Source organism: Triturus cristatus, chromosome 4_1 (genome assembly GCF_964204655.1).
Source record: "Triturus cristatus chromosome 4_1, aTriCri1.1, whole genome shotgun sequence".
Classification (NCBI taxonomy): Eukaryota; Metazoa; Chordata; class Amphibia; order Caudata; family Salamandridae; genus Triturus; species Triturus cristatus.
This window is the reverse complement of record NC_140585.1, coordinates 931,891,166-931,992,597: the sequence shown is the minus strand read 5'-3', so window position 1 is coordinate 931,992,597 and position 101,432 is coordinate 931,891,166. Positions and strand designations below refer to the sequence as shown.

Below are 101,432 nucleotides of genomic sequence, written 5' to 3'. Positions count from 1 at the left end.
CTCCTGTGTGTGGCTACGTAGCCTCCTCACAGTGAGAGGTGGATGAGACGGAATAGCATAGAACTCTAGACATCCCAGCAGTAGAACTGAGAGTCTGACAGTTGCTTTATTGTCTCCTGCTGGCTGGGTGCAGGCTTTGCCCGGAGTTCCTCGGAGAGTGTAGTGTCACAATGTAGACTTGTCTGCTCTGTCTTCCCTTCTTTACGGAGAACCACACTAGATGCTCCCTGAGCAAGGCAGCCCAGGCACTCCTGAAGTCAGATACCTGAAGAAGGCATATGAGGCTCTACTGAAAAATGGGTGCCTCCTCTAGCTAAAATCCAATTGAGAATAGCCACTTCTCTGGGCTTATGAACTGCCTTTAATTGCCTTTAGGGTGAGCCTGTAGATACTGGTTGTGACAGAATCCCCCTTTCCCTTACTGAGCTTGGACACCTGTGTTTGTGTTCCTCTCCTGGGCCTAAAGGTCTGCCTGCTGCTACCCTTTGAGTGGGCTGTGAGCTTTCTGACGGATGTCTTTCATCACTTAAGTTTGGCACCTGTTCCCTCTCTTGGGGATTAAAGACTGCCTGTGGTTGCTTCTGGGGACTGCCCTGTAGGATTGGCTGTTGTGAATTCCCATGTCTGTTTCTGACCCCTGCACCTCCCTTCTTCTCCAAATGAGTGGTACATTGTCTACCCCTACTGTGCCTTTATTTTGGAGTGGTATGAGAGTATCTGGATTGGAAGGGATTAACATGATTGCACACTGCAACAGGTGGAGACCAGCCAAGGCTTGGAGAACCCAGAGATGGGTTAGTGGTACTTAGCTATTCTTATACAACACTCGACTCAAACGAGAGAGACACAGGACTGAGCTCATGTGATCTCAACTGCACTCCCCAGACCATGCAAGCTTGCTCCTGGTGGTTACCTGTTACACCCTACCCACTCATCACTGGATACTTATATGGTAGATTCCATTAGAGTCTGGGTGGGTGCCCACAGGCATGACTGGGAAAGATAAAGCTACTCTCATCCATAACCTGAGACAGATAGATACATTCTTAAAGGCAAGGACTGACGCTTCGCCGCCTGCCAGGAAAACACAACCCATGCATAAGAACACTACTTCCTGAATGGCCGTGATTCTACAGACCATCCAAACCTCCAGGGAAGCCTCCGAAGAAAGGAGCGATAGTCATGGATATTGCGCTCCTTCGGCACCCTAGTTAGAGTAATCGAGGCGGAGAACCGAATGGTAGAGCTGGAAGGCTATGTGGAAGAGAAGAAGTGTTCAGTCATACTCCTCTCCTCAGTGTCAAAGACCCTGGAGGAGTTGATAGAGGATGCAGAGAGCCTGGCCAAGATGAACAATCTTGACTTTAAGGGATTTTCTGAGGGGGTTGAGGTGGCTTGTCCTGCAAAGTGTCTCAAAGAGTAGCTATGTACATTGGTACTGACAGACAGACTGTCCCTATACTGCTACTTTGGAAGAGTTCATCCTTCTCTTATCCAGTGGCCTCCTCCCAGTTTCCCACTGCGACCGTCTATGGTCACTAAAATACTCAATTATAAGGACCATAATGAAATCCTAAAGACTGTACATATTCTAATGCAGGTACTATTTGAATCCTCCCGCATACTGGACAGTCCTAACCACACTTGTCTGGTCCAAAGACAAAAAGTGTCCTTTGAAGAAGTTCAGTAAAAGCAGATGGGAACAGAATATACATGCTGAAAAGAAGGGCCTCACCCAGGGGCCCACCCAGCGGCCTTTGATGGATATTGGACCTGATCCCTAGGGAGCTGGGCATAGGAACGCATGACCAGCAGAAAGTATGCAATCCGGGCCTACCATGGCAGGTGCCGACTGTAGGAGAGGAGGTCACACCCTGTAGATTTTGCTAATGAGGCGCAGGAACAGTGCTGAACAGTTGGGCCCCCTAGAAGGCTATTGCATCGCCTAGTCATACTTCCTGCTAGGATTGTCCAGTTCAGAAAGAGTTAAGCCAGATGCAGTACATGCTTCAACATATTGATTTTAGTTGAGATGATGTGTTGCTGAATGACCTTCAATATATTGTGCCTGGGTGGTGTGTGAGTAGATGGTTGTTCTGCAGGTTACAGGCAACTTTGGATCCTTTTAGTTTAGCATTCCACATAGTTGACTACATTAGTTGTCTGTGAATGCAGTTAGATGCTCTCTGTGTTTTTATTATAAATGGGATTCAAACCAGGTGACGGGTGCTTTTTGGGTTAAAGTGTAAGGTGGGGCAAGTTGGGAGGTTGGACTATATAAAAACTAGTTTCATTTGGGCTCAGAGTATGGTAGAACATGGTGTCATTATGACTCCCCCCATTACTCCATGGTACGTATGGATCACCAGGATAGTAAGGCCAGATACTAGGTTATGTTCTGGAATGTAAGTACTACAATATTTCAAACAACGCGTCCTTTATGTTTTCTTATCGCAGGAGCCACACCTTTTTGGGCACTAACTGGTGTGGAACAGAGTAACCTACTACTACTCAGGGTTCACTAGGGGTTCCGGAGGATAACGATTCTGCTCCGGAAATCCTTTCCTCTGGTGGTTACCCAAACACCCAGGAGTCTGTATTTTGCTGATTGGCAGCATGGATGACCAGTCAGCAGGCCTCTGTGAGGGTGTGTATGCCCCCCCACACCTTGGACATGATCATGACTGGAGGTGCAACAATGGACAAAGAATTTGAGTTCCTGCTTTAGCACTTTAAGCAATTTGCCTGCTCTTGGCTCTCCCCCATCCCACCTCTTGACAATTTTTTATGAGACCCAACAGGCAGGCTCCACTTTGGAAACGCTGGAGACTGCTACAACCTCTGTCCTTCTGAAACCTGGACAGCCCACTGAACAATGCATATTGTATCATTCAATCTCCCTGATTGATGCAGAGACCAAGATTATTGCTAAGGCACTCACAAATAGCTTAGTTAAAGTAATAACATATTTTGTTCAACTGGAGGAAAACTGCTTTATGGCAAGTTGGACAAGGCATTTTATTAGACGAATGGAAAAATAAACTCATGGAGGTCAAATCTGAGAGGGTGCCAGAGAAGTACAAGCAATAGTACAGAGAAACAAACAGAGCAATCAAAAGAATGACAAGTGAAGAAAAGCAGGCGCACATGGATAGTCTGGCAAGCCAAGCAGAGGAGGCAGCCAGTAGAGTAAAACAGGGGAAGGTCTTCAAGATCATAAGGATAGTCCGTGGTAAATCTCATGCATCATATATCACCCCTATCATGTTCAAGCAAGACAGACTACTCACAACAGAGAAAGAGCAAAAAGCACGCTGAGCACTTTGAAGAAGTCTTGAACAGACCGGTACCAACAAGGAAAGCCGACATCCAAGGAGCAGAGACAGACCTGAATGTGAACACAGCCCCACCACAAAAAGAAGAAATTGTCACTGCCATCCGATCTCTCAAGAATGGGAAAGCTCCTGGCCAAGACAACCTGAATGAAGAAATGTTCATGGCAGACCCTGAAACGTCAGCCAAGATCCTCAACTATTATTTCCATTGAATTGGGAGGGAAAGAAAGAACCAGGTGACTGGGATCCAGGCATCATCATCATCAGGTTTCCAAAGAAGGGAGCATTAACCAACTGTAACAACTGAAGTGGGATCATCCTTCTGTCAATCCAGAGTAAAATCCGCTAAAATCATTATACATTGGGTTTCTGATGCTGTGGGCAAGCTGTTAAGAAAAGAATAGGCTTGGTTCTGCAAAGGCAATGGGTGCGTTGATCAGACCCTGACTCTCTGCAACATTACAGAGCAGTACACAGAGTGCAGAGACCACTATACATCAGTTTCATTGGTTTAGAGAATGCCATTGACAGTATTCACCATGACAACCTCTGGTGTATACTGAGAGCTTATGCAGAACTACAGCAGATAGTTCTCATCAAGAGCTTCTATGATAATTTTACCTGTATGGTGGGAGATAGTGAGTATTGCTTTGAGGTCAAGACCAGTGTGAGACCGGAATGTGTGATGTCAGCGATGCTTTTCAACCTAATAATCAACTGGGTAATGTGAAGCACAGCAGAAGACCAAGACTGAGGCATCAGATGGACCTTATTCTCTACACTGGAGGACCTTGACTATGCCGATGACCTAGCCTTGCTCTCTCAAACACCGCCTGCATATGGATAGAACTTTCCTTCAGAAGAGAACAAGACTCCATACCAAGAACAGCTCTCTGCTGGACCCTAGAAGTCAAACGGAAGAGAGGCAGGCCAAAGAACACCTGGAGGCAACTGTTGAAACAGAAATGAAGACCCTAAACCACAGCTTGGGGCACCGTACAGACACTTGCTCAAGACAGATCAAAGCGGAGGTCCTCCGTTGCTGGCCTACATGCCAATCGGCATAATGGGCAATACGTAAGTAATGCATTGATACTAATAGACTTCGTAAAGGTTTTGATTCCCTTTAGTAAAGCTTTTGTCACTAAGTGCTTCATAAAATTAGTTGTGGCACTTGCACTCTGTCCTATATCGGTATACTGTGTAATAATCAGTGGACTTAACTTCGAGTGAATGGTGCCCTCTCAGTCCTTTCACCAGAGAGAGAGAGAGAGAGAGAGAGAGACGTAAGACAGAGGGGGAGCCCTCTTTCTCCCATGCTATTTGCTCTAGCTATGCAGCCACTTGTGACAGATTTACTGCAATGCATTTGTACAAGGTTTCCAATGGAAAGGGGCCATTAAGAATCGTGTATACCTGTATGCAGATGGCATGCTTCTCTTCTTGCTCTACCCACAAAGAACGGGCCGGAATTGATGGAAAGTCTTGAAAATTCTGGTTTGGCAGTAAACTGGGGTTAATCAATCATAACTCCGATCCAATAGGGGGATGCAGCAACAAATTGGCAAACCAAGTTATGCATTCACACCAATGGCTTTAAATACCTTGATATTTACATCACTGTTGATTTGAAGTGGCCTAGGAACTTAACATGACTCTCATGGTGGTGGTGCAGAGTACCGATTTACAAGCTTGAAGCAGACTCCCAATCACTATACGAGTCAGGCTAGCATTATATAAATTATCCTTCCCTCAAAAACTCTTTGCATTTTTGGAAAATTACCTACATGAATTCACCTAGCTTTTTCTAATGGGATAGTCAGAGATTTCAGTCTCCTCCTTTTAAGAACACAATATGGCTTACAATACTTATTCCCAGGTAGGGCCTTTTGTATTCTGGCTGAAAATAGGTACTGGTTCCTCCACCAGGTCTTGTGATCTAAGAACGAACAATTCATGAACAAAGGCTGATAGTGCATCCAAATGGCACGCTCCGATAATGCACAGCAAATGCCACACTCTGATAGTGCATCCAAATGGCACTCTCTGATAGTGCATCCCAAATGGGACGCTCCGATAGTGCACAGCGAATGGCACGCTCTGATAGTGCATTGAAATGGCACCCTCTGATAGTGCACCCAAATGGCACACTCCGATACTGCACACCAAATGGCACACACTGATAGTGCACAGCAAAGGGCACCCTCTGATAGTGTATTCAAATGTCACACTCCTCAAATGGCCCTCTATATTGTGCTTTCTGCTAGAGACAGGGACTGCAATACTAAATAAGCTAAGTTAGAGTTTCACCCCCTATGGGTGCTGTGGTAATGTGGATATCTGAAAAGATACATGCACTAAAAATGTTTAGGTTGAACTTTACATTTCATTGGACTATTGGCAAATCCAACTGTCCCTCAGGATTGGTTTTAAGCAGGCTGGTCATGCTTTTCCAGTGTTCAGTTTTTGACTCCCTGAAGATCGGCTCACCTGTATAGAGAAACACTGAACCAGACACAGCTTCCATGGCTGTCTTCCTATTAGGGGTTAGGATCAAATCCACAGTACTTCGGAGAAAATCTATGCATCTGAGCCTTGCTGAGAAGGAGGTAGCTTGCCATGTGTGCGTAGAACCTGAGATAATGTGCGCCGGTGCTGCTTTGAGGTGATTAGCACTGCTACGTCTGACTGAGACCTGAGATGATATTCCACAGCACAACCCAACCAAAGTGGAACTTGCAAACCCCCTGGTCGGAACTCTGTAAGCGCAAGATCAGCACTTCTGCTAGTGAAGCAAACTCGACACTTTGCTAAATCTAACTTTAATTTTTTCACATATCATCACCCTGATTTTCCTCTCTCAGTCCCTTGGCTTTTAAGCCTAGAAAGTGGTAGCACTTTGTTTACCTTGGCTGCTAAATATAGAAAGTGGTAGCACTTTGTTTACCGGAAGAGTGTCAAGTAAGCTCAGTGTCACAGAACTTATAAAAAGTTGCTTCAAAAGTTTGCTTATTACATTATAAAATAACTAGGGCCTGATTACGATGTTGGTCGGAAACTAAACTGTCCAACTCCTTGTTGGATTTGGTTCCAACCGACTCACGGTCGGCGGTTCCGCCCGACCGATTATGATGCTTCCGAACACTGTTCGGAAAGACTCCGATTGACTTCAATAGGAGCCTCTGTTCCTGCTGACAACGCAGGCCCCTATGGGCAAAATGGGTGTCTACGTAAAACCTTGCACCCTGTTGCAGGCATCCCATGTTAGAATCTGACATCGGAATTGGTCGGTCGGAAATGCTGTCCATAGAGCTGTATGAATCGACTCCGACCAGTTCGGATTCTCCGAGTGACAGTTGCAACCGTTTGGAATGACCGAACGGTTCTCCTTCCGACCACGACCATCGTAATCAGTTGATCGGAAGGGTTTCCGACTGAGTTTGTTGGAAGGGTTCCGACACGGTCTAAGAAAATCCGACTGTCAGTCAGATGCTTTCTGACCGACATCGTAATCAGGCCATTGTTGTTTTTTAAAAAAAAATAGAATAATGATACTTAGGCAATCTAATATATGCTGCAGAAACTAGATATTCAACTCCCACGCCAGTCTTCAAAAGTAAATTTGGACTGCTATCTCCCCAAAAGTCAAACCCTAAATAAGAGGTCCTATGCATTGGAATAAGCTTGCAACTGTATCAAGGAAGAGATCCTAGCAACAAATACACTCCGGGCCACAGCATTAAGTATGGTAAGAACAAATAACTTTCTTCTCCAGGTCTCATCTTTGAAGGCCCCTGTAACTTCAAGATCCATCACAGTATTCATTTTCACTATCTTTATTATATTTGACCCTGATTTCTAAGGTGTAATAAACAGAAATTAGTTAGTAGGAAAGGTTCCTGTTGGTTGCTGTGAAGTAAGGGCAGTGCTGTGTCCCATTGAAGCAAAACCAAAAGGCCACTGGAATCAAGCTATCCTGGCTGAAGAGGGGTGAAACCCTGAAACCGGTCCTAGGATGCTTGTTTCCAGTCCAGGGAGGACCCGGCTTGGCAGTTCGGCTGGACTGTTCCCATTGGGTGCAGGGTCAAGACTGATTTGCATATGGCTGGGTCCAAACTGGAATGGCATGGTGAGCAAAATCTCTGTACTGGGGTGAATGTATGACATTGTTCTGCATTCTGTCCATCAATAGTTCTTTTTGCATATGTCCCATTGAAGGCCCTCACAATATTGTCTATTTGTCAGTATTCCATGAAGGCTTCAATCATTGCTGTTCCTTTCACCCCAACCTACAGACAGCAATTACCAGGCTAGATGGCAGTCTGCATACTTATATAGGTTTCACAGGACAAATCATTCTGTGCAGACTCGGAAGTCAAAAAAGTAGAAAATATTTGAGAAGTATAATTCAAAACTATATTCCTGGTGATGCGAAGTTCGATTCCTGCTGACTAAACACACAACAACAACAAAAAGAAGAGAGGAAGGCATAGCTCTATTAAGCTCGTTTAGCTGAGTATGGCGAACGTTGACTATCCAGTGAACCAGAGAAACCTAATGCCACACTGAGGAGCAAGAAAAGCAAAGTGCGTTGGAAGGAGTGGGGTGGGGGGGGGACGCACGGAGGCCATCTTGTTTCTCCAAGTTTGGATTCGGTCATTCTCTCATACATCTGGCCTATTGAGCACAATCTTCCAGTCCTCAGCGATGGTGCTAGGATTTGTGCAGCACGCAGTGTGACTGGAGTCCCCACTGCACCCCAATTACAACTGTCTTTTGCTACCAACTAGTGGGCGGGAAGGCCTTGGCGCCCATGCCACCCGTGTTGCGCCACGGCCTCGCCCATGCATTCTCTGACGCAGACATCAGACTGCCATTGACAATTCACAGAGCCACAGAAAGACACGGCGCCAGCGGTGGAGACTCGGTGATGTTATCTGGGAGGGGCTGTATGAGCAGTTATTTGTCACTCTGTGTTTCTAATAGTCAGACGCTGTCCGTCTGTTGTCGCTTCGTGACCTTTAAGCCGCTGCCCGTCGATATGTTTGGCTTTCCTGTTTGCTCATCAGCCAACATACGAAGTGGCATTTCGGTTGCATTTTCTTGCATTTTCGGTGTTCCATATAACTGCAATGTCCGCCCACTGTGCAATCTGCCTTTTCTCACTCTTCTATGATATCCTCTCTGGGGAACTCCCTCACACTCTGAGCTCCAGCAGTCGATAAGCTAAAGCAAGCGAGTCAAGAGTGAAGCATCAGTCTTCAGACCGGGAGAAGACTTTCCTACATTAAGGTATTTTTTCTCTGTTATTTGGCTGTCGTTGCCGATGTTATGTTTGTCTGCTTCAGGGCATTTAAAAAGGATGAAGAGTGAGGGGTGCAAGCAAGGTCCCAACCGATGCCCATCACTTGGCACACCAGAGGGGTACAAGGAATGGCAGTTTTTTTGTGAATATAATAGTCAAGTAGAGTATTTGTTGAAAAGGGACGGGCTGGAAAGTCACAAGTCCTGAAAATTTTTGAAACACATAGACATATTTCAATATGAAGCTGCTAGGGTCGGAGACCTGCTTTATTTGGGTGTTTTAGAGGATGGCTAACGGCGACCGTTCACCACCCAGTGGGACGAGGAACCATGCAGGCCATACGGACCAGCACTGATTTTTCAAACTCAGCCCTAGACACCATGGCAGAAGCTGAGGGCACAGGAGGACATGTGATCCAATCTCCGCAGTCCTGACATGCCTCTGCTATCCCATTAAGAAACCCTCTTAGGGTGAAAGTACCCTTTTCATTTAAGCCTATAACATTCCGTGTGTACCCTGCATTTTTTGAATTTATTGATTCTCAGTTGTATTTATTAAAAATAAATGCTGGTCTTCTCACTTTTTTACTTCTTTTCTCTTTGTTTTATTTCTGCAATACTTTGAGCTTTTTTCTCTGTGGTTTACTTCTTTCCTCTTTGTTTTATTTCTGTAATACTTTGAGCTTTTTTCTCTGTGGTTTACTTATTTTTTTCTTTGTTTTATTTGTGTATTACTTTGAGCTTTTTTCCATGTGGTTCCCCATTTTCCTTCCCTATTTATTTGTCTGTTTAACTTCATCTTTTCTGTGTCCTTATGGTGGTAACCCCTCCCCCTCCCTTAGTTATTTAATTTTTAGGTCTCGCCTGGCGATAGCATCGCATGCGCTGCTCTCGCCATGCGAGGACCTTTTGCGATCAATTCAGCCAAAGCTGAATGCACGCGCTTACCGATGGACAGAAATGGCTGCTCTCACCATTCACAATGTTGAACATGCACGCGTAGGGACAAAAAATGCACGTGCATGTGGACAGCCCGATGCCATCTTTGTTTACTTTCATTAGCGTAGGGATGTGCACACGCGCGCGCATTTTTATGTCCAGCCGCGTGCATGGCGACGTGCTTTTGCTCCCTCCCCTCTTACTGCCCTGTCCAGCCGCGTGCATCGGGGCGTGCTTTTGCTCCCTCCCCTCTTACCGCCCCGCCCAACCTCTTGAAGTAGTTGTCATTTAGCCGCAATCTTGGAAGCTGCTCCTGCTGGTTGGATTGCTTTACAAAAAACACAAGAACCAGAGTGCTCGATTTGGCAGCCCATGCTATGCCGAACGAATGGGGAAACTGATTGTGCAACAGTTCGGCACGGGGTCCAGAACCTTTCCCTGTCTGGTCGTTCACTCAAATAATTTACATCTGGTGGCTTGTTCGATACCCGTTTTTCTGTTTTTAGCTAAGCTGCAAGTGGACTTGTACTAAGGGCATAATCGCTTTCAGAATGAGAAGCTGGCACGTATGTGGAATAACTTTAGGGTGCAGAGTACTAGTAGCTCCAGAGGCCTCCTGGTAGGAGCATACACTCCGCGTTCAGACAAAACTACCCACTCAAGGCACCCTGCCCAGCTGCGCGCCTGCCCCAGAGCTCTGCCCGGATGGGAGGCGGGCCCCCGGCACTCTCGACCCAGCCCACTCTGCCACCATAAACACACAATACCCACGTATACATTCCTGCAGATTGAAGTTCTCTCAGTTCCATTTCCTCTGCAATGAAGTGAGAATACCCGCCAAATATTTGCACGAGGACATGTGCCAGGACCTCTGACCTGGGATTGCAGGAGCCTGAAAACACCCACCCCCTCCATCGTTACAACGCGCTGCACTCGAGACCCGCCTCTGCGCGCCCCCAAACACGTCCATTCATCTGAACTGCCCCCGCTCATCTGCAGCAACTGTCGACTCGCGAACCCATACTTGTTATGCGTCTACAGAGCTGCGTTGACATTTCATTCATGACTTGGAGGGAATATCCAATGAACGTATTTGTTTTTTCAAGTATGATTCACATTTACTTTAAAAACAGGCGTCCTCATTAAGCTTTAAAAAAAATGCACTTTTTTTTGTCCAGTCGCGCGCATGGCGGCGTTCTTTTGCTCTCTCCCCTCTTACCACCCTGTCCAGCCGTGTGCATGGCGGCGTGCTTTTGCTCCCTCCCCTCTTACCGCCCACCCTCTTGAAGTAGTTGTCATTTAGCCGCTTTCTGCTGCTAGGAGGTGATAGGGGCATATTATCAAGACAGGCGATAAAATTATCGCCGCTTTAGCGGCAGAGAACTGCCGCTAAAACGGCGATAATGGGCTTGATAATATGCCCTATGGAATTCCAATTGAAGCCCATGTTAGATGTGAAGGACATCTAACATGGGCTTCAATTGGAATTCCATAGAGCATATTATCAAGCCCATTATCGCCGTTTTAGCGGCAGTTTTCTGCCGCTAAAGCGGTGATAATTTTATTGCCTATCTTGATAATATGCCCCATAGTTAGTGTAGCTTGCAGGAAGTGATCATAACCCCTCGGCTTCAGTCCAGCTCTTCATGCTACAAAGGTCGATAAAAAGAGAGCAGCTCAATATGGCGTGTTCATAAAATTTGACCCATGTCCTGTTTGTAGCTGAAACGTGTAAATAAGCGCTATACAGAACAAGTTTGTAACTGCTAATCAACACAAGTTATCTATTTCTTGTCATTTCAGTCCAGCCCCAGCCTAGGCCGGGTAGTGTGGGTAGGTTTAACGCTACCAAGGTGTCGTTTTATCATGATCGAAGCAGGTGCCCTCTACACCCAACAACAGCCAGTCCCCACCACTGTTGCTAAAACCAGGCATTGGCGGATCATGTGACGCATTTCTGTTGGGGGTCGGTCCCAAACCCAACCAATCCTTGGCCTCTGTCTGGATTTCTTTCCTTGATCTGCGCTTCTCACAGGCCGGTGGGTTGGGGATGTGTCAGACAGAGGTGCAGTCCTGAGGCTGACCTTCAGAGTTTGAGTAAAATGTAGCACTTCGAAGCACCCAACATGGAGCACTAAGTGCTGTACAAAAAGGAAGTTACTCCTAGGGATGGTGTACACCGTGGATGGAGTTTGTGAGGTCCCTTTAAGGGGGGGTCTTGGGTCCGGCAGTAGTAACAATAATTTAGGGGCTAGACTGAAAACCCACAAAGCGCTGTATTCTGTAAGGATTTACAGGTACATAAAGAGAACAGTTCCTGATAGGATTAAGGAATCCATCCGGTGATGGGCCTTAGGGGACCACGGTTGTACCTCAAACACTTTGGCGGTGTTTAGCCGCTGGGTTTTCCATATCACTGACGTGTGTCAATAGCATCTTCCGGGGAGTGTGCTGGTATTCCCTGTTTGTTCAGAACTTCTCCACTTTTACTACAGTGATTATAAACGTAACTTTGTCCCGGGGGTGCCAGGCAGGCTATGGGGGAGCAGGGTTCCTAGGGCGTTCCTGGCTCTGTAGTTTGTGGCTTTAAGTGAAACTCATCTGGGTTGTGACCCTGCTGCTGACTTTCCAGTTAAAACCGTCCAGTGTTGCCCCCTTGTCCAACAAGCATTGGAAATGCAATAGGTCTCGCCTTTTATTAAGTTAAAGCCATTTACTTTGCTAATGGTATTGTATAGCAAAGCAAATGGCTTTAACTTAATTAAAGGCGAGACCTATTGCATTTTTAATGCTTGTTCTCTGTGCTTCCCGTTTTATCTTTTTTCTCCGTTAACCTGTTTTTTTTGCTGTTTTGTCTTTTTTTCATTTTTTTCTTATGAGGGAAACTCTTTCCCTTTTACCTGATTTTTTTGTGTTTTTCCAATCCCTTCCCTTTGTCGAAATCCATGCATACTGTAGTGTCTATCTCCCGAAAGAGCGCGTAGAACTCAAGGTGACACACAGTAGCTACAATACCCTAAGGGGCCGCGCTGATGAAGCTATACTGCGGTGTGCTAAGTACTCACCTTTTCTTTAATTGACAAACAAATGTCGAAGCGCAAAGGGAAGATTGCGGAGTTATTGTTAATGAGGAATCCTTCATCCATCTAGACCCCGTATGTTAAGCCAGAGGTTGAGAGCCCTTCAATAAGGCCGAAGTGATGCCCAACGAGGGCATTTGCAGCTTGGGGAGAAGTTATACACTGTGTGCTAAATTATACATAACTGGACATTTAGAGCCAGCGTGGCTTCTGCCACAAGTGAACGGCTACCGATATAGGGCGGCTCCGAGCACGACTGTATGGCTGGAGGAAATGATTCTGCGCGGTTGGTTGGACATGTATGCACAGCAGAGGCGCAACTAGAGCCAAATTTCGGGGGGGGCTGAGCAAAAATTTCGGGGGGGGCTGAACTTTAAGCAATAGGCAGAGTGGAGCTGCAGGGGCTCTTAGAAGGGGTGAAACACCAGCAAGGCTCCATTAACATGCAAATGGTCTTTTAAAGACCTGTGAAGTGCTCGGGTGCGGCTGCTTTTTTGCCCGGGAAGGTGTCTCATCCCGGGCTGCCACACACGACGGGGGGGGGGGGGGGGGGGGGGGGGCTGAAGCCCTGTGAGTCCAATGGGTGTTGCGCGCCTGATGCACAGCGGCTATACGTGTCAGACAAGTACACATAGTGGGGATCCTTTTACACAGTGGAATGCTTCTGTGCACTGGGGCTTTTCTGTGCCGTTAGACAGATCTACTGGGGATAATTCTGCACAGCTGGAAATACAGATCTAATAGACACCGTTGTGCAGCGTTGGGCCTTATACACAGAGGCAATACTTCTGCAACGTGGAACCTTATGCACCGTGAGGATCTTGATAAACTGCTGTGCTGATAGAATGCGATCCTATTAGCCAGGCACACACACACTTGAACCCAATGTGAATCCTGCTGAATGTTCGACACTAATAGACTGAGGCGACCTTATTGCACAGAAAGACACTTTCACAGTCTCAACCTTGATGAACAGTGGACTCTTTAGACACAGTGGGGTTCTTCCTTCCCAGTCACACACTTACACTTGGGGTGTGCGAAAATTGCTTTAATGTAATTATATGAAATTTTGGGAATTACACAAAATGCAAATCAGTTGTTTAAAAAATAGCACGAAAACCACAATTGCCATGAACAACATCTGCTTGCATCCTGGTTGTTACCGCGCTATGATTTTGCCACATATGGCAGAATAATTATGTGAAAGGCATAACGGCGTAATTTCAGGAATTTCATGTAAAACATGTTACGTCAAATTCCTAAAATTATGCACATTATGCCAGCATAATTTAAATTTCGCTGGACTTAATTAACATCCAGATGAAACACTTCCATACTGGAGACACTTACGCACAGTGAATGTCCAGCTGCACAGTTGTGTAAGTGTACACAAGTGTAATCTTGCTGCATAGTTTGGCTCTTGCAGACAGTGGAGAGTTTGCATGCAGCAGGGTTACTTCCATCTGTGCACACTGGCTACAGTGCTTGGCGCTGAAACTGTGACAGTGCGTCGACACAGTTGTGCATGTACCCAGAGGTGGTTTTTCAAAGCTGGTGGACTCTTACACTTATTGATAATGCTGATGCATTTTTGAGCCCCTTTTTGAACAAAAAAAAATCCTGTCTCTAACACAAGCACCCTTGCACCACGGCGCAAGGCTGCCTGCATTGAAGCTAGGTTGCACTCAGTGTGCCATCGCAAAGGGAGAGCAGGAATGTGCCATATCTTAGTAGATATGGTGCGTTCCTGCTTATTCCATTTAACGCAGCACAGCAAGTTGCCTTGTTCTTTGCGGCAAATCTATGTAAATCTGCCCCAAAGGTTGTATCAAGTTACAACAGGTCCGCAGCTCAGGCGCTCCAGACCCTACTGGCGTCCCAAATCACATATTAAAAAATGACATTGAGTTTTGGGTGCCTAGATTGATCATTTGTACCCATCCTCTATTCCCATGTCATGGCGTAGTTCAGTCCTACATCCAATACCTAAAAGAGGTAATACCGAAAATCCTTGTGACTACTGTTTAATAGTGCTTTCCGAAAGGAAGGCTAAAATGTATGTTAAAGTAGGAAGTGTAAATACAGCCTTTCTTTCAAGCAGGTTTTAGAAAATGCTGTAAAATGATTGATGGCATCATGGCGGGTGCCTACGAGACAAACTCTTTGGCCCAGACACAAACACATTGCGGTGGGTTTGTGTTACTTTTTAAGCGCAGATTTGATGTAAAGTGTTTGGTTGGTATCTACAATCCAACACAAATCACGTTTTGCATTGGATTGTAACCCAAAGTAACACAAGGCAGCACAATGTGCTGCCTTGCGTTACTTTGTGTCATGGACGCATTCCATGGGTAGTGCATGACGGTTCCCGTGCATCGATCCATGGATTTTGACACAAATCCATATCTACACAGACTTGTAGGCTCGCGGAGGCTGATTGAATCGGGGGTAAGTGATTGGTGCCCCGCCCACCCGTAGAGCTTCCTGCGGCCGTGTCCGCTCCAGCTGCCTGCCCTGTGAAGGATTTCACCGGCTCCGTGAGGCGAAGGCCCCCTTTCCTCCTTGGGCTGCCCTTTACACTGCCTGCCCCACCAAGACTGAGCGTCCAGAACTGAGGACAACGGTGAGACACAACCTCTCCCTGTGCAGCTGGCCTTCAGAGTGGTACTCTGCTGAGGGGAGAGCACCTAGTGGCAAGCGATTAGCCCCTAAGTTTCTAAACACAAAAAAGAAAAAAGAGGAAAAAGAAAAGGAGGGGGCACCACAGAAGAGTGGAGGGGAGGACACACACCTGAAAGGACATTAACATAGACAATAATTAAAAAGGGGCGATAGTGGACATCTAGGAACACAGGCGCCTGCTACACCCATGCCTCTCTTCCACCACAGGACTGCGCCAGAAGGCACGTCCCCTCCCACGCATGCACGTGTTGCCACAAAGCCAGTGGCACGTGGCCATGCGCCAACACGCGCACCCAGCCACCAAGCTTGACATCCAAGCCCCTGACTCGTGCCAGGTCCCCAGCGCATAGCCACCATGAGCAACCCGCCGGTAGCTGGCGCTGCTGCTCAGCAGGATGGAGCAAATAATCCATGTGGGGGTGCCAACATGCCTCTCCCGGGACACAGCCACACGGCAGTTGCACCTCTGCCCCCGTCAGTGAAGCCTCAGATCCTGCCACGGCCGCGCCGAGATGGAAAGCGTGGGTCGGACGGCTCAACGACTATTTCAAGGGGACAAGGGAAACCGACGGCACCGTCAAACGCTCACTCCTCATCTACTATGGAGGTGTGGAGATATATTACCTCTTTGAGATGCTCCCCAACACGGGCAATGATGATGACTATGACGCGGCGGTCACTGCTCTTAACAGGCACTTCGACCTTCAACTCAACTCCGATTTTGAGAAATTCAAGTTCAGAAGGGCGTGGCAGTTGGCCTCCGAGTCAGTCGACATGTTCTACGCACGGCTGCGCCGGCTGGCCAGCACATGCACATTCACGGATCAGAGACAGGAGATAAGAGACCAAATCATCCTAGGATGCAGTTCCAAACTCCTGAGGAAGCTGATCCTCCGGCAACCTGGAATCTCGCTGGACGAGATCCTAGTCCTAGCTCGCTCCCATGAACTGTCGGATGTCCGAGCACAGGAGATGGAGGCTGCTTTACACACGCTGGTTGCCACGTCGTCTGCATCTCGACATCCGCCGATCAAAAAGGAAAAGGTTGAAGCCATCCAACGACGCCCCTCAGCGGCTCGCCAATCGCCCAGACCGCAAAAGAGACTAGGGGGACCGTGTGGATATTGCAGAGAGGACCACCCCGCGACGGCTGTCTGCGGGGCTAAAGGAAAGGCATGCTCCTGGTGAGGAAGGCTAAACCACTACGCCAGGGTATGCCGTGGTGGGCGTTTCAGGCAAATGTCGTCAAGGTGCCGGGGCATGGCACAACGCGTCCGCCAGATCTCTCTTGACGATCCGCCAATGGTTGCGGATGATCAGCCACAGGGGCGACGGCCCATGTACAAAGACGAAGATGACGAGGTGTTTGTAGTGTCGTACATTGGCAGAACGGATCAGCGGCGGCAGCCTCCTCCCATGTGCTCAGTCGCTGTTGAAGGCACAGAAGTACGAGCCCTCATCGACACCGGAGTGTCGGTCAATGTGATGGACTCCACACAATATGACTGCCTGTCACCTCGTCCCCCGCTAACACCCTCCACAGCCCGAATATACGCATATGGAGGGACTGACCCGCTTCTTCTCCGTTGGGTCATGCAAGCAAAAGTCATGAGCGGAAACAACTCCACGGAAACCCGGTTCTATGTCACGGAGGGATGAAAAGGGACCCTACTGAGCTGTCACACGGCAGAAGATCTAGGACTCGTATTCTTCGCGAATCAATTCCATGACTCGCACGCGGAAGCAATACTGCAGGAGTTCCCGGCTCTCTTTGAAGGACTAGGAAAGCTCAAAGGCAAAAGGTTTAAACTGCACATTGACCCCTCGATCAGACCAGTAGCCCTCAGACACCGGAGAGTGCCATTCAACCTTCGCCCGCAGGTCGAGGAGGAACTAAAGAAACTCGAACTAGATGTCATCGAAAAGGTCTCTGGCCCGACCCCCTGGGTTTCTCCGTTGGTCGTAGCACCTAAGCCCAAGCAACCCGGAGCCATCCGGCTCTGCGTCGATATGAGGCAGCCGAACACCGCCGTGAAGAAAGAACGCCATATCACGCCCACGATGGACGACATAGTGGCTGATTTGAATGAAGCCAAGTGGTTTTCCGAGTTAGATCTCAACGCTGGCTACCATCAGCTGGAACTGGAGCCGGAAAGCCGATATATCACGACCGTCTCGACCCACATTGGACTCCGAAGATATAAAAGGCTCAGTTTTGGGGTGTCGTCGGCAGCTGAAGTCTTTCAAAACGTCATCAGGGAAGCACTGTCTGGGTTGCAGGGCGTAATCAACCTGAGTGACGACATTTTGGTGTTTTCCAGCATCCTAGAAGACCATCACCTTCACCTCCGAGCTGCTCTGCAGAAACTCACAGACTGTGGCCTGACCCTGCATAAGTCCAAGTGCTCATTCTATCAAGAGACGGTCGACTTCTTTGGGTACACCTTCACCCGGGATGGATTTCTCGTAGACCCAAGAGGGCCGCAGCCATCCTTGCCGCCAGCATTCTGAAGAATCCAACCGAGGTGAGGAGTTTTCACGGTATGGCCACGTACTGTGGGCGGTTCATCCCAAACCTCGCTACCATATCGGAAGCACTTCGGACCCTCACACGTCAAGATCACAAATGGGAGTGGACGGTGGCTGCCAACAAGACGTTCAACGCCATCAAGGCGGGGTTACTTGACAAGACGGTAATGGCCTACTTCCACCCCCAGCGGCGCACGGTGCTAGTCGTCGACGCAAGTCCAGTCGGCCTAGGGGCGGTCCTCCTACAAGAACATGGTTCGGAGATCTGGAAGCCAGTTGCCTACGCATGTAAGGCTCTCACCGACACAGAGACCAGGTACGCTCAAATAGAAAGGGAGGCGTTGGCCTTCAAGTGGGCATACCAGCACTTCCATCTGTACCTGTGTGGCCAGGAGTTTCACGTGGTGACCGACCACAAGCCGCTGCTATCGCTGTTTGCAGGCTCATCTCGGCTGGCGGCCCCGAGGATAGAACGATGGGCGGTGCAGCTGCAATCATATATCTTTAAAGTAATCTACCGTCCCGACGCTCATAATCCGGCTGACTACCTGTCTCGTCACCCGAAGCCCCCAAGGGCGTCTGACCTGTCGTAAGATGCGTGTCACACAGAGGCTTTCGTGAATATGGTGTCTCAAGGGGCGTGCCTGTTGGCCATGATGCTGGAAGAAAACGGCAGGGCGACACAGGAAGATCACACACTGTCCCGGGTAAAGGAGGCCCTTGAGAACAACGGATGAACACACTTCATGGATGGGGCCCGCATCCTCCGGCTGGAAGTAAGTCACGCCCGACAGCAGCTGTGGCAAATACGCCACATACTCTGCATGGGTGAGCAAGGAGTGGTTCTGAGAGGTCACCTCATGGTGGTCCCGGAGGGTTTACAGAAGAAGATCCTCGCGCTGGCACATGTTGGCCACCAAGGATGGGCGAAAATGAAGGCCAGGCTGCGGGCCAAGGTATGGTTCCCGGCAATGGACTCTGGTGGATGAAATGGTAAGGCAATGCCATGCCTGCACAATCACTGGAGGCGATCCCGCACCGGCACCAGTGATCATGGAAGAGCCGAGCACGGCCCCCTGGACTCAAATCAGTCTCGACTTTGGGAGCTTCCCGGATGGACGTCACATGCTGGTCATCGTCGACTCCTTCTTGTAGTTTCCCATAGTGGAAATAGTTGCGTCAACTGCATTTCCAAAAGTGAAGAGGGTCCTCAACAGAACTTTTGCAATGATGGGGCTACCGGAGGAGGTCAAGTCCGACAATGGACCCCCATTTCAGGGCCGAGACTTCCAAGAGTACCTTAAAAACAAAGCAATACAGCACCGGAAGATCACTCCACTCTGGCCCCAAGCAAATGGGGAAGTAGAACGCCTAATGAGGACTCTCAACCGAGCACTGCGTATCGCTGTGGATGGGGGAGAAGAGGCTGAAACAACTCTTGATCAATTTCTGGAAGCATATCGACAGACCCCACACAGCACGACTAAGTGCGCACCGCCTCATCTGTTGTTCAAAAGGGCGCCACGGGACAGCATCCCGGCTGACCCGACGTGGATGCCCATGGAACGGGACAACGACGCAGTCCAAGCGAAGAGAGAAACAACCAATCGAAAGGCCAGCGAAGCCCGCAGGGCACAGGAACATCATCTGAGAGTAGGAGATCGGGTAGTGATTAAAGACCGACACCCTGGTTGGAAGTTTCGGACGCCCTATGAGCTGGAAGCATGGGTCGTTGTAGGCGTTCAAGGGACCATGGTTACTGCTTGAAGGGGACAGCACTCTGTCACGAGAAATGTGTCCAGCTTTAAGAAGGTGTCTGAGAGGGAGTTGGACCAAGAAGCATCTGACCATCAGGACACCCTTCCGAGTTTCTCCTCGCCTGTTTCTCCCAGCATGGGGAGCCCACCATCGGAAACACCACGGCAAGTTAGCCAAGGGCCTAGTGATGCTGTCAGGTCGACTGGTCAAAGCACAGCAACTGAGTCATCTGAAAGTATCCCGTCCAGTGCTCACGCCTGTCAGAGTTCCCGGAGCCAGAAGTATGGTCTCCAGCCAAATCCTGTGCCAAGTCAGAGACTGAAAGACTTTGTATATATGTCTCCATGAACTAAGAGGACTTGGTGGTCTAGAACCAAAAGAAAGGAGGGATGTAGAGAGCCACTCGGGCTCTCCACGACAATGATGCCACTTACACGCATCCCCACACCCCTCGGGGTGGGCTTGACCCGAGGGGATAAATAAACGGCCGTAGACCGCTCGGGGTCTTCCGGCCACGATACTGAAAGCGTAGTCCTGTGTATTCATTTAGCGTAGCTGCAACCTAATTACTCCTAAGGCCCCGCCGCGCTACACCGCTGAGCGTGTGCTACGGGTGTATCGCAGAGGCGGCCTGGGTAGCTCTGGGTGCAGCCTGTGATCACCTTATTGGTCCCACTCGCCCAAAACCTTTTAAAGAGTATTTTGGCTCACAGACCTTGGAGGAGCAAAGGGGGTGAAGGGGCCCCCGGAGACAGCCAGCCCTTGTCGGGATAAAGTGAAGTATTTGTGTAAAGCTCCAGCGTTTTTTGACATCAGCGAAACGTATTGGCCTCCAAGAAAGGCGAGGAGGTGGACTTACCCAATTACGAAGAAGTCACTACGGTCTCCTGTCAGCCGCAGTTTACACTATTCCCCCAGTCGGGGGAGGGAAGAATAAGAGCTTGGATTAGGGGTAAGTGGGGCTGCAAGGTGAAAATAAATCACTTAGTGAACTGTAGAAGCTGCAGCAATTGCCAAAACTTTGGGAACAATCCTTTGTGGTGGCGAACTGGTATATGGTTGCGGGTCGGGGAACGTACCAGTTACTTTGCCTCTCGCTCTGCCACTAGTGCTACTCTACTTGGACAACCTTTACCGTAGCCATTTCTCCCGAACCATTCGCCTCTAAAACCAACCTGTCTAAACCAGCTTTTCTTTAATTATTGCTACCAAAGTTGTGCATAGTCCGGATCTTAGACATTATTCCAGCCTCATAAATTCTACTTCTAAATCAAGAAGCCCAGGAAATAAGGGGCATATTAACAAGGCGGCACTATAAAATTATCGCCGCATTTACGGCCGTTTTCGGCCGAAAAGCGGCGATCATTTTATCACCTTATCAGCAAAGACACGCTATCGTGTGTTTCGCTGACTTAGCGCCCGTTTCCAGCAAGCCTAACTTTGTATCGCTAATGAGATGCAAAGTAGGCATGGCTGTGAAACCAACCAGGGAAATATTGCGAAGGCAGCTTCGCGATATTAACAAGGAAGGGTAGCGATTATTTAAATCGCGTTAAGTATGCCTTCACGCAGGAATTTAACGTCTGTTAAATTCCTGACTAAGGCATACTTAGCATGGGGGGTGGATTCTGTGGCTGAGACCACAGGCCCTATCATCTAGGATATCGCCATTTTCCACCACGGAAAATGGCGATATCCACACTATCGCTGGAATTTTTATCGCCTCTGCGATGCGCGTTGTTGATAACACGCTAACCGGGCGATAAATTCCAGAGATAGCCGGTGATAAATATGCAAGCGCTCAGAGCGCTTTGCGATATTTATCGTCGGCCCTTGTTAATATGCCCCTTCGATCTTTTTGATTCTCGAATAGTGAAGCTGCTACTAGAAAACGGAAAGAACAGACAAAAGAAGCAGACAGCGACCAACACAAGAAAGCCGTGGCATGGCTTACAAAAAGCTACGCTCTCCAACAGTACATGTGACACAGCTGGGCACAACACAATTATCAACAAAAAATATTCGTAAGGTAGCATTTACAAAAGTTACAGTAGGGGAACCTGCAATTACAAGCTTCTTCATGAAGCTCGACCCAGCTGCTCAGGAAAGCCATCTAGAGTTTGCCACAAACCAAAATAAACTAGTGCGGATGCGCATGAAAGTATAAGGTGAATCAGAACCAGACCATGAAGCAGCCTTCGAAAGAAAACTGGCCCTAGACCAGGTAAATGGCACAGAGCTAGAGCCTATGTCTTACTGGATGCCTTAGAATCATGACCGTACAAGAACAAATCCCCCAGACCTCTGAATTAGATCAACTGGAGGCCACCTCACAAATCCTGACCCCACAAATATCAGCCACTGACTTCACCCTTCCGGACATTAAACATCAGCTGCATCACTACTCCGCTTCTGGAGAATCTATAAAAAAGTAATTGCACTTGCTCTCTAGCACAGAAAGCAATCTCATTGACGTAACACAAAATGCCTCGCAATCTGCTGAATTCCCGTCTTTTATCTTGCGACAATCACCAAACAGACAAGATCTAATTTCAAACACTATCTTGACCCTGGAGAGAATTATGGAATCTATATTACAACTGTTATAAAAAAATATGGAAAATACAGACCAGATATTGGAGACCCAAACAGGTATACCTCGTGGATAAAAAAAGGAAAAAACAACTCCTCTACAATGGCCAAACATTATCTAACCCTGAGATTGGAAGTGTAGAGACACGTGTCTTCTCTACCTTTGTCAAAGTGCTCAGAACTCTACCTATCCAAAAAAACCACAGAAAACAACTCAGACAAATGGTCCTCTTACTAAACAAAAAAAAATGATTTTAGCGGTGAAAAATGTATTCACTATACAAGCTATTTGGGGAATTCACACCACGGAACACCCCGCAGAGGATTCTACATACAAGCGCTTCAATGTTTCCAATTTTTGCTCAAAAGGCAAAAAAAGGAGATTTAGTCCTCCGGCCTCAAAAAGATGACAAGTTGCCAGAAGGGATAGTCAACTTAAATCAAAATCAAATGAATCCAACAGTCCCAATAACTCCACAAATTGAAAAAGGGAAAGAAACTAAGGTAACAACTAACAAAAACAATATTAAGAGGAAGAAAGTAAAGCGAAGAATTTAGGAAAGGTCATCTAGAAAAGTAAAGGTTCCCCAAACAAGTTATGTAGAGCAGGTAGAAGAAGAAGATAATAGCGGCATCTCGAAAGCTATAAATGCTACCCAACTTGTAGAACAGCAAACTAGTGCATCAAAAATTGAAGAAGATAACAAAGTCTTAAATCCTCTTGCATCAAGTTTTACTATAAAAACTGTAAAACACATCTATCCAGACAACCTAAAACACTCCTGGAACCTGAAATTACAGGATAGCAGGGAACAACCAGTATCAAGCGTCTTGAAATCTACAGATTTATTTGAGAGCAACAATGCTCCACTAAACCGCGGGAGAATAGTTGACTTATTACAAAAAATCCATTCTCTTCAAACACTCACCTCCGCAGAAATAAAACTAGTTTCTTTCCCAAAAATAATAACTTCATCCGTGGCAACTGTAGAATTCTGGTCCAATGTCATACCTTCCATAATAATAAAAGAAAGGGACATTCTTCATAAAAACGGCTTCAACATCACTGAAGTAAAAGAAACTGATGATTTCGATAAATACTCAAAAGGATCTGTAAGAGACGAGGCTTACCTATACAAACAGAATCGGCAATCGAAAGGCAATAATATAACAAATGGCCCTGTAAAAATTTCACCTGAAAAAGGAGTGCACAGAATTTGGAATTGCTTGGACACTAAAAAGAACCCACAATCTGAGGAAAAACACTGGGTGTGGGTCGCAGGTGCCTTAAACAGCAACAAGCAAAAGACACACAATTGATGGACGGAATGCTGAACAAATCAAAACATTCACCCCCAGTCAAGAGACCTGGGTTAAATCCATCATTCTTTTTCTCACCATGCCACCCCAGTTTAGACCTGGCTATATGGGGTGGGATGGTGAGCAAAAGAATGATGGATTTAACCCAGATCTCTTGACTGGGGGTGAATGTTTTGATTTGCTCTGCATTCCGTCCATCAATTGTGTGTCTTTTGCTTTCTCGCCCTAAGTGCGCCAGGTATGCCCAGACGTGGGTCCTGGGCTCACTGTGCCACTGGAATCAAGCTATCCTGGCTGAAGAGGGGTGAAACCCCGAAACCGGTTCTAGGATGCTTGTTTCCGGTCCAGGGAGGACCTGGCTTGGCAGTTCGGGCTGGACTGTTCCCATGAGGCACAGTGTCAAGACTGATTTGCATATGGCCAGGTCTAAACTGGGGTGGCATGGTGAGCAAAAGAATGATGGATTTAACCCAGATCTCTTGACTGGGGGTGAATGTTTTGATTTGTTCTGCATCCCGTCCATCAATTGTGTGTCTTTTGCTTAAACAGCAACAAACCAGGCAGAGATTCAAAACTTCCCTTTTAGCAATAACTTAAAAATGATATCATGGAATATGGCCGGGAAAACCTCAGAGAAGCGATCTTTTATCCTGGAAGGAACCCCTTCCATAGTGTTCCTGTAAGAAACATGGACTCCAACTCCTTTCTATCAAACAGACTATTTTGTGTTTGTTGACGCAGCGGAAGCAGGAAGAAGGGGACATGCAAGAGGAGGCCTAGCGATCCTGCTGAAAGAAGAATTTGATTGGGACCCAGAGGAAATAGATCTCTCCTTGTCAAATGTACAATGCGTCAACATTAGGTACCGAACTAAAAGCATGGAGTCTGCCCTATAATTACTACTTTTTAACATATGCATCCCACCTGGCCAATCGAAACATCATTCGTGAAAATTAGCCAAACTTTGGTGTCCAGGAGGTTATCACCTAGGATTATAGCAGGGAATTTTAATTGAAAAATCTCAAATATACTATTAAATAGCGGGGGGGTCTATAGCACAAGAGGAAGAATGCTTAATTCCTTCTCCCATATTTCCATCTAAGATAAGGGTAAACAAACGAGGTAAATTGCTCTTATCCCATATTGCGGCAATAAATTGCGTCATCCTGAATGGAAGAGTAAAAGGAAACTTCCCAGCAGCATTTACCAAAATAGACAACCATAGCTCTTCTATTCTAGACTATGTTATTTGTAGCATAGATCTCTACATGAAAAATAGGTCTCTAAATATCCAATATACACACGAAAGTGATCACACATTTTTGATTCTGGAAATTAATATTTTAATGCACTCTTCCTCTTCATCCTCTGTAAGCTCTTTTAAGGGAAAGGCAAACAGAAACCAAAAAAATGATTTATTGGAATACAAATGCAATAAATAAAATGAACATGGTAATTTCTACATTTCTATTAAATCCTGTAAATGAAGATTGAGACCCCATAACCAGATACAAAGACATTGTACAATTGGTCGTGGCGACCCTCCACTTAAATACAATCAGCAAGGCCAAAAGCAAGACCCATCACTATGGAAAGCGATCAGACAATTTGAAAAGCACACTTAAATAATCTGATCAGAAAGCAATTCTTTTTTTTTTTTTTTTTTTTTTTTTGAAACCGTTTATTGCAGTTTATAGAAGTTACAGGTATGGGCCTACAACCACACGGCCGGCCGCTAGAGCATCAAAAGCATATTACATACATACAGCAAAAAGCTTTCTCAGCGGTGCACAGTAGGAAGACAGGAGTGATCAATGGTGCAGGCCTCACAGCTCCATGCCCACAGTACGGTTCCATTTTCTTAACGCAAAACAACGTAAACAAACCACAACCGCAAGGCAACCCTCGATCCAAAGTGACAACACGTGCTCCATAAGTGGGGGATCCAAACCAGCAGCAAAATTCTGAAGAGGGGGACGGGAGTAGATCAGGGACTGGGGGACCGCGCGCCCGCGGCCAAGGGAGGGGCGCCATCTAGGGAGACGGAGCCGGCGAGGCCGCCGGTAGCAGCGGCGGCTCACAAATACCCCCGTGGTAGGCGTTCCAGGGGCCCCAGAGTTTCATCCACGCCCCAGGCTTACCCCTCGCCACATACACCACCTTTTCACGAAACATACACCAATCCATATGCTCTTTCCAGGCCGACACCGCAGGGGGCCTCTGGGATCCCCACAATTGGGCAATATCACGCTTGGCTATCATGTATCCCAGAGTCACCCACCGCGCCTGCGGGACCGAGTAGTCATTTGGTTCCCAGACATTCAGCAAGCATCTCCTCGCTTCAGGCAGCAGCGCGACACGCGTAACCATTCGTAGAACCTCATGCACACCACGCCAGAATCGCTCCACCTTCGGGCACTCCCACAGTATATGCATGAAAGTCGCCAACGCACCACAGCCACGCTTACACATTCCATCACCGGCAAAACCCATACGTAAAAGCCTTGGCCCCGTCACGTAGACCCGGTGAAGGATCTTGAGCTGGACGAAACGAAGGCGAGCCGGGATGGCCACCTCTTTCGGAGAGGCCACCGCGGAGATCCAATCCTCGTCGTCCAGCTCCAGCCCGTCGGCAACCCAAGCCTCGCGGAGACTAGTCAGCAGACACGATCTATCGTTAATCAATTTTTTGTATATGAGGGAGATCGTGCTGTCCGGGACATGGCCATCTAGCACTCTGTCCTCCAGGGGGGAAGACTCCGGAATGGATGCAACATCCGGGAAGACGGAGCCCAGCGCATGGCGGACCTGTAGGTACCGAAAGTACTCACTGCCCTGCAGCTGAAACTCCGCCTGCAGCGTCTCAAAAGTTTTGAATCCCCCCCTCGTCCAGAGATCTCCCACCGTGCTGATTCCGATCGTGTCCCACTTCTCGAAGCCCTTCGACGTCCACAGGGAGCCCAACCTCTCAGATGCATACAGCGGAGACGCTCGGGTCAAACGGTCCTTCCACCCCATAGCTGCATTAGCCGCGTGCCAGACACGCACCATGACACGCGTCGGTCCCGTCAAACGGGAGTCGGGCGCGCCAGAGTAGAGCGCTCGATTATAATCGCCACCGGGCAGAAGCGTCCTGTCCATCTCAAATGCCGGGTTCAAGGCGGGCCCGTAAAGGCCATGATTAATTGCAGCTAGTTGGGAGGCCCAGTAATACCGTTTGATGTCCGGGAGGGCGACCCCTCCATCGTACCACGGGAGCGTCAATTTAGCCAGAGCAATACGCGGCCTCCCGTCCCAGAACAGGCGCCGCTGGAGGCCCTCCACCTCGCGAAAGTAGCGTGCCGGGACCAGGTCCATGGTATTCTGGAGGGCGTAGAGGAAGCGCGGCAGGGACATCATTTTAAATAAGGCCGCTCGGCCGAGCGGCGAGAGCGGCAGACGCCGCCAGCGCACCACGTCCTCCCTCAGACGCTGGAGGGGGGGCAGCAAGTTCCGCTCATAGCGGGCCTCCGGGTCAAGAGTGATATATATACCCAGGTACCGGAAACCCTGGGAGGCAATCTGGATCGGACAGTCCCGTGGCAAGACCGGGGCCTCCCCGGAGAGCACATAGACACAGGATTTCGCCCAGTTGATGACCAGGCCTGAGTTGCGACCGAAGGAGCGCAAAACATCAACCAGGACGATCAGTGACTTGCGCGGGGAGGCGAGATACAAAAGGATATCGTCAGCATAGAGGGACACGCGGTCCTCATGCTCGGGGGTCCAGCGGAGACCACGGATAGAAGGGTGCCACCGCAACCACTCCGCCAGGGGCTCCATGGCCAGGGCGAACAGGAGAGGCGACAGGGGACAACCCTGTCGCGTGCCCCGCCCCAGCGCGAATGGGGCAGATACTCGCCCATTCACCACCACCTGCGCCAACGGGCCCGAATATAGCAATTTGACCCAGCTGACGAAACCCGGGCCGAACCCAAACCTCGCCAGCATCGCCCAAATATATGGCCATTCGAGCGTATCAAACGCCATGGTGGCGTCCAAGGACGCCAAGATGGCCGGCTCCCGCACAAATGGGACACGCGCGAGCACCCCGTGTAAGCGCCGCAGATTAAGCGCCGTGTTGCGGTGTGGTATAAAGCCCGATTGGTCTTGGTGGACCAAATCGCCCACCACGCCAACCAACCGGTTGGCCAACACCTTGGCGAGGATTTTGGGCTCCGCGTTCAGAAGCGAAATCGGCCTATAGGATGTGACCCGCTCACGGGGCTTCCCCTCCTTATGGATCACCACAATTGTAGCCAGACGCTGGTCCGGCGGGAGGGAGCCCTGCGAGTGGGCCGCAAGGAACATCGCGCGCAGGTGGGGCGCCAACACATCCGGGCGTAGCTTGTATAGCTCAATGGGAATACCATTGGGGCCCATGGCCTTGCCGGATGCAACCGAGCGAATAGCCGAGGCAATTTCGTCCGAGGTGGGCGGGGCATCCAGCAAATCCCTGTCCTCCACCGTAAGGGAGGGCAGTGCGATGTCCCGAAGCAAGGCATGGGAATCTTCCTCCGAGCAGGGAGAAACCGGGGAGTAGACTTCGCGGAAATAATCCGCGAAGCAGGAGACAATGGCTTCCGGCTCAGTGACGCACACACCATCCACGCTCTCAATCAAAGGCACCACGCGGCTCGCTCTTTCCCTCTTGTCCAACCACGCAATCAATTTGCCAGCCTTGTCACCCACATCATACAATCGCCCCTGCTGCTCTCTACTGAGGCCCCTGGCCGCCTCCGTGACGAGGGCCCGATAGGCCGCCTGCTTTAAGTGCAAAACATGCAACTTGGCGTCTGTTACCCCGCTCCCCAGGTCACCCTCCAGTTCTGCAATCTCGGCCTCAACCCGGGTCACCTCCTCCCGCTCGCGCCGCCGGGCATTGGAAATAAAGGAGAGGGCCTCCCCTCTAAGAACCACCTTGAAAGCCTCCCACAGGGAGATGGCAGACGGGACCGACCCCACATTCTCATCGAAATAGCGCTGTAAGGATTTGATCAAGTCGGCACGAATGGTGGGGTCGCGCAAATACCATGCATTGATCGGGGCCACTCTGCCATCCCCCCTCGGGAAGACATCGAAATGCAACAACAATGGGGAGTGGTCTGAGATACCCCGTGCCAAATGGCGCACCTCCCCCACCCTCCCTGCCTGGGCCGCCGGGACAAGGATGTAATCAAGCCGCGAGAGGCTACCATGGGCCCCCGAGTGGAAGGTGTACTGTTGCAATACGGGATGCTTTAAGCGCCAGCAATCCACCAGGCCCAGCGTGTCTAAAAGGCCGGGCAGCCACGCCTGTGCCCGGGGGAGGTCCCTAGGGGGATGGCGATCCATAGACCCAGAGGCAACCGCGTTAAAGTCCCCTCCAACCACCAACAGGCCACCCGGAAGGTCCAGAAGGAGGCGCCCCAGGTCCGCAAATGTAGTGGCTTGTAACCCAGGCGGGACGTACACTGATATAAAGATAAACACTCTACCCTCCATTCGTCCCACCAGAACAGTGTAACGTCCCCTCTCATCATGGCGCACCTCGTCAATCTCCAACGGGAGCGAGTTCTTGACCATAATACCCACCCCCCGCGAGCCCGAAGTGAAGCCGGAGTGGGCCGCCAAACGATATCCCCGCCGATTCATTGCATGAAAGGTGTTACCTATAAGGTGTGTCTCCTGCAGGAAGACAACATCTGGAGAAATACGTTTTAAATACTGCAGGACCACACCACGCTTAATCCTATCCCCCAGGCCGTTAACATTCCATGACAACACAATCAAATCCCTACCCCCCATCATACGTCAAAACAATCGGTCGCCCCCCACCGAGCATCTTAAAAACAACAAAACAGTTGCGGGTTTGCCTTGCGGTGCTAACAAACAACACACCCCCCCCACCCCCCGGTCCCAACAGAACTCCCCCCTCCCTGCACCCCTGCATGAGCCCAGACAGCCCCCCCAAAGTGCAGTGTGCCTGTCGCCCCATAGCTAAGTACTAACTAGTCCCCCCGAGGAGGAGGGAAGCCCCCAGCAGACCCCACCCGACCTCCATGGGAGGGGAACATACGAAAGCAATATATGGTAAAGGAACAATATCCAGAGCAAGGCCTATACAGTCACCCCTCAATTCTGATCCGGCGGGCCCTCCCCGCCAGCCGCGCCCCCCCCACCCCGATCTCCAGGCAAAGTATCTAACCAGTCCCCAGCCACCTCGGGCCGGTCGAAGAAGTGCGTACGGCCATCCACCTCCACCCTCAGCTTAGCCGGAAAGAGCATTGAGTACTTGAGGTTTAGGTCCCTTAGGCGACGTTTAATACCAAGAAAGCTCTGTCGCTGCTTCTGGACCGCCGGAGTAAAGTCTGGGTAGAAGTGTACATCCATGTTGTCCAGCCTGACCGGTCCCTGTTGCCTGGAGGTCTGGAGGATGGCGTCTCTGTCCCGGAAATTAAAAAGCCGGGCAATAATAGGCCGCGGCGGTGCACCGGTCTTAGGGCGGCCCCCAGGGACCCGGTGGGCACGCTCCACCGCAAAAAGCTTACTCAGCCCCCGGGGCTGGAGATGGGTCAGGATCAGTTCTTCCACGAAGAGATCTGCCGCCTCCGCCTCTCGGCCCTCCGGCACACCAATAATGCGAACATTGTTCCTCCGGGCCCGACCCTCGGAATCCTCCAGTCGCCGGTCCATCAGGGCGCTCGCCTGGCCAAGCCGGCGCACCTCCTTCTGGAGGGCCACCACGTCCGTAGTGAGGCTCGTTGTGGTGTGGGCCAGGGAGTCAACTCGGTCGTTCGTTTTTGACAAGTCTGCCCTCACAAGGCCCACATCCACCAGGACCGAGTCAATTTTTTGCGCCAAGGTATCGAAACGCTGGTCCACTGAGGCCTTCATCTCTGCGATGGCGCCCATGACGTCCCGGAGGGTCAGATCCACCGGTTGGGCAGGCGCCTCCGTCGGGCCCACCAGGGAGGACCGCGATGTCTCCGGAGAACCCTTCTGGAGCGTATAGCGATCCATACTATTGGCCTGGTGCGCCGTGCCACGGCGGGTTGTCTTCATCTTCGCCCGGTCGCCATCTTGTTTGGTGGACATGCTGGCCCTTCCACCGTCGTGCCAAGATCTCCAAACGGGCCGCCACACCAAATCACGGGTGTCAGGGGGGGGGGCGGGGGCGACCACCGGGCCGCGGGTCAACCCACCGCCGGCGGGTCAGCCGGGCACCTGGACAAGGCAACACCACCGCACCCCGCTCCGCAGCCCGACCCCGCCTGAGGCAAGGAGGGCGCAAAAGCGAAAGTGAAAGTGCGGGGTACGCGAGTCGCCCAGCCCCGCTCGCCGCTGTTATTCACTTCGTCCCCGGATCGCCCCACTACTCCAATCCGGGGGGCCGGCGAGGAGAAGGCCGCAACCTTCAATCGATGCTCCCACCGGTGTTCGGGGTCCGATTCGAGCCCAAAAAACGGGTGGCGCCTCAGCTCGGGTTCACCGACACAGTCCCCTCAACAAGGACAGGATATCGCCAGGATTAATTCAGGAGGTCGCGGAGGTCCTCGGGAGCCTCGCACCTACGCGGCCATCTTGGTTGCGCGCTAGGCTCCTCCACCCAGAAAGCAATTCTTAACTTTCTGTGCCATAAGACAAAGAGAAAGAAGAAAGCTGAAAAACATTTGTCAACGAAACAAAGAAAAGCAGGCTCAAAAGGATAAGATCTGGGTCGACATCCACAACGCAGTAAAAAGCAGAAATATCAAGGCATTCTGGAATACAGTAGCCACACAAATGGGAACAAGAAAGTAAATTCAAGCAACGCCCTTCGCTTCATCTGAATAGGAAAAACATATTCTAAACTTATATAAACCAAATATCCAAATACAAGCCTCGCCTAGTCGTCTTTCCCAACAAAAGGGCCAATCAGTACAAAGCACATTAACTATTTCGTCAACGCAGATCGCTACCTTCATTAAAACTGCAAGATCATGAGCAGCAATGGGTCCAGATGATATCCCGATTAAAGTCCTTCAGTCATTCCTGAAGACTGGAGCAGTCTCTTGACACATGTTTTCCAACACTGTTTTGCCACCGGGGACGTACCTAAATCTTGGCAAGGGAATATAGTGGCTCCCCTCTTGAAAGAAGGCTCAAGATTAAATACAACTAACTACAGACAAATTGCTCTCCTTGATGCCACGGTCAAGATGTATCCAGCATATGTATTGAACCATTTAAAAGACTGGGCATTTTCAAACAATGTGAATCCTGTGACAGGCTGGATTCCGCCCAAACCAAAAATCGCAAATAATCTACTGCGCAGTTATTGATTATTCAACCGCTTTTGACAGCGTAGATAGACCATAGCTGTGGGAAAAGCTAGTGAGTTTAGGGGTACCCCATGACCTCCTAACAATAATCATATCTCTGCACACATCAACGTGGTGTAGAGTTAAAATGGGGGGAGAAAGGGGCCTTACTAGTCAAATCCCCACAATGAACGGCCTGAAAAAAGGGTGCCTTCTTGCCCCTTTGTTATTCTCTATCTATTTAAACGACCTCCCAGGGTACCTTTTCCAAACCAATAACTTTCCCCATATGCAGATGATATTGTCATACTTGACCGCACCCCTATTGGTTTACAAAGAAACTTGGAAGAATTAAATAGATATTCAAAAGAGAACTTTCTGGTACCTAATATCTCCAAAACTAAAATTTTACCTTTCGGAGGCAGAAGGAAATTACCATCTTTTACCTGGTCCCTGGGAGGTAAATCGATAGAGACAGTGAATGAATATGTTTATTTGGCTCGAATATTTTGATACAACCTCCAAAATGATTCCCATTTTCAGCATCTTGGGCGGAAGGCAGATTCCCATGTTGGAGCACTACAGAGATTTTACTGTCCCACTGGGAACAGGCATTTTAAATCTTTGATGGAGGTTTACAGTATGAAAATTCCACCCATTTTGTGTTACGGCTTGGAATATACACAGATTAAAACCTGGCAACCAATAGAGGTAAAAGAAGGGTCTATTCTACGAAAAATGCTAAAAGGTAACCAATCAGTCCCCGCAGAAGCTATACGTCTCGAGCTTTCCTTAACAAGTTCATACGCTCAAGCTATTTCCAATATTCTACGGTAGGCCTTTAACCTTATACACGCAACTCACGGCTCCTTAAGATATATATTAAATCAAGAGACCTTTGGAGAAGACTCAGCACAACATACTTTTAATAGAAATCTTAAAATAGCCCTCGAGGTATCTCAATGCACTGTCGCAACTTTGAAGGATTGGTCACCAGCCCATTTGAAGATCCTTTTAAAACATACGACGCCAAGAATAGATTTTGCACTAGATAGGGAGCATTGTTTCCAATTAAAGCACTTTAGAAAGTTTGCAGAAACTATAGTATATAAAACTCCCGAACATTATATACAATTCCAACTAGAACATAGAGTAAGGTGCTGTATTTTTCTTTTACAACTAGGAATTCGTCCCATAAAACTTTACTCCTCTAGATGGAAGTCCCCAGAACAAACTTCAGGTGTTTGTGACCTGTGTATTGGAGGAGTACAAAATCTTTACCATGTACTTTTTTGTCTGTCCTAATCAGAGCTTGGTAGAGGCACGACAACGTTTTATAAATCCAATACGTTTTAAATACAATGTCATTTTAACTCAAGATCTAATTACACTGTGCAAATCCCCTCCTAATAAATTTGTTTCCCCCAATTTAAGTTTTTAAAGAGTTTCTTAGAACTGTACTAAAAACATGGAGCTTGATTAGTTAAAAACGTATATATATCTTTTCATGAATCTTAACCCATTATGTTTATAAGAGTTTTAATGCAATCTTAAAAGTTTATATCTATTTATCTGATATTATTATCAATTTGTATTTGTTGACCTCAGTTGAGGTCTGAATCAAATCAAAATTTGAATTTGATGTGGCAGCTGAGGTACATGGGGCCAATGTTGTGTAAGGCTTTGTATGTGTGTATGTGAGGAGTTTGAAGAGTGCTCATTTGTGGATTGGGAGCCAGTGGAGCTCTTTGAGGTGTGGGGTGATGTGAGTACAGGGTGGGAGTTTGAGCCTGGCTGCTAAGTTTTTATGGTCTGGACAGGTTCCGACTAGGACAGAAAAAATGCCTGGGCATGAAAAAAATAAATGTGGCCTCCATGAATGAATTAGATAGCTAAGAACAAGCCCATTTTAAAAAATTTGAGCCATTTTGAATTTGTACAGACACGCTGTTTAAGTGTTTTGCAAGGTATGGAAGACTGCATGGATTTGAGCTTGCAGGCAATGTTTGTTTTAATAGCAGAGAAATCAACAGTAAAAACCAGTCCACCATCCTTAAAACAGGTCCACAGACAGACAAGTAATGACCCACACACTGATCTGTCTGACCAGCCCATCGGGCACTGCCTGATTGCCCTGTAGGCTAGTCCGACTGTGGGTCTGGAGTCTTCTGGTCAGTTGATTGCTGATTCAGACATTAGGTGCATTACCGTAGTCCAGCATGCTGGTGATAAGGACATGAGTGATGGTTTTGCAAGTGTTGGTGGGAGCTATTTAAAGAACTTTTTGAGCATCATGAGTGTGTGGCAGCAGGAGACAGAGACTGTGTTTCCTTTGCCGGTCATGTTGAGTAGGTTGTCACTTACAATTTCAAGGTTCTTTGTGTAGGTTGCTGGGAGGGGTGTGTGTCCAAGCTTAGAAGGTCACCAGGTGGAGTCCCAGAGAGACTGTCTTTGCCAAAGATTACTACTTCTGTCTTATCTTTGTTGAGCCTGAAGCACTTGGTTTTCATCCATCTGGCAACTTAGCTCGTGCAGATGGAGACATTTTTATGGGTGTTTGGTATCTTGTCAAAGAGGGGGACTATGAGCTGGGTGTCTTCAGGGTAGTATATGATGCTGATTCTGTGGGTGTGGATGATGCTGGAGAGTGGGGCCATGTAGGCGTTGAACAGGGTGGGGCTATTAGAGGATGCAGTTGCCACTCTTGATAATTGGCTTTATACATGGACACTCTACCTTGCTCTTCCCAAAGCACACAGGGACACGCAGAATAGCCCCTCGGCCCCCTGGTTCTCGGAGGAACTGAGGCAGAGTAAAAAAGCCTGTAAATGCTTTGAGCGCTCTTGGAGGAAAAATTATCTTTCCCAGAGCAAGCTCATTTATAAACTGGCTCTTAAAGCTCACTTCTTGAGGGTCCGCAACGTGAAGAAAAGGTTTCTGGGAAATAAAATTGAGTCCGCTAACAACTGCAGTAAAACTCTTTTTAAAGTAGTGAAAGACTTTACTGCCCCTGGTGTTACCCAGAATCCTTTCACTCCTACTGCCGAATGGACCGCAAATATTGCCACATTCTTTTATAACAAGATCAAGTCCATTCAGGACTCTTTTACTGTGTCCCCACAGTCTGATTCAGCGAGTCTCTCTGATTTTTCTGGCGGCCCCCAGACGGACGTACTGGAAGAATTTCCGCCGTTGTCCCTGGAGGCCTCCTTAACTATTATGAGAGCATTGAAATCTGGCTCGCCTTCTGACCCGTGTCCCGCTAAAATATTAGCATCTGTTGCAGAAGTTGTAAATCTGGCCGCCAATCATGTGCTGAATCTGTCATTGAGCACTGGCACCGTCCCTGCGTAATGGAAACGGGGGAAGGTACTTCCTCTTTTAAAAAAACCTACGGCCGATCCAGCAACCACCAACAACTATAGGCCTATCACACTGCTTCCTTTTTTCGCTAAAACCCTGGAAAAATATGTGAATGCAGTAACTACTAAGCATTTAGAAACCACCAGTGCTCTTCATGCGAGCCAATCTGGCTTTAGAGCAAATCATAGTACGGAGACAGCTCTGTTAGAAATCTCTGAAAGCATTAAGTTCACTCTGGACAGAGGAGGTAAAGCAGTTCTTATACTGCTTGATCTCTCCGCTGCTTTCGATACCGTGCCCCATGACCGCCTCCTTCAGAGATTGAGGGAGTGTGGCATGCGGGGCACGGTTTTTAACTGGTTCTCCTCTTTCCTTCAAGAGTGTCAACAATCTGATGGTCCCCTCCTTTTTCGGCTGTTATTCCCCAATTAAATGTGGGAGTACCCCAGGGCTCTGTGCTGAGCCCTACCCTTTTTAATATATATATGGCCCCACTGGCCCCTCTCGCTGAAAAATTTGGAGCCAAAATTTTAACATATGCTGACGACTCTCAAATTCTGTTTACTTATGGGAAAGATGAACCTTTTAACGAATCTCTAATCAGGGAATGTTTGTCTAACATTTTTGGATGGTTTCATTTGAACCAGTTGGCCTGCAATTCGGCTAAGACTGAAATTATTTTTTTCGGACACACCCCTGGGGACGAATGGAGAAATTTGTGGCCTCATGATCAGCCTTCTCCACCCAATCCTGTAACTACAGTGAAAAATCTTGGAGTCTTATTGGATTCTGATCTCTCCATGCAACCTCAGGTGAAATCTGTGACAGGCACAGGTTTTAGGATTCTGAAAATGATGAGGAACTTTCTCTCCCTTCTCTCTATGCCCCATAGACAGACCGTTGTCCAGGCTCTCATCATTTCCAGATTGGATTACGCAAATGTTCTTTATTTGGGTATTCCAAAATTTTTGCTGTACCGTCTGCAACTGGTCCAGAATGCCGCAGCCAGGGCTGTCATGAGGGTTGGGCCTAGGACACATTTGTCCAGCCTTTTTAAAACTCTCCACTGGCTCAGAATGGAACCTAGAATCCATTTCAAGGCATTGGTCCTTGCTTTCAAAGCACTTCATGATATAGGGGCCTCGTACCTTAAAAAGAGAATCATCCCATACTGCCCTGTGAGGACCTTAAGATCTTCTACTCTTTAATTGCTCCAGGTTCCTACATTTTTTCTAACCAGGAAGGGTGGTCGATCCTTTCAGGTGATTGTCAGTCAGCTATGGAATACCCTCCCTCTGGCCCTCAGAGGCAAATCTGAACTCCTTCGTTTCAGACAGCATCTCAAGACCTGGCTGTTTCTTCTTTAGACCGTTTTGTGTCACCTTGACAGGTCATTAGGTCGTGTGTGAGTGTTTGTTGTCAGGCAGGTTACTTTAGCACCGGGACACTCTTTTTGAGTAGCCGAGCGCTTTATAAATCCGTCTTAACATAACATAACATAACATGGAGGACCCTGGTAGAACTCTGGAGATGAGGTTGACGGCATCCAAGGTGAATTGGGCCAGACTGCCTGACTGGGTGCTGAAGGAGCAAATCCAGCAAAGTGTGGGTCCTTAGATGCTGGCTTTGTGCAGTTGTTGGACAAGAATGAGGTGGGAAATGGTGTCAAAGGCTGAGGAAAAGGTCCAGCAGGATGACAGCTGCAATGTCACCTCTGTCTATGATTATCCGGTTGTCATCAGAAGGGGTGATGAGGGGGCGCTCTCTACTGTGGTTGGGAGAGGATCTGGATTGAGTGGTTTCGAGGATGTGGTTCTCATTGAGGTATTGGGCCAATTGTTTGTTTACTATCTTTTCTATTACTTTTTGGCAGTAGGGGAGCAGGGAGATAGGCCGGTAGTTGACTAGCGCCTTGGGTCTGTTTAGCGTTTCTTCAGCAGGGGGAGTACAGTGGCATGTTTCGAGGTGTCTGAGTAGGTGGCTGTGATGATTGGGTCATTCAAGATTGGGTAAGGGCTCTGCTGATGGGGTCCAGTCTTCGATGAAGACCTGGTGAGGGCAGGAGTCTGATGGTGCACCAGAGTGGATTGACTGCATGGTCGTTGCAGTTTCTTGAGTGATGATGATAGGCCAGGTGGTCAAGTTGGTACTCAAGGTGTTGAGTGAGATGGGCAGGAGGTCTGTGAGGATGAAAGGTTCTTGTTGGTCCTCAAAGTTGTTGTAGATGCTGTTAATCTTGTTGCTGAAGAATAGGGACAACTAGGTGTAGTGGTCCTGATGGGAGGTTACTCTGGTGTAGCTTGCTGTCGGAGATGTGAAGTCTTTCACTATAGCTAAGATTTTCTGAGTGCTGTTGGTGCCGTTTTTGATGTGATCGGCGAGCGTGGAGTTTTTGTTTTCTCTGATGTGCTGATGGTAGCATACATGAATCAATTTAGAACTGCTCTTGTCAGTACCATCCTGGCTTTGTCTGCATCTGCATTTAAGTTGCTTGCAGTGGCGTTTGGTGAGCCTAAGCTCTACTGTGTACCATGTTGGTGATCAAGACATTGAAGAAGGAGATAGATTCAGGGAGATTGTTGTTGTGTGGAGGTCGGTGGTGTAGAAGTTCAGAAGACCAAGATGCTTCTAAGATCTTCTTACAGTCCTGTTGTGAACATTTGGCCATGGTGTTTCTGCTGTGGTGTGGGCTTGGTATGCTTAAGATGACGAGGGTGTGGTCGAGCCAGGTGATTGGATTGGGTTTGTCTACTGTTCTACAGCTGAAGCTGGTGAAGATGGGGTCCAGTGGTTTACAGCTGCGTGTGTGGGACCTTCCACCTGCTGGGAGAGCCTGAGTTTGGAATGGACCTCGAGGAGGTTGGTCAGTTTGGGATCAATGAGATCCCCCAGGTTGGTAGTTGAGGTCACCGAGGTTGATAGAAGCGCTGGAGTCAAGAATTGGGGGGGGTGCTGCAAAGTCTGCGAAGTTTGTGCCTGGTCTGGGGTGGCGGTTGGCATGTGTGCCACTGAGGGTATAGTGGCCATGATGAGGAGTTTGAAGGTCAAGTGTTCCATGTTGCTAGTGGTTCTTCTCAGGCGATGAAGTATTGGATGGATTCTTTGAAGATGATAATGATTCCGCATCTGAGTCTGTCTGTCCTGTCCTTTTTTGTAATCTTGTATTCGGGGAAGCATTGCTGTGGTGATGAAGTGGACTGAACAGGGAGTCAAGCAAGTTTTAGTTAGGGAGAGCAGCACAGGTGAGCGGTCGTGGAGCAGGTCGTGAATTACGGTGGTGTGTTTAGTGAGGGAGTGAGTATTGAGGAGTGTACAGGATAGGGAGGGGTGTGGTGTAGTGTGGGTCAGGTGTGTTGAGTGTGTTGGGTGTGTGAGGTGTGGGTGGGAATGAGTTTGGTGAGGGAGGGTGCAGGCAAAATGGCAGGTGGTGCAGGAAAACACACCTTCAATGTTGGGTGGCTAAGTGAGCTAACACTGCTGGGAGATGTGACAGATGCTCAGGGTCGGGAGGGTCACAGTTGAGTAGTGACAGAGGGAGGGGTGTGGGAAGAGGGCAACGGGTCCTGGTGCTGGGCATGGACAGGCACAGACAGGCTTGCCTTTGGTGTGGTTTCGGCATGCCAGCAGTGCATCCATAGTGTGGCTGCCATTAAGTGAAGAAGTTGTTGGCGGGCAACCAATGATGTTACTTTGTCTGCAGATGGGGGATGGAAAATCCAGTGATGTCACATCCTGTGCAGATGGATGATGAGAAATTAATCCTCTTGCTTGGCTTGTTCTTTTAAATGCCGTTTTGGTGAGAAACCAGGGATGTGACTTTCCGTGCAGATGGATGAACTCAAATGATGTCACTTCCAGGGCAGAGGGAAAACCAGTGATGTCATTACCTGTGGAGACAGAAAGATGATGGGAAATTAGTCCTCTTTCTTTGCTTCTCTATTTTCAACCTGACAGTACTCCTATAGGCCTATAATGGGCTTCAAAGTTCATTGAAGAATATAATCCCATAAATAACCTAACAGTTAACATATAGGAAGCCAATATAATTTCCTATAGAAAGAAGAAAATCACAATTTTGCTGCTGGGTCTTAGGGGATCACTCTATTGAACAAGTTGAATATATTTCCTTTTGAGTAAGGTAAGAGAAGGGAGAGTGCATCCAGGGCTTAATTTGTGAAATAACAAATGCCTGGGCAAAAAGCTCTGTTCAAAAGCCCATGGCTGTGTTATCAAAGGTTGGGGTGCCAAATACTAAGGCTGCTTGGTCTTGATACCACCTCATGCCTCTTTAATTCACCCTCAGACACTCCCTGGCCCTCTATCTGACTTTCAGTCTCTTTTTCATCACTGCTAACTTTCTTTGTCACTGTTTTGTAATTTGTTTCTTCCTCCTTCGTTCCTGCTTTTGTGTTTTTCTCTCTCTTGCTCTAAGTCAAAGACTTATGGGAAAAAATAGGTGCTGGCCCACAAAAATGAGTGCCGGTGGGCCCACCTATAATCAGTGGCTCAATTTAAGCACTGAAGCTATCAAAACACTCTCAGATCTAAAGCATCTTTTCTTCAATACTTATTGAGGAAGTAGACGTTAAACTTCATACTCCAAATGTATCACCTAATGTGATGAATCTTAAAACCAGGTTAATTCTCATCTTAACCTTGCTCACTGTATTGATACAGCCTTGGGCCGGAGTTTGAATTTGTTTTCAAATTTCCTAGGTCATGTCCTCTGAATCAACTAAGACAAAAATGTTGAATGGTAAGTATGATATTCTTTCTAGAGTCCCTGCATTTTAATTATTGTGTTCAACTCATTCAAGCCTGGCAATGGTCCTGATTTGGGCATGAAGAGGTTACATTTTAAACATACTTGCACTGTTAATTCGTAGAGGTTCATGGATCTCCCATGAACCCAAAATTAAAAAAATATTCAAACATGATTAGTGGGGGGAGCTTTTCCTCCCTTTGCCATTTTGGGTCTACACACTCACTCATGGGTCTGTGAACCTGGAAACATCTGATTGGCTGGCCAGAACTTGGAAAACAATGTCGAGGCTGCCGTTACAGAATCCTGGGAATCTGTCCCCATGTCCTAAAAGAAATTAAATGCATGTAAGAAGGCGTGTTGAGTACACCCTGGCCCTCAGGCTCCTGTGTGGGGGTGCCTCTGAAGGACCCGCAAAGAAAATATGCTGTGTGGTTCACAAATCTGAGGCCTGGGTGGTGGGGGCAAGATCTGTGAATACAGGATGGTAGCCATGAAGCCAGCACAAGCTTTATGGGCAAAACAACACAAACATAGGGCAAGCTTCATGGAGCCCTGTTGACCCGTTGGCAGCTTCTGCAAATCTGAAACAAGGTGTGAGGGCCCCACAAAAGGTCCTTATACGTCCTTGAGCGGTTGAAGGTTTGCAAATCACATGACAAGAGCCCAAAAAAGAATGAAAAAAAAATCCATACCCTGCAGAGGCTTTGACATTGGGTGCTTAAGGCAGGCTGGGAATGAAACCAGGCCCTGCGGCCAATTTCCCCTCCGCATGGTGGAAGGCTGTGTGTCGCAGATATAAATTAGGCCTTTTGCCTTTGACCTATGTCTAGACCTTCCAGCCAACCCCCACTACGGGCTGGGTGCAGGGCCACCGCTCATGAATTATAAAAGTTTGTAGAGCTTTGAAAAAAAATTGTTTATGTTAAGTGGTGATATTTAGTGATTGGTTCACAACCATAACAAGAAGCTTTACACCAATCCCGTGATGTTCATTGTGAAGTGCTATAGAAACCAAAAATTGCAGAGAAATTATGAGTTAACTATTTGTTAGTCAGACCCTGTGACACCACCTGCAGGAGCTGGCCGCCCTCAGCGAGTTCAGATCAAATCCTGCATTTGGCCATGCACTGAGGCCAACCAGGACTGCACACGACCAAAGGCCATATACACTGAGGGTTGGCTGTAAATGTGAGGTTAGGCCAAGGAACAGTTGGATGTGGTAGAAGATATGAAACAAATGACAAAAAACGAGGGTTAAAGTGAAGTTATGGATAGCTTTGGTAATGAGACCTTAACATACATTTTGGGGAGAGGATGTGGCCTAACGGCTAGGGCGGGTCGCCCTCAATGGGGAACCGGGTTCGAGTCTTGGCAAGGTCTCACAAAATCCTGTGTTTCTGGGCAAATCACTTAATCTCCCCATGCCTAACAAAATGAATGTGTCCTCATGTAAGGCAACTGGTGTTCGTGTAAAGCGCTCTGATACCTTATACTTGGGGTCAAGTTTGCGCTATGAAAAAGTGCGGAAAAAACACAAACCTCCGAAATTCGCGGGAAAAAACGCAGTTAAAGCTCAAACCCTAAAAAACAATGAAATTCGCTAACTCGTACCCCCATCAGGCGCTGCTTATGACCTCACACCATTCATTATTTGTTAAATGACATTATTGTTGACAACACTGAGAACATCTTTGAAGACTCTGTGCAGAAAATCTAACGATAAAAAAATAGAAAAACAGTTAAGCCATGCCTAAAGAGTTAAAATAGAGATAGCTGTACCCTTTGATTTGCATTCTCAAACCCAAAACAAAGCCTTATTGGCTGAAACTGACCATGCCACCATTAAATGGCCACACACATGCCGTCGTATAGGCACGCGCACAATAAGACAACCGTCCATTCACCATCAGATTCCCCCACACAGGAACCCATATGGAACCCATATGAAACCCAAACCGGCCCGACCCAGCGCCCAAACACATCTGCTGCACATGCACACCATCATACACCCACACATGCCATCAGGCACACAAGCACACCTTCAGACACCCACACATGCCATCAGACACACAAGCACGCCTTCAGACATCCACGCTTATTGATAATATTTAGTGCCGTGCTCTTATCTGTCTGGGGCTGGATAGCCATTGTTTGATCTTGCTGGGGCCTGTATTTAGTGCTCCTATATGGGCAGAGCCTGAAAGTGCATTGCTCTAATCTGGCGTGGACTTGTAAAAACCGATTCCAACATATATGTATATAGATAGAGCTCTTATCTCACCCGGGCTCGGCATCCACAGGGCACTGATGCTCTTACACGGCAGAGGGTGTTTATGAGCAGTAAGTGACACACGTGGGCACATTCTCTCTCTCTCTTACCCGTTCTCTACCAGCAGATGTTCCTGCACAGTGCTGGATAAGTCGCACCCACATATCTACCTATCTGATGGGATGGCATAAAATAAAATGGCTTAAAGATGTTAAATATCTCCTTGGTAAGCTAGGTCTTAGCGAAGCCTGGGATAGTCGGTCCTCTCCCCCGAAAGCGACTATAAAGACCCTCTATTGGAATTGGGTTACCGATAGAGTTAGTACTGACCCAACTCTTGGCAGGCTAACGGAAGAGTTCCTAAGACATAAGGATGTTCCATCTCGGGAACTCTACCTAGATCTGGTATGGAAATCTCATGATAGGGCCCTATATTTTAGGTTTAGGGTAGGGTCTCTTCCAGTGCGCGCCTTAACTGCCCATTGGAAGCCCCCGTCCCAGACAACTCCTTTTTGCCCCTTTTGCCAAACTAGTGTAGAGACTGTACCACATATCTTGTTTGTCTGTCCGGCCTATGTGCGCCCAAGGCAAGCGTGGCTCAAACCTATATGTCGGTGTATGGGCACTAGGCACTCAAGTGAGGCACTCCGTATTTTAACATCGGACACCCGGCCACTGTATGTTTGTGGTCTTTCAAAAATGTTATCGTGGACATGGTCCATTAGAGTTAAAAGGCTAGCATCTAATGTTTAATTTGCTTCTTAATCGAAGGATTAACCTCAAATCTTAAATTTTTAACTCTGTTTTTATTCTCCTTGATATTTAAAGAATTTAAAAAAAAATGTTTTGGAAGAAATGTTTAAAACTAATGGTTAATTTAAATTTGTTTTTGTATAAGTGTCTTTTTGTATTAATGTGATGCTTTTATGATTTGATTTATCGAAATAAAGCCTTTGAACTTGAACTTGTATATAGATAGAGCTCTTATCTCACCCGGGCTCGGCATCCACAGGGCACTGATGCTCTTACACGGCAGAGGGTGTTTATGAGCAGTAAGTGACACACGTGGGCACATTCTCTCTCTCTCTTACCCGTTCTCTACCAGCATATGTTCCTGCACAGTGCTGGATAAGTCGCACCCACGTATCTACCTATCTGATGCTGGGCAGCCCCAGGATGTCTCTAATCTTTATATGAGGAAATAGTTTCTAACACAGCTTCCTAGCATCTCCCTGGAGTCTCGTGTCTATTTTTAGAACAGGCCTTCCTATGGAAAATGCTTGCCCTACCTACTTATGTAAACAGCTTTGAAAAATTACTCTGCCATAAACCTTTATCACTCGCATTAAATTCCAGCCCAACCCACACAACTCCGCCCACAGCACTGCCAAAGGTGCTACCAGGTTTTGTCAATGACACACTGTGAGTTATACAAACTCAGGCACTATGAGATACTGATACCCTAAGCCGTCCGTGCCATCTTAAGGATTTCTTGGGCTCCTGTGTGGAGCAATATAGGACTGTATTGCACATTTCTGCTAATTTAAGCCTGAGGAATGCTAAACCATATTGCATTATATTTGAACTTTCAGAAATGACTGACATACAAATAAAATATGTACCCAGTGTCCCAAAAGTCTTAGGATGCTGCTGGGTAGGGAGAGAAAGAGTGTGAGGGTGAGGGAGACAGAGAGAAGGAGCGTGGCTTGGATTAAAGAAATAGCCGGGAGGTAAAGAGAGAGAAAAAACACTTTTCCAGTGGGCCCCTTGGAAATTGGGCAACTCCCCACCTTGTTCCTGCCTGGAAACGTCTCACGAACTTTAAAACTTTGTTGATCTGCAAAAAAAGTTTTTATGTTAAGTGGTGATCCCACAACCAAAACACACCCCAAAGGAAGCTCTTCACCAACCCTATGAGGTTTAGGGTGAAGTCCTGTAAAATACTAACCATTTAAGCGAGATCACGAGCTAACCTTGTATTATTGTGTACTCAGTCCTACATCCACTACACAACTTGTCATAAACATTTGCCTATTCTCAGTGATGGCACCAACCAGTTTTATGAGAGTGAGAGGCCATTTTGGTAAACATTCAGTGGCGGATGGCATCTACGGGAGTGGCCCTACAAACTATGGGGCAGATTTACATGCCCCTTGCGACACTTTTGCACCGCTGTTGCGTCACTTTTTTTGACGCACTGGCGGTGTAAACAATGGACCACATTGCATCCCATTTACAACGGGTGCATCTAAGGAGCTGCGCCACACTGTAAACACCTGCGCCACATTATACCTGTGTCAGGTATAATGTATGCAGGGTGGGCGTTTCCACACAGGAAAGCCTCGTTAAAGTGACGCCGTGAAAGCTACAAGATTTCACTGCACCACTTCTAGGACGCCACTGCTTGAAGCAGGCATAAGGAGTGACACAGCACAATAAGTATAGGCCTCCCCATGCATTGCTGAACTTGCATCATGCTTGCGACACGACTCCAGCAATGCGTGACTTTTGGGCCAACAGATGCGTCATCATTTCTGACACATCTGTCAATCCTTGCGCCATGGTGCGCCATATTGTAAATACGGTGCATCCATGGTGGTGCAAGGGTAACGCAGTTTCTTGTAAATCCGCCCCTACATTTCCAGTCGTACTGTGTTGTCGCTTCCTGTTACAAAGATTGGAAACCATTCTCAAAAATAAAATATCCTAAGGAAAAAATAAATAAAAAGTAAGAATAAGAATAGATTTGGCTTACTAATCCAGTAGAAGCTGTACAAAAAATGTTTGTGCTCCAGGTCATAGTTTGCGACTGTAAAAATTATTTTTGCAATGTACTAAACCCATTTTGTTATTCAGTAACTGGTTACTGAATCCCAAAATGGGTGTAATAATAATAATAATAATCCACATGTAAAGCGCGAACAATCATCCGTAAGGGTCTCTAGGCGCTGGGGGCCGTCGGGAAAATTAAGCAAGCTATTGCCCAGAGTCACATGGTGCTTGGTTAATCTGCCGCTGGCGCCGGGGATCAAACCGTGATCTTCAGATTCCGGTGTCAGAAGCCCTGGCCGCGGCGTCACACCTCTTCCCTGTAGAAGGGCATTAATCATTACTATTTGTAAGGGGCATGTTTAAGGCATCCATTCCAAAAAGTTATTTCTCCTAATATATATCAATGTTTTGCAACCTAAATCTGGTAAAACAACATGTAAATTGTACTGATTCCCAACATGGAATGGTAAGCCAATCATTAAAGGGAATAGGTTCCATTGGGACTCCTTTTCCTTTGTGAATGTAAAAAACAGTTTGTTGAGGAGGAGTCAGTGGTCCAACAAACATTTTTTAAAGTTTCATACGTTTTTTTTTTTTAACCATAGACCCGTTTAATTTAAAGAAAGCGGACTGCAATTAAAGAAATTTATGTATATTTAAAAAGTGATCTCAGACATGGTGGTTTGCTGACCCCAGTAGGCCACGTTCCTAGATGGCCACCAAAAGTAATGAGCCACAGTTTGGGCCCTTCCTAATGAAGTTTGACTGGGTAGGCTAGATTACAACCCATTATGATTTGGAATTTTCGGAATCAACCTATTTGTACATAGATCAGTTCTCAAAATTACACACAGGTTGCTAAATATTTGTGACCAGTGTTTCGTACATCTGGCCCTAGATCAATACTGATATCAGGGAACTTCACAAATTTCAGAAGCAATGCAACTGTATTGTACTTGCAAGGAATTGTAGAAAGGCATAGAGGGTTAGTAATAAATGCATTCAGAAGAAAACAAACCTTGTCATATGCGCCATCTCATCATGCCTTTCAACACAGGGCACAGGTGCAGAAAGGGTCCCTGTCATTGGCGGCTGGTAATTTGGAGGAGCGGTGGGGAAGGCACACATGCGCACACTCATGTCCACCCAGCCACATGCGCACACACACTCACTGTCATCCATTTGCATGCACACACGTGCACATACTAACACCTATCCATTCACAAGCACACACGCACATGCATACTCATTCCCATCCAATCACATGCACACACATACTCCCACCCACCCAGTTACATACATGGACACACACATTCTCACACCCAACTGTTCACAAGTACATACACTCACATACTTGTAACCACCCAGTCATAGCCCATACGTGCAAATACACATTCATTCATTTTATTGTGCCATACCGATGAAAGCAGAATCGGTGAGTGGCAGAAGGGAGCAGCACAACCGCTCATGGAGGAGCTGGAGGCTTCTAGGAAGATAAAAACAGGAAGATCCCGCTGCCTCATCTCTTTGGCTAACCTTGTTACGGGTCAGCTAATGGAAGAAGGGCCTTCCTTAACTTGTCAGAGAGGGGTGGGGTCAGTGAGACATGCTGATCCTAATCCTCTCTGTGACAAGTTAGGAAAGGATGTTGTGAGGAGTTATTGATAGAATGTCAGCCCTATATATATATATAATTTCACAAGTCATAGTAATTTAGTGAATTTAACATTAGTTCCTATAGGGTGTCATTTTAATTCAATGCCTTTATTTTTTTCTATCGGAGTGTGTTGCAGTACCAGTGGTTGGCCATGGGTGATGCATGACTTCCTTCAAGGACGGGCTAGAATATATTTATATATTTGAGCCTTTTCTGACACCTTTATGGCTGGAGTATATTTATACTGTTTTTTTTGTAAACTACAATTGTTTTACTCTTTTGTGGGAGTGTGTCTTGTATTAGCATGTTCCTCCCAAATCCCTCCTTAAATTTCCCCAAATCCGTTCCATTCAGTAGTAATTATTCCCCATTTTCCTCCTGCACTCTCTTATCCCTTCACATTTATTAATATTTTGTATACCTGCGTGAGCAGAGATACCCGCCACTGTGTAAGAACTGTTAATGTAGAAAAAATAGGAGACACGTAGGTTTGTGCACTGAGATTGGGACCAAGCTTTTCTTTCTGAAAGCTCAGGTATCACGACTATGGCATCAACTATAACTATACATACAAATCCCTCCTGAATTAATGCCTTTCCATAAAGTGTTGCACTGTTCTAACTTACATCATCATAGCCTGAAAAGAACGCTTAAAACAGCCACATTCCCCTCTTACAAAAGGGTTAGGGGCCATTCACGATGAACATATTTAGTGCCCGCCAGCAGGCTGGTTTTGCTGAAACAGTTCTGCCTACATCGCATACATTAACTCATAAAATCTACAAATTACTGTATGATCTGTATGTACACTGCCAAGCTCAGAACATGAAAATGTAACCCTTGGTCTGTACCCTTGTATGTGCTTTACACAGTGCCATTTCAGCAGGTGCGCGAGCCTATTCTGAGCCTGCGCTCTGGCGTGTAAGGAGTTCATGATGCAGCCCCAACACCACCAAGTTCAACATCCATTCCTACTGCCTCTAAAGATAAAACTTGGAACGTAAGGTGCAGAAACAAGGCCTCAGACTTGGCAACAATACCCGTACAAACCACTGTGGCTGCATTAAAGGAAACGCATTGAGTTGTGCTCCTTCTTTACCCTGGGATGGAAAATGCACTACAACAGTGCACGCTGCACAGAACATGACACAATGTGCCTTGTCCAACTCTCACACGTGCCCAGCAAGTGCACAGCCTCCGCACTGCTTTCAGGTAGGCTCTCATGCTCTGTAGAAATCAATGCTTAGCAGTCTTTGTGTTGGCTTTTAAAAATCACAAAATCTCATTCAAAGTCCATCAATGTGAAATAAAATGCATTCACATTGTGCCTTGCAGCGGTAATCAGTCCGAGGCATGCTGCAGGTCATTAGGTTTCTTTACAGCCTCAGCTGCTGCTTCACACTGTTGCACAGTTACTGTCACCAGAATGTCTGTGTGTTTAACAGCATTCAGAAACTCCTTAGCAAGCTACTTCCCTATTACCATCACACCACAATATACATATCCTGTCCTAATTAGGTAACCTTCAGTCAGCTGATCTTTAGAGTAGGAGGAATGTGAATGTATGTAGGTATGTGTATTGAATTTCTATAGCTTGAACCTAGCCAAAAGGCAGCAGAACGCTGTACTTGATCACAGGGTAGCTTAAATGTCAACAATTACTAGAAAAGGAAGTTGGTTTATGGATGGTTAATGCATTGTATTGTAGTGTTTTTAGCTCTCGCCTGAGCCAGCGCTTTAGCGCTGCTCTCGCAAGAGCTTTTGTAAAAGGGGGATCTGGAAGTGCAAACTAGTGCTTTTCAGGCCTCCAAATACAGTGCATGTGCTCCGGGCGCGCGCACCATTTGGCAGCCTGTGTCATTCATTTCGCGGCCGCTTTGATGTTCTCAGTGAGCCGCGCGGCCACTGAGGACATCAAAGCGGCCGCGAAAGTGCACACCATTTGCCACCCCCTCCCTTATCCCACTTCCTGTTTGTTAAACTAAGAGTTCACGTCTTGGATGGCTTTGGAATTGCTTCGCGTCTAGTCTGCAGGAAACCCCAGATTGCTAGTGCACAGTCACTGCGCTCAGAGCACACGCCTGACTGACATATTAGTAAAACACAGCAGGGTGCATGTTGCATTTATTTTTCGCGCCGCAATGTCACAAAACAGATTTCAATCTATGTTTAAAAGCGGATTCCAAACTCCTTTTCTGCACTTTAGTTGAACATATGGATGTGTCGTCGTGGCAATAACACAGATGGAGAAGTGTGGCTCAATGATTAGAGCGGCAGACCCTGATGCAGAGGTCTAGCCCAGGACCAGGGTTCAATTCCCCGCCTCGGCGGGTCTTGGGCTCAAAAATTCCACGGACCTGATAATTCTCGCCTCGGTGCCATTCCAATCATGGAGTCCCACTCTGCAACTCTGGGCAATAGCTTGCTTAATCTCCACAACGGCCCCCACAACGCTAAGGATGCCTGGCCTCCACCTTGGGGGTGCCCAGGAGTGGACGCCTCACAGGGAAAGCCAGGATGGGTTCCAACAAACAAATGATGGACGGAATGCTGACAATGCAGACATTCTCCCCCAGTCAAGAGATCTGGGTTAAATCCATCGTTCTTTTGCCCACTACGCCACCCCAGTTTAGACATGGCCATATGCAAATCAGTCTTGACCCTGTGCCTCATGGGAACAGTCCAGCCCGAACTGCCAAGCCATGTCTTCCCTGGACCAGAATCAAGCATCCTAGGACCGGTTTCTGGCTATCAGCCGTCATCAGCCAGGATAGCTTGACTCCAGTGGCGTAGTGAGCACGGGTCCCACGTCTGGGAATACCCATCCCACTTAGGGCGAAAAGCGTTACAACAAACAAATGATGGACGGAATGCTGACAATGCAGACATTCTCCCCCAGTCAAGAGATCTGGGTTAAATCCATCGTTCTTTTGCCCACTACGCCACCCCAGTTTAGACATGGCCATATGCAAATCAGTCTTGACCCTGTGCCTCATGGGAACAGTCCAGCCCGAACTGCCAAGCCATGTCTTCCCTGGACCAGAATCAAGCATCCTAGGACCGGTTTCTGGCTATCAGCCGTCATCAGCCAGGATAGCTTGACTCCAGTGGCTTAGTGAGCACGGGTCCCACGTCTGGGAATACCCATCCCACTTAGGGCGAAAAGCGTTACAACAAACAAATGATGGACGGAATGCTGACAATGCAGACATTCTCTCCCAGTCAAGAGATCTGGGTTAAATCCATCGTTCTGCAGTTCGGGCTGGACTGTTCCCATGAGGCACAGGGTCAAGACTGATTTGCATATGGCCATGTCTAAACTGGGGTGGCGTAGTGGGCAAAAGAACGATGGATTTAACCCAGATCTCTTGACTGGGGGAGAATGTCTGCATTGTCAGCATTCCGTCCATCATTTGTTTGTTGTAACGCTTTTCGCCCTAAGTGGGATGGGTATTCCCAGACGTGGGACCCGTGCTCACTACGCCACTGGAGTCAAGCTATCCTGGCTGATGACAGCTGATAGCCAGAAACCGGTCCTAGGATGCTTGATTCTGGTCCAGGGAAGACATGGCTTGGCAGTTCGGGCTGGACTGTTCCCATGAGGCACAGGGTCAAGACTGATTTGCATATGGCCATGTCTAAACTGGGGTGGCGTAGTGGGAAAAAAAACGATGGATTTAACCCAGATCTCTTGACTGGGGGAGAATGTCTGCATTGTCAGCATTCCGTCCATCATTTGTTTGTTGTAACGCTTTTCGCCCTAAGTGGGATGGGTATTCCCAGACGTGGGACCCGTTCTCACTACGCCACTGGAGTCAAGCTATCCTGGCTGATGACGGCTGATAGCCAGAAACCGGTCCTAGGATGCTTGATTCTGGTCCAGGGAAGACATGGCTTGGCAGTTCGGGCTGGACTGTTCCCATGAGGCACAGGGTCAAGACTGATTTGCATATGGCCATGTCTAAACTGGGGTGGCGTAGTGGGCAAAAGAACGATGGATTTAACCCAGATCTCTTGACTGGGGGAGAATGTCTGCATTGTCAGCATTCCGTCCATCATTTGTTTGTTGTAACGGATGGGTTCCACAGCGGTATTCGTACAAGCGCCTTGAGACCCTTGCGGGTGAGTAGTGCGCTATACAAGTATCAATTTACATTACATTACATTTACATTACAGCCATTAGTTGTACTTACAACATTTGTGAATTAAATGAGAGCTCCTTAGCGCTGCATTGCCGCTCCTTGCTCCAGGAGGGAGCGCTATCCAGGTAAGATATTGCTTGTATGAACCTTAGATGTGCATTTTCGTGTCGGAAGAAGGAAAGTATCGGAATTCAAGTATACATCTTAGACTCGCGGACAGTTTATTTATAAACATGACAGAGTAATGCGTGGATTCTCGAACTTCGCTAACATTTTCGACTTAATACGTACTCTGTGTTTTCAACCCCAGACATTTTTTTGTTTGGGAAATACACGTATGCAGTTGTGTTTCTTGTGGTATTTTTTCTAGAGCAACCGAGGTTTAAGTTAATAGAATGCTTTTTATAAGCAGCGAACTGTGAAACCATCGTTTTCCACAACAAGGAGGAAAGAACTCGCACAAAAACGACAAGAATGTTTAGGCCACGTTCGACTATGAGGACGTGCAGTGCACGCACAGTGATTGTTACAGTGGTGTTCAGCACAAGGGCCCTCTTGTCACATCTCCTCAGCCCACATCACTACATGTGTTACACACAATTCACTAAAGCGAGGCCGACTCACAGAGTGATCATGTAGGCTACATCCACTTGTCTGTGTGCAGGACATACACATGAATAAACATTTTTCAAAATCGTGCCGTGATGTGGAAATCCTCTCAGTGCAAACACCTGGTAAAGGATCTCAAAGGGCTCATTTCTTCCACAAACTGTTACAATCTTCTACGTTTGTCATCCGCTGCAAAGTCCTACAGACACTCAAATTATTGTCAATATTACTCAGTTCATGTCTGAGATGTATATAGGATATTTACTAATCTTCATATCACATACATCCGCCAGTCGTACGTACGTTGACTAAAATAAATATACCACCATCCCTGTGCAAACGCAACCAATTAAATCTGCAGAAACATTTTCTATTAGATTCCAGAACAATATATTAGTATCTTTTGACATTTTGTCGACTTTGCAATTTGTAGCATAAGTTGTTACTTTTGTCAATAACAGTTTATGTATTTACTAACAATTGACATTGTTTGCAAACTTGTATTTTTTTTTTTTTTTTTTTTTTTTTTTTTTGAAACCGTTTATTGCAGTTCGTAAAAGTTACAGGTATGGGCCTACAACCATCCGGCCGGCCGCTAGAATGACCAAAACATATTGCACACATACAGTAAAAGTCTCTAGGCAGTGTAGAGCAGTGAAACAGGAGTAATCAATGGTGCAGGCCACACAGCTCCAAGCCCACAGTACGGTTCCCTTTTCTTGAAACAAAACAACACCAAAAAACCACACCCGCAAGGCAACCCGCGATCCAAAATAACAGCACGTGCTCCATAAGTGGGGGATCCAAACCAGCAGCAGAACTCTGGAGAGGGGAATGGGAATAGATCAGGGACTGGGGGACCGCGCGCCTGCGGCTGAGGGAGGGGGGCCGTCTAGGGAGACGGAGCAGGCGAGGCCGCCTGTAGCAGTGGTGGCTCACAAATACCCCCGCGGTAGGCGTTCCAGGGGCCCCAGATTTTCACCCACGCCCCAGGCTTACCTCTCGCCACATACACCACCTTTTCACGAAACATACACCAATCCATATGCTCTTTCCAGGCCAACACCGCAGGGGGCCTCTGGGATCCCCACAATTGAGCAATGTCGCGCTTGGCTATCATGTATCCCAGAGTCACCCACCGCGTCTGCGGGACCGAATAGTCATTCGGTTCCCATACATTCAGCAAGCATCTCCTCGCTTCAGGCAGCAGCGCAACACGCGTCACCACACGCAGGACCTCATGCACACCACGCCAGAATCGCTCCACCTTCGGGCACTCCCACAGTATATGCATGAAAGTCGCCAACGCACCACAGCCACGCTTACACATTCCGTCACCAGCAAAACCCATACGCAGAAGCCTTGGCCCCGTCACGTAAACCCGGTGAAGGATCTTGAGCTGGACGAAACGAAGGCGAGCCGGGATGGCCACCTCTTTCGGAGAGGCCACCGCGGAAATCCAATCCTCATCGTCCAGCTCCAGCCCGTCGGCAACCCAAGCCTCGCGGAGACTAGTCAGCAGGCACGATCTATCGTTGATCAGTTTTTTGTATATGAGGGAGATCGTGCTGTCCGGGACATGGCCATCTAGGACTCTGTCCTCCAGGGGGGAAGACTCCGGAATGGATGCGACATCCGGGAAGACGGAGCCCAGCGCATGGCGGACCTGTAGGTACCGAAAGTACTCACTGCCCTGCAGCTGGAACTCCGCCTGCAGCGTCTCAAAAGTTTTGAATCCCCCCCTCGTCCAGAGATCTCCCACCGTGCTGATTCCGATCGTGTCCCACTTCTCGAAGCCCTTCGACGTCCACAGGGAGCCCAACCTCTCAGACGCATACAGCGGTGACGCCCGGGTCAAACGGTCCTTCCACCCCATAGCTGCATTAGCCGCGTGCCAGACACGCACCATGACACGCGTCGGTCCCGTCAAACGGGAGTCGGGCGCGCCAGCGTAGAGCGCTCGATTGTAATCGCCACCGGGCAGGAGCATCTTATCCATCTCGAATGCCGGGTTCAAGGCGGGCCCGTAAAGGCCATGATTAATTGCAGCTAGTTGGGAGGCCCAGTAATACCGTTTAATGTCAGGGAGGGCGACCCCCCCATCGTACCACGGGAGCGTCAATTTAGCCAGAGCAATGCGCAGCCTCCCGTCCCAGAACAGGCGCCGCTGGAGGCCCTCCACCTCACGGAAATAGCGTGCCGGGACCAAGTCCATAGTATTCTGGAGGGCGTAGAGGAAGCGTGGCAGGGACATCATTTTAAACAAGGCCGCTCGGCCGAGCGGCGAGAGCGGCAGACGCCGCCAGCGCACCACGTCCTCCCTCAAACGCCGAAGGGGGGGTAACAAATTCCGCTCGTAGCGGGCCTCCGGGTCAAGAGTGATATAGATACCCAGGTACCGAAAACCTTGGGGGGCAATCTGGATCGGACAGTCCCGTGGTAGGGCCGGAGCCTCCCCGGAAAGCACATATACACAGGATTTCGCCCAGTTGATGACCAGGCCTGAGTTGCGACCGAATGAACGCAAAACATCAACCAGGACGATCAGTGATTTACGCGGGGAGGCGAGATACAGAAGGATATCGTCAGCATAGAGGGACACACGGTCCTCATGCTCGGGGGTCCAGCGGAGACCACGGATAGAAGGGTGCCACCGCAGCCACTCCGCCAGGGGCTCCAGGGCCAGGGCAAACAGGAGAGGCGACAGGGGGCAGCCCTGTCGCGTACCCCTCCCCAGCGCGAATGGGGCCGAGACTCGCCCATTCACTACCACCTGCGCCAATGGGCCCGAATATAGCAATTTGACCCAGCTAATGAAACCCGGGCCAAACCCGAATTTTGCCAGCATCGCCCAGATGTATGGCCATTCAAGCGTATCAAACGCCATGGTGGCGTCCAAGGACGCCAAGATGGCCGGCTCCCGCACAAATGGGACACGCGCGAGCACCCCGTGCAAGCGCCGCAGATTGAGCGCCGTGTTGCGGTGCGGTATAAAGCCAGATTGGTCTTGGTGGACCAAATCGCCCACCACGCCAACCAACCTGTTGGCCAACACCTTGGCGAGGATTTTGGGCTCCGCGTTCAAAAGCGAAATCGGCCTATAGGATGTGACCCGTTCACGGGGCCTCCCCTCCTTGTGGATCACCACAATCGTGGCTAGACGCTGGTCCGGCGGGAGGGAACCCCGCGAGTGGGCCGCCAGGAACATCGCGCGCAGGTGGGGCGCCAACACATCCGGGCGTAGCTTGTAGAGCTCGATGGGAATACCATTGGGGCCCATGGCCTTGCCGGATGCAACCGAGCGAATAGCCAAGGCAATTTCGTCCGAGGTGGGAGGGGCGTCCAGCGAATCCCTGTCCTCCACCGTTAGGGAGGGCAGTGCGATGTCCCGAAGCAGGGCATGGGAGTCTGCCTCCGAGCAGGGGGAAACCGGGGAGTAGACTTCGCGGAAATAATCCGCGAAGCAAGAGACAATGGCTTCCGGCTCAGTGACACACGCACCATCAACACTCTCAATCAAAGGCACCACACGGCTCGCTCTCTCCCTCTTATCCAACCACGCAATCAATTTGCCAGCCTTATCACCCACATCATACAATCGGCCCTGCTGCTCTCTACTGAGGCCCCTGGCCGCCTCCGTGACGAGGGCCCGATAGGCCGCCTGCTTTAGGTGTAGAACATGCAACTTGTCGTCTGTTACCCCGCTTCCCAGGTCACCCTCCAGTTCTGCAATCTCGGCCTCTACCCGGGTCACCTCCTCCCGCTCGCGCCGCCGGGCATGGGAGATAAAGGAGAGGGCCTCCCCTCTAAGGACTACCTTGAAAGCCTCCCACAGGGAGATGGCCGAAGAGACCGACCCCACATTCTCATCGAAATATCGCTGTAAGGATTTGGTCAAATCAGCACGAATGGTGGGGTCGCGCAAATACCATGCATTGATTGGGGCCACCCTGCCATCCCCCCTCGGGAAGACATCGAGATGCAACAACAATGGGGAGTGGTCTGAGATACCCCGCGCCAGATGGCGCACCTCCCCCACCCTCCCTGCGTGGGCCGCCGGGACAAGGATGTAATCAAGCCGCGAGAGGCTACCATGGGCACCCGAGTGGAAGGTGTACTGTCGCAATGCAGGATGCTTTAATCGCCAGCAATCCACCAGGCCCAGCGTGTCCAGAAGGCCGGGCAGCCACGCCTGCAAACTTGTATTATTAATCATTTATAAAGTTAATTATGCTTTACATTTTATTTTAACTAAAATATATTTGACCTGATCGTTTCTGTGCGAGCTAAAAACTCTTATTCATGAAGCTTTTTCTAACCATCATATCTGCCACCTGCACATCATTTCTCCTTTTTATTTTTTGCATTAATCCGAAATGTCACATGATTTGAAAACACTAGTCTAAGCTGGTAGCAAATGACAAATGATTTCCCAACACCATTGCTCTGCATCAGGCGATGAGGTTGCAGGCATGAAGTACCCTAAGCTGGGTTTGTTTATTGCATCCTAAACCTTTTTTATAGATATTTATTATGTATCTTAAATTAGATAAACCTTATTTGACTCTCGCTTTTTATTTTTCTAGAATGCAGCCATTTTGCAAATAAATTTTGCAGTATTTTGCCATTGCATACTTTTAAATTAAAATACACATTTCTGTTCCTTTTTTGTTATCCTGAGCAGCGCACACTATTTCGCAATAGCACAAGATTATTTCAAACAATACATTTTACTATAATGGATTGACTGCTGTGGGCTTTGAGGTAGGTAAGTCTACATTCCAACAAAGCGCTTGTGAATGTTTTTAGACCCTAAGCACCATTCAATACCATGTTTGTTTTTACATAAAAGGCACCATGCATTCTTATGCATTTTAGACAATATTGGGATGCAAGCTCTTCTGCTCTTTAATGACCTTCAACTGGGTTACTTGGAGTTCCTGTGGGTCACATTTAAACACAGTGGTATGGCGGGCTTACAGACAAAAGGCGGATATTGGATCTTACAATACATAATTGTTGTTTTTTAAATACAAGTAGCAATTCGTACTTCCCGTGTCTGAGGAGGGCATTGAATATCCAGTGCATCTTATTTTTCGAGCCTCTGAAGCACAATAAGCTGTGTGGTGCAGCATTGGAAGAGAGGAATTGGCGGGGAAGGGCCTTGTTCCAGTCTTGGGATGCAGTTACACTCAGATAATGAATCACAGCAAAGGAATAGAGCTGGTTTTAGGTTTGTGATCTCACATTTCCACTGCAGTTATGTGTTGACTGTTCTTTAAGTACAACTGACACACAAATCATCTCATTTTTAAGATAAATAATGCTACCATGCAATTTTTCAGTGAGGACTTGGCACACATATATGTGGGATTAGAATTTGTTTTGTGGTATAGAAACATTGCATTCCAATTGGTTTTTGGGTAGCGGCATCAGGCATGTGACACTTCGAGTGCACTGAAATATCCATCTCTGATCTAACAAGTTCAGGTCTGATATTTAAACAAGCATTGGCATAGCCAATAGGTCTCGCTTTTGGGACCTTATAAGTATTTAGTTATGCAGCACAATATCCTTGGGACAACAACATCAACTGTTGCATGGCTAAACACTTATAAGGTCCCAAAGGCGAGACCTATTGGCTATGCCAATGCTTGTTTAAAGAGGTGAGTCTTCAACTCTTTTCTAAACTGGGGCAGACCTGATGGATAAGGGGATGTTGTCCCAGATTCTAGTTGCATAAATGGAAAAGGCCTGTTGTTCTTGTCTTTTCTTTTACACTTCTTAGTCTGCAGCCTGGTGGTGTCCTGGTTGTGGATGTGTGAGAACCAGCAGAAATGGTGAGATTGCCCACAAGATAAGCAGGTGCTGATTGTAATGGCTTTGTAAATAATCCAGCTGGCTTTGCAAATCGTGTTAGCCGGCAAGGGGAGGCAATGGAGTGCCATCAGAATGGGAGGAATGTGAATATACTTCTGCAAGCCCTGGATGAGACATGTTCCAGGGTGTAAAATCCTCCTAAATGGTGCCAGTGTGGAGTTCTGGAGGCTTTGGAGTAGTGCATTACCACCATCCAGATGCAAGAATATAAGAGCATGAACAGCAGCTCTGAAGCTGCTTTATGGAAGAAACAGTTTGGTTTTCTTTAGAAGAAAAAGCTGGTATCATGCTGTCTTTGTTTTTTTGGCAATGTGTTCCTTGGGGGTGAGATTGGTATCCATTGTGAATCCAAGTGACTTAGCATTTGGTGAGAGTTAGGGTTTGAATCTATCAATGTTCATGTCATTGAGTCATGCTTGTACTGTATCTTTAATTGTTGTTCTTGGCAAATAACATGAATTCTGCCTTGTTTGGGGTTGAGCTTCAGGTAGGCGCTGGCCATCCAGGCGTGGATGGTATGCAAGCAGTGTTTGAGGCGTTGGATGTCTGAAGCAAAGGAGGCTTTCAAGTAGAATTGTGTATCATTATGATACTGGTGAATCTTGATGCTGCTATCTGTGAGAAGAGCCCCTAAGGGGTCCATCTGATGGTTGAAGATGACAGAAGAAAGTATGGGACTCTTAGGAACTCCACATGTGATAGGGATCTTTTGTGACTTTGAAGTGGCAATATGAAAACACTGGTGTTGGTTGGAAAGGTAAGAGGAGAATCAGTGAAGGACTTTGCTGAGGAATCTCATTCACAACTTAAGGGTGCAAATCAGGGTGGAAAGGTCAACTGCGCCGAAGGCAGATAAAATGAGAAAGTCCAGCAGCATCATGAGGCAGGTGCAATCTTCATCTGTCATCAACATGATAAGTAAAATGGAGGTTTCCATGCTGCCACTTGAACTGAAGCCAGACTGGTAGCCATGAAGGAGGTAGTTAGCATTAATGTGATCTTGGGGTTTAAAATAATGGTCTTTTCAATAATCTTGCTGACAAATAGTAGGTGAGTTATGTGCCAGTAGTTGGTGAAGCCATAAGGGTCTAGTGTAAGGTTCTTTAGGAGTGGGAGGATCGGGCCAGTTTTGAGAGCTTCTGGGAAGATGACTTTAGTGAGGGAGGCATAGTTATGGTAAGAAGGGTAAGATAGCATCCACAGAGAGACCCTTGATGAAGGATGATTGTAAAACATCCTCGTCATAAGAAGTGACTTTGAGGGAGGTGAGTATCTTAGCCAGCTCAAGGAGAGATGGAGCTTTGAAGGCTGACCAATGTGGGATTCTACTGGAAGGGGTAGGTGTAAGATATGAAGCAGGCTTGGTATTGTCGAGCGAAGTCAGTACGAACGATTAGCTTCAAGGGTTGATAAAGGCTTTATGCAGAGCTGAAGCCTGATTGCAGACGTTGCTTTGACCAAGCACCAACAACTGAAGATGAGGATTGGGCGCTCCAGGAGAGACTTGTGTTCTGTTAAAAACATATGTGGTAATTATTACATTCTCATACAAACAGATGCCCCCATAAGAGCATAAGAAACAGGTCCAAAATGAAGGTACAAATGGGGGGAAAAGGAGCCAGGGAAGAGTAAATCAAGGAGGCAGTCCAAAGTTTTAGGAAAGACGGGTGAGAATGCTGTATTAAACAGATGCTTCTTAATGCTGTGAAGAAGCAAGCAAACACACCTTCCCCTAGTCTTTGTAAGCAGAAACAGATAACGATAAACCACTACTGCTGATGCTTTGTTTTGCAAATCTTAGAATGTGGAACATACAACCGGTGAACCTCTGGTAATGGCTTAAAGTTAAGTAGGGTCTACTTTGTTTTGTGCCGTGTAGGCGAATCAGAGGATTTTAAATTTAATGTGAGAAATCAAAGTCAACATGTGAAGCTGATTATGGCCATGAGAGGTGGGATTGTTTGGCTCCTCTAGGGTGAAATATTCCCTGATTCATTTTGCCCAGAGTACACAATACTATGTTTATCGGAGATCAATACAGAAAGAATTGGTAAAGTTTTGCCTGGAGAGGATGTCGGCTCTAATCAGAAATGATAAAAATTTGGAGGTGAGCAAAGCTATGCTTTTGCATGAACGGTTTAAGTGAAAGTTGCAGGACTTGACCAAGAAAGTCAATTTGGTTATTTAAGGCGTGATTGTCACTGAACAAGAATGCTAGATTTCTGATTATTTTAGTTTTGATGGGGACATTATTTCCAGTCTGTAGGCCAGCGGGGAGGAAGGAGGGCACGTTTAGAGACTGATCTGGAAAATGTCAGTTTTGCTGTAGCTGCCACTCACAGGTGTTTTGAGGCAACCAGAGAAAGACTATAAGGGCTTCATGCTTGAACAAAATGTAGGACTGCAGAACCCATCATCCACACACATTTGGAACTCAGACCGAGTTTTTGAGGGTCTCGGACAGCACAAGCATGCAAACATAGAAAGATAACATGGTGAACAAGAGATTCCCCTGGTACCCCAGTTCTGTGTCAGCATAACCCGAAGAAATGGACTGAGTTTCAGTTAATGAGAGAAATACATATGGAGGGATATCATCCACATGAGCACTGAGCCCACTTCCCTGAATAAGGGGCATATTATCAAGGACGGCGTTAAAATTATCGCCGCTTTAGCGTCAGGAAACTGCCGCTAATGCAGCGATAATGGGCTTGATAATATGCCGCAGAGAATTCCAATAGAAGCCCATGTTGAACCAGAACATGGGCTTCTATTGGAATTCTCTGCGGCATATTATCAAGCCCATTATCGCCGCTTTAGCGGCAGTTTCCTGCCGCTAAAGTGGCGATAATTTTAACGCCGTCCTTGATAATATGCCCCTCAGTCTCTTAGCCTGTCTGGAAATCATTATGGCTCTATTGCTTGCTCCTGCCACACCCAGGAAAAACAGCATGACTGTCTGAAGGGTGTGTATTTCTTCTAGGAGACTTGCCTTAGCATTCAGGAAGAGAGGTTCCATACCATGTAGTAGTCTGAAACCTGGCTGGTTGGGTGGCCTTCTTCTGGACAGTGTTTGAGTCTCTCAATCAACAGCTTTGCTATAAGTCTGTCAATTCAGGAAGATCTGAGATATAGAAGTGATTGGCGGCGAGTTTGGCTTAAGAGAGTGGTATGTTGGTGGTGCTGAGGTAAGGATTAATTTGAAATCTAGTTTTTGATGATGACACTGACGTCAGAAGCTAAGAGTTCTGCAAAATGAATGACAATTGAGTCGGGGCAACAGAGAAAGAGTATAAAACTGGCGGGTGTTTCTGAGAGACCAATAAATGGGTTAGAATGAAGATTTTGCAATTATGAGTTTGAATTCGCTAACTGCATAGAGTTAGGTTTGGGGCGATTTGTTAATTAGTGCATTTAACTTGCAGCATAATGTGAGAGGTTTTCAAGAACTCGGAGATTTTGTTGTCTGCATTTTCAATGGCCCTTGTGTGGGCACGCTTACCTCTGCAGATCACATGCCTGCGATTTCTTGGTTGGATGCCTGCTGGTGAGCTGTATTTTCCCTGCATGCTCTCCTGGCCGTGCTAGTGATGGATAGCTTGAGTGGGTGTGAAGCAAGCTCGCTAAGGTGCATTTTGTAGGGCTTAAGTACAGTGGTGATTGCACTGAGCCTAGGGTAAGTGCTCCTTAGAGGATTGGTGCTAAAGGTTAAAGTGTGCAGCGCAAGCGTACAGTGACTTGTTACCTCAAAAGAGGATAGTGTGTCTCGTGATTGAGGTTTTTGTGGGATGCTGAGTAGGGTTGTAAGGAGTCAGTTCTGTTTCCAGGTTTGTCTTTCTAGGGGACTACAGCCTAAGCAGCCACCAAATTTCCCTCCATGAGTGGTTTGGAGTAGGCCTTCCACAGATCCACCCTATATAACTGATGTCACTATCACCCATCTTAATAGTGCTGAGTTTACCAAGCTTCACAAGTATGGAAGACCAAGTTGACTTTACCGGCTTGGAACATTTGACCTTCATAATTCACCGTATGTCAGGAGCAAGTACATACCTCACTGAGCTATCTTGCAGTAAAAAAACCTTTCCAAAATAAACGAGTAAAATCGATACCAGCGAAAATATTTAAATGTTTAGATATACATGTAATTAAGATCAAATACCTTCGAAAAAATAGAAAACATAACGAGAAAATAGCTATAAATGTCTCGGCAATAGACCCTTCTGAAACAAAGTTATAACATTTTTAAAGCTTTGCCAAACATTAAGAAAGTTTGACTCCCCTCCTTCAGATTCAAACACATGAGCAATAAGAAATGTGTAACTTTTACTTTTAACACATTTTCTTGACTTGCAACTCGTAGCTAAATTTTGATTGACAGAAGCATGGAAGAGCCTTTGTCGACAGGTTAATTCAACTCACCAGGCATACTGTGGGCGGTGGGCAAGGCTGCTCTCAATGTCAGGGCAAAGACGTTTATGAAGGAGAAGGAAAAGAGCAAATCATCACTGATCTTGAGACCAGAATCCTTGATCTGGAGCGTAAGTGCCAACCCGGGTGATGGAGAGAGCTTTGCAACATCAGCTTGCTTCTGATAGTGGATCTCTGAGATAGCTGCATCTCAAAGAATCCAGGTAAATCCCTTTGGCCTCCACCACGTTTGTCTGAGGCATGGAAGATAAATCAACAAAGCTTTCCTAGTGGCTTTGTCACCAGGGACACAGTCTCCATGGTGGTTCAGACGGAGGAATGGCCAATTCGGACATTGGTATTGCATCTGCCTTTGTTTCTTACTACCAAACACTAGACTTGGGTAAAAATTTGAGACTCCGGGGCGTCCGTTCCAATGGGTAGGAGACAACGAAGACCACACACCACTTTATATGAATGACGTGTTGCTTTTCATGGGCTGTCTCCAAGAGACTGGCCCTAGGTTCATCAAAATACTTGATCTATACACAAAGGCCTCTGTCCTGAAGGTTGATTGGACACATCAGGGGTAATTCAGGGGAGTCGAGGTGGGAGACCCAGCTCTGCATTCAGACCCACAACTTTAAATAACTTGGAATACATGCTACTCAAGAGCATGCACTCTACTCTTAATTAGTGTACAGAAATATATGAAAGGTTGGCTGAATAGCCTACTAAATTTTATGGGCAGGGTGGCCATATATTAAATTACGGTGTTGCCTAGACTCCTATATATATTTCCGAATTCCCACCTTGAGATTCCCCAAAAGTGGTTCAATGATTTGGTAACCAGTGCAGACTCATTTCTGGGGGCTGGTCATCTACCGTGCATTGTCTTTGACAAATGTGCGTGATCCTCTGTCCACAGTCTCCTGGGAATGGTCTACATGTGTCTCTCTTTTTGGCCATCTGTTATAATGAAGTACAAGACAGGTAATCAGGAAACTCTTCTTTATTCGTACTTCCACCACCACAGGATCCAGCAGAACAGAGGAAGGGTGCAATGGAATGTTGGTGACAGGGAGAGGGAGGAACCAATGGGAGGAGAAGGAGGGGGGGGAAAAGGAACGTACCAAGTAGTAGATTACAACACCATCACATATAGTTACACACCTCCCTGCATAGGGCGAAGAGAGAGAGAGAGAGAGAGAGAGAGAGAGAGAGAGAGAGAGAGAGAGAGAGAGAGAGAGAGAAAGAAAGAAAGAAAGAAACTGGGGAGAAGGCAGTATCAACAGGCCGCGACGAGGTCACTGCAGTAACAATGTAAACAGTAGAACAGCAAGGCTTGGGAGGGAACCCCAAGGAACATTATACATTAACTCTCATTTAACACAGTAGTCTCTGGTCCAGATAGGTGAGCTCCTTGTTCTCAGAGATCTTCTGGGACTGAGAGTTTGAGACTCTGTCTCTGGGTTACTATCATTGTCAACGCCACCCCCTTGTCCATTAGGGATGATTCTGTCCATGCTCCATGTTTGGCCATTGTCGAGATGGACTACATTCTTTCCAACACTAGATATTTTGCACGGATCCGAAAATCTTGACGCTTCTTTCCTGCGTGCTTTTGGTAAATCCACCCGGACCCAATCACCCTCTTTGAACATTTGTTTCTTAACATGTTTGGTCTGGTCGTATCTGACTTTGTATTTAGCTTGGTGTTCTTCCACTTTTCTTGAGATCTCATCTCTGTTTATTACACCAGTCTCCTTTCTTGACCCTACATGTGGAGTAAGTTTAGTCTTCGGGATCCTTCCTTTGAGAGAGGTGAACGGGGAAACCCCAGTAACACTGTTTGGAGAAGTGCGATAGGCCCATACTGTTTCCACTAACGCTGAATTAGCTGGAGTCCCCATTACTTCTGCCCTCTGCAAACACTCTTTGAACAACCGGTTGATCCTTTCCACTAACCCATTTGCACGGGGACAGTATAATGCAGATTTGAGGTGAGTGATGCCCCGGTGATACAGGAACTCTTTCATATTGTCCGAAGTGAACTGTACTCCATTGTCTGTTATAAGGGTATCAGGTAACCCCTCCTCAAAGAACACACTTTCTAAGAATTGTATGAGGACTCTCGTGTCGATTTGTTGGACGCATTTGTAGACCAACCACCTTGAGTGATAGTCCACCAGCACCAGGATGAAGCGTTCCTTCAATGTTTTTAAGTTGAGGGGACCAATGATGTCCAAAGCTAACTTTGACCATGGTCGATCAGGCACTTCGACGGGAGAAAGGGGGGGCTTACGGGTCTGGTGAGTTTTGTCACTCCGGCTACAGTCTACACAATTTCTCACCACTTGTTCCGTCATGGCGTCCATACCTGGCCACCAATATTCCAGTCTGATTTTATTCTTGGTTAGGCTTCGCCCTAAGTGTCCCACGTGAGCTAGTCCCACAATCTTCTCTCTCAAGTTCTCAGGTGGAATAACTTTCTCCCCTCTGCAAACCACATTTCCTTGTATATTGAGTTCTACTCTGACATCCCAGAATTTACTTAAACTGGTAGGAATGTCATTCTTGTTTTCAGGCCACCCATTCTTGATGAACTCTTTGATCGAACACATCTCTGCATCAGTTTGCATACTGTCATTCCATTCTTCTTTTTTTAAGCAGGTAAGTTGCAGTATAACATCATCACATTCACAACTAACAGGCGCACTCTCTCCCTCTGATGGAGACCGTGACAAGAAGTCAGCAACCGTGTTTTGATAACCTGGCATGTATTTCACACAAAAATTGTAGCCTTCCAGTCCCAGAATCCATCTAGCAATTCTGGGGGTGGTTTTGTTGGCTCCTTTGGTGGTGAAAGCAAACATCAGTGGTTTGTGGTCCGTCTTCACAGTAAAAGGAATACCCCACAGAAAGAAGCGGAAGTGTTTGATCGCCCAGAAACAAGCAAGTGCTTCTTTCTCCACCACCGAGTAGTTGATTTCAGCACCCTTTAGAGCTCGAGATGCAAAGGCCACGATGTGTTCCTTACCCTCCCCCATTTGGGTGAGGCTGGCCCCCAACCCTTTATTGCTTGCATCTGTGCAAAGGATTGTGGTTTTGTTCGGGTCAAACCTACCCAGCGATGGAGCAGTAATTATGCTTTCTTTGACCTGATCAAAGGCCTTCTGACAGGCATCGGACCACACAAACGAAGTCCTGGATTTGAGTAAGTTTCGTAAGGGTTCCACTATTGAGGAATAGTTCCTCACAAATTTTGAATAGTATTCGGAAAGGCCCAAAAATGATTTAAGGTCTTGAACACCTTTAGGGGCCTCCGTGTCCCTAATCGCCTTAACTAGGTCTATTTTAGGTTTGATACCATCTTGAGAGATGGTGTGCCCTAGGTACTCAACCGATCCCACTCCAATACGACATTTCTCTTTTTTAAGGGTGAGCCCTGATTTTTCCAAGTTGGTTAAAACCATCCTGAGGGTGGCATTATGCTCGGTTTAGTCCTTCCCGTAGATTAGTATGTCGTCTTGAAAACAGAGAGTTCTGGGAAGGTCTTTCAAGACATGCTGCATGATCCTCTGGAAGGCAGCCGCAGCAGAAGCCAACCCGAAAGGCATTCGACGGAATTGGAATGCTCCCAGGGGTGTCACAAAGGAGGTGAGATGCCGTGAGTTGGGATGAAGCTCCACCTGGTGATAGGCAGAGGATAGGTCGAGAACGCTGAAACAACTCGCACCATTAATGAGGGTAAGCACCTCGTGAATACGTGGGAGGGGGTGCCTGTCTACCCATATGTTCTGGTTAAGGTCCCTGAGGTCTACACACAGCCTGATGTCCTTACTGGTAGCCTTGGTGGTAAGAACAATGGGGGCCAACCATTGTGAACACTCTATGGGTTCAATCACCCCCAAGGACAGCAATCTGTCTAACTCATTTTGAAGGGGAACGTGCATTAAATGTGGTATGGGTCTGGCTTTGTGTGCTACCGGCCTGGCATTGGATTTTAATTTGATAGAATGCTGATAGTTCTTGAGTAAGCCTAGGTCATCAGAAAACACTTTGGGGAAATCATTGCAAACATCCATCCCTCCCACCGATGGATCCACTAAAAGGACCTGATCGGGACTGTTGGGGTCTAACTTAATCCCGAGTTCCCTCTGGTGTTTCCAACCCAACAAGTTGGACCCCTTCTGGGTAATGTATATCTTGCCCACCGTGTTCCTCCCTTTGAACCCTATTTCCTTAGTGGTCATGCCTAATAGGGGTATGGGGTCCCCATTGTAGCCTCCTGGTTGAATGTCAGGAGGCTGTACCGTTTCTTCCCATGAGGCAAACAGTTGAGAAAATACCGTGGCATCAACAAGGGTGTAAGGGGAACATGAATCAGCAAAGACAGTTAGGGTTTTGTTATCCAGGGTAATGTTACAAGATGGGAATTTGTCAGCATTGTTTTTGTCTTTTAGTTGAAAAATTAACTTGGGATCAGGAAATAATTGTGGCTCGATCTCCAACACCGCTTTAGAGCGCTGATCGTGACAAACCCTGGACAAATGTCCTTTTTTCCCACATTTGTGGCAGACAACAGAACGTGCTTGGCATATCGGGTTATTGGCTAAGTGTGTTGGGCTCCCACACCTATAACACTTGAGTTTATTTCCCTGAAGTGGGGTGTTAGCTATCTTACTTTTGTGATCTTTGCTTATGGCATTGACCTCCATGGTTTTGCCCCCTTCACCCTTCATTTCAACCATACAATCTGCCGTGTGCTCAATCCCTACCGCTATATCAATGGCTTCCTTGAGGTTAGGATTGGCCACCAGAAGCCTCTCCTGAATCTTATGATTGTTGGTGCACCTGACCAACTGGTCTCTAATCAGGGAATCTTGAAGGGACTCAAACTCACATGTGCTCGCTTGACCCTTTAAGGCTGCAATAAATGGTTTAACCTTCTCATTTTTTCCCTGTGTTCTTGAGAAGAATTTATGTCTCTCTAACACTACGTTTATCCTCTTACTGAAATGTTTTTGTAGTTTGTTTACTGCCACCATATACACATTTTCATCATCATCACTATCACTTCCCCCTTCTGCATTAGTGGAAATATCATCATAGACCTTGCGTCCCTCAACGCCCAAATTGTGTAGGAGGGTGTGTAACTTGCGTAAATGGGAAAATTTCTCCCCCCCGATAGCAATTAGATAGGACTCCAGTAACCCAAACCATTGTTTCCAAGGCAGAACAGGTTCTCCTGCTTCATTAAGGAAAGGTGGGGGCTGCAACATATTAGCAGCAGCCATAATCTATCAATAACTGGATGAAGGGAAGAAATATGCCGCAACGCAGGGCGAGCACAGCGTTGGTATGAAGGAAAGCTAAACAAGATAACTCACTCTTGCCTTACAACCCACCAAAAGCACACCCCCATGTACATAGCAAAAACAAAATGGAGCGAATCAGAACATGGTACAAGTTGGGACAGTCAGCGAAGAAGGAAGTCACCAAAATACACTGCAATACACTGGTAATTCACTACACATAGAAAATCCCTTCAATCTTATTATTTAACAAAAGTCTGCACATTTATTTATTTATTTATTTGTGGGTTTGTATAGCGCTAGAATCGACTCCAACTGGAGTATCTCTGCGCTTTCTGGAGCCGGTAGAAACAGAGGAATAATAGGAGCTAGATCTCGTTTCTGAACAACACAGTCTTCAGGAGTTTCCTGAAAGTGAGATGTTCTTTGCACTGTCTCAGATGAAGAGGAAGTCTATTCCATAGGGTAGGGCCTACGATAGATAACGCTTTACCACCGTGTCTAGATTTCTTTGCACGGGGAATCACCAGAAGAAGACAGTTACTGGACCTAAGTGAACGACTTGGAACATAAGGAACAAATTTGTTCTGAAGATAAATAGGTCCTTGTCCATTTAAACATTTATGGATCAAGCAGCATAACTTGAACTTAGATCTCTGGCGAATGGAGAGCCAGTGCAGTTTCTCCAGAAGAGGTTTGGACGCAGTTCTTGGAGGAACATTAAGGACAAGACGAGCCGCGGTGTTTTGAATGACCTGAAGCTTGGCCAGCACATTTTCGTTGGCAAAAAGCAACAGGCCATTGCAGTAGTCAATTCGACTCAGAACCAATGTCTGGACCAGAGTTCGTCTGAAAGAGTCCGGTAGTAAGGGAAAGACTCTGCGTAGCAGGCCAATCGTATGGAAACAAATTCCAGCAGTATGGTTAGCATGCTGTCCAAATGACAAGTCTTGATCCATCCGAATCCCTAAACTCTTCACAACCTGTTTGGGTTCTGGGGCTACTCCCAAATCGGGGGGCCACCAATCAGGGGTCCACAATAGTTTGGCTTCTCCAAACAGCATTAGTTCCGTCTTACTGACATTGCATTGCAGGAAGTTGGAAGACATCCAATTAGCCACCGCCTTCATGCCCGCAGAAAAGGAGTTTTTAATTTCTGCGGACATGGTCTTGAAAGGGAAGAGGAGCTGCGTGTCATCAGCATAGGATACTGGAATGAATCCATAGCTGCGCATCACTCTTGCCAGGGGTGCCACGTAGATGTTAAATAAGGTGGGGCTTAGACAAGAGCCCTGTGGCACCCCTTTCGATATCTCCACCTCCGCTGATCGGTACGTGTCCATGATCACTCTCTGGGAGCGCCCTGATAGGAAGCTCTTTAGCCAATCAAGGGCTTTATCCTCAATACCAGCGTTCGACAACCGGTCAATAAGAATGGTATGGGACACGGTGTCGAACGCTGCTGAAAGATCTAAAAGAACTAGGATTACTGAGAAACCCTTGTCCTGATACATGAGGAGCTGAGCCTGTCAGCGTAAGCAGACAAGAATCAAGCATAACCAAAGTGAAGATAACTGTGCCCCTCAGTGATGACAATTTTAAGCAGCTGTGCCCGTCAGCGTGAAATGACAGGCAGGACACCCTCACAAGCTGAGCCCATCAGCGATAGTAAAGGAAGCGAAGACTCGATGGAGGGATTCCACAGCTGCTTCGTTGAGAGGAGAATAATGCTGGAGATCCAGAGGACAGGGAAATTAATGTCCAAAAGGCTATCTCCCCAGATCCGGACTTAAACGTAGGGACGCACTGCCACCTGCTGGATGGTATCGGAACCACACTCTCCTTCCGCCTCAGCTGAGAGGAGTCAAGAGGTGACGGATCAGCTGCGAGCGCGCGCGAAGGAACGCTCTAGGATCCTGTCAGAAATTTCGAACGTAGGCCACCGAACAACACAGGGGCTGCCCAAAAGCGATGAGACCCGCCAGGAGTACTGCCACAACAGGAGGCACAACGAAGCAGGCAATTGCGCTGACAGCGCCTCAGGCGCAATTCTCACACCAGCAGTGGTAACAGACCCCGCAGAGGTAGCGAAATGAAGCTATCCGCCGTGAAGGCAGTCCGGCGCTGAGGGGCCGCAGAAGGTGAATGTCACAGAGGAAAGCGGAAACTGGAGCAACCCCCACAGGCAGCCGAGAAGGCAAACTGCCGCGGCAGGAACGGGGCTGCCGCTGAGGAGCAAGGCAGAGAAACCGTCACCAGATCATTGATGCGCTTGAAATGTAAGCGAATATGATAAAAGCGCTCTACTCATCATTACACTGCCGGCAGTAGCGTGAGGAAGGACACTGTAGAAGTAGCACGAAGGTGGCAAAAACACATCCTATAGCACAAGGCAGGCAGCAGAAACGAAGCACAAAGGCACAGTCTTACTTGGTGAAGCAGCGGAGCCACAGGCGGTTATGGACAGCGAGGCACAAAACCGCCGACAGAACAGGAAAGCTGGATTTCAAGAAGAAGTTGGGGGTGATGGTGAGCCGTCCCCACACAGCGAATCGTCGCCAGTGTTATAATGAAGTACAAGACAGGTAATCAGGAAACTCTTCTTTATTCGTACTTCCACCACCACAGGATCCAGCAGAACAGAGGAAGGGTGCAATGGAATGTTGGTGACAGGGAGAGGGAGGAACCAATGGGAGGAGAAGGAGGGGGGGGGGGGAAAGGAACGTACCAAGTAGTAGATTACAACACCATCACATATAGTTGACCTGAATGACGGACTTTTTTGAGAGGGCATGAGGAACCTGCGTTTCAGACAAAGCTCTCCCTAATTGATATAGATAACCTATTTGGTCTCATGTAAGGAAATCTCATACCCTAATCCCGGCAAGGTTCTACAAAGGTGGTCACACAATGCTGGAGCATGGTGCTCTGCTGGATGAACTGACATCAGTGACCGACCCAGGAATCCCCTTCTGATGTGGACTTGGCTGCAGCATAGTGTGCAACTGTCCGGGTCTGGACAGTGAGACTGTTATTGGCATCTCTTAGTTGGGTAATACCTGCCAGGGCAGGCAAATGCATTAATTCCTGTTGTTACAAGCAGAATTTAATCTTCATAAAGTGCAGTTTTCTAAACAGCATCAATTAAGGCATACCCTGGCCTCTCACCGAGCAATCTTGATTGATTCCCTGGTGCACAGTCCATTGGAAGCAATGGTGGTTTGGGTCCACTAGGCAAAGGTAGATCACCCATATATTCCGATCCCGTGTTCTTAACAACCTGGATTTGTTCACTAACCTCAAGGTAATAAAAAAAGATGGGTGGACCCCTTGGAAGAATGTGATTGGACGGATGCGAAAATGACCTCGATTAAGACTGCCATCTCTGCCAGACTGTGGGCCAGATTGAGAGTTCGTCGGACGGGTTACTCCATCACAAACATGACAGATATCCCGTCCACAGTATTACATGTGCATTATATCCAATGGCCCTTGTAATACGATGGACGAATTATCCATCACGTTTGCGACAGCGTAATCCATCTGCCGAACTCTCAATCAGACCCCATGTTTCATGCAGCTTGAGTTTGTATGCTGCCGACTTTAATCGCTTAATGATGTGGCATGTGGGTAAGATTTTGTCTACTCTGCTTTTGCTCTGGTTCCTCTAAAGATATTTTCAACCTTGTAGTGTGGGACTGCCCTATGATTGCGCAATATTGAACAATACTTACCACTCCAACGAAAGTACTAGGCAGGCCAATAGATCACTCGGCCCGCATTGCCTTCTAGGGGCTATTAGAGGACCTCAGTGGCAACGAAGGTGAACGTTCGCTGGTGTGTAGCATCATCGTAGTACCCAAATGAGATCTCTGGACTGCACCTGGAAATCAGAATCCCCTTCTCCTTGATACCGGAATGGTTGAAAGCCATGGACAAATGCACGAAGTGGAAAGAATCATTATATAAAGCTAGGCACAGCTGTCACTAATACAAACAGGTATCGCGTCAGTTGTGGGACCATTTCGATATTCAAATTGGGTAAAAAAAACACCTTTTTCTGCTGATATTCCTGTAATTGTACAGAGTGTTGTGTTTATTGCATTGTGTAATGTGTTGATTTCTATTGAAATACATTTAGTTTTTTTTTAAAGAGTCGCATGTTTGGGGTAAATGAGTTGGTGTCTTCGATTTGTTGATGAATCTACATCTTCTCTTTTTATCCACTCCAATGTTATTTCTGATTAAACCTGCTAGAAGGGAATGTCTCCCTCTAAATGTTGTAATGCTGTTTGGACGTTAAGAATCTTTTATAGAATTCTGTGTTGTTTCTGTTTAGGGTTCCATTTGCAATGCCTCTATCCACCTGGGTCAGCCTGTGCCTTGTTGCTGGAGCTATAGGCAGCACATTGATTGAAGGTGAGTACTTGAGTGCAGTACCACATGTTTCTATTTAGCTATGGGTAGTCAAACGAAAGAGGGACGGCAGGATGCAGAAGGACACTCTGACCAGCCTCATGGCAAGGAAAACTGATGCCACAGTGTGTGCTTAGCCTTGAAATCTTATTTTAAAATATTTACCTTTTCAAAAAGAAAATCATTTTGTATTTTCTTTATTAATGCAGGTGCCTCTGTACGGTCCAGTTGTCCTCCTGGGTGGTTCTTCTACAAGTCCCACTGCTATGGCTTCACCCAACATGCCTTACCCTGGTCGGATGCTGAGGTAGGTGCCGTAAACCCCTTGCTGAAGTAGGACTGGTTCAGGACTTAGCAGAATTAGATTCTTACTAATATTGATGGCGGGAACTTTTTCTCCTGCTCCTTGCAGAATCATAATCCCGAAGCTCTCTGATTGATTGGTCACAACTTCAGGAAAAATGTTGTGACTTCTATGATAGGACACAGAGCCAAATCCCTGTACCCTGGGAAAAACACAAAAGGGGTTCGGGGAGCACCCCCTGAAACCCTGACTCTGGAATGAATAAGGATGCAGCAGTTCTTACTAAGCCAGAAGTGTGTGAGTAGGCTGTGACATCTGAATGGTGACTTCATTCATTATTTTAATTTGACCCCATAATGTGAGATAAATGGGTCAGCCATCTAGCTAATACTAGCTGTGTTTTTTTAGGGCAATGTTACTATTATTGGTTTTATATGGCGTAGATGCCACCATCATCATATATTTACCTCATCCAGGTAATTCCAGTGTTCAGCATGACATGTTAATAAATACTTCAAGGTGGATTAGTTGGATTGGGTCGCTGAATGTTCAAGGCAATTTACTACATTGTCAAGACACTTGGGGGGGCTAAGGATCTTAATGACGCTTCACGGCTAGAAAGGGAGTGACCTTGGAGAGACATTCATGTAACAAGAGTCTCAAACAAGTAGAAGAGCATTTGAGTCCAAAAGTAATTGCTGTACTAATGAATTCATGCTTATCTGAAGAATACAAGGAAAACATGAGGCGATTGAGAGATATCTTAGATACAGTATTATGTGAGGGGGTGAAAGAACAAGGAAAGGTTGGTAGATACCATCACGAGTGATGACAAAGATCATTTGCGTCTTTCCAAGCTTATCATTGACGATAGGCTTATCTTGTAAAGACACACCACAAGCTGTTAGTAGATTTGTTTACCAGGCCTCTCTCTGGACTAGGCTTGATAGTGGGGTGGGTTTCCTTTGAGTAGATTTATAATTGTTTGGTTCAGTACGTTTCTGGGAAAGGTAATGCTTGGGCAGACTAGTTGCCTAGAGTGGCAGTGCCCAAGAAAGATAGGGCATTAAGATGTGACAAATAATAACTGTGTGTTAGTCATTACCAAGGGAGGTGTGGGCATATCATCCAATGCATTTTTTGTTTGTTCTTGTCACAGTTTGAGTGTCACAGCTATGGGTCGGGTGCCCATCTCGCCTCCATCCTTGATGATGCTGAAGCCAGTATCATTGGTAGCCACATTTCTGCCTATCAAAAGGACAATGGTGTCTGGATGGGACTCCATGACCCAGCGCAGGTAAGATGTGAACTTCCATGACAATATGTGCCTAGGTGGGGCTGGGTGGTACAAGGGTCAATTGGGCATTGGCTCAAATGTTCTGGGAGTGGTGGAGTGAGGACATTGAAGTCAGTGGGATCGAGGAGGAGCGGAGGAGTAGGATTATGGGAAGGAGTAGCACACACAATCGGCCATGTAATGGGTGGGACTGAGGGAGTGGAATTGGGGGTATTGAGTGGGAGTGAGCAATTAAAGAGGAAGCCAGAGTGGGAGAAAAAGAACGCTCTGCAATAATTCCGAGGCAGGTTTGTCTTCTACTCTGACTCTAATCTTCCTTGCCACAGCCTTAATTAACGGCTCGCTCTCTGTTCCTGAAAGGAGACAGATAACCCTGTTGCTGGCATTGTTTCCTAAAGAAATAGAACATATACTAGGGAAGCCATGAGAACCCACCTTAGTATCTGCCACTTTGCAGAAGACTCTCCCTCTGCATACCCTCCTCCTCCAGTAAAGTCTTCTCTAAGAAGTGAACCATAGATTGGTGTGGAGGACTCTGAAGAAGAAGCTGAGAATCAGAGTAATGAAATTTACCAGCGCACAATTGACATTGTGCATATATTGCTTCTTCACCAGCTTTCTTATCTAATGCGGACATAGGAAAAGCATAGTTTGCCCTGAGATGTCACCAACAGATAACAAGACCACAATATGACTCCAACAGCCACCATAGTTTCATCAACTTGGCACAGTGTTAGGAATGGATTCCCCAAACACCATCTCGGTTCCTCCAGTCATACCGAGCCAATAACATTGAATAAATGGGTCCTGGGAGGACCAAGTTGATACACTTCAAATTTCCCGCCTAGATACCTCCCATTGACCCTTCATAAGAGGCAGCAGACACAGCATTTCCAGTTCAGACCAAAATATTTGTGGGAAGATGAATACAAGCCAGATTTTACCAATTAGCAATTGCAGTCCTAATAAGATGGGCAATTGTGGAGTGTAATGATTCTTACCTTTACTTACCGCGCAAAGGTAACAAAAAAGAGTTGGAAGATCTGACAGCCCTGTTCCTGTCCAGGCAGATCAGGATTTCCCACTTAACATAAGCTAGTGCAGGGATGTTTCCTGATTTGAGTGGGAATACATTATTGAGGAACAAAGCCTGCTGCCTACTGGACTGAGAGAGCATCTTAAGGTTGAAGCAAGACCATGTTCTAAAGACTCCCATATCTTAGGATATCTCCGCATAGGGATCAGAGAGCACCAACCATACCAACTCATACAACCTTCTGGCAAATATGATCATGACCGGGATAGTTACTTTTGCTTGCAAATAGTCAAGAGCAGAGTTTCACAAACTTTAGGTCGGTCACAAGTAGATTTCTGGTTGGCTTCGAAAGCCCAAGCAATAAATAAAGATGCCTTTAAATTCTGTCTTTATCGTATCACATTTTAAAAATGATCTTTATTGCTTTTATATAGTGCGATAGTAACAGTAACAAAGGTACAAGACAATTGTGAATTCCTCAGGAAATTAAAAGAAGTAGTAGGTGAAATAGGGTTGCAAGCCAACCCAAAAGAAGGGTGGAAAATCAGATGAAATTAGATGAGAGTGGGAGCTGGGTGCCAACCCATCAAAGGCCTGGTCAGGAAGGGGAAGGAAAACAACATGGCACGGGTAGGCTGGCAAGGTAGGGCAGTGACGTCGGGGTGAAAAGGGGAGAGGAGAGAGAGGACTTCCCTGTATAAACAGTGCTCGCGTTGCGGTTCCACTTTCAGTCTAAGAGGGTACATCGTAAGGTGTGTAGAGTGAGGCAAAGGTGGTCCTGAGATTTTTCATGGCCCGGGGCTGCAGACCATAAAAAGGGTACCAGCAGGGGGGGCCGTTTATAAAGTGTGTTGTCGGAATGGGAGGGAGTGAAGCTTGAGGTAGATTCGGAGTGAGGGTTTCCTGCTCTTGGAAGCGCAGTTAGTCCAGAGGAACTCCCACTCCGGTCTCCCTCAGGATAGGGTGCTGGAGAAGTCCCCTGGCCTCCTGCCTGCAAAATTCAGTGCTTTCGGCATTTGGCCCAAGCCAGGTCCAAGATTCTCCATGCCACCAGACATGGGGGGTTGAACAGCCTTCCATAGACGGGCAATTGTGCTCCATGCTAGAGTATGGAAAGGTCTAGGAAGCGCGCCTCGACTTGCTGTTCGTACGGTGTGGAAAACAGCCCTGGGCACAAACCTCATATGTATAGTGAGGGATTAAATCAGTTTATTGTGAGAGGCGTGAGAAGATTGTCAGCCAATAGTGGGTACGCAATGGGCACGCTCATAACATGTGGCAAAGGTCAGCATCTTGTGTGAGGCAACAAGGGCCTACCACGTCAGCACCAGGAAAGTATCTATTGATTTGTGGTGGATTGAGGTAGGCCATGTGAAGCGTAAAAAAGTGTACGAGCTTGAACAGGGCATTAGGCGATACTGTCACCGGGCAGGCCAAGTTTCTGTCCCATTCCGTGTCAGGGAGCGATCTGCTTAGATCAGCCTCCCAGTCCCCAAGAAAGCCCTCCATGGGGGACCTGCATGAGGTCTTGCAGTGCCCTGGACAGCCAAGTAATAAGGCGGTTGCCAGTTCCCAGTGTATGAAGATATTGGAGGAGATAATGAGACGGGGGTTCAGTGGTGGTTATATAGAATACCATGCATACCACGTAGAACTCATCTCTAGTTGCATGGCATATTGTGCAAGGAAGTGTCCATGTGGAACACTCCAACGGTTAACTAGCAGTTCATAAGCTATGAGAATGATGTCCTCGAAAAAATCACCCAGGGTCAAAATGCGCCCCGTGTGGCTATCTCTGAGTGTTGCTGGCGAAAACCAGCACCAGTTACTCCGGGAGCCCTGCAGGGGATTAGCCGAGGTGTCGATTTCGTAGCCTTCTATACAATAAAAAGGCAACCAGGAGGAGGTGACCAGACACAGGCGGCCTAGTCTAAGTAAGATGAAAGAGGCGAAGCACATGGTTAAGGCTCCAAACTGGGTATGTCGAGGTGGTGTCATCCAGGTGGCGCCTTGCAACCCATCGGCACACCCATTGGATTTGCAAAGCTAAATAGTAGTGTTCGTAGTTAGAGGCGCCAAGTCTGCCCTAAGTCGTGGGCAAGACCAGCATACTCAAGACCTCTCTCTGGTGGCCATCCCTCCAGATGAGGTCACCCAAAAGAGAATTCAATGTGTGGAAAATAGAAGCGGGCAGGACAAGGGGCAAGTGAACAAAATAGTACAGTAGGAACAGCAAAAGTTATTTTCGATTCTGAAGTGTGCTGGAAACAAAGATTTTATTAGGATCAAAATATATCAAGACACCTTACTTGGTGATGCACTAATTATAAATAGTCACTGAAACCAGCTTTCCACACATTATCATTTGTGTGCAATTTAGTTTTATCAGTAAAACTGGATGTCTGTCTAAATTTAGTGGCCATTTCACAGGAAATGTGCTGTCTGTAAATGACAGTGCACTACCACACGGTGCTTTAGTTACATGAAAAAAAAATCCCTGCCTCGTGTCCATTAAAGCTAGGGGGGAGGTCTTGAACGTTTTTCGCTCTAAAAATGGGGTCATGGTTCTAAAATGTTTGGGAAGCACTGGTCTGGAGGGGCAAGTTAAGGGCCTTAAAAAGAGATGACTACACCTTGGAGGACCAATCTCAGTTGGGGCAGGAACGTCTCCTCTGTGAGAGCAGAGGAGCATCACCCTGCCAACTAAAATGGCCCCAAAATTTCCAGAGATGAGAAATAAATGGTAATAAACTTCATTTATTACCATTTTATTTTTCATCCACCCGTCCCAAGCTGAGGGTCAGGATGGGGCAGGGCTTGCTGAGTGGCAGCAGCAGGGAGGAGGATGAGGGGCTTGGGCACTTTTCAAAGTGCGGATATCCCTTTGACCGGCCGTCTTGCAATGGACACCCAGACATGCACACTTTGAAAGGTTTCTAAGCCAGCTGTCTTAAGACAACCTGGAGGAGGTGAGGAGCCACAGGGGGCCTAGTCTGGGCGCCCAGCTTAAGACAGCTGAGTTAGATCAAGCGCAGGGCTCCAGTGCCCTCGGGCGCACTAGAGAGGCAGCTCCCTCCATTGCTGGTGCTTCTCACATGCTGATTAACAGCATGAGAGCTGCACCAGGATTGGTTAAGGCATTAGGCTGGGGCCCGCGCTCAGCACCGGACTGAAGCTGGAGGAGGATGTGTCGAAGGTAAGTGGACTTTTATTTTATTTTTACCCACCACCAATTTGCCTGCCCCACAACTCCACATAGATGCCAGCCGCCACTGTCCGGTGGGGGTTGGAGGGAGGTATGGGAATGGGACGAGAAATGCTTGGTGTTTACTATGGAAACTTCAAAGAAGGCAGGCTGTCAGAGGTTCGTTACCAGCCATTAAAAGGGAGCAAAAGATAGAAGTCAAGAAAGATTATATGGCAATAATAGTCTTGTGAAATTGCATTTTCTGAACTGCATGTGTCATCTATGCTAGTGTAGACCTCTTTGGGGAAGTTGGGTTGAAAAAAAGAACAGGTTTGCCAACATTTTGTCAAACGTCTTTGGGGGAGTTGAGCCCCAGTGCCCTGAGACTGGTCAGGCGCGCTTGCCACACTATCAAAGTAACAGGAAATATCACGAGTGCCCCTTCAGAATACAGCTTTGTAGGCAATTTACCGGAAAATAATGCTATCACATGCAATATTGTCTTCATTTGTAAAAACATCGTTTAGGGGAAAAATGTCTTGAAGCCTCCATGGAAGATGCCAGGCTTGCTTGCTTGAGTCACTCGCGCAGTGCATAGGGGTAGTGTATATATTTACACACCAAAACCTTCAAAGACCACCAGTGTCCACTAGAAGAGGCCGGTCCTGCATGCATCTCTCCATGAGCAGAGGGTCATGGCCATCCCTTCAGGTCCATGTTTTTCAATACAGGGGGGAGGTGCCACTACCAGGGCACAAGCTTCTACTCTAGTCACTGTGAACTGAGACTCTTCTTGCGACCGAATGATAAATGAGGGCGGTTGATGAAGCTGTACATTTCAGGCCGTCTGTGTGTATTGTTGCCTCTCTATGCTCCCAGAGTCCGAGAGGCACACCATTGGCTGCGTCAGCAGTAGAACGTGCAACCATCCCAGGCATAGCAGGAGTGAGGACACATCCATGTATTTATTTATGCATATTTATATAGCGTGGACATTGCCCAAAGGTGCTAGAGCGCTTTACAAGGGAAATGTTTTGTAACATGGGAGTTACAGATGGTTTAAGACATGGACACATATAACTATACATAAATACAAAGGTTGAAAATGCCACACGGTAGATCCTTATATAAAATAGAATGTACAAAAGGTTTATACAGCTGTAAAAAGGTTGAGGTAGTATAGATGTCTTTGCCTGGAGTTGATTACAGTGTCTTAGCTAAAATATCATTGGAGGTGACCAGCTTTCAGTTCGGTTTTGAAAGTCACCAGCGAGGTAGTTGTGCGCAGATCTGGAGGTAGTGAATTCCAGATTGTGTTTGTGCTACATGAGAAGGATTGTGCCATCAGTCGCTCCTATTTAAAGGACAGGGGTTCAAGCAGCATTGCTTTGGTGTTTTAAGATGGTCTTTAGAGCCGCCTGATAGCTTGAGTTTGTCTACCAAGGAGAGGGCAGTGGATGTTTGCAGAACTTTATGGTTGATACAGGCAGCCTTCATGGAAAGATAGAATTGCCCAGCGCTATATTAACCCTGGCATCTTGAATTAGAGGGGCATATTTACAATAAAGTGGCAGGGTGCCGGTTGGCTCCAAAACAGCTAACGCTGTGCTCCATCACTTTAGAAGCTCAGGGATGTGCCGCATTCACATAAATACGGTGCACCCCTGTGGTTCTACCTACGTTGGTGCTAAATTCAGCTGCCTAGCACCAACGCGGGCACTCTCGCACTATAGTACAAGGCTGCCTGTGTTGAGGGAATGATTGTTTATGTGCAGGAACCAGTGACGGCCCGTGTAGGGCGTTTTACCGGGGCGGTGACGTGGCGCAGAGGAGGGGCAGGGTGGGGGTTGCAAAATGCGGCAAACGGACGATTTCAGGTAAGTTACGAAAAAAATTAATAAAACGAATTTCGTTGCGCGCGCTGCATCGCAATTAGTTTTATTCATTTTTTTCGTAACTTACCTGAACTCGGCCGTATGCCGCATTTTGCAACCCCCCACCCTGCCCCTCCTCTGTGCCACGTCACCGCCCCGGTAAAACGCCCTACACGGGCCGTCATTGGCAGGAACGTGTCCCGCACATAATCAATCCAGAATGGCGATTTGTAACTTCTATGTGTGCTGCACATAAGGAAATTATGTGGAACATATTCAGACAGCCCTTGTGGAGCACCTCAGAGGACAACGGCAGCTTAGGGCTGGGAATGCTTTGAACAGTTATAAAAGAGTATTCTGAGCCTTGCGCACATGATATCTATTTTATAATATCAAGCTTCCGGAGAGCGTGAGTTCTTCACTGGTTGTGCTGTTCTTCCTCCTCTCTGTAGAATGGACGCTGGAAATGGAATGACGGGGCTTTGTACAGCTACAAGGCCTGGAAATCTGGAGCTCCCCAAGCCAAAAAGGGGAACGAATTCTGTGTTGCTCTAATTTCTGGCTCTGGTGAGTAAAACGATCCCTTTGTTAGCATATTTCTATGTTCGAAGTGCTCTATGGGGGAAAGTTGAGGAGAGAAATCCCTTATTTGATGGGAGGGGAAAGATCCTGCCCTTACTGAGAAGGTAGCTGATCTCCTTTAGAATGTAATGATTCTGGAAAAAAAATACAAGGGCGACTCCCACCAGCAGAGAGCATTCTAATCAGACAGGCCTCCATCACTCATATTGCTATTTTTCAGAATCATCAGTTGTTCTTTAGGCTTGTCAGTAAAGTATGGTCCATAACTCCAGGTCCGCAAAAATTACTCTGTAGCGCAGAAGCCTCTTTTTCAGCTTTGTGAATCAAACGTCATATTCGTCATATTCAAGTGGGATAATAGTAAAGTAGACATTTAAAAATGAATATAAGTTGTAATTTTATCAGTCAGTACTTCTTCCTTTGTCATTCTTGATGTTAAAGAGGAGAACTATCTCTGGCTCTTCTGGTTGTGATGCATAAATAGGGTCTCAAGTGTGGCGGGTAACCTCAGGGTTGGCTATATAACCCGGCACATCCACACCCTTGCCTGGGACTGCAGGGGATAAGGGTCTAAGATTTCTTTCTTCCAAGGGCACACTTCATTCCAGCTCCATTGCTTTGTTTCCAGGGTCTCTGTTTCTCAAAGGGCCTGTACAGATGATAAGCACCCTGAAAGCTGCTATGGAGAGTATTATTGAGATGCATATTTGCTTTTCAGCCTTCAGCATGCTGTCACTGAGTACATGTTCTGCTTGTGTTTTTAAGGATATGGTTTAGTGTCCCATCCCCCACACTTAACAAGAAACCCACCATCTTTAAAACAAGCATTGGCATAGCCAATAGGTCTCGCCTTTGGGACCTTATAAGTGTTTAGCCAGCGATATTGACTTTGCCTATGTCTTTAAGCTGTGCTTTACAGAAGTCTGCAGCATGCTGAAAAGTTATAATAAAGAAGTGTCAGAAGCATTTTTGTTACCTTATATATGATCAAGAAAGCATTATATACAACTGAACGACCATATTAAACAAGCATTGGCATAGCCAATAGGTCTCGCCTTTGGGACCTTAGAAGTGTTTTGCCAGAGTTATTGGCTTTGTTAATGTGTTTAAGCTATGTTGTAGAGCACTTGTGACTGCCTGTTTAGTAGTAAAATATTGCAATAGTTGGTGGTTAGAGAGGCTCCTACAGCTACATTTCATTTTAGTAAAAAAGCTGAACATAAAACCCTCAGAGTTAAAGCATTCTAACGAGTCAGTGGTGTCAACAAAATCCAGACGTCACAATTTTATGTTCAGAGTACCTAACAAAACAACTCTGACCATGGATTAACAAAGGAAGTGTCAGTCTGTGACCCTTTAGGTTACACAGGTGGTATGCCTATCCGGAGATCTTCATGAATCATAAGAAAACTGCAATGCTCAGTTGAACATGTGATGTTAGTTAAAGGCTAAAGGTATTTGTGTTTCAATTGTAGCTTCTTTGCTTTACTTACCAGTTTCTTTGCTCTTCTTCAATAAGGCTTTAATTTCGTCACTCCTTTAAATTTCAAAAAAAGGTAACATTTTATGTTTACAAGGTGTGGCTCTGTTCAAGTGAAATTCTGCAACACTTCACAGTATGTCTCACTGAAATGTACAGTTTCCAGTCGAGTTCAGTTATAAAATAAACATTACTGCTCATCTCTTCAGCAACTGAAGTTGATAAAGAATTTAAAGGACATCTACAGGTCTCTTGTCTTAACCCTCTTAATGAACTGTACAGTCTGTATCAGGTTTGGGGCAACTGCGTAAAAACTGAACTACAAGAAAGATCTCAACTGATCTGTTTTTAAGCTCTGGCCTAGAGACCACTTTAGCAGTGTAGCCAGTCTTGTGTCATCTAAAACATTAATAAATACATACATGTATTCGAGGGGTGCGGGGCGCGGGCGAAATAAGCCACACGGATGGGGCAGGCAAATTAAGCCACAGAGACGGGGCGTGCAAATTAAGCCACACGGACGGGGCGGGCAAATTTAGCAACAAGGACCGGGCGGGCAAATTAAGCCACACGGACGGGACGAGCAAATTAAGCAACACGGACGGGGCGGGCAATAAGCAACACAGACAGGGGTGGGCAATAAGCAACACAGTTGGGGGAGGGCACTAAGCAACACGGAAGACCACTTTAGCAGTTTAGCCAGTCTTGTGTCATCTAAAACATTAATAAATACATACATGAATTTGGGGGGTGCGGGCGAAATAAGCCACACGGACGGGGTGGGCAAATTTAGCCACACGGACGGGGCAAGCAAATTAAGCCACAGAGATGGGGCGGCAAATGAAGCCGCATGGACGAGGCGGGCAAATTAAGCCACACGGACGGGGCGGGCAAATTAAGCCACACGGACAGGGCGGGCAAATTAAGAAACACGGATGGGGCGGGCAATAAGCAAAACAGACAGGGACGGGCAATAAGCAACACGGATGGGGGAGGGCAATAAGCAAAACGGATGGGGAAGGGAAATAAGCAACACAGACGTGGTCGGGCAATAAGCAACACGGAAGGAGCGGGCAATAACACACGAGTGGTAACGCAATCTGTGGTGGGGAGGGAGAGGGAATTGAAGCACAAGCAAGGCGGAGAGAGGCACGCAAGGCTTAATGAGCCAAGACACAAACCCACATGGTGGCTGCGCGCGTGCTCGCTCGCGTGAGCACAAGCTTGAGGCCAGCAAAAGCCTCTAGCAGCACTTTGAAAACCCCCTTACTAAATGTCTCGCAGTGCAGCGCATGCGCTGGCTCAGGCGAGACCCAAACAGTATTAACAATAAATAATGTCTTGAGTTTTTGTTGTCCTTTCAATGCTGGCAACTTCTATCTGTGCTGATTAGGCCCGACCTAAAATAGGAGACTGGGTCTTAGGAAGAGAAGCGAAACACTCCCGCTGGGCCAGTAAAGATCGTGTCAGGCAGGAAATACTTTCTTTTCAGTTTCTTGTTTTACAGAGAAGAGTCGGCAGGGATAAAGCTGTGCGGTGTTTGGATGGTTGTGCGTTCTGACATCAGCTCTCCCACGGACAGTAAGGTGCCCTGTAAACTCGCAAATTAGCAATCCCTCCTGGACCGGATATGGTTGCAGTGAACATAAACCGCTTGGAAAATATGAAAACCCAGGAAACGCGCGCAAACGTAGCACTCAGCAATAAGTGCAGGTTTTTGCAGCCTTCGGTGTCCTATTCGCAGATAGCTAAAAATCCGTGCATTTACTGCCATCTTTAATAGGAATGTGTGCCGAAGCTCAAACAGTTGCCCACAACGCTACAAATAACTAAAATAATAATTCATGGCGTAAACTCGGGTACTTGACGTAGATGCTGCAATTCTAGCTTAAACCACTGAGCTGTCTCCACAATAGACCTTTTTCCCTTCCAAGAATTTTAGGAATACAAAGTAAAATATTCCTCCTACGGGTATCCGTAATTTTGGCAAGCGTTTATATCATTATTTTTTTGCAGTTTTGTATAGCACGAATTAACCCAAGGGTATCAGAACGCTTTACATGAGCACCACTTGCATTACAGATGGACACATTCATTTTAGGCACAGGGAGATAAAGAGATTTGTCCAGAATCGAACCTGGTTCCCCGGCTTCAAAGTGGACCGCTCTATCCGTTAAGCCACATACTCTTCCGACTTTGAGTGTGTCCTCGGAAATAGAAACTACAGCGGAAATCACACATTACCGCACCTTATCTCCACTCTAACTCCCTGCTTTTTATGGCCGTTCTAACTCAGAAGTTTCACCAGATTTTTAGCTGGTAAAATGTCTCCAAATGAAGGAAGCACTCGGAAGGCGGTAGTTACGTGTAGCTTGTAATTCTCGGGCAGTGGGCTGCCCCACTACCACCCGAAACAAGTGTGAGCTGCAGAAGCTGGGCTCGCTAGAGAAGTGCATAAAGTGTGAGGCCCAGTGGCTGGAAGTGCCAAGAAGGTGCATAAGCGCTAGATGGTACACAAAATGCTAAATACACAGGATGCCAAAGCGTTAGATGGGCGCATAAAATGTGAAGTCCAGCAGCAGGAAGAGCCACAGAGGTGCTTAAATATGTGTGAGGTCTGGGCTGGAAGCAATAGATGGTGACATAAAGTATGAAGGCCTGTGGCTGGCAGCGCTAGATGGCTGCATGAAGTGTGGGGTCAGAGACTGGGAGCGTCAGATGAGTGCTTAAAGGGTGAGTTCCAGATACAGGAGGCGCTGCAGAGGTACATAAAGTGCGCCTGTGGCAGAGGGACTGGAAGCACTAGAAAGGTGTACAAACTGTGAGGTCCAGTATCTGAAAGCCTACACAGGTGCTTGGTGTGTGCAGTCTAGTGACTGGAAGGGCTTCGGGTGAATATACAGGATCAGCTCCGCGGACTGGCAGCGTTACTGAGGTGCATATGGAGGAGAGAGTGAGATCCGGGCTCTAGGCGTGCTGTACTGACGAATCATTATAAAGTCCGATCGCTAGGACTTCCAGAACGTATGACCCGGGGCCTGGGGCTGTGGCGCTGTCTCCTCACGGGTGGAAGGCAGGCTTGGAGAGGCGCAGATATAGGGACGGGGGCCTGCCCGCCTGTGCTTCGGAGGAAGCAACGCAGGTCTCGTGGCAAGGAGTAACGTTTGAGGGCTCTAACGTGCACATGCCTTAGAAATACACATTTGTGTACACTTTATTGTTAGAATCAAAGGGATGTTGGTAAGACCATTAACTTTCATAGAAGTCTCAGGCAGCTGAGCCACGAGGAGTGCTCGTTAGACCTCACTCGAACAGCTGAGCCGCCATCAGCTGCAAGTGATGCTAGATGTATCACACTGGCTGCTAACTGTAGATTTTGGTAAGAACGTCAACTTTCACAGAAGTCTCAGGCAGCTGAGCCACGAGGGGTGCTCGTTAGTCCTCACTCGAACAGCTGAGCCGCCATCAGCTGCAAGTGATGCTAGATGTATCACACTGGCTGCTACCTGTAGATTCAGCTCTCATACCACATATAGAATGCCATACATAACAAGCGGACGCGCCTCGCGCTGAAAGAGGAGGAGGCAGCAGGGGGAGCGAGCAGGAACCATCTGTTAATTACAAACAGATGGTTTCAAAGCTTGCTCCCGCAAGGGAATCGCCCAACATGCACGCGTTGCCATTGAAAGCAATGCAACGCGTGCACGTTTTTGGGCTAAAAACTGAATCGAATGCTAAAGGTCTCCTCCTATGCAGCGCATGCACACTGCGTAGGCGAAACTTAAAGAATGCAAGCAGTACATTTTATTTATTCAATGGCAATGAACAGTGCACGATTTATATTAGTAAACCAATCAAAATGGCCCTTTGTCTAAAAATCTATTCGCTTTGAGTGACTTCTAAGCTCAATTACTCTATTAAGTGGAACATTCATCTGATGGTTTACAATAGGCAAACATCTGTGTTCTCTCCTGAGGCTGTATTATACATACAGCGCACTTTCCCTGTTTGATCCACAGCACACTTTTCAAAAGGTGCGGTGGGCACAAACAGGGACAGTGCGCCGTATCACAAAGTTTGAACTGCCCCTAGGTCAGCCGAGAACACGCGCTGCCCTGGGAGCAACATATTCAAGCGAAGTACAGAGTGGCTGCTTCAAAGCAGCACCATGTTTCACTATGCAGGAGGTAACCGCCCGCACTTTGAAGTGGGAGAGAGATCCCCTTGCACTCCGGTACAGTGAGTGACTGCACCTGCCTGCAGGAGGATGTCAGGGGGTCCATGGGATACCCTTTCTCCCCTCTATAGGGTTGCCTTGAGGAGGCGCACTGAAAGTGGGCCACATTTTTTGTGGCGCACTTTTAGTGCACCTCCTAAAGGCATGTTTGACTCTGGACCCATGTTGGCTAAAACTGTGCAGGTGCTGAGGCAAAGTGATTCCCTCATTTGTATGGGTCCATGCCCCCATGCAAATGGGGGAACATCCTCTCATGATAGCACTGGTGCTACATGTGTGGCAGCTCTACCACTATTACTGAAGGGGGCCACACAAGCATCTGTGGCCCTTTCTGTAATACCATTGTGCCCTGGAGGCGCACAAAGCAGGTGCACATGCCGTTTGTGCCCCCGAATATATATTTTTTTATTTGTTGTTGTATGTGCCACTTGTGTTGTGTACGCATGTGTGCAAGTGTGTGCAACAGGATCATTAAGGCATAGGTGTGAGGGGGTGTCCTCGGGCATTTATGTCTAGAGCAGCAGAAATTACAGGTAGAGCCTGATTCTAATGTATGACAAAGAGGCCCAGTGTATTTCGACTCTGAGCTAGACAGATGTGGGGCAAATTGGCAAGGCAAAATGCATTAGTATGTGGGTAGGATAGGAAGGCAGGACAAACATTCCTGACTCTCAAGCCACCCAGCCTTGAACAGGTAAATAATGCAGTTCAATATTTTATGAAGGCTTGGGGATCAGCAGAGAACAGTTGATTACAGCCACAGAGAGTAACAAATAGGGCAGACATGTATCAAAACATTATGCACTTAGGGTAGTCTTCGAAGAGGGAAGTAAAAAAGTACCCTATCGAGGAGAGCACCACTTGTATTTTGACTGTTAAACCTTGATCCCCCTGCATCAGCGGTTCTGCACAGGGGACTGATTTGTGAAAACAAAATGGCCATGCTGACAGTTGCTAATCTAATAATGGCATCGATGGTAGTGATGAGCAGGGCTGCAACATCAAGGTTCCCGGCGGAAGTAAGGGTTCACTGAGTCTGTTTTCTCACTTTGCAGAGTTAGGGCATTGGAGTGATGTAATGTAGAAAGGAGAAACCGTGAGGAATGTCTTCCATCTTCAGGTCCCAAAGAATCTTGTCAGAGCCTTTCTAAGATCCTGCTTCCACTTACCTCTCTCTTTGCCTCGCTTCCTCTTACTCCCTCCCTCCCTCCCTCCCTCTCTCGCCCGCTCCAACTTTCCCTCTCTGTCTTACTCGCTCGCTTTCTCTCTCTCTCGCTCTCTCGCTCTCTTTCTCGCTCTCTCTCGCTCTCTCTCTCTCTCTCTCTCTCTCTCAATTTCTCTCTCTCACTTCCTCTCTCTCACTTCCTGTCTCTCACTCTCTCTCCCTCTCTCTAGCCCTCTCTCTTTTCCTCGCTCTCTCTTTTTCTCACATTCTATTCAGGAAGCTCACTCAACAGTGGCGGCTGCTGACATTTGAAAGTGGTGAAGTAACATTATTGCCGTACTGCACTGCGGCGAGCGAGCTTAGCGAGCGAGCAGGAACAACCTACAGGGGAGCTTGGGGGGGGGGGGGTCATCCCCCTTAGAAAATTTTGAAAACGAGTGGACAACCGGTGCATTTTGAAGCAAATTGGAGGAAGCAAGAACATTATTATAATTATTATTATAACTATTGTTAGCTAGCTATTTAATGATAAAATATTTAAATGCCCTATTTTGAATTTGAAAACCAATGTAACAATATCTTTTATTAAAAGATAACTGCATTATTTTAATTAATTCTATGCACCACATTTAATAATTATAAATGCATAATAAAAAATGTGATGCCATTTAATTTATTCAATTAATTATTTAATTTCAAAACTAGGTGTAGCATTTTTAATTTTGTTCTACATTAAACTAAAAAGTGTAAATTACTCAAAAGTGTTAGTTATCTTTGTGAAACAGGCGTCCTGTGCTTATATAGTGCGTCTATTACCATAGACATTCATACCAATTAGCTAGCAGTCTCATCTGCGAATGCAGCCATCACATTAACCACCACTCAGGAGTCAATCCCACACAGCCAGAGCAACATCTTTTGAATGTCTCATGTCCTTTCAAATGCTACATAGCTAACATTCCCAACAATAATATGCAGTCCCAACAGCAAAGGTTCACTTCTGCATTGGCCAGTCATTACTTTGCACCTTCAATACCTTACTTTACAATTACATGATTTGTATTTTTATTAGTAGTAAGCAGCTGTGACACAACAAGGTCTTTGTGGTATCTGATGTATAACCTTCACATAGTGCGATCACGATCTCAATGTACAGCTTGAATCCGTTGAGAATATCTAAGTCGCCAATGGGACCGAGTATTGGCAAACCCAATAGGGCTAATCTATATAAGGCTGAGCGTTTGCAATTACCATTGCGTGTTTTTATTGCAGATCGCATGTGAACACATGCTTCATACATAGCCGCCAATTTTTCAAAAGATTTTCTATTGAAGAAAACAATTCCAAGTTGGCTGGCAAGTGTGCCCATGTTTCATGATGCATGCACACACTAGTGTTGTGGTGCATGCATACTTATGCCTAATACCACATGCAAGTCCATGCTTAGTGATATCTGGTTGCTATTTTTAATATTCCATCCTGACATGGTCGAAGGCCATGCTAGAATGGTAAATTAAAAGTTCAACAAGCATTGGCCAAGCCAGTAGGTCTGACATTGGTGCCAGCCTTCTGGCAAATCTAGTTTTGTTTTGGTTGTTGCAAAACGTTGTTGTTTGGTAGTATGCTTGTCACACATCAGTGTAAAAGAAATAATATTTTGCTACAGGAAAAAAGGTTGTGTGTCAAACACATTACCATAGTACCCTCTGGTACTGAAGGGAACTACTTAAAAAGTTAATCAGTCTGGCATTGGCTGCAAGCCTCTTGCGTTTGAGAAAGAAAAAAGAAAGAAAGAGGGTAAGAGAGAGGAAAAGATAGAGGGAAGAGAGAAAGAAAGAAAGAAAGAAAGAAAGAAAGAAAGAAAGAAAGAAAGAAAGAAAGAAAGAAAGAAAGAAAGAAAGAAAGAAAGAAAGAAAGAAAGGACAAGAAGGCAAGAAAATAGGCAAGAAGAAAATTAAGAATAAAAGGAAAAATACTAAAGAGAAGGAAAGAAAGAGAGAAGGAAAAAGAAGAAAAGGAGGATAGAAAGAAGAAAAAAGAAAGAAAGAGAAGGTAGAAAGAAAAGAAGAAAGAGAAAGAAAGAGAGGAGAAAATAGAAAAGGAGAGAGAAGGAAGAAGAAAAGAGAAATAAATAGAGAAGCGAAGAAAGAAAGAAAAAAGGACAAAGGAAAAGAAAGAGAGAAGGGAAGCAAGAGAATGGAAAAAAGAGAAGGCGAAAGAAAGAAAAGGAAAGGGAAGCGTATATTACGCACATTTTAGAAAAATTAAAAGGTCTTGGCTAGCAATAGACCTAAAAAGGAAAACTAATTGTGTAGGACCACAAATAAAAGAAGTGTGTAACAAGGGGCTGCCCCATATCCACTTCAGGAACATGTGTATGTATTGTACAAGATAAGTCTGTATGTAGCTGAGACCTAAAAAGCAAAACACGACTTCAGTTTGCATTAAGATGTCATTCCTACCTTTGCTCCACGTTTCAGAGCATCTTTTATCTGGCAGATGATTAAAGTTAAGTAGTTTTTTAGGAACTAGACAACAGAAGGAATCTCACATAGGTGAGGTTCATAGGAGAATATGGCAATCTATGATCATGAACTGCACGAAAGTTGAATGTGATTGTCTATGATAGCATGTTGTTATCTAAAAAGATGATACATTTTTATTTTCTTTCTTTCTTCTTTTCAGGTTTCAAGAAGTGGAAAAATGCACGGTGTGGTGCATCTAAAACATTTTTGTGCAAATACAAACCTTAGAAATGCAACTGCACTCCTCTGAAATTTTAGTAGACCCCTTGTCCCTTACTCTAACATCACCACTCCAAATCCATACCTTAACCCGAGTTTTAGGATCTCATCTTATTGATGAAGGCTGAATCCAAATTGAAATGCAAACCTTATCCTTACCCTCATATGAACCTTACTCCAAATCCTAACTCGAAACTCTAATTCCATCCATTAACCTAATCTTCAAGACCATGTATTCTAAATCCTTAGTTTAAATTGTACCATATCTTAAACCCATACTCTTAATCCTAAAGCTACCTAAACCCATTTGTAAATTCAAACTGAAATCCCATGGTAGAAATGCCAGCTCCCCTCAAAGTACAGCTCAGACCCTTTCCTTTGAGATTGCTCAGACTCATCTGTCGAACCCTAAAGGTCTAGCGTAAACCTACATTCTAACATAAATCTAATCTGCACCACTGAGACTGTCAGTTTCCCTCACATTTACACCTGGGAAAACCCACACAACAGAGGAACTGAAAGCCTCATTGGAACCCAATGCCATTTTTTCAATATTGACAAACTTCCTAAAAGCCCTTTATACTAATAACCTTATAATCCACGCTCCTAATAACCCTAATAAATCCTAAAAATAATAATAATTATTACTACTACTATTGATAAAAATAATAATGATGATGATAATAACAATAATAACAAGCATTGGCATAGCCAATAGGTCTCGCCTTTGGGACCTTACAAGTGTTTAGCCATGCAACAGTTGCATAACTAAATACTTATAAGGTCCCAAAAGCGAGACCTATTGGCTATGCAAAGTGGCCGTACGGCCGCGAAAGTGAAAGTGATCGAGATCACGATCAAACATCAAAGCGACCCTGCGGCCGCGAAAGTGAAAGTATTTGTGGTAATGCGCGGCACGCGCGCCAGCGCACATGCACTGTAGCTCTAGGCTGGCCGGGTAGCACTTTTTGGAGCCCTCTCAATAAGTCTCGCCAGACCAGCGAATGCGCTGGGTCAGGCGAGACCTAAAAATAATGATGATGATGATAATAATAATAATAATAACCCAGTATTGCTCACTCCACCCCATTCTTCTGAGACTAGAAGGTTAAAGCTTTTCTTCCCTACCTAATCGTAGTCACCAGATGGTCACGGCATTGCACTGAAAATGGAAGAGAGACAGCGGAGGCGCCTTACACCATTGAGGCTGGAGAGATAACCAATCATTCAGAGGCTGAAGGCACACCTGGGCCTTGTGAACTTGAATATTCCTGAAACTGAGCAGCATCTAAAAATGTCAAATGGCTGAATCCTGCACCCCCCCCCACCCCCCCAAAGGAAAAATACATAAAATGTTTCCTAATAATATTTAGTGTACAAATGGGCAAGCATGCAACTTATTTGGAAATGCAAACACATCCTGTCCTTCTGAATCTATATTATCTTTCTCGTCTTTCTCAGACTGGAGAGACACCCCTTACTTCTGATTATGGGGAGACTAAGTATCCGCAGAATTGAAGACACCACATCCTAGATGGTTAGACAAATCTACTCCTTTGAGATTAGTATTCCAGAGTGATCACACACCTCATTCTCCTGAGTCAGCAGAGACACACCGAATGTTTTTTGAGGTTAGAGAAAAACAACTTGTCCATCAATTACTTGAGAGGGTCACCCTAAGTCATGGAAAAGGGAGAGAGGCATTACACTTTTCTGATACAGAAGAGAGACACTTACATACCTCAGATGGTACTCATTCCTCTGACATTGGAGAGAAACACACTGCTCCGTTGAGACTTTGGAGAGTTCCCTGGCCCACGTGAAACTGTAAAGATGCACTCTGTTCCTCCAAAACTAAATAAATGAATCCATACTTGTAAAGCACAAATAAATCACCCCTTAAGGTTTCAAGGAGATGGGGGCCGTCGGGGAGATTACGTGAGCTATTGCCCAGAGTCACATGATGCTGAGCTGTGCTGTCGCCGGGGATCAAACCGTGTGCCCCCCGCTCTAGAGTCAGCCGCTCTGGCCGCTGCGCCTCTCCTCTCCCAAGACTGGAGAGACACATGCCATTCCTCTGAAATATGCCAATCAATTGAGATTAGAACGTACACCTCAGATGCATGGTGCCGTTCTGAGACTGGAGGAAAGTGACCCACTCTGCTGAGACTACATAGAGACACACAATTATTTTTTTAAAGAGACATGTAATATTTCCCTTTGGCTAGAGGTAAAGATACAGCTTCTCTGAGGCTATGGAGAGAAGCCCCATTTTTCTTAGATGGGAGAGTTTAACTTCCCACTATGTTTAGCAGAGCGAGAAGAGAAACCGATGAAGCGGGTGAAGATTTAAATTTTATCAAGATGAAGTTTCCCTGCCTATGGCGCGCACAACAGGATTATTTTGGTTTTGCAGCTGCAGGATGAAGGGTTCATGTAGGGTGGGATACCCTGCAACTGCAAACACAGCACAAAGATATGGTATGTTAGGGGCAAGAGGCCCAACATCGAAGAGTGGGGGTAACAGAGTAACTTGCATCAGGTGGGGGTCCTTTTGAGGGGGAACGAGGTAACAATTGGAGGCTAACCAACAAGCTGGAGGTGGAAGCTCTGATGGGGGAAAACTGCCAAAACCGGCCAGTCCACCTGCAGCACCTCAGCACTTTAGGAATGGTTTCTCACTGAAGAGGGGAAGATTTAGTGGTAGTTAAGAAACAACTGTGCGAGCTACTCATTTCACTAATTTGATAAATCTTATAACACAAATTACAAAGTTTTGAGTCTTCCAACTTCATACACCTCTGGTTAAGACTGCAGAGGCAATACATTTCTTTGAGGCCATCAGCCTCTGAGATTAATTAGAGAAACTCTGTAGGGGGGCACCACTTCCATTTGAAACTGGACAGATACATTCCATTGCTCTGGGACTGGAAATGAGATCTGTGTGTGCAAGCACTGACTGCCCTTGATTCACACACCCGTTTGTTTCCTTATCCTGTCCAGAATGTAGAAATACCTAATTTCTGCGTGAAGTGTGAGGAACAGTTTTAGTTTGTATGATATAGGCGATGTTGGTTAACTTCATGATGATTGGTAAGGGTACTTCTAAGGATGGTTCACATATTTATAGTTTTTTTTCTCTTCTTTTCATTGTTGTTCATTACATTAAGAACGTTTTCAGGTTTGTGAGCTAAACTGGAGTAGGTAAATAAAGAGCTTAAATTAAAGAAAATGTAGCTGAGCAAATGTACTATAACATACAGAGCTCACGGGGTTTCCAATTCTCAAAGATTGTTACATGTAATACGTTTCTATTTTTCTCAATGCTGCTATTAACACTTTGAAAAACATTAAAAAGACAGAATGTATTGCTCCATTGGCCAGTGTGTGTCCTCTTTAGCTCACATTGTCCTACTCTAGGTTCATTTTATCTTCAAATTTCCCAGTCTGTGTATTTCAGCACTGTACCAAAGTTCACTGCTAATTTTCTCCAGAAGTCATGTTGTCAAATGTAAACTTAACAGAACTTTATTTGACCAGCAGTAATGTTGGTCTTCCCAAAGTTTATATATGATATGGAATGCACAGACAATGAACGGAACAGGCAGACCTACACAATCTTTCTTTTATTCTGTGTTGAATAGTTTACAAGTTTACATATATTCATGAACTCTATAGAGTGTACATGCTTGACGTTATATTTCATGTCTTGTCTGTTAACAGCTCCAAGGGACTACGGTCTTCATTGCAAAATGGCCCGAAACTGGTGGGGAAAAAACAAGTATGGGGTCTATCTCTGCACAGTTTATGGCTGCCAGGATTTTCATGCCCTGGAAGGGAGAATAACCCGCAGGACCCAGAATTACAGGGTCAAGAAACACAGGTTTAACCCAATTTCAAGGTCTTTGTGTAGATGTTGAGAGAGCTCGGGCACTTAAACATCCCTACTCAACTAGATGGACTTTTTAGCTGCTTGAGAAGTAAGGAGGAGGAAACAATAACATTTGAAATCTCAATACAGTGTAACGAATTCAGTTACACAATAACTACTCAACAACTAAATTTGGGATTAGTAAGGTTTAATTATAAATTCAAAAGCAGATTGATGTAAACAAGTCTCAGCATCACGGTATAAAAATGGAAAGCAAAGAGATTTATCCCATATCACTATAAGCATACAGCTAATTCAATAATAACGATGCAAGAAATAAGGAAAAATAATTGAATGTTAAATTGCATCAGTTGATTTTTAAAGGCAAACATGAGCATGCTATCTCTCCCTACACTACCTTAAAAGGGATCACCCTAAGCTAAGAAGTATTACGTATGGACAATATAAAGGTTTCTGCTGGCAGAGCCTTCAGTAGAAGAAACTCCAACCAAGAATCTCAAAGAAGAAAGAGAGGCCTGCACCTCAGGAAGACCTAAGATATCTCTGTGTCCCTCTCTACGTTACAACTTAAGATATTAGTTGCATTCAAGGTAAATCACATGATCAGCTCCAGTAACTTTCCACGATTCCAGCACAAATCAGCTACTGGCACCACATCTCTCACATCGAGAAATTGCTACTGTATTCGTCCTTAGCCATTCTTCTCCTACTCCATGGGAACTCGCTTCCTTGCTCGTTACCGCGTTTCTCCTTGCCAAACTCTCTCTTCACATACCTCACTATCTTACTAAAACACCTCTTTTACTAAATAATGAAGCTTTGTCTGTATGTGTAGCAGAAACAAAAAATGGAAGCAAACACATTTTACATTGAAGGTTAAATACAAATCATAGGTTAGAAGTAAACCTGGCTTGTGCTGAAACTATACTTGAGGTCGTAAAATCATGTCAACTTAATGGTGCACCAGGTTACAAATACGTACACATTACTAAGCGTGTAACAAATACAGTTTCTTAACGAATGATAAATGCAAAGGATTATGAAAAGTAATTTCAAAATACACCAATATGAATATAATTACTTGTTACATGCATAAATGTCTAAACATATGTCTGAAAAATGCATATCATATCATTAGCTTCACAATGAGATGTTACAAGCTTGAGTTTCTCTTAGAATATTAATATTTAAGTATTGCAGAATAAAACCCTCTAGTAATCACATTTCTAAGCACAGTTTATAATTCTCATTAGTTTTCACGTGGTGTACTTTAAAAATACATGACCCCATCTTTTATTAATAATGTTATTCACACAAAATATATTTGAGTGCTGACTACACATGATTATAATGCACTCCTACAGTATCTTGTGGTGTAACTAAAATTACGCTGCTCCAATCCCCCCTCTGATGGTATATCAAGCCATCATATAATCTCTTAATCTTTTCTTTGGATTTTTATCAGATTTACCAATTTAAATCCTTGTAGTGGCAGTTGCTTTTCATCTGAACTCCTCCAAATGTTTCACTTCATTATAGTAATCACTCTGCCTCTTCTCCAACTTCTTCGAGAGAATCCTTTCTTTGCCTTGTATCTCCTGTACACCTTCACTGCCACAACCACTGCGCAAAGGCAAAAGTTCAAAAGAGGTCTCAAGATGGAACCAAATATACCACTTCCTAAGTTCGCAAACCATCTACCCATAGCACTAAATCTGTTTCCACCTGAATCCCAAACATCTGTGGTTGCCAACCCAATTCCCTTTGTATGTCAGAAATGTTTTTTATATATTTTTGTAAGTCCTTACTCCTATCTGGGATATAAGTACAACACTGTTGAACCTTCAACATCTGGTAGATTCTGCCTTCTTTTGCGAGCAGAATATCTAAAGCAAACCAATTAAAACCATAGGCCTGATAACAACCATCTCAGTATTTACAAGCAACGGAACTCCTGCTGTTCTACTGGATAACCTATCAACTATAGTAGATAGCTTTCTAATCTCAATATTGTTCAATATCATACTTACATTTGGTGTTATAGCGCCAAAAATGTCTCCCACAATCTCTCCAGCACTAGCACCTTGTTTGGGCCTAGATCTTTCTTCCCAAACAGGATGATCAAACTTTTCTACGTGATAGATCCTTGGAAATACTACTCTTAAATAACATGTGCCATGCCATGTTTTTGGCAAGTTGAAATAGGCATACTTCCCACACAAAAATAAACTCCATGAATCACAATATCACTACCATCTGAAAACAAAGTCCAAATTCCTCGTACTTTAATGGTATGATCACATTCACTCTTCTCTACAAAAGTTGTATCATATTCATTCTTGTCATTAGGTATGCACAGTGTTCAAGATAAGAAGCTGGACACAGCAAGGTCCCACAAAGTAAGTTTATTTTATGCCTCTCCAAAGACAGGGTTCCCAGACACCTGCGGTCAGCCTCGCGCAACGTTGAAAGAATAACAATACAACATCATAACACATCTTCTTCTCTTACAGAAAACAAAACAAAAAGAATATGCAATACAATGGAATCCAAAAGGCAAATATAAAAACAACAATAACAAAATAATCTATACATAGATGCATGTAATGCAATACAAAGCAACACACAACAATAACAATATAATCTATGCATATATGCAAAGAGAAAAAGGAAGAAAACTTAATACATTACGAAGTCACTATATTTTCTTGGAATGCGAGTTTCACGTACTTGTCTAAACCCCCCACAATCTTCAATGCGTTTAGGTTGTTGCATAAGAGGAATTTCACGTTCCGGATAAGCCCCAGAAACACTTTTGACAGCAATCGGTTTCTGGACACCCGGAACACCATCAAACACACGAGCCCTTTTTTTGCATAAAGAGCAATTCTTCTGAAATTCCATTTCTGCCCATTCTCTAAAACAACATGCCATCTATGAACTTGTTTGACCTTTAAGGGCTGAGAAAACTTATTCAAACCTGGCTCTCTCCTCCCTAATTTTATCTTAACAAGATCACCTTCTTCGATTTTACAAGCATCATTGGAATGCACAACATGAGAAGATAACGTATTCTCGTCATGCAACCATTGAGGAGTGAGTTTAGTTTTGGACACTCTTCCACTCATTCTTTCAAATGGGATTTCATCTGTCACACTATGTGCAGTGGTATTGTAGGACTACACCATATCATCCACATATCTTTGAATGTTACGACCTCCTTGAACAGCTAACTGAATAGTACCTTTAACCACTCTATTCATGCGTTCGACCATGCCATTCCCTTGAGGGTTATGGAGAGAGGTGTAGACATACCTGATGTCATAACCTGAAAGAAAACTTTGCATGTCAAAAGACGTAAGCTGACTACCATTATCCGTCACAAGCACATGGGGAAAACCTTCCTTCAAGAAAATGGACCTCAAATGTTTGATCACAATACTGGTAGTAATATTCCTCAGAAACTCAACCGTAACCCATCTTGAGAACACATCCACTAAAACCATAGCAAATCGGTACTCAGAAGAAAGAAAATCCTTGGGACCAATAAAGTCCAAACAGACCTTCTCCCATGGCAAGCGAGCTTGACATGAAATAGAACCACCATTCTGTGAGTTGACTTTTAATCTCTTCTCACTCTCCTTACATAATACGCAGTTTTCAACCCAACCACGAACTTCCTCATCAATTCCTGGCCACCGGAAATTACGCTTAAGACGTAACGCGGATGCGCTGAAAGTGAAAGGTGAGAGCGAGAGCGAGAGTGCCTGTTCTCATGTGGGGGAGCGCCTGGTAAAGGGCCCCTCTGTCTCATTGGATAAACTGATTGCTTGAGCGCCTGGTAAAGGGCTCCCAATTACGCCGTTTTTACTATTCACCCTAAGTTTTTAAAAATTGTGTATTTTTTAACATTGCACCAACAATCATATTGTAACTAAAACATATATTAGTGCCGCATTCTCACCGCCTTGTGTAGCACACAATCCCCGGTCCACCACCGATTCTTCGGATTGTGTGGAGGGATTTACGTGTAACAGGAAGGGGCCGGCACTTCCGGTCCAACCTTCCAATCAGCTACTGGCAAAGACAGTGAAAGCCAGATGCCCAGCGCAACGCGCAGCGGACGCGCTGAAAGTGAAAGGTGAGAGCGAGAGCGAGAGTGCCTGTTCTCATGTGGGGGAGCGCCTGGTAAAGGGCCCCTCTGTCTCATTGGATAAACTGATTGCTTGAGCGCCTGGTAAAGGGCTCCCAATTACGCCGTTTTTACTATTCACCCTAAGTTTTTAAAAATAAAAACGTCCTGCTGATAGGGGACTTCAACATACACCATGACAATGGCAACAATGCCCTTACTAAACAACTACTAGAGGATATGGAAATCCTACAGCTCACTCAGAGAATTGACCAGCCCACACACATAGCAGGACACACATTAGATCTGATGTTTTCCAACATAGGAACTATCGACATTACTGCAATAAAACCAATGACTTGGACAGACCACTTTCTGATTGTGTTTTCTATCAAGCTATTCTCTAAACACCTCAAATCACCATCCTGGGCATCAGTTAAAACAAGGAGCTGGAAAAAAAATTCGGTGGAAAAATTTCAGCAACATTTTTCACGCATAGACACATCTACCACCAACACGGATGATGAAATAGAACTACTCCAGAACAACATCAGCAATGCACTAGACCACTGCTCTGTCTCACACTCTAAACACAAAAACAGACCCACTAGATCAGAAAAATGGTACGGACCAGAACTAAAGTTAATGAAAAGGAAATGCACATTTTATGAACATAAATGGAGACTTAATAAAACTGATGAAACTAGAACCACTTACAAAAAAGAACTTACACTTTACAATAAAGCCATTAGGAAAGCAAAGAAGGAATATCTTTCACATAGAATAACAGAAAACAAAAACTCTTCAAAAGAACTTTTTAAAATAGTCAAAGAACTATGTAGTCCCACGAGTCTTTCAATTGATCTCACTCCTTCGCAAGAAAACTGCAATAAAATAAATGAATATTTTTGTGAGAAAATAGACACAATCTATGCTTCTTTCTCCAATACTGATCTGAAACATATAGAACCTTATGTGCCATCCTCAACTCAGGCCAACTGTCTCAAGTTCGGCCCCTTCTCAGAGGAGGAGGTGAGTAAAGTTATGCTAGAAGTAAAATCAGGCTCCTCTTCAGATCCATGTCCTCATCACATCTTTTCACAAATAACTCCGATAATATGTCCTGCCGTTACAAAAGCATTGAATTCCTCTCTAAACTCCGCTGAATTTCCTAAAATCTAGAAAAACGCCATAGTCACCCCTCTACTAAAAAAAGCGGGTACTGATGTTAACAACCCGGCAAACTATCGGCCTATATCTCAACTACCCTACTTGTCCAAGGTGCTAGAAAAACTAGTCAATAGACAGCTGTCCAACTTCCTGGAAACCAATGATCTACTGGATATATCTCAAACAGGGTTCCGGACTAACAACAGTACGGAGACAACTCTCTTAGCAGTGATGGACAACATCAGAACCGAGGTAGATCAGGGGAAAACAGTCGCCCTGATACTATTGGACCTCTCGGCGGCATTCGATACTGTACCCCACAATCGGCTACTGGAAATCCTTGCAGCAAAAGGAATCCAGGAAAAAGCCCTAGGGTGGCTACAGTCCTTCATGCAAGACAGGACACAATCAGTACAGATGGGTGACTTCTCGTCCCCTCCCCGGAACATCAAGTATGGGGTCCCACAGGGGGCTTCATTAAGCCCGACTCTGTTCAATGTGTTTGTCTCTTCATTGGCTAAAATAGGACGAAAATGGGGTGTCGGTATTTGTTCGTATGAGACGACACCCAATTGATGATCACACTGGACGAGGAGGACGACCCTAAAAATAGACTACTCAATTGCCTTACGGAATTAGCCACTTGGATGCATAGTCATTGTCTTAAGCTGAATGCAGACAAATCTGAAATAATGTTGTTTGGCAGACATGCACAACTATGGGACAACAGCTGGTGGCCCACAACATTAGGCACCCCCCCTAGCCCGACTTTGACGGCCAGGAATTTAGGGGTGTCACTAGATAACACCTTAAGTATGAAAACCCACGTATCCATAATCTGTGGTAAAGGCTTCGCATTACTGAAAATGCTAAGAAGAGTCTTTCCATGGATTCCTATGGAATGCAGAAAGATCTTGGTCCAGTCTCTATTAATGAGTAGGCTGGACTATGGAAATTTCTTGTTTGTCGGAATGAGTGACTATCTCTTTCCCAAACTACAGGTTGTACAAAACGCTGCAGCCAAGGCAATATGCAACAAAAGAAAATACGACTAAGCCAAGAGCTGTATGAGAGAATTACACTGGCTGCCAATGAGACAAAGAGCTATCTTTAAGCTACTGTGCATAACACATAAACACTGCATAATATAGGCCCCTGTATTCTAAAAAATAAAGTCAAATTCTATGTCCCATCTAGGAATCTACGTTCCCAGACTACTGCTAGAGCCAGAACCACACGCGTGAAAACTGCAAAGATGGGCGGGCGAGCCTTTTCCCACTTGGCGGCAACCAGTTGGAATGAGCTGCCTGTGAACCTTAGATTAACAAAGAGCTACCTGTCCTTCAGGAAGCAGCTAAAAACATTTCTCTTCCCTAAACCCGACTAAAATTTACCATCACGTGCTTACCTCTCACTACTTCTTCACTTCTTCACTGCCACTGTAGCGCCGTGATATCCTACCTGGGATGATTGTTTGCGCTCTATAAGTACCTTTAACATTAACATTAACAATAGTTTGTCCAAGGTGTCCTTCGTGAGCTAAAAGAAAAAGTTTCTTTCTAAGTGTCTTAGGAGGAACAAATCTTTCACCTCTCATAACTAAATCATCAGAGACACCAACACTGAGTTCCTCCTGTAGTTTGACAAAGCTGTGTAATGTGGGCTTAACTTCTCCTTCACGCTTCCAACCATGACGAATATACCTAACCAATTCCACAAAATCGGGCTCATCAATGACTGCCTGATGCCACTCATCCTTTGAAATAGATTTAAACTCCTCAGAACATGCATCCTCTACAAGACACACCATTTCATCATCCAAATCAAACTCTTGTTCGATAACAAGAGGCAAGCGAGATAAACAATCCGCTTGGACATTCTTCCAACCAGATATATACTCCACATCATACATGAATTCTTGTAGCCTTGCAGCAAATCTCATCAATCGGGGCGAACCATTATTAGCACCACCTGGGGATAGCATCCTAATGAGAGGCTTGTGATCAGACCTCAGAGTGAAATGCGTGCCCCATACATAGGTGCGAAAATACGACACACCCCCAAGCAGCAGCTAATGCCTCACGTTCGATGACTGCATAATTACGTTCAGAACTGCTAAGCGTACGCAAAGCAAAAGCAACTGGTTTTTCAATGCCATTCTTTTTTTGAGACAAAATAGCACCAATGCCATGGGCACTCGCATCAACTGTGATTAAAGTGTCTCTCCCAGCTTCATATGTAGTAAGAATACCAGCATTAACAATTCAATCTTTGATCTTATTAAATGCTTCATTTTGTGGTGAATCCCAATGAACATTTTTACCTTTTCTGAGTAACAAACGCAAGGCTTCAGTTTTGTGGGCAAAATTACTAACACATTTGGAGTAATATTCAACTAACCCCATTAATGAATTCAGTTGATCCTCATTAGAAGGAACAGCTGCAAGTTTAATTGCTTTCAACAAATCTTCTTTAGGCTTCACTCCAGATTGTGAAATAGTATACCCCAGATAGTCTACTTCGGTCATTAAAAATTTGCACTTATCCTTTCTTAAGGTAAGACCAGCATTAAGTAAAATCTGCAATACTTTGGCTAGATTACAATTGTGCTCAAACTCATTGTCAACTGTAATAAGAATGTCATCTTGAAAGTAATGTACATGTTTTAGACCTTTCAAGAGGGAATGCATCATACGTTGGAAAACACTAGCTGCAGAAGCTAGACCAAAAGGAAGCCTCTTAAATTGAAACACCCCTTCAATAGTAAGAAAAGCTGTAAATTTACGGGAATCAGGATGTAAAACAACTTGATGATAGGCTGATCTTAAATCAAGCTTGCTAAAGAATTTTGCCTTATTCATCAAAAGTAC

General features: G+C 46.2%; 1 protein-coding gene across 3 annotated transcripts; it reads left to right on the top strand.

Annotated features, from left to right (window-relative positions):
- The first annotated feature begins 8,261 nt into the window (after positions 1–8,261).
- LOC146855846 (regenerating islet-derived protein 4-like) lies at positions 8,262–92,744 on the top strand. 3 transcript variants are annotated; one of them, XR_014981404.1, is made up of 7 exons: positions 8,294–8,627; positions 71,386–71,465; positions 71,672–71,769; positions 72,926–73,063; positions 79,613–79,727; positions 89,310–90,067; positions 90,166–92,744. XR_014981404.1 is itself a non-coding variant. In XM_085653788.1 (6 exons), exons 2-6 carry the CDS (start codon positions 71,399–71,401, stop codon positions 89,375–89,377), a joined length of 486 nt encoding a protein of 161 aa, XP_085509914.1. In that variant the 5' UTR covers positions 8,262–8,627; positions 71,386–71,398; the 3' UTR covers positions 89,378–92,744. The 3 variants fall into 3 exon arrangements, 1 of the variants encoding a protein (XP_085509914.1); XR_014981405.1 differs by having other exon boundaries at positions 8,324–8,627; positions 90,162–92,744; XM_085653788.1 differs by having other exon boundaries at positions 8,262–8,627; positions 89,310–92,744.
- The last annotated feature ends 8,688 nt before the right edge of the window (positions 92,745–101,432 follow it).

What these genes read in the sequence shown, in the direction of transcription:
- LOC146855846 (XM_085653788.1), top strand. Translation starts at nt 71,399, where the DNA reads ATGCCTCTATCCACCTGGGTCAGCCTGTGCCTTGTTGCTGGAGCTATA. An exon ending in GACTCCATGACCCAGCGCAG is followed by an intron (nt 73,064 to 79,612) that starts GTAAGATGTGAA and finishes TCCTCTCTGTAG; the next exon opens with AATGGACGCTGGAAATGGAA. An exon ending in TGCTCTAATTTCTGGCTCTG is followed by an intron (nt 79,728 to 89,309) that starts GTGAGTAAAACG and finishes TCTTCTTTTCAG; the next exon opens with GTTTCAAGAAGTGGAAAAAT.